At 37.8% G+C, this 144179-nt stretch overlaps 7 protein-coding genes and 2 long non-coding RNA genes across 18 annotated transcripts; 5 read left to right on the forward strand and 4 right to left on the reverse strand.

Moving 5' to 3' along the window:
- The first annotated feature begins 6494 nt into the window (after positions 1 to 6494).
- Positions 6495 to 7928, forward strand: LOC309504184. The gene is made up of 3 exons (XR_014207990.1): positions 6495 to 7499; positions 7697 to 7765; positions 7875 to 7928. It is a non-coding gene; the product is annotated as an uncharacterized lncRNA (long non-coding RNA).
- A 91-nt stretch (positions 7929 to 8019) lies between these two features.
- LOC309504186 lies at positions 8020 to 9344 on the forward strand. Its single transcript, XR_014207992.1, has 2 exons — positions 8020 to 8115; positions 8307 to 9344. It is a non-coding gene; the product is annotated as an uncharacterized lncRNA (long non-coding RNA).
- A 3190-nt stretch (positions 9345 to 12534) lies between these two features.
- On the reverse strand, positions 12535 to 27035 carry cxxc5b (CXXC finger protein 5b). 4 transcript variants are annotated; one of them, XM_082177142.1, is made up of 3 exons: positions 26716 to 27035; positions 22262 to 23284; positions 12535 to 14412 (listed from the first exon to the last, which is right to left on the reverse strand). In XM_082177142.1, exons 2-3 carry the CDS (start codon positions 23092 to 23094, stop codon positions 14409 to 14411), a joined length of 837 nt encoding a protein of 278 aa, XP_082033268.1. In that variant the 5' UTR covers positions 23095 to 23284; positions 26716 to 27035; the 3' UTR covers positions 12535 to 14408. The 4 variants fall into 4 exon arrangements, with proteins under 4 accessions (XP_082033268.1, XP_082033269.1, XP_082033267.1 ...); XM_082177143.1 differs by having other exon boundaries at positions 12535 to 14415; XM_082177141.1 differs by having other exon boundaries at positions 22270 to 23284; positions 26716 to 27032.
- A 5684-nt stretch (positions 27036 to 32719) lies between these two features.
- Positions 32720 to 39692, reverse strand: LOC309504161 (CDGSH iron-sulfur domain-containing protein 1). 2 transcript variants are annotated; one of them, XM_082177214.1, is made up of 3 exons: positions 39524 to 39692; positions 37762 to 37934; positions 32720 to 33248 (listed from the first exon to the last, which is right to left on the reverse strand). In XM_082177214.1, the coding sequence occupies exons 1-3, from the start codon at positions 39594 to 39596 to the stop codon at positions 33159 to 33161; spliced, it is 336 nt and encodes a 111-aa protein (XP_082033340.1). In that variant the 5' UTR covers positions 39597 to 39692; the 3' UTR covers positions 32720 to 33158. The 2 variants fall into 2 exon arrangements, with proteins under 2 accessions (XP_082033340.1, XP_082033339.1); XM_082177213.1 differs by having other exon boundaries at positions 37762 to 37964; positions 39524 to 39691.
- Positions 39693 to 40695: 1003 nt separating this feature from the next.
- On the reverse strand, positions 40696 to 47889 carry ube2d2 (ubiquitin-conjugating enzyme E2D 2). Its single transcript, XM_082177202.1, has 7 exons — positions 47628 to 47889; positions 46327 to 46390; positions 44456 to 44487; positions 44038 to 44115; positions 43571 to 43676; positions 42650 to 42743; positions 40696 to 41833 (listed from the first exon to the last, which is right to left on the reverse strand). Exons 1-7 carry the CDS (start codon positions 47649 to 47651, stop codon positions 41788 to 41790), a joined length of 444 nt encoding a protein of 147 aa, XP_082033328.1. The 5' UTR covers positions 47652 to 47889; the 3' UTR covers positions 40696 to 41787.
- Positions 47890 to 48098: 209 nt separating this feature from the next.
- Positions 48099 to 96732, forward strand: ppp3cb (protein phosphatase 3, catalytic subunit, beta isozyme). Of its 3 annotated transcripts, none has more exons than XM_082177027.1 (15): positions 48099 to 48194; positions 49403 to 49957; positions 74504 to 74728; positions 78314 to 78438; positions 78557 to 78668; positions 80646 to 80791; positions 82240 to 82379; positions 84867 to 84944; positions 85689 to 85783; positions 87330 to 87455; positions 88502 to 88576; positions 88865 to 88949; positions 90071 to 90168; positions 90520 to 90567; positions 94907 to 96732. In XM_082177027.1, exons 2-15 carry the CDS (start codon positions 49900 to 49902, stop codon positions 95083 to 95085), a joined length of 1590 nt encoding a protein of 529 aa, XP_082033153.1. In that variant the 5' UTR covers positions 48099 to 48194; positions 49403 to 49899; the 3' UTR covers positions 95086 to 96732. The 3 variants fall into 3 exon arrangements, with proteins under 3 accessions (XP_082033153.1, XP_082033154.1, XP_082033155.1); XM_082177028.1 differs by having other exon boundaries at positions 74528 to 74728; XM_082177029.1 differs by lacking the exon at positions 90520 to 90567.
- Positions 96733 to 100788: 4056 nt separating this feature from the next.
- Positions 100789 to 114203, forward strand: sting1 (stimulator of interferon response cGAMP interactor 1). Its single transcript, XM_082177091.1, has 7 exons — positions 100789 to 100897; positions 104215 to 104441; positions 104522 to 104699; positions 109275 to 109383; positions 110046 to 110269; positions 113312 to 113498; positions 113879 to 114203. Exons 2-7 carry the CDS (start codon positions 104215 to 104217, stop codon positions 114136 to 114138), a joined length of 1185 nt encoding a protein of 394 aa, XP_082033217.1. The 5' UTR covers positions 100789 to 100897; the 3' UTR covers positions 114139 to 114203.
- A 4753-nt stretch (positions 114204 to 118956) lies between these two features.
- Positions 118957 to 121338, forward strand: LOC309504144 (DNA damage-inducible transcript 4-like protein). Its single transcript, XM_082177184.1, has 2 exons — positions 118957 to 119223; positions 120177 to 121338. The coding sequence occupies exons 1-2, from the start codon at positions 119070 to 119072 to the stop codon at positions 120626 to 120628; spliced, it is 606 nt and encodes a 201-aa protein (XP_082033310.1). The 5' UTR covers positions 118957 to 119069; the 3' UTR covers positions 120629 to 121338.
- A 1-nt stretch (position 121339) lies between these two features.
- Positions 121340 to 141236, reverse strand: brd8b (bromodomain containing 8b). Of its 4 annotated transcripts, none has more exons than XM_082176954.1 (19): positions 141158 to 141236; positions 140652 to 140748; positions 139612 to 139681; positions 139481 to 139530; positions 139030 to 139152; positions 138872 to 138952; positions 138110 to 138174; positions 137714 to 137856; positions 137438 to 137629; positions 136202 to 136301; positions 135827 to 135952; positions 134946 to 135130; positions 131336 to 131821; positions 129913 to 130115; positions 129680 to 129772; positions 129499 to 129567; positions 128374 to 128656; positions 123084 to 123128; positions 121340 to 122188 (listed from the first exon to the last, which is right to left on the reverse strand). In XM_082176954.1, exons 1-19 carry the CDS (start codon positions 141174 to 141176, stop codon positions 122129 to 122131), a joined length of 2490 nt encoding a protein of 829 aa, XP_082033080.1. In that variant the 5' UTR covers positions 141177 to 141236; the 3' UTR covers positions 121340 to 122128. The 4 variants fall into 4 exon arrangements, with proteins under 4 accessions (XP_082033080.1, XP_082033079.1, XP_082033082.1 ...); XM_082176953.1 differs by lacking the exon at positions 123084 to 123128 and adding an exon at positions 125390 to 125482; XM_082176956.1 differs by lacking the exons at positions 123084 to 123128; positions 135827 to 135952 and adding an exon at positions 125390 to 125482.
- Between the last annotated feature and the right edge of the window lie 2943 nt (positions 141237 to 144179).

Below are 144179 nucleotides of genomic sequence, written 5' to 3' on the forward strand. Positions count from 1 at the left end.
ACGTTTCGCAACCATAGACAGTAAAAGAAATGGACACAGCGACCCCATTGGATTCAACGGAGAAAAGTGAAGTCAATTAGAAGCACTCACTTCCTGATGGCTGAGCGTACTGCGCAGACTCAAACTGAGCTTGACGACGTAGATGTGACGTGAGCAACCTGTCTGTCTTCTAGTAGCTGTGCCAAGAGAAATCTGAATCATTCCCTTCCGAAACTTGCAGAGACGGAGAGCGTGAGTAGGAGGTGTCCATGAGCTAGGAGCAGGAGCAACTTTTGCTAAGTATTCTGATTAATTATTTTGTCCATTTGCCTCCACGTCCCCCCGATTGCCCGCGAGCTTCTCCTCCTGTCCATACGGTAATCTCTCTACTGTGCGACAGAGAGTCACGTGGTTATGACGCAATTGTTAGCTTATTTTGACAAAACTGCTTCTACGGGGCCATAACGTAAGGTAATGGAGCCTTTTATACATTTTCGTGTTTCTTTAGAAATAAATAATGGAAAAATGGAGTCTTTAAATGCCTCAGATGTAAAGTTATTCGCTGTCAAAGTGACGCCAAAATGAATGGGAGTCAATGGAATGCTAACAGCAGGTGATGGTCTGCTAATCAATGGCGGCGCCCGGGGCAGCTTCAGTTTCCGGCTGAAAGATTACCCCCTTGTTCGCAACCGTCTTGATAACTTTGTGTATAGCCTATATGTAAAATCTTTGAAGTGAGTCCCATGAGCGCAGAATTGTGACGAATCGCTCCAGAGTGAAATTTTTTTTTGCCATGAATTCCGAAATGACTGTTCAGACTGAGGTCATACTGCAAACTGACCTGTTTCGGATTTATTAGGACCACATATGGAAGTGGCCCAAATCATAAAAGATCAGATTCCAAGTGGTTTGTGCCGTTCACACTGTCGTGAAAAAAACATCTGAGTCACATATGAGCAAATAATCGGATTTGTGTTAAATTTACCTTCAGTCTGACTCTGAACAAATTCCAAGTCGGAGGACGTGAACACTTCCAAACAGAACGTAACGCGTTCGTAACGCGAACGTAATAGCTGTTGCCTACTTTCAAATGTAATATGCCTAATAGAGGCACTCGCAATGTAGGCTACTAACTTGTAAACATGTTTCAGGTAGGCTATTATAATACTGCACAGTATTTACTCAAGAACACTTGTTCTTAAAACACAATATGAAAATAGTATTAAGCAACAGTTAATCTTTAAAACAGCACTATGCTACATTGTTGTGTTTGTCACATGACCTAAGGTGCGTCACGCCATTTCGTAACCTCCATAACGATTCTGAACTGTAAAAAGTCTTGTAGAACTTAGCATACTGAGCTTTATTTACGGTAATTACGACATGGGGTGTACGCAGCATTCCTCTGCTGATAGCCTCCACTTATCTTAGAAATATATTAGCTTCGGCAGTCAGATCAAATAATGATTACAAAAAACTTAAAAAGTTAAGGAACATTTTCAGCTGATGTTACTTCCTATTTGACGTATTGCATTGTGGGAAATCATTTTCCATGCAGTTTGTCCGTTTGTATACTGAACATGTTAGTAGGCTATATGAAAAATTGCATACTATGCACTGTGTGCATAGTGTATAGTGCAGAACCAGTTAGAGTAGTATGGCAGTATGTTATTTTGAACACAGCCATTGTGTGCAGTATGCATCAGACGGTCAGTGAACGGACTGTGGGCGGTTTGTGGGCATGTTGCCTGATGCTTTTCAAAAGATAATAATTATTTCAAAATCAGAAAAAAATATGACTAGTTTTATGTAAAAACAAAACAAAAAATGTACTGAAAAAATGAAACCAATTGAGAGGCAGTGGGATCACAACAGGAAAGTAAAATATGTCCCAGTGACACTGAAAAAGGGGGTGAAAGAAAGATTGAACAGGATACTGGGAAGTGTCGTGTAGCCTGCAGTGGTCAATTCCCCACGGTACTGCTTCCTTTGTCAAATACCCTCGCTACCGTCTTCCAAACACACACACACACACACACACACACACACACACACACACACGCACACGCACACACACGCACACACACAGACAGTGCCTGAGGGTTTATGTCCACCATCTTATCACCATGCAGTGGCAGCTCTCTCTCTCTGGACTCTGGGTGAATTCCCTGTGCTGTCAGGGCCCTGTCACATCAGCAGAGCTAACAGAATATAAGAGAGAGAGAAGGAAATATCCAGAGTGAGATAGACGAGGGAAAGGTGAACAGAAAGAGAGAGAGAGAGAGGGAAAAATACTGTTTGTGTGCTGTATAGATTCACAGCCATAGGCTACGACTCAGCTAACCTTCCTCCACCCCTCACAACCTGAGTTCTACATCAGCTTCTGCTTCAGAGTTGCATAGCTGCATAAAACATCCTCCGATAGATTTTGACCCTCCAGCAAGTCATAGACTTCACCTGCAGCAATTCATACAAGCTTAAACTCGTTGATTTATCAATTTCAAGCCGAGGAAAAGATTCTTAAATGGATAGTTCACCCAAAAATGAAAATGATGTCATTCATTACTCACCCTCATGTCGTTCCAAACTCGTAAGACATTCATTCCTCTTCAGAAACACAAATGAAGATGAAAATAAAGTGGTAAATTGTTTTTTTTTGCACAAAGAAAGTACTTGGGCCGCTTCATAAAATTTAGGTTAAACCACAGGAATCACATGGATTACTTTAATGATGTCTTTACTACCTTTCTGGGGCTTGAAAGTGGTATTTGCGAAGACTGTCAATGGAGGGACGGAAAGCTCTCAGATTTCATCAAAAAGATCATCATTTGTGTTCCAAAGATGACAGAAAGTCTTACGGGTTTGGAATGACATGAGGGTGAGTAAATAATGACAGAATTTAAATTTTTGGGTGAGTTATCCCTTCAATATGACTTGCTATTGCATAGACATGTAGCTTTGTCCGCTAAGAACGTATAATACCTGAATGATGGGTATTATACTGTGTTGTGTTGTGTTGTATTACTTCGTGAAGATATATTTTAATAAATTTAAAATAACAAAGACTTGGGGGTGGGCCTTTTCACATGTGCCAATGAGGAACCACCTAGTAACCACCAATAGCACCCTAGCAATCACATAGCAATACATTACAATTGCTCATAAAATCTAAACAACTGCATAATAACATGCTGACAACCACTCAAAACACCTCAGCAATCGCATGGCAACAACCTGGCAACCAGACAGAATTTGGGGGGTACCATTGAGACTTGATGGTTTGCTTTTTTCACTTGGGCTAGTATTGAACCACCTTGCACCCACATAGCAACATACCAAAAAATCATTCAGAACACATTAGCAACCACATAGCAACGCGTTGGCAACCAGCTAGAATTTGGGGGATATCTTTGAGACTTTGAGATTAGCTTTTTTCACTGGAGACTAGTGAAAACCTTAGCAACTGCATAGCAGTGCCCTGTCAGCCAGAATACTAGAACAGGTGGAACATCTTTGAGACACGGTGGAAATCATGTAGCAACGCCTTAGCAACCACACAGCAACGTGGTAAAAATCTTTTACAACACTTTAGCAACTGTATATCAGAACCCTGACAACCATCCAGAACACCAGAATAGTGGGGATATCATAAAACCACTTAGCAACACCCTAGCAACCACATAGCAACATGCTTAAACCCATCCTAGCATTGTGGCAGCATTTTGCAGGGAAAGCACCATTCTAAAATCTAGTTTTTAGAGGAAATCTGTTTCTTGCTGCCACCGACAGCAGAGAGGCATGTAGAGATCACGTTGATGGGTTGTAGCAAATAAATGTTAAAGACAGATAGACAGAGAGAGGCATGATGACCCGGGAGTGGAAAAGCAAGACACTGAAAGCGAGAAACTGGCAGAGAGGAAAGATAGAGAGAGAGAGAGTGAGAGAGAGAGGACAGGCGGCTGTAATTGGCAGTCATTCTTTGTTGGAGAAGGCCGCTGGCTTTAATAGGCTCTGTTGGTGACTCGAGCAGTGAGGTGAAAACTGTGTACACACACACACACACACACACACACACACACACACACACACACACACACACACACACACACACACACACAAAACCACCCATCCCCCAGACCTGGGAAGTGCCTGACCGCCCCTCTCACCTCCCATTGCCCTGCACCATACCATCAGAGCGAGAGAGAAAGAACGCTCATGTCGTATTACAACACCAGCAAATATAACCTCTCAAACCCACAGCAAAAAGTGTTCTTGAGTTCATGTTAATGTGAATATGAAATGTTTTCACGCCAGTTTTGACATGCAGTGGTTAAGCAGAGCAAGACTTTTGCAGATTTGTGTGTGTGTACACGTCCCACTGCGTTAGAGAGCAATTGTCAAATGGGCCATAATTCCCGTCAGTAAACGTGGTGTATTGATTGGTTTAGGGGAGATTGTCGGATAACGGCCATGTCCAATTAGGAGCGAGATGGACCTCTCGCAGTTCGCGAGGCTTAGAAACATGACATCATCATGAAAGACGGATCACAAGATGTGTGATTTCAACACTGAGCACAAGTGAGTTTAAATTAATAACTGGTGTGTTTTCTTAAAGGGATAGTTCTCATAAAAATAGTCAATTGGTCCTCACTGACTTTAAAAATCGGCATGACTTGAGAGTGAATAATGTTGACATTTTGGGTCAATTATCCCTTTAATACCTCATTATGAAACCAAAGCCATTTGTTTAGGAAAAATCAATCAACCAATGAAAGCCGTTTACACGCAGAGACCAAAGGCCATGAGGCAATAAAACTAGCACCTATTATATTCAACAAAGCAGTCTATACTACAAGTGCACAATGACATTAATCAGTCTAACATGATTATAATGGGACTGATCTAGTTTTATTCCAATCTACTTCAGTCACGTCACATAACAACACACACTCTCAGTATGTGTTCCAAATTTTGTTTGCAGTGTGGATTCAGTGGATATACCAAAAAAAAAAAAATGCATCTCTGGACAAATGGCCACCAGGCCAAAGAGGAATATAATAGTTTATGTTGACATTCTGTGTGCGATTATTTTACTATTTTGTGTGTGCAAGCATTGAAGATGTTGTCTTGTGTATTGCACATGTTTGACAAAGGAGTGAAATATAGAGAAAAGGTTGCAGGAGATTCAGCTCGACGTCAGTTGTGCGGCTTGCGTGTTTGCGGTGTGGAAGAGGAGGAGGGGGGATGAATTAGATGGCTTCCTCTCTGAGAGAGACCTGACCGTGGCCAGCAGCGTTTCCCTGCCACCATACGCAATTAAAGCCAGACACTGCCTGGACAAAGGGGAGGGGAGTGGGGGGGGGGCAATCTCCACGAGAGGAAAAAGAAATCTTTCTTTCCATCTGTGGTGATAGCCCTCTCCCGAGTCTCCGTTCTGGTAGATTGGCCTGCGGAAGCACTGTCACCATGTGAGGTTTCACTTCAAAAAAGATCGGTATTTTTTGCAGATGGAGCCAAAATTACACGTATGTTTGAAAAGGCTTAAAATTAACTCAAAATGACTGCGTTAGCTTTTTTCTTCTTTTCTGAATTAGTGGTTGATACTTCAAATTCATAAAATGGCTCCAAATTCTTATTGGATAAGCCTGTAAACGGTCCAATTATGCTGCGTTCACGTCATTTTGGAATTACCGTAATTACGGGAAAATGAGTACTTGGGCTGTTTATGTCCTCAGACTCTAAATTATTTGTTTCTATGGCAACTAACGCCAACATGGATCCATGTGCAACGTTATTGTTGTTGTTTACAGGAAGGGATGAGAATGCGTTGGAATACAATAATGTGGCATATTAAATAGAAATTTGTACCCAATGACCTTTAACTCTTGAGCAGTGGCGGAATTAGACTTTTAAACATGGGGTGGCCAAGGCTACTTTAGGGGGTCCATAAACTGAAAGAATATCATATGTAATACTTATTTGTTTTCATTGTTTTAACCACTGTATTCTATAAATAAGATACCAAAATTGTAGATACCAGTTAAATGTCACAATTCTCAATTCCAATTTATATACCACAGCAAAAAGTACACGCCTAACTAGTATAAACTTAGAACACTATTGAATACAAGTGAACAGTCAGTAATAAAATGAGAACAGTGCTACAAATGAAGTGCTTGAAGTTTTTCAGGTCTAACAGTAAAATTGGTTAATCAAACGTAAACATTGTATAATCTTCACCGTATAAATTACTAGATTAATCCTTGTTAAAGCTACAAAAGTTACGCAGTCAGGATCAGTCAGTGATTTTTCCTTTTCTTTTGTTTCTTTGATTAACTTTAACGACAGACGGCAACATGTAGGCTATATTAGGCTGCTGTCACTTTAAGATCGAATGCAATATATTGAATCCAGTATATTGACACACATCCGACTTCATTCTCAACTTTTTACATTCGATTAAGACATAACCGACTGTGTTTACGATTGTCAGTTCAAACGCAAGAACAGTACACTGTTAGACTTTTCTGTAATTTCTACAGTTATTTACTTTAAATCCCCCAGTATTATACTGCTATTTCTCTTTACAGTAAATAACTGTGATTCCCATTGCATCATGGGAATTTTCTGTGACGTCTAACACCACATACAGAGACTTACTGTATTTTTTAAATTTGCTGTATACTACTGTATTTGACGTAACTGCCTCTCTGGCTGGCACCATTCCATCGTGCTTTTTATTTCCTAATTTTTGCCTTACACCGCGTGTCTACAACGCTATAATAGCCAGAGGCTGTCTATATTGGACACATTGAAGCGACCGGACCTTTAAATGCATGCCTGTTTATCCCTTGTCAGAAATAGCGCGAGCGCTTGGACTCGTATCGGACTACGTCAGAAATATAACGGCCGCGGCGCATCACTACACCTATTTTTTACAGTCTATGCACTACACTGACTGTCTGGGATTTGTCGTGTCGCGTCAGAGCATCCAGTGTAGGTAATGGGGTCTGTCTTTTGTTGGATCGCGACGTTCGTGTCTGGCCCGGGGAAGAGACGGAATTCACTTCACCGAGAGAGAGATCAGCAAGCAAGGTAAAAAAACAAAACATTCTGTGTGTGTTGTCAGGATTGTGCCCAGTTTAACGTATGTTATAACGTTAACGTTAGCCTAACGTTACTCGTCGTCAGCATGGCGGTAACGAACTTTACCATGGTAAACTGAGCTAACGTTTCATTTTACACACTTTGTTAGATTATTGAATTGTCGAGTTAAAATATGCCAACGAGCAACGCGTTTACATTAACAATAAATGTGAATAAACTAATGTGAAATTCTGTTTATAGCCTAATGTTGGCCTACTGATGAGAACCTTTATAGTTTTAGCATTAGTTTGCAAACTATACCATATTATACTTTTTTTTTTAATGGAATTTAATATTTACTTCCATTTTTGTGTTTAAAGGCAACTGCAACAAAGCGCCAATTCGCGCCAGTGACTTCCAGCAAGATTCCAGAGGTAGGCCAGCCCATTTGTGATATATTTTGAGATAAATTTGCTGAAATGATTAGCAATACGCTATGTGAAAATTGCTTTTGAGCCACTGGTGCAGACTAAGTAGCTTACAATATCTTACAATATCTTATAAAATCTCTATAAAATTGGCTAACTTTATATCAAATAAGTGACCTTTGCCTTATGTCTAACTTTATTAGACAGCAAATGAACCAATCAGAAGATGGACCATTGTCTTTGTTCAGTCTCACCAGATTAAATGTATCCAGGTAAGCACTGCAGTAAAACTCTCACTAATTCATTCATACAAAATCTAGCATTCTAAGCATTCTAAACAACTTAAGTTTATATTTTTGCATTATTTTGATATTTTATTAGCCAGAAGACTCTACCATTGCAGTCCCACCTGACTAGGAAGGTCCTAACATCAGCGCACAGGTGGGTTAACTACTGTAGGAAGGAGAACGATCATCACACAGTGATTTCTTGCATGTATCTTACTGTGTATTTGTCTCAAACAGGAACTCCTTCACTGCAGACAAGCTGAAATGGGCTAAAATCATCGATTTCAGTCGTTCTTTCTATGGATCTCAGCATTTTTGGACAGAATTTAGGATTTGTAAGTATTAAAATTTAATCTGGCATAATTTTATTTAGTTCTTTTGTATGCTATTTATTGACAAAAGCTGTTTACAAATATATATTCTTAAGTTTTTGTGAAAATAATAATAAAAATTAACAAAAAAAGGAGGTTAAAAATAATGTGACACTAATACTCTCTCTCTCTTTCTCTCTCTCTCTCTCATATAGTGTTGGAACCGGGATCTCCTCTGAAGGACTGAGTACATTTGTGTTTGTGGGCACGCATGCAGACCAGGGAACACTCTGATGTTGTCAATCAAGTTCTGAACAGGAACCAATCTTTGGAGAAGTTCATTTATTCACAAAGGTGGACAAAAACATTGTGTTGGCTTTTTAAAGATTATTTTGATGATGACTTTTACTCCTATGCTGTAGAAAAGATGGAGTAGACAGTCAGACATTGATAATAATAAGAAATGTTTCTTGAGCATCAAAGAGACTTCTTTCAAAAACATTAAGACACTTAAATACTTATTTTGGCCTCCAGTGTACATGAATCCAACAAATTTTTGGAAATAAGTGAAATTATTTTGAAGGTGGGGTTATGTGTCATGTATTGTGAAAAGAACTGTGTTTTGTCCTGTGTTGGACATTTCCTTTTTGAATGCTTAAAAATTTATTTATATTCTGCAGTTTTATGAATGTAATGGTTGATATTTCATTATAATACTTGTATAAGCTAAACAACCAATGACTACATTCATTTAGTCCAGGGTTCACCAATCTCGGTCCTGGAGGGCCGCTGTCCTGCAGAGTTTAGCTCCAACTCCAATTAAACACACCTGAACCAGCTAATCAAGGTCTCATTAGGCATACTAGAAACTTTCAAACAGGTGTGTTGGAGCTGGTTGGAGCTAAACTCTGCAGGACAGCGGCCCTCCAGGACCGAGATTGGTGAACCCTGATTTAGTCAAATGCTAATGTTTTGTTTATGGTTTTATGTATGTTTTCAAAAATGTTTGCAGTGAAGGACAGCACATAATGTGTTAATTTAACACGTTTACACATCTTTGTGTTAACCTCTCTGACATATTTACTTTGTTAAAATCATTAACACAATGAATGAGTTAAAATTAACACAAAAAACATTATCCCTAAACTCACCCATTAATGTGTAAAAATTTCACACATCATTTCCAGCATTGGCATGTTTATTTTGTGATATATATGAAATGTTTTAAATAAAAAAATGGTATTTTGTGATAACTTTGTCTAATTGGTTTGTATGAAAGTAGTACTTATGTAGGATAAAAATAAAATTAATCATATATCAAAATTATCAAATCTAATTTATATTTAGTACAAATAAAAATAATTACAGTAGTGTACTGATTAGCTTCGTTTTTACAGTAATGCACTGTACTGATTAGCCTCGTTTTTACAGTAATGCACTGTATTACACAAAACTGAAATATGGTTTGGTACTGTAACTCTTAATTACAGTAACTTACTGGCAACAGTGTTGCCAGTAAGTTACTGTAAAAAACCCTTGAAAAGTCTAACAGTGTACTTGAGCGCTCACTGTGCGTACTATGGATGAAGTGCCATATGCCGAACACCAGACGGGTCGCATTCTCAAGTTCAAGGCGCCAGTGCAAAACAGTGAATCTAATCACCATACAGGCAAAAAGTTCACTTCAAGAATGAAAAAAGTGGTGTCGATGTGTTTTACTGTAAAAACTGTGCAAACGGAAACAGAAATTACAATATATATTATATCTCTCCATATGCACATACTTTATTAAATACAGAGAAAGAAAAATATTGAAAAATGTCTACACACTCTTCCAGGCTATAAAGTCATTATGTAGATACATTAACAACGACAAATTATGCATTTAATGGAAAACTGTGGCATCCTGGGCACCCCTCTGGCTCTGCCACTGCTCTTGAGGCTCACAAAAAATTATTTATGCATATACTTAAATAGTTATTTATCTCAGGCCTTTATCTTTTTGGGGAAAAAGATAAGGCTAACTTGTGTTAGAGCTACAATTAAACTGTACTTTTTTTTTTTCTAAATTGTCCTGCATCTGGATATAAATGGAATTCAACTGGAAAGAAAAAATAACATATGTGGACTGTGGACATAAAAAAACACATTTACTATGCACTCTCTTTCTCCACAGATGAATGAAAGATGCGTTTTTCTGAAAATGCAGTCACATTATTGTTGCCTAAAACGAGGGGTGGCTCATTTTACCCCACCGTTTCAGTAATAATTAAATGTAATGCTAATAAAGCCAATAATGAATCTACAAAGTGATAGGTAAAGTCAAAGTGAGATCAAATTTGATTATGTTTAGGCCTATTTGACTGATCTTATTGTAGCCTATACGTTTAAGTTTAAATTGCTATTTAAGTTATATAAAAGTTTCAGATTGAAAGAATAGGCATACTTCAAAGAAAAACGACATTGATTTGAATTATCAAAATGATAAAAAAAATTAAAAATGAAAAAAAGGTCCGGCACTGCATTTTTAACGACCGTCCAATATGCACGGTTAAGGGGGTTTTAGGCAAAAATGTGGAATATAGCCTAATAAAATTCATTTAATCAAACACAACCACGCAACGATTAATTTGTGACTAAAATAAAAGAGGATATAAGAATGAGGTGGTGGAGGATAGAGGAGATGAGAACCGGACACGTTGTGCTTTTCCGCCATCTCCCAGCGGGAGTGTAATATCGTGGCTCCTGCGCGCTGACACGCGCACCTGGAAGTGCCGCTATGCTGCTCGCAGCACTGCACCAATTATAGCGCAACATCTCGCTCTGCCGTTACCATAGTAGCGCCGTGCTCCTGTTCCCCTGGAACGAATGAACCGTGGGGGAGCGAATATCTTATCAACCATCGCCCTGGTTACCGCGCTCTCTCTCTCTCTCCGCGCGCCCCGTCGCTTGAGTGAGAGGCCAGAGCCCTAGCTGCGAATGTGTGTGTGTGTGTGTGTGTGTGTGTGTTTTGGACAGAGCTGCAGACGTGAGTGCAGAAGGGTCTGGGTGATGTTGATAAGACTGAAGGAGGCTTTGCTGCGTCCCTCAGCCGCTCTGTGATCGTGGCCCATCGTTTCATACGTGCACACGCACGCTAAATTGCATGCTAATTAATCAGATTTGCTCGGATAGAGATTCGCGTTCACGTCGCATGAGGGGCAGGGTGGCGTTCAAATCGTTTCTGATGGCCGTGCACCTGGAGGAGAACAAAACACGCTCGGCCTCCTCTCCACGCAACCCCCACACACTGCGCTTGCTCTCTCCCATATGCGGCCCTCTGGCTCGCTCGCTCTCATCGGATTGATGGCCACGAGGAGTGAGACAGACAGACGCGGCCTGCAGAGAGAAAAAAAGCTTTCACACTCTCATTCACTCCTACACTACGGACAAAAATATCACGCTCAGTTCACTGGTTTAACCCACCCACAACACTAACACACACTCGCGCACGGTTCAGTCAGAGGAAAATGATGAGTGCTCATTGATTTCACCGCACATGACTTCTTCCATCCATGACTTTAGTTGTGGACACCAACCAAAAATGAAAATGAATGATCAAATAAACACATTTTGAAGAGCTTACAGGGTTAGTTCACCCAAAATGTTTAATTCTGTCATTAATTACTCACCCTCGTTCCAAACCCGTAAGACTTTTGTTCATCTTCGGAACACAAATGAAGATCTTTTTGATGAAATCTGAGAGCTTTGTGTCCCTCCATTGACAGCTACACAACTACCACTTTGACGCTTCAAAAAGTTCATAAAGAGTTCGTAAAACTAATCCAAATGAATTGAGAGGTTTAGTCCAAATTTTCTGAAGAGACTCGGTCGCTTTATATGATGAACAGATTTAATTTAGGCTTTTATTCACATATAAACATTCATCAACTCGCACATCAGTTGTGGTAAATGGAAGCTCATTGTTCGCTTGACGTGCGAGAACCAATGAGGTTCATTTTCATGTTACGCAGCACGTTTGAGCTTAAGCAAGAACCAATGAGGTTCATTCTTGCACATCAAACCTAAATTCAATCTGTTCATTATATAAAGTGTACGAGTCTCTTCAGAAAATTTGGACTAAACCGCTCAATTCATATGGATTAGTTTTATGATCTCTTTATAAACTTTTTGAAGCGTCAAAGTGGTAGTTGTGAAGCTGTCAATGGAGGGACAGAAAGCTCTCAGATTTCATCAAAAATATCTTCATTTGTGTTCGGAAGATGAACGAACATCTTACAGGTTTGGAACAACATGAGGGTGAGTAATTACTGACAGAACTAAGGATGAACTATCCCTTTGATAATATCTCAAGCTCAAGACAAGTAATAATCATTCATTTAAAAAGGTCATCATCATGCAAATGCTATAGAATATGACATATTTCAACATGGACTATAGAAATGTTTGATTTGCACCTCGGTTTATTAAATTGAGGACTGCCAAGACCTCAGAATGTTTGGCTTTGGACACAAATACATGCATTCATTTACGCATACCAATAAATTTGGCCCCATACGGCACGGGAATGGCGTGCTGTTGGATTTAGTCTTGAATTTGTTTTGGTACTGTGCATTTAACTCAGTCTAGATCAGTATTTGAGCTGGAGTGGACCTGTTCAGATTGAAGAAGAAAAAAAAACACACCAAAATGACAATTACAGCTAAAAATAAGTCACTTATCCAACATGGTGTCCATGTTATGTGGTTAGCCCAAGGCCCCTTTCACATGACTCGTGTCAGGGCTTCAGTGCACGTCTCAACACAAGCGTCATGCACTTTGACACTCACATGAAAAGCGTTACAGATAACATTACAGAAGGCCGATTCACGAGGTTGCTGGGTAGAAAGAAATCAGAGAACCGTACACAATGAAAATGAAAGAGCTACAATTTATATGAGCTTAAAAAAATCCAAGAAAAAATGTGGGACAAGAGTTCTCAAAACGTTTCTCTTAATGCTCAAGACCAGGGGAGATCTACCAACCTTCAGAGTTCTGATCCAACACACCTGTCTGTAATTATCACATGCTCCTGAAGATCTTAATTAGCTTGTTCTGTTGTGCTTGATCAGGGTTGGAGCTGAACTTTGCAGGAAGGAAGATCTCCAGGAACAAGATTGGTTGCCCTAGACGTTGTGTTATACAGCTCAATGTGTCGCAATGATACAAAAGGCGAATTGTCTGGTAATCCTTTACATTATGAAAACTCAATGACAAATGGGGTCAAAGTTGAAATAGTCTAAATTTTGAGCGTCTCAGAACAACGATTTCACGCAATGCTTGCTGAGGATTCAATGACATGAATCGTGTGAAAGGGACTTAAAGGAGCTCTGGAACTTAGGGTAATTCAGCAATAAAACATCCTAATCAGAAATATTATCATAAAACATCAATAATTTCCTGAATTTTGGCAGTCCAGATGCTTAGGACTGTGGTTTCCATCTGACCAATCCCGTAAGGCTTGAAAATGCGTGAAAAAGGAGGCGGGTCCTACGCATAGCTGGTATGCAAACACACCATCAGCTGGTCTAAATGTTGTAGTTCCACCAGCTTCACCTTCCCTCCAATCTCAGCCGGCCTTCAGCATTTAAAAACAAACAACCAGAACGACAAACCCAGAAGGAACTTTCAAACATGTTTGAAGTAAGGGGATGCTACATTAAAGTGTTTTTCACGGTCATCTTCGTATCAAATATTGAGCAACTTGAAAACTGTTTGACATATCAAAAAACAAAACAAAACGAAAAAGGCAATCGTAACATTGAGGCAGTCAGTAAGAACCACTGTGCTAAATTACAATAGTGCTCCTTAATTATCACAAGCTTTAAAACAGAGCCTTGGGATTACATTCTCTAAACGAAATTACGGCATTTCTCCACACATGGACAAACAAAACCACTAAACACACAAATAAAAATGATTGTCCGTTTTCCATTTGGCGGCAAATAGTTCCAGAGCATCCAATAAAGGGCAAGATTCTGAAGTAGAACTCAGATGGTTCCTCAAATGGAACAGAGGAAAAAAGAAAAACGGAATGACAATCCGCCATTCACTGTTTATTTTTGGTTCAGGACATGTTCGTTTTCAAATAGTGCTTTCATTCCGCTCTTCATTTGTTTTATTTGTTTGTGTGCACCCAGTGTTTACAAGCGCCACGGCGTTCCGAGTGGGAGTAGCGTCACTTTCCATCGAGAGTCCTTCATTATGGGATGGAAGTCATGGGGGGAGGGTCCAGCTGCCCTACGGAAACCATCGGAAAGGAGCTCCGGTTGGCAGCATCACCTTCTTGGAAAGACAGGAAAGACAGAGGAAGGAAACAAGGAAGAAAAACAGCATGAGTCATTGATAATTCAACATAAACAAACAATGGAACAGTAAGAAAATAGGAAATGTCTCATTAAACTGGACTCTCAACCCTCATCTCTAGACCGTTTCCCGTTTCTGTTGCAAATCCCTCTCTTTCTGCGGAGCCAGACTTGCTAAGACCGTAAAGGGCTGAAATACCGCAGTGGTGCAAATGGCAGATTTTTTCCCAGCCTGCTTTGGGACTGGGCAGGGGTAGTCTATGGCTTTGGGACTTTGGGAGAGTGGAGACAACGGCAGCGTTTCCTGGGAAGACGTCCAGAACGAAAGAACGAAGGACCGAGGGAGAAAAAGAGGGAGGGGAACGTTCCCTTCATCATGAAGTAACATGCACAGGCAATGACTTCACCTTACATGACCTAGTCCCTCTCTCTGTTTCCCAAACACACTCTCCCACTCTCTCATTACTCTCTGACAGGGCTTTGGCGTTTGTATGCGCACACACACGCATCCAGACCCCCTTTTCCCTCATCGACCTCACAGACAAGCCAACACAGATGGGCTGTCGGCCCATGCACATGGCCAATCAGACAGAGCGTGAGTGCATGGACAGACACACGCTCTCTCTTACACACACACACACACACACACACACACACACACACACACACACACACACACAAACACTCACCAGATGAATTCCAAAGGTTATTTTTTAACCCATCATCTCCTCTGTGTCTCAAACACAAACACATAAAATATATCAAACATCAAACACATAAACATACACAGGAATGAAAGTAAGAATAGAGGATCAAGGGCACAATAAACACTAGAGATAGACAATATTGTGTTTTTTTTATGGCTGATATCAATGCATTTGATTTTAACCTATATAGCAGAACTGAACTTCTATTTTATTTTCATAACAAAATTATCATTATACTATGAGAATAAAATAAAATTAGGCATTATGAATATTTTATAATTAATAATAATATTGTTATTATTATTATTAATTATATAATTTATTATTATTATTAATCATAATCATAATTGTTATTATTAATTATTGCTGTATTTGTTGCCGTTTCTGCAATTACATTTATTGTTTAATTCTGAATTTTGACGTTAATAATTAAATGATTAATAAACTATAAAAAATATAACATGAATTTGAATTATCATTATTATTAATGAAATTAAATGTAATGTTTATTTTTTGACATAACTAAATTATCATTGTACAACAAAAATAAAATTATTTTATGATATTTGTAATTATTACTGTTTATTTCTGATACAAAAAACAATTAATATTAAAATATTTAAATTAATATTTTTATTATTATATTATTATTGTGAATATCATTGTTTTGTTCTTTTTTTTGGAAACTCGCCAATTTGTGGAAATGTATCGCTAGATTTAATTAAAAAAAATTGTCAAACCATTTATCACCCTATCTCTAATAAACATACAGTAGACATTTTGTTAAATGTTTTTGACGAAAATGGTGAGTGGCGTCTGTGCAGAAGTCATTGCCACAATGCTAAGGTGTTGCTATGCAGTTGCTATGGAGTTTGTAGTATGTTTTTAAGTATCTGTCTGTAGTTATGTGGTTGCTAGGGTGTTCAGGCAGGTTGCAAGCTCCTCTCTACAAGTCTCTTGATTTTAGGTATCAGTAATGTCTGTAGCACAAACAGTATGAACAATAATAATAGTGATACTTGCCTTATCATACACCACTAAAGAAATGTCCAATGAGAAAATGTATGTAATATATCAGGTACAGATATATGTTGATATAATGTGTGTCTGCCTGTCTTTGCCTCTCACACACATACACAGACACTGACACACACTTGTTCCTAAAATACTTTAGTCGCCTGGCTGTGAGACTGAGATTCCTCTAGAGGAAGGGGGAGGGGCCTGTCAGGCAATGTCTGAGGCCCCGCCCACTCAATCTCCTCCTACTTCCAGCTATCAGGGACTTTCCGAGATACCGGTCACCACACAGATGGAGTGAGATGTGTCATCATGCAGTAAACACACATCAACAAAAGATGCAAGCAATGACATGCAAGGTAAGATCAATGGCCAGAAATCGAATGAGATTTGCACAAAACGCACAGGCCTAAGCTGGCTCAAAACACATAAAAGGTCCTACATATAAAAACACATCTATCCATCCCAAACACACACACACATACGCGCATCAAGAAGTCAATAGACCCCCACACCACTGACTGTGACCTGTCAATAGAGGCTCTTTAAACTCCATAAGTCCTCTATGCCGTATTCAACCAGACCAACCTCACTGTCAATAAAAGCACACAAACACACACACTAATATACGCAAACCCACCATCAATATATGCCTAAAACATTTTAAAAACACACTGAGAAACACGCACATAAAAAGCACAAACCACTATCAAGACAATAAAAACCCCAGTTATGCTTCCAGCGATAGAACAACCTAACATCATGTGCTGCATATAATGCTTTCTACAGACCTATAAGATCATTGCAAATCACACTGTACAACATGGATTTAATAAACTGGGCTACGACACGACACGTATGTTGACTGTACGATGATGACGACATCTATTGAATCGTAGTCTACAACGCGAATTAGTATAGAAGAATAAAACATCATCAGCATGTGCTAGTGGTAAACAAATAGAGCAAGATGAATCGTACTTTGGCAATTGTGATTTTTATGTGCAAAAAAAGATGAGATTGTGGACGCGATCATGGCTTGATAGGCATGTCAATTTTGCAAATGGAGCTTGAGGTTGAGGATCGCAGGCTATTTTTGGTCGCAAGACCATGACAGCGGCCATCTTTGAACATCTCTCACTGTATGACGTTTAGGAGCCACGACCACAGAGATCACAACGATGGGTCATCTTTTGTCTGGGACAGCCCAAAATCAAACAATGTGTACCGGCATTAAGACATTTCTTGTTGATCTTTTAAATGAAGCATGTTGCACTGGTCCAACTTATAATTAGCATTTCTTTCCTCCGAAATCGAAATTTTTCGAACTAAAAAACTGATTCAGTGTCATCATGTGATGTAATAATCTCAGCACTATAGTATAATGTTCATATGCGTTATTAGGGCAACTAGATCAGCAACACGCAGCAGTGTGAACGAGGCTTTAGCCAAGAAATGTACTCTACGCACGTATGCAGATTCTTGCTTTTCCATTGTTTTTGTAGTAAACATGCGCTAGACCAACATGTTTGAGCGTTGCACTCTTTTGTAGCATCTTACCCATGACACAAATGCTTCGCTCAATTTTTCCACGGCCCTGCTTTTTCTGTTATAAAATGCAAAAAAAAAAAACACGATCTGTGTGAATTCCTCTCAAGTGTTACGTATCTATAAACTAAAAATATAGTTTTTATATACGTTTTTTTATTTTTTTATATATATATATAAATATAGTAAAAATATAAGTATCTATAAACAAAAATTGCTTAGCAAGATTATTTTGAAATGGTTACCCGCGATGACAGTAGTTGACCGCGTGTTTGCATTCCACTGCACTGGTTTTCCATTGATTTTCAATGTAAACATGCACTAGACGGATGTGTTTGACCGTTGCACTCGCAGTGTTGCCCTGCCCTGTTCCTCAAAAACACATTCTGTTTGAATCACATATTAAGAGTTACCAATCTCCAAAAGCTGCTCAAGTAAAACAAATGTAAAAAAATGTAATTGCTTAGCAAGATTATATTTAAACTGTTGCCGGTCATGACAGTAGTTGACCTGAAAGACAAAAACTCACTACAAAAGACAGTTTATGCAAATTCTCACCATAGCACTCCTTGTGGTAACATATTTGTGTTGCATTATAGATTAGAAATATGACAAAGTGTGAAAACGTAGCTAGAAGCGTTTGCATTCACATGCTTGCATCGAGTGTATTTTGGGCCTTAGACTTCATAGAGACACATAAACACACACAAACTAAGCCCTCTAAACTTTTGCACACACCAACACCTCAATCTCTACCTCCTCAAGGCTGTAATTCTCAAAGAAGCCGGGCTGGTCATTGGTCAGTACACACACACACACACACACATATACACACAACCCCTCTTACACACACAAAGTCCATAATGACTTTCACAGGGGCTGTGTTTGCCTCTTCCTGCAAGGTTGTACACACAAACAGACACACACACACACACACACATGCGGTTCAGGGCCTCTGGAGGACGAGAAAGAGAGGGGTTCTGGGACACATTGACACCTGGCGCTCCAGATGACAGACGCAAAGGCCAGATGGACCATATGAGGCTTTCACACACATACAGAGACACACATATGCACATGCATGTACGCAAACATGCATGAAAACAAATTCATATGCACAAATAAAAACTGTCATGCAACAACAACAACAACAACAAAAAAACACACAGTCACACAACATGTACGAAAAGCCCCATATGCGCTCAATCAAATAATTGTAATTAATCATTTAGAAAAAGTTTGTAGCATAAAGTAAAAATGCAGTTACATTTACCATTGTTTTCACAGCGAAATCCAGTCATTTAAATGGAAATCCATGCGATCTGGAATTTTGTGTGAAAAATGAGACATTACCCCACGAAGATTTTGCAGGCCACTTTGACCAACAGAAAGCTGCTCGGTTTGAGAGTCACTTCTGTGTGAGCTGTTTCATATATCATCACAACACTATTGACAGACCTTTTTTGCCTGCAAAATTTGTTAATGTGACCGCATTAACATTATCTGTTATGCTGGTTGAAGGTCTCTTCTGATAGCAATCACTAAGTTAAGTGGTCTAAAAGTATTTATATGTATGTATATCGTCTGCGGAAGGCGTAGGACCATAAAATGTTCGTCCAATCATTGCATTCAGTCCGATGTTCTACCTTGCCTGTCAACGTATGTATTTCCATACCTCCGCGCACGCTGCTCGCGCAGACATCACGCGTCATCAGTGCGTTTCATGCTATGCAGAGTTATTAGACAGACGTCTTTTACAGATCCTCCTGAACCAAAACAACGAGCTTATCCTGCGTTTACGCCATGACTGTAATTTGGAAGAGATGGAAACCCGTGACGTTATACTCATGGTTTATGACTCGAATATATGCGTTTCAATGGCAACACTGAATCTGCAGCAGTCAGGTGGTACAGGTCAGAGCTCTTTAAGTTGTTTATGTACATTATTATTTTAATGTTATGTGCTTTGAGACATGAGGCAGTTTAACTGTGTCTCTCGTGACGCTTTTGAAGGGGCGTGGCTTTGGAGACGCTCTGAAGGGAGGGTGTGATCTCATGCTTTCAAAGCTAGCTCGCTATTGCTAGCCTCTCTGAAAATTGCCTACCCTACCTTTAATGCAACAAAATCAGACCCTATTTAATGTTTAACATACCGCTGTATGGAGCAGGATTTTGGGCCATTGTGATTTCTCTGTGGACAGAGCTAGTCAGCTATTCATTTGGATACTACCACACTCTTGCTACAGTATGTGGACACTCTCTAAAACACCTGGATGACATGTGCCAGATCTATTACATTGTGTCCCACAGTGCATTGCACTTTCATTTCAACTGTGATGCATGATTTTTATTTACATTTTTAACAAATAATTTAACAAAAATAAAAGGAATCCCGCATATTGCTATAGCTTGCAAATCTTATTTTGATGTTTTAGTCATGCGACCTTCATGTGACCATCATGAAGGTCGCATGACTGAAACATATTAAAATAAGTTTTGCAAGCTATAGAAGTATACAGATTTCTCGATTATTTACTTATTATTATACGCACCTGATTATAGGATTTACAAAGAGTTGCAGAGGCATTTCATTGATCTTTTTTTACACTAATTTTAATAAAAAAGGCAAAATTACCATTTTATTTGTTATTTAATTTAATTTCCAGTCATATGCAAAGGTCATGTGACAACAGTTTAGCATATTAGTCTACTGTTTGAACAGTTTACTGTAAAATAATGTCAACTGTTTCACTTACTATTTTTAAAGAATAGTACACACTTTACACTTTACAGTGTACACAGTATTCAGTTGGTAGTATAGTTTTCCATTTCCAAACATAGCCAAATCTGAATTTAGAATAGCAAACTAATCTTACAATTTCTGGAAAATATACATGAAGATATGTAATACATTTTAAGAGTGGCATGCTAGTATGTTTTTCCAAATTCAGCTTTATAAATGGCGTGGCAGTAATAGTATTATTTCAAGTATTATTTCATTCAAGACTTCCAGGGAAGTTGGTATTTTCGAGTTGGGAAGTCGTTATTACGATGTAATTAAAAAAATGTAATTAAATAAAATTTTTACATATTATATTGTAATTGTACAATACCACGTTTTTTTTATTCATGCCAGTTTGTTTAATTGTAAATTAAAAAAATACAATAATTTTATTAATTTGAGCAAATTTACAATTAATGCAAATCCACTGCCAACTTGGAAATTCGGGCCTTAATGACAATCCCACCAGTTTCCCACTTGTAATTACAACTTGGTGGCATTCATTTGCGCTCAACTCATAAATACGATCTTTCCGGCATGACTTGAATGCACCATATGCTGTTGTCGCCCACATATATAGGTCCAAAGTACCACGGACCGAATACTAGAAACTTGTGTGGCTCAACATTTTATATTCATTGCATTCATTCAAATTCATTAAATTTGATAGCAGAAACTCTGAATCATCTCATCATCGCGGGCAGTGAAGGGGAACCTTACCTGTGGAACATTATGATGCTGCCTTAACATTTTCCTTGCAAGGAGAGAAAAAAAAAAAGCAACCAACTAGACCGATCTTACCATGACACCAATCTCGCAGAGTTAGACCCTAACTAGCTTACATCAGCACAGACTCAAGAGATAATTTTCCCACACCTGAACCTGCCTGTAAACAAGGCAGAAACATCTCAAGTTACGCTGCCTGAGAGATGGGAAACTGCATTCAGCTTGCCATTTGTCAGGATGAGTAATGTTCATATGTGACCATTTATAAACACAAGCAGCATTAATTTCTATGTAGACTGTTTGTAAAAACTAGGGCTGTCAATCGATTAAACTTTTTAATCTAATGAATTACATGACGTGCAGATTAATTAACTGAAGTAGATCACAATATATCAATACTTCCTGAGAAATTAAAAGCCATTATTTTATTGTGGCAAACAAAACCGTTTACACAATCTATTTTTTAAAATATTTTTTTAGTGAGATGCTCAAAAGTTTGGGGTTGGTAAATATTTTTTTCATGTTTTTGAAAGAAGTCTCTTAGTCCCACCAAGTCTGCATTTATTTGATGAAAAATACAGCAACACAGTAAATAGTGTGAAATATTATGATTTAAAATAACTATTTCTATTGTAATATGTTTTAAAATGTAATTTATTCCTGTGAATTTATTTCAGTGATGACAAAGCAGAATTTTCAGCATCATTACTCCAGTCTTCAGTGTCACATGATCCTTCAGAATGAATCACTATGAAATCTGTTCTGCTAGTATTTCATGACTTTTCATTTTTAGACTTTTAGTGCTACTTTTATTCATAGGAATAGTACAGAGAACAGGAAACGATAAGGAGATTAAGGGAGGGAATCAAGAAATGACACAAACCACACTCAAACTTGCAACACCTGCATGAGCATCACAGCTCAACGTGTCAGAAGTGCTGCCAAGTGATTTAGCACATGCGCCCCAATGCATTATGCTGTGGTGCCCGTGCAGGTGATGCTAGTTTACAGCCATAATTTTTATGAATTTACTGTACATTGCTCACCATCTTACCTCCAGCCCGCCAGCAGGTTTCTTTTTGAGCTCTTCGCACTTGCGGAACTTGCAGATCTGATGGCCGGTTTTCCGGTTGCGGCAGCTGCTGCACTGTTCGCAGTTAATCCTGCGCCGGCAGGGTGGACACAGGCCGCAACGCTTCCGCTTTTTCTTCCCGTTGGCGCTGATGGCCGATGAAATCTCGCTCTGCGTCTGCTGGTGTTCCGACGCGCCGGTCACGTGAGAAAGCGCCCCGTCTGCGAGGAACACTCCCGCTGGCGTCATTATGAAGAGCCCCGGGTGATACGGAAAGCTGCCGCCCACTCCACCACTGCCGAACAACGGGAAGTCCATCACACTGCCCAGCGAATCAGAAGCCGAGACCGCCTCCATGTCCCCTCCCACACTGACACTGGAAGGGTCGCTGACCGGAAGGAGCATTCCCGCCCGTCGCAGGAGCTCGGCGGCCTGGGCGAGATGCAGGCCGCTCGGAGAGTCCAGAAGACCGGACATTAACGCGCCCCGGTCCAGTTTGGCGTACCCGACTTGTGACCTGTGCTGGCTGGCCGTAGGGTGAGCTTTGACACCCGTCGCCACCATGGAGCTCTGAGCGAGTCTGTTAGCGTTTGCGACACTGGCGACGGCAGCGGCCGAGCAGGTCGCGATGTACTGCGAGAGAGCCCGTGAACGCTTCAGGCTTTTGCTGAGAGGAGCGCTGATGATGCCACTGCGGTTTCTTCGTTCCACCACCGGGGACGTGTCTTCATCCCCGCAGCAGCTGTCCTGCGCCTCCTCATCCTCTACGGCTCGACTTCCCTCCATGGACCCTCCGCTGGCAGACATGGGCCACAGCGTGAGGGGGAGGGAGAGGGAGATGAGGGAGCTTAGGATGAAGGGGAGGATAGAGTTGCAACGTTCCTCTGAAGACCGAAGCCAAAACCAGATTGACGCGCGCACAGCTGGAGAATCAGCAGTCCACACTAGTCGAGCCTCATGAACATCTTACACATCCATTCGCTAAGGCCTGAGAATCCTAGAAAGGAAAGATAGAAGATACGCAAAGAGGTTAAAGCAAGCATGGTTTATATGCATGCTTCATGAAGAGAGGCAGAGTGTTTCACTACTGGATAAAAGTTTGAAAATAATTCAGATTTTTTTTATTTATTTTTCTGAAGAAGACACTTATGCTCAGAAAGGTTCCATTTATTTGATCAAAAATACAGTAAAAACAGTAATATTGCGAAATATTATTTCAGTCTAAAATAACTGTTTTATATTTTAATACATTTAAAATTGTTATTTATTCCTGTGATGCAAAGATTAATTTTTAGCATCACTACCCTAGTCTTCGGTGTCAGATGATCCTTCAGAAATCATTCTGCTTTGGTGCTCAATTATTAATAATGGTTCTTATTATCACTGTTGGAAATGGTTTCATATTTTTGTGGAAACCATGATAGAAGAACAGCATTTATTTGAAATAGAAATCTTTTGTTACGTCACGTCACAACTGTCACTTTTGATCAATTTAAATGTGTCCTTGAATAAAAGTATTCTTTTTTGAATGGTAGTGTATCACAATTTCCACAAAAATATTAAGCAGCACAACCGTTTTCAACATTGATAATAATAAGAAATGTTTCTTGGGCAGAAAATCATCATATTAGAATGATTTCTGAAGGATCATGTGACACTGAAGACTGGAGTAATGATTCAGCTTTGCATCACAAGAATAAAAAAAAAAATTATAATTTTTTTTTTAATTATAATATTAGTTCACAATATTACAGTTTTTACTGTATTTCTGCAACCTTGGTGAGCATAGGAGACTTTTAAAAAAAATCATAAGTATTCCAAACTTTTGAACGGTGTCCAAACCTAAAGAGTGTGGAGAACACGTCACGTCGGTTTCACCCCTCTGGTTCCTCACAGCACATCATCACACACCATTTTACTATATCTAATACTTTCGAAATAATCATGCGCATAATCATATCCCATTTTTATTAGCTTATTGTTTTGGCTTGCTGAAATAGGCACAAGTTCACTGTGACAAACAATCTGCTGCTCGCTTTGGCCTCATCTGACCCGTTTTGATTCCTCAGCCAACATTTATACATAATATCTGTCCTAGATATCCGTTTTAGTGACAATTACGCTTTGTTCACTGTGCTTCCAGGGAACTAAAACTCACTGTGAAGTAAAAAAAAAAGGAAGAGATTTTGTGTGGATATTGAATTGGACGGTTTGAGTCTGTTAAATTGTTAAATTTCATAACCTTTACGTGCAAAAGCCCGTTCCTGGTGACAGCAATTCTCCTTCAGTGAGAGACGTCTATCAGGGTCCACAGGCGGTCTGTTCTATCACGAAACCGGAATCGTGAGCTCAAGCACAAAGCCCCTGGGGTGAGCCGACAGTGAAATCAGGATGTCTAGGTGCAAGCTCAGCCGCACTGACGCACGTATACGCACGCTCGTCAACGACTTAACATTTCAATTAACTGCCATGCTCAGTAAAGCATGCTATCGTGATAATTAGAGAAAAAAAATTACTTAAGGTTGTGAGTGACTGTCTTTGAAGATGATGTAATTGGCCATTCATTCAAACAAGCATGCATGAATGAAAGAATGAATAAAAATAATAATAATAAATATGCACATCAGAGAGACCAGGGCTAGTTAGTTGTCAAACAGGGAAGTTGTCTTTACTATAAGATTTTGAATTTTGGTTTAAAATATATTTTAAGAGTAAGAGTATTTTTTAACAAACAAACAAAAAATCAGGTTGGGGCAAGTTGTCACATTTTTTTAAATGACTTGGATGTTTCAAGAATTGTTTTTGTGTTTCAGAGCTGTTTGAATTTTGCTATTTAACTCAGATTCCATTGTGACAATGCTGTCACAAAAGGTCAACATGTGTTAAATGAACTGTATTTCTTGGTGAAATAACAGTGGAAACATCATTAGCCGTTTTATGTAATCAACGCTATAAAGTTTGTGTCTAAATAGGAATTCACTTTCCAAAATAAACATTTGTGACAACTAGCCCTGGGTATTTCTACATATTTACCGTACATACTGAGCAGTAAAAAGTGCACACATGCAGTAAGCTATTTCTAACTGATCTAAAAATTGCACTAATTAGTGAAACCTAATGTATTCAGGTTGTCATACTGAACAGTATGATTAAACCATGTGAAACACACTTTTACTGTACCTGCCAAAACATTTTTACAATACGGTGTTTTCCGTATCAAAACAGATGACAATATCAATTACATGTCATCACAGAGTCATGATGGGAATTAAAACTTACTGGAGACAGGTACCCCTCAACTGCAGGTAAACCAGGACAAAAGCTGCATCTAGTGAGGGTTTCCGTAAATGATTGACCTGGCTTACAGATAAATAAGTTCCTAGCAACAGTTTGAATGCTCACTCAGCAATGTAATACTGAATTACCTCATGTCAAACATATATGAGGCTTGGAAATTGCTGTGTCCAGTATTGCGGCGAGCCAGAGGGACAATAGCTCGACGTAGAGAGATCTGGACATCACCAGGGAACAATAGCCAAACCTGCACAAATAGCCCAACTGTGCCTAAACAAGATGACCTGCTTTTCAAGATCTACATGTTCTGTCAAACAATCACCTCAATTACACCCTTACTGGATCAATCCCAGCAAAAGACCATAGATTAATCGCAGATATTCACAAAAGATCATTGAAATAATCAAAATGCAAAAACTGCACGCGCCACGCACAAAAAGTTTGCATACAACTCATAATGGATTAATAATCAACAGCACATATAACGTGCATTCATACTTACCGTCGTCTCTCCAAGAGAAATTCTGAATAATTCAGAAATTCCCACTCGGTATATCCCACATATTTTTATCCAGACAACCAATAAAAACAGAAAATGTCACAATAGTAGCTATGTTTACGGTGACAACATTGCAAGCAAACAACAAACAAATAGCTGTAAATTCAACTATTCCCTGCGCCTTTTTGGTTACGCGTGGCAAAGTTGCACCAATGCATCTAATGCATATGGGCAAATTATCAAGCAGATGTAACGCCGATCATTTAGAAAGTAAAACAAAATCCCTTTTGTCTCATCTCGACCGATGTGTCTATGGTGACAGCGCGCGGTATGCGCCAACACGTCGCGTTGGTTAAGCACATTCCCTTGTTATTTCAGTGCCAACTTATTCGTCTTGGCTGAATGTCATTGTAACTTTGAACAGTCCTCAACAAAGTCTCATTCCACTCCCTTTGATACATATAGGGTATCTGCATATTTGCAAACACAGGCGTCTTTTCATTCGCACCGCTCGTGAGCCGAGGGGAGCGTTCCGACTGTCCGAGCGGTCCGGTGCTCTCACGCGCTGCGGTGATTTATATAAAAGAGAGAGAGAGAATAAAAGCTAAAAGAGCCAAACGAAAGCAAATGCTCACCCAGACTGAATTATTCTCGTTGTTTCCTTCAATAGCCCCCAAACACCGGCAGATACACGCAGAACGCACTTTGTCCGAGAGCGAGCGCGTGCGCTCCTCCAGCCTCTCGCGTCTCTCTATCCCACCTCCACATCCTCGCGCCCGGAGAAGAACATGCAAACACATTTCATAGATTTTTGGAGCTTCACACAAAAACCGAAGTGGACTTTCCGTCGGGGACAAAATAAATAACCTTTAAGAGGTGTGGATGAGCGCGAGGGGCTGTCTGCGGTGGTGCATATGAGAGTGGAATAATGAATGAAGTATAGTTTTGAGAGGGCTGGACACTCAGCCCATTGTTGACTCCATTCTTAATGGCTGTTGGCTGCGCTCGTGACTGATGTATTATATCAGAACTTTTGCACATTCAGGCTTTCCAGGAACTTGGTGCTGATTGATATTTTAATATGCAAAACACGACTCCAAAATATGAGCCCATGGGGTGCTCTGGTAATGAGAATGAAATGCAAATTGTAAATAATAATTGTACGTGTATGAAAACTGAAAAATAATAACAATAAATAATACCATAATAATAATAATAATATTAAAACAATAATTATTTGTATATTGCTATTGCTTATAATATATAATAAATGAAATCAAAATATAATTAATTAAATATTACTTTGTAATATTATTAATAATTCATGCATTCATTATCAAATCAACATATCATTAGGCATAGCCTACATTAAACATATTGTTAATCGTATACTTTTATTAATTAGATTAATGTATTTTGTTTGCTGTATATTGTTAATATTGTTTCATTTTGTTTTGATTAGTTATTTTATAATTAATGAATATTAATGCAATCTGTTAATGTATTTAACAGGAATACCCAAAAAGTAGGCTACTCTTATAAAATGTATTAATTTATATTTATTAATGAGATTGACAATATATTTTACTTGCAGTATATTATTGTTTAATTCTATTTTTAGATGAATTCTTTCAAGAAATATCAATGCAATTGATTAATGTATAGCCTATTTAATAGGAGTACCCGCAAAATAATCCAATAAAGCACATTCATTTCAGTTTATCTATCAGTCAGCATATAAAGAGTCCGAATTGGAAGGTACTAAAGGGTCGTTACCATAATCGTCGTGTTTCTCTGTGTTTGCTGACTTTCTGTGGTCGAAGAGCCATTTTGCTGTGGGTCCATTTGTCCGTCCGTCCGCTCCTCTTCGTCGCTTTGAGTCCACTCCAGCTCTTGTGAGCGTCCCGTGTGTCTGGCAGGCGGCCAGCTGAAGTGTGGGGAAGTGACACCGCCAGGGCGGCAGAAATTTTCCTCCGTTTCGGGCTCCTTCCCAATCGCAGACGGGCGCGCGTGCATTGGCTGGAAAGTGGAACAGCTCGTCAGGGACGATCAATGCGGATCGATCAGTGCGGCGCTGCTGGCTGCGGGTTTGAGGGGGGGGTTGCGTGTTACAGTCCTCCACAATTGCATTAACGGGAAAGTTTAGGCTTGAGTAAAGTGACACTACTTTACTGCTGCACTTCCCATCATTGTTTTTCCAATTTAGGCCAACACTATCTTTATTCACAAAATGCCAAATCCTATTATAGTCGTCAGACTAAGTTTTCCCTTACGAAAAGTTTTGCATAGTATAATTACCATATTCATTTACATGTCACTTAAATACCATAGTCTTAAATACCATTAATCTATACTATTAACATCATGGTTCAGTCCAAAAACATGGCAATATTTGCACTTACTCCATTTTCATATCCTAGTTACATAACTTATACAATTGTACTAAAAAGGAGCATGGTTCTAATATGGATTTTTTTGGGGTTGTGGTCAAATCCATTGTGTTAAACGTATGCCATATTATTTACATGGGTACTTTATGGAATACCATGGTCATTTCCCACAACATTTGTATCTTAATATTATATGGTGCTATGTGATTACTACACTAAAATGCCATGCTATTTAGTTACGGGACCTACAAAACATTACCATGGTATTACCATGGTTTTTTTTTTGGACATACACCATTGTAATGCCACTGTCTCTTTTGGAAGTAATGTGGTATATTAATGTACCATAATATTACCAACTCATACCACAACTGTACCATGGTGCAGCCACTGCACTTTTTTTGTAAAAGATGGCACTCCATAGTGTTTCAATGAATACCATGGTATTACATCACAGTTTTCTAAAAACATGGTAGAACTTCTGTAATTTGATATATAGCATGGTACTATGTGATTACCATATTCATATACCACAGTAAGCCACTTCAAAGATTTATAATCATATAATATATATGAATATGGCTATATTATATATATATATATATATATATATATATATATATATACACACACACACACACTGTACCATGTGGTATATATAAACAAAAAATAAATAATATAATTTTAATAATATACATTTAAAATATATATATAAAAAAAATTTCTGTACAGCCCTACAGCATTCCATACCAATCAGTGTGGAAGTGGACTATACAGATAACTATTCCATGATGCTTGACTTGAGCCAGGTTTGTTTGCGAGGTCATTGATCAGACCTTTGGATTCAGAGTTGCATCATCCACTGAGTTCACCGTGGAGGACGTTCCTGTAGTATTCAGCTAGTGTTTCCCTGCTGTGTGAAAGAACACAGATCATCTCCAAATGAGGCCACAGGATAGATCATGAAAATGGGTGAATAAATAAACAAATACACACTTGCCTTTCCTTGTGGCCACATAATTCCCAGATAACTTTGAGAGCTGAGCCCTCCTCCTCTCTGAGCTGGGGGGGATTGTGTGATGGTGGGAGTGTGGGGGGGGGATTAACGTCACATGGTTCTCTCTGGCAGCCAGACACATGACCCGCTCCACAGGAGGGGATAAAACCCACTTGAAAGACGACGGCATAGAGACCGAGGGAGAGGAGGAGAAAAAAAGAGAAAGAGATAGAGCAAACGTCCGGTTTTCTCAGACGCTGAGGAATGCCGTCAGCCAGCTTCTCCAACACAGAAATGCAGTAGACTCGTTCCCCCTTGAGACCCTCTGCGTATTTCTTCTGCTCTCTCTATTTCTCACTCCTGAGAGTTACCTGTGGTTTTGGGCACCATGTTGTCAGAGCTTCCTGTTTTTCAATGACTGAGATCTCCACGGCCCCGCATCCCACCATCCACATACTACTTCAGAAAGATGTATTAGACAACGAATAACATGCAGACTATTCATGGTCTTGGTATTGGTCTCTATTTTACCTGCAGTGTCTTTTTTAGAGACTTGATTTGAACAAATCCTATGATTTAAACTTAACCTGTCAATCCCAATTGTACTTCGGACATCAATGATACCTAAAATTGTTCGGCCAGTTGAGGAGAGGTTTGTATTAGCACACATAAAATTGGATCTCAAAGGCTTACATTGTAATCGACATCTGGACCCAGCAAAATCTTATCTAACCTATCTTTAGTCTCACTGACTAACATCCTTATTGATGGTAACTAAAGGTTACTAAACAGACAAGATGGGATTAGTTAAATTATTTTTGTATTACGGCCCCAGAGCCATGTCCAGTGACCAAAATGTAAGACTTTAAGGTTGTTTGACAAGTGACCACCTAGCAACTGCCTACAACACGCTATTAACCACTGTATATAAAGCTTTGCAGCACTGCAGTTTAACTGTGTTTACACCGAATGCTGACCGCTGCTACAGCTTTGCTGCTTTTTCATCGTTTTTCTGTGTGAACGGCCCGTTACAAACTAAAGGCGCGGTCACCAAACAATCTAAATAGGTCCACTGTGCATTGCCAATAGTGTATTGGTGCATGAAGCACTGTTTAGAGATCACTACCAATCTAATCAGCTTTAATAAATATATTTCGGTCAATGTTAAAGGACAAGTTCGGTATTTTACACTTAAAGCCCTGTTTACAGATCGTATCTGATGAAATAGAACGGTTAAGATTAAAATTTGGACACATGCTGCTGTCCCGAGAATTTTAGGTTTATTTCGCTTCCCCCCCCCCCACCCCCACAATGGTTGTCTATATGCACTGGAAGATTCCGTCCTAAAAACACATTAAACTTTCGTTTACAAAGACGTGAAACTCACCGAGTGGTCAGGGGTGTTCACTGATATCTTCACTCAAAAATCGCTGAAAAAGATGCATTCCAACAGGTTTTATCGTAGTTTTTGTCCAACTTCATTGACTTAATAGGACGTGCTGTGAGACCGCAGCACCTTTACGGTATTACTCCGCCGCTTCTTCTTCTGCTTCTTCTGTGTATTCAATGAAATGCCCGTGGTTTGCTTGCAATTGGCAAAGGTGCATTATCGCCACCAACTGGGCTGGAGTGTCTATTATTCAAGCTCTCAACGGAAGAATCACGGGTGTGACGCGTTTGGCAAAATAGGTCCACAAAAGCGAAATAAACCTAAAATTCTCGGGACAGGAGCATGTGTCCAAATTTTAATCTTAACTGTTCTATTTCATCAGATACGATCTGTAAACAGGGCTTTAAGTGTAAAATACCGAACTTGTCCTTTAATGTGTTTGGTCTTGGCGGAACAGATCTGCTACACTGCTATGGGACTCGCTACTGCCAACACACACACGACACACTGCTGTGAGCAAGTAAGACATGCTGCTGCTGTACAATATAGCATACATGAATTACCCGTAGCAGATCTATACAGGTGGAGGGTTTCTGCTACACTGCTGCAGAAAATACTGACCAAGTATTTGAAGGGATGAGCAGCAAGCTCATTGGCTACTGATACAGCAGGAACCAATCAGCTGTTCCCTATAGAGAATGATGTGATTGCAAGCAGATTGAGTTAATGACCTATTAGACTGCGCCATCTAGAGTTTCATGACAGAACTTTGGATATTGATAAACGCAGCCAATATGCATGTTAAAAGTTAAACAAACATGAATCCAACGTGAAATCGGAAGCAGGACATTTTTTGTCTCTCGTGTGCCTGATCGCTTGAATTCCTATTGAGATGACTGCAATTAAGGTGATGTCACATTTACCATTGGTCTGCCAAATAGCCAAATCTGTTTAATGGAATTTGCCTGATTGGGAGTTTCGTGTGAGAGTGAAAAATTCCAGCGCAGATGTCACAACTGATTCAAGTTGGTCACTCGGATTTGCCATGTTGACCAACAGAAAGCTGCTTGCTTTGAAAGTGACTTTTCACATTATTGACAATGATTTTTTTTTTTGGCAGCAAAATGTTAGTGAAAAAAAAAAAGAAAGGCTAATGTGACCTTAAAGCTACATAAACAAACATAAAACCACTAAATAATTGATATGCATACTTTCATAACGGAAATGTATTGATTATATGATCATCCGCTCCAGAACTTTCAAATACCACTGAAGAACATGAGATGCATCCCAGTTTGTGTACTTATGCACTATTCTATGACGTTTTGTGGTATAAATAGTGCGAGTAGTGTGTTCACACTGAAAATTCCAAATATAAAAAGTGCACTTTAAATACCCGGATGATGCACTTAACCGGAAAAAAAAAGTGTGGAATGTTGGACACTTCATGCACTCAACTGTCTATACTTATGTAGAAGAGGGGAGGGGCTATCAGATCCTGATGTTGGATGACAAAATAGCCTTATACAATTCATACACTACATGGTTGAGTACATAGTGCGTCATTCTTAAAAAAAAAAAAAAAAGCCTTTCGTTTTATCTTAAAATCTCACACATCCTTCAGAGCCACAGGGGTGATCACAATATCTTCTAAATAAAACCAGGAGCAGTGGATTGATAAAGTGGCTCCACCTGCTGGATGTAAGCAGAACTGCAGCAGGGGATCTTCTATTTCCTGTGTTTTGCAGCAGTACAGGAAGTAGAGCACATTCTCTCCCACATCCTGTTTTAAAACTGTGGGTAGAGATAACCCTGCTCGGTGAATATACGCAGAATAGAGCGTGAAACAACGACACAAGGACGACCATTGCAAATCACGTTTATTCAAAATGACATTTTTCATTGTACAGCAAAATATACTTATATATGCAGTCTTGAAAATGGAACCGGTTTAACTTTACACCTAATATGGTAGAAACTACATGTTCAAGTCATAATCACTAAAATGTTGATTAAACTGTGCGTAGGAGTTTTGGCCCGCCACTCATCCACATTCATCTGCGCTGTAGTGCAAAGTTGTTTTAGAGTATAATATGGGTCGTGTTAAGAGTTGGAGAGGAAGATCAAGACCAAGCGTAAAACCACACCGTGTTTGCTGATGCATGTCTGCAGTGCTACAGGAAGTCCTTGTGTGAACGAGATGCATTAACACTGAGAATTTCAATTCAATCCAGTTACTCTCACCTCCAGTGGATGGAAAACACTGATGGAAACACACACACACACACACACACAGAATATCTAGGGGTTTTTCTTCTTAATGATCAGGGGTCCGACATTATCACCGGTTTCCTCGTTGTGTTTGGTGTGTGCGCCGTCGCAGTAGGGAAACTGTCCAGGGAACAAACAAATACATACAAATCACAACCACGCATGATGATCTTTCCGAGAGCATGATAACGTATCTGCACGCAGCCTGTGGTTTTGATGTTTATTCCAGCACTTTGCATTAATACATCCACAGGAAGCTCTTGTGGATTACTATGGCGCTTCAGGATGCGGCAAACAGTGACATGAGTGTGTGCATAAATGACAGAATTCACCATTTCGGGTGAATTATACCTTTAACCCTTGAAAGCCTGACATTTCAAATAATAGTCAGAAATAACTTTGATGAAACAGTTTACTGAACCTTTATCTAAAATGTGTACAGTACATCAAAAAAAAAAAAAAAAGTGTTTTATGTAGGCCTACATTTACATTTAATTTACATTAGATGCTTTTGTCCAAAACGACTTACAAATGAAGAATTATATTAATATGAGAATTATGTTTTGGATCATACTTGATACAGCAGGATTTTATGGCTCATATAGTATAATTTATGAGGAGGAAGAAAACACCTCAGTAGCCCAAACTGAGCAAAAATGTGTTAGTATGTATATGTTATACATAAGATTGTATAATGTAAATCAGTACATTATAGTTCTTTATAACAGTTAAACAGACTACTTGCATAAAATGCATTTAAATATCAGTTGTCTCTCAATATCTCAAATATCTCTCAATGTTTACACAACACCATTTTCGACAAAAATGGAAAACTTATGCGTTTTGGCTGTTCATTCACACGATAATGACGTTTGGCGCCTGAAAACCGATTTCAACGTTTTTGAAAGTTATTTTACTATTTTTTGTGAAAACGGTGACTTCATGCACATGCACATTACATGTTCAGTCTATAGACCTTATGTAGCCCCGCCCCTTTTCAGCGTTGCGCTCGTTGTCTTTTGACTTCCGGTCTGTATTTTCACAGCGATTTTGCATGTTTATTAATGAACGGCTCGTTTTAAAATCTTCCCGGTCGACTGACATTTGTTAAGTCATCTGCTTTAAACATTACAATCCTCATGATAACTTTCGTTAACTTTACATTACAATCCACTTCAAAAGCTAATTACTCCTGGACAGCAATGCCATAGAAATATACAGAGCGACCGCAAAACGGAAGTTAAAAGACAATATTCTAAAGATGGCGGCGCCCTCGTTTCTCTAGCGCATAAGGTCTATAGGCACGTAGTGTCACTTTGTAAAGAAACATCGCCAACTACTGGCATGGCAGCGTAATACAGCATTTTTAGTCGTTTTCGCTGATCCATGTGAACGGAATAGTTTTGGCAATGTCGGCATCTATATGCAAAAAACTCAAAGCAAAAACGTTTCTGTTTTTAGTACATCATTGTCATGTAAATGTGCCCTTAGCAAGGTGTAATTTAAATGCTACGTTTTATAATCAAAGTTCTATAGTTTTTAGTCAGGTGGATAAACAGTACAATGATGATTAAGGGGCCGTTTATACGACACTGTTTTCGACTAAAAATGGAAAACTTTTTATGCGTTTTGGCCGTTCATTTACAAGACAACAGTGTTTTGGGGGCCTGAAGACGCAAACTTTTGAAAACAGGTTTCAAAGTGCAAGTTTTTTAAAACACTATCGTTATCTTCTCCATGTAAACTACAAAAACACGAATTTGTGAAAACGGTGACGTCATGCGCATGCGTATCACGTGTTCAGTCTATAGGTGTGTTGTGTTCTTTACAAAGTGACATCGCCATCTACTGGCCTGGCAGCAGAATACAACATCAGTCATTTTTGCGGATCTGTAAGTGAAAAACGTGAAGGAAAAAAAAGGTTCTGTTTTAAGTACATCGTTGTCGTGTAAATGTAAAAAAAGAGATTAAAAAACGTTCCTCAAAAGCCTGTTGTCTCAAGTGTTACTTATATTTTAACATGCTTTTTCTATAAAATGATGTATGGATAATAGGGCTGGGACAATATATCGATGCATCACGATCATAGACTGTAAAAAAATATGGACGTTGTGTCTGTGATGTCACCCGTAGGTTTCTGAAGACCGTTTTTGAAGCCTAAAGTGGGCGTGGCCGACCGTCGCCATCTTGGTAGCGCGTCACTCCCGAATTTATTTATTTTTACAGTCAGACAATGAGCTGAGGTAACATGATGGCTAACAAACAGCAGACAAATGGCTAATGATGACTAATGACCACTGCAGCGGGAATCCACCTGTCACTCAAAAGTGGACACCCTTAATTGTGCAGAAATTTAAGGCTTAATATAATTTAAATGGATGAGTTATAAAAAAATTCACCCCCTTCACAGTTGTCATGAAGGGCAAAATTAGCTGTATCCAAAAGCCACTTTTTGCTCCAGGCTGTAAATATGTTTTTTTCTGCTGTAAAATTGCCCATTTTAACATGGAGGAGATGCAGATTTGACTCACTTTTGCAGCCAGCCTCAAGCGGCCAGTTGATGAATTGCCGTTTAATTCACTTCCGTGTTGGTTTCAAGAGAGAGACAGGGAGGTTGCCGCTTGATCACGATTCGTGGATCGATTCCAATTTTTCCCGAATGCATCACAGGCTACGAATGACGCTCAAATGCTCACGAAGAAGAGCGCTCATGCTTTCAGCCAGAGAATGTCTAATAAGGGGAGAAGTTCCACTCTCAGTAAACTTCCGGCTTCTGAACTGGTTGCAGTTCCACTCTGGTTCCATATGAGGGCGCTCACAGGACGAGTGCAGAATGAATGGAGGTCTATGGAGCTATACCACTCAAAATCCACTTTTCCCACTAATTTGAATTTTGTATTCGAAAGGAGATGCAAAGAAATTACACATTGCTGGGTGTTAGATTTTTTAGAGTCACTTTATTTGCTTTAAAAAGTATTTTAAAATGTCAATGACATCATACACATCGTACGACCAGAGATACTGCTTTACGGCAATCCTTCAGTCGCTTTGGTGCTTTCGCGCTCGGCACTGTCTTTTCTCTCGAGGCATCGACAACACAGCTGACACGGGTAAATACACGTGCTAGAAGAGTTTTTGTTTTGTTTGTTTCTGGTCCCGCTTCGGATGCCACGATGCCATCAAGCGGTATCTCTGGTCGTAATCAGTCCTTCACTGACCAATCAGCGTTCATTAGCTGAATGCTAGCGTGTTATGGGCAACAACAACTCAACCTGTAAGAAATCGAAAGGACATAAGTACTCGTTCAATTCAACTTTCGACTTATAACCCATGTTGAACTTGCAAAACCAACAATCAAATCTGAGATTTCTCAACGGCAATCGGGTTAAAGAGACAAATTTAGCCGTCTAGCTCCATAGACTCCCATTCATTTTGCACTCATGGGCGATCGCCCCCAGTGGAACTCTGGTGAAACTACAACCAAAATTCGGTACAATAGGACGGGAGTGGCCAGGCTCTCCGTAGACGGGCTCTGGTTCAGCTGATTCTGAGAATGTACTTGCACCTCAGAATGCTTTTATGACGCGAGTTTAATGTAAACAGCCCACTGCAAACACCCTTGTAATTCGCTTCCACTTTTTCGAACTATATGAATGATTATTTTATAGAAGGTTCAAGTGGTGTGTGTAAGGCATTGGAAGGCAGCAGTTTACGGCACGCACTGCCATCTGCTGTTAAAAACTAAGCTCAATTGGAATCGATCCAGAATCATTTCTCGATTCACGATGCATCGATTTATTGTCCCAGCCCTAATGGATAATTAAAGGTATAGTGGAGGATTTTCTTTTTCCGGGTGGATCATCAAGACTATTGGTCCTCCTAATTGTCAATCATTCTGGTGATATGTTTACGCAAGGCCGTCGTACGTGCTCGTCCCTAGGCAGTTTTCGCTTTCTGCGCATGCGCACTTTCAGGTGTATATGTGTGGTGGGCTACGGTTTCAGCCATTCATTGAAGCTCGCCGTTCTCACCGGGTTTTTTCAAAATGTCTGAGGGTCGCAAGAGAAAAAGTGTCTACAAATTGTATGACAAGAAGAGAAAGGCCTCTGAAGAAAGAAACAAGACCAGAGTGTTTTTGGGAGAATATTTCACACGCTGGCGTGCGCTAAAAGCACAGGTTGGGCTTCCCACTGATGCCTCAGTCGCGAAGTTTCTACTCGACAGGTAAAGTTTGGCATGCTAGTAAAAGTTAATGTAAGCTATGATTAGCGATGCTAGCCCTGGCACAAGTCACGCTCTCTCGTGCACACGTTTAATAGGCGTTCCCTCTCGGGAGCCGGTAGAGTGTTGCGCATGTGCATTTTTTCAAAAAGTGGAGAGGGCGGTTCTTTTCTAAAATTCGGGAAAATCCTCCACTATACCTTTAAGTAAGTAGTAGATTGTGTACAAGAGGTTTTCAACAAAGTTTTAATCATGTTAATAATTTAGAGGCCTTAGAATTTCATGTATATGATACAATAGGCTTTAAAGGGTTAAACATAGTTCATACAGATAATCTCCAAACAGACCAGCGGGTTCATTCAGCAGGAATTTAAATCCTATTAGCATGATTCATCGCGGTGGTTTCACTCACCTTCTTGGACCTCCAGCAGCGGCAGTAGACGGCCTTGTTGCCGATGTCCTCCATGTCGAAGCTGTGCACTACTTTCGGGCTGTCTTTGTTGATTGACTGGTTGACCCTGCTCTGGGGACTGCTCTGTGAACTGAAGTAGCGCGTCAGCAGGTATGTGCTCAGAGCCGCAGCCACTGCAATGGGAACGATGGTGGTCAGCTGATCTGCAAATGTACACACGAGGAGGCGCTCGTTTTTGAGAGGGCCGGGAGGTTGCCTGCTCTACACACTCAGCATCACTTTCATTATTAAAAGCATATCACATATTTCTATTGTCTAGGTAAGCTTTTGTTTTAACTTTGGGTCTGACGAGGGAGAAAAAAGATTTTTTTTTCTAGATTTTTTTTCTGGATTCTGGATTAAATATCAGTAATGAAAAAGCATGTCTAAAAGCATGTCCAACTATGAATAGTTTGTGGCAATATTTCAAAGCTTTCTGGTTTTAATTCATTTTTAAACATATATGATTTTCTATCTTTAATTTCACTTATTTATATGTTTAGAAATAACTTCATAAACAATTTCACAATTTCATTTTGCCTAATTCAATAGCTCCATATTTTCTGCAATGCATGAATTAAGAAAATCGATATGAATTTAAATTTCACCATTACTCAGCAGGAAGGCTAGTTATTAATTAACAATTATACAAATAAAACAAAATGGCCCTTTGGAACAAACAGTTTTATAGCAAATAACTTTACAATTTTATATCAGTAAACCAAAAATCTGAGTGCCCAAACAACAAATACACAGCCTAAGGACTTTAAATCATGGTTTGCAGATAAATATGATATCTGCATCACACAACAAAACACATGCTGTACAGAATACAGGTATTTTCTGGGATTATATAGACATATCTTTATGTGTCATGTGACCTAAAGTCGTCATGACACCTGGATGGCCTAAACCCATGAAACTCAATCAGCACTAAAATGTAGTCACGTGTTATGACATACAGTATGTCGACACTGATACAGACTGTGTAAATCCAGGTTGGACGTTAGTAGTGTTTAGCTGCGTCCGAAATCGCGTATTATGTGATTAGGTATTACATGTGTCTTTCATCTTGGTCAGGTGAGAAGGATTCACCTCTGACTGTTCAACTGACTTCCGCGAATCGATTCTTACGAACAATTCGTTTCGCAATTCTTTGAGACCATCACGTGATCACTGACATCTCGAGATGATGTATTACATACTCTAAAAACTGTCATAAAACAAATAAATAAAAAGAGTTGTAAACATATTGCTGCAAGTACGTGAAAGCTAAAACGTGTAAGAATCGTGCAGACCGATCTGTTTCAAATGATTCATTTAAAAGATCCTATAAATAACTCAAAATAACTATTCGTTCATCGCGAGATATGAAAACAATCGAGTTTGTCAAACTCATGTTTTGCCGCATAACATATGCTGCACAGTGACATGTCATCAAGATGCAGTTTTATTGCCTAATAAATCATTGCATTGATTTAAATATCCAAAATGCATTGTATAATGTCTGCACTTATGACATAACAATAACGCGTGCATGCAGTGTAAGCGTCTTTGCATGTTAGAATCCCAATTTAATAACTTAATCTAAAATCATTTAAATCTTAATTCACAGCATTAATTTGAACATGCCGACAAATATGTGTTGATTGCTTAGCATTTGCTAGACTGCAATCGATCAAGGTTGCCATCGGCTTTATATTAAAACAAAAATCGCTCTTACCTTTAGAAACCTTGAAACCCGGTATTAACCCCGGTTTAATCAGAGCTGAAAGCCCCGGCACTTGAGATGCCATGACGGTAGACTTGTTATAACTTCAAGTTTAAGGGCACCACAAGGTCTGAGAGACGCTGAACCCAACCAGAGGGACGCCGTGACTGCGGAAACTCTGCGTGATTGCGTCACTGAACATCTCAACCAATGGCTGGAGAGCGTGATCTCGCACTTGCTGTAAACATGGTGCCCAAATCCTTAGTGCTCCACTAGCAGTTTGGTAGTGTTTAAAGTCTTGATATTTAAATATTTCGTAAGATAAAATTTTGCATAAACAACAAAACCTCAATTGAGCGTTCACTTAACTGCAAAAAAGGAATTGAGGCATCTTTAAACTGTCAGTCGACAAGATTTCATATTGAAAAATAATGAAGAACCAAAATATAAAAATCAGTAAATAATTCAAATGAATTTAATTATTTTGTAATAGCCCATAACACAATTGTTAAACATTTCATGACACCTGCTTGCAAAGTTGTAGTTAGTAAATGATAGATTTTTATGAAATATTAGAGTAAATTGTAGTGCATGTAATAAATTCACCCCCGTTTCACAGACAAGGCTTAAGCTAGTCCAAACTAAAATGCATGTTAAGCTGTTTTAACTGAAAGCAACTTGCACTGACTTATCTTAAAATACATCACTGCCATTTTGTCTCAAGATGCACAACAGTAATGTTTTTTTTTTCTAAGTCACGTTTATAAAAGCTACTTAAACATCCTAATTGAAGGCCTGCCCTGTTTGTAAAACCAAGCTTCAGTCATATTATTTTCAAGTGCTTTGTTCCTCCACACAAAACTGGAAAAAGCTCCTATAAAAAGTTTATGAATAATTATATTTAAATATGTATATATGTATATATATATATATATATATATATAATGTAATCAATTGCTTAAAGTTGCAAGTTTATTTATCTATATAAATAAACTTGCAACTTTAAGCAATTGATTACATTTATTTTCTGGGCAAGCAGATGAGATAAGTGAATTTAATTTTTTCAGAGATTTTACTTTACTATTAAAACCCAAACAAAGGACAAAGTTTAGTGTTTTTGCAACAAGACCTGTACACCACCTGTTTAATAAATGTCAGAAAAAAAAACATGCAGACACAAAGCATTTCAGACTTTAGTAATCATTTTATTACACAGTTTTAATCAACACACAAAGCTCAACGAGCCTGTCAGGAAATTAAATATACAGAAGTTTGTCTGTGAGGAGTTTGTGTCCTCCCACCCAGGGACCCAATCGAGTCTGGCTGAACCATGTTAGCATCTAATTCAACAAGAGCAGGAAAAGAAAAAAAAGCAAACTAAGAGTTACAAGGGTGGGTTGGGGGAAAGAGAAAAAAAACTAAAGAAAAACAATAAGACGCATGTTATAGAGACTGCCTTAAATAACTGGTCCAAAACCCTTCGTGATGGTGAATGTTTGTGAAGTTGGTCGTGGCTAAGGAAAGGGGTAGAGAGTCTTTGCAATGGCAAATGGAAACAAAATATATATATTCATAGTATTCAAGTCCATTAGAATACTCCAAAGGAGAAGACAGGAGGTCCATTTTCCTTTAACTGCTATGATTTTAAAAGAATTCCTTTGATAGATTTTATACAAAAAGACAGCCAGCATACCCCTCCCTTCTCTGCAGTAAAGAAATCAAAAAAAAAGAAAAAAAAAAAGAAATTCCTGATCCAATGTACAGTTGGAAGCCCAGGAAATGGAAATGAAAAAGTAAACTGTAAAAAACATATCCCTCTATGTCCAGACTATCACAAATTGCAGGGAGAAATCAAAAAATGATAATAATATAGCCCTCCCTTCCCAGTGCTTAAAAACAACAAGGAATGCTTTTAGAGCCATAAACATCTTCTACAGCAAAATTGATACGGACTGATCCTAAGCAGCGGGTACGTCGCTATAGCAACGGAGAAGGTAAAGCAGGAGCTGTGGAGTGGAGGTTTGAATTTTGGGGAGGAAAAGGGGCTACAGCTGAAGTTTCAGTATGTACACCATGGCTGCCAGAGGGCTAAGAGTGGGGGAGGTGCTCTGGTGAGGGGAGGCGTGGCTTAAAGAAAGCACTCCAATGGAAACCAACAAGATCTGTTTTTTTCTTAAGCTTTTTTTCTTTTTTTTAATCTTTTGAACGTTCAAAATCTCCCCTAATCTTAAGATGGAGAGGTGTCATTTTCTCCCATCATGATTCTAACTCCAAAACTACATTGCATACTTTTGTGTCCATTCCCGAGCTATTCTGTTGTACCTGTGAGGGGGAGACAAAAAAAAAAAAAAAAAAAAAAAATCAGCATAACATTCCAGCAAAATATTTGCATGACACATAACAGGTAATACAGACTTTGAAAGGAACCTGTTGTTGAAAGATGGGGCAGTCAACAACTATATGGGACTTAAACATCAGTGCAGGAATGTATGTGTGTTTGTGAAGTACGATCAACTTCTCTAAAGACAGATGAAAATGTGATTTGATCCCTTTGACATGTTGAAAAATGTTGGGCATCACCAATGACTGGCATGCAATTATATAGAAACTCTTCAGTAATCCCTTGAACTCTCATAAGGTCCTGACGCAGCCTCAATTGCTTTTTCCACCTACATTTGCCAGTAACGGTAGTTCAAAAAAAAAAAAATATCTAATGGGCGCCTGCTGGCATTTAACAACCTTTTCTGTTGAATTTGATAAACAAATTGTCCTGTTCAAAATATTACACCCAGTCCAGTATTGTTTGGATAAAAGAAAACGCTGTTGCTTTTTTGAGCTATTGAAGACAGCTTTCTTTTCTTTTTTTAATTATAGCAAACTTAAAATATTTCCACTTCTTCTGTGGCTTTACAGTCAACTACAAGGCTCAGCAAAAAAAGAGAGCAAATTATTCACAAAACAAGACTTCAGAGTATCAGTGTAACCTTCATAGGGAAGAAAGGTGACAATGTAAATAGGAAACTGCGTAGGCAATAGCATGGCTAATAATGCAAATGACTGCAAGACAGCACCTATGGGGAAGAGCGTTAGGGCAAACACAGTGTGTGGTATTGATCTAGTTCACAGGAGGACACTCACTTTTCCCTGTCAGTCTTGTAAATGCGGGCGATCTCAGGTACTAAGGGGTCGTCCGGATTGGGGTCACACAGCAGGGAGCAGATGGACAGGAGAACTGAAGTGCAAGAGAAAAAAAAAAGAAAAAAAAGTTTACGTAAAAAATAACACAAAGGCACTTTAAAAAGAGTTGTCCTTGTTTAGACAGCTGTCATCTAATATCAGGACACTCATTCCTTATGGAATAAATTAAGCACCAAAAATCTGTTACGTACAGCTCAAATGTACATAAATGAAAATGTATATCTAACTATATAGTTAGAAATTGTACTCGTAAAAAAAAAACCCCTGAGAAGCATCAAATTTGCCTTAAGCTGCATGCATTTACAATTAGACGCTAAAGGAAGAAACACTGAAAATATTCTCCAATGTTGCTTTCTCTAGTTTTTATTTCTCTCATATTAAAGATGCAGATTTTAAACTGAAGAATCAGATTATTCATAGAAATAATTGTCATACCAGCTTCAAAGGCTTTTTCATGGCAGATACAGATAACAATCATTTGATAAATTTCAGTTTAAAAAAGGTCAGAAAATTCTGTACACAACACACAAAATTCTTTAATTGTGCTTGTAACAAATTTCAACACCCAATAGGATTTGGACTGCTACATTATTTAAAGCAGTTCTCACAGCACTTCAAGCTATGAGAGAGCTTGAGCATCCAAACAACACAATTTAGCTTTGAATATTTTGTCTATATTAATTTAGGATATGTCAGAATTCTCCAGAACACCACATGGGTCCATATGGAAGCAACCCAATAAAATCCATACAGGCTTGACCATGGGAACATAGAGGTTGAGGCCAAGAAAACAACATTTCTGGAATGAATTGTCAAAAAGACAGTTTGAAAACTAATAGCTGAACCCTGGTGGTGTTTTACCTTTGGAGATGGTGAGTGCCGGTGACCACTGTGACCTCAGAATATCCAGACAGATGCTGCCATTGCTGTTGATATTTGGGTGATAGATTCTTGTGGTAAACGCAACCTGAGTAAGGAAGGAGACAAAACATAAGCACACAAAACACACCCGTTTCAGGCTAAACAGTAATTACTACCGCCAACACAAGAACAGTTCTTAATGTAGATTAAAATCCAAACACAAGCACTGGATTCCTTGAAATTAACAAGATTCTCTGCATTCATTAAGTGTTCTCCATATGATTTACAGTCTTGATAAGCTGAATTATTTGACTATATGGTGGGAGGAAAAACATTTCCTCATATCATGGCAAAAAAAGTGCAGGTTGGTAAAATGAGATGATTCAAAGAGACAAATAATTAAGCAGCACCTGAGAATAACCAAAACACCTGAGAAGCTGTGCCAAACTGGTGTGGACGTTACTGACCTTTGGCGGTTTGAAGGGATAATCTGTGGGAAAGTGTATGGTCAAGAAGAACACTCCACCCTGGTAAGGACTGTCATTCTGTAGGGAAAACATTTTAATTAGAATTAAATGTGTTTGTTTATAGTTTAACGCCATACCAGTAACCCTAGCTATATTCATGGAGAGAAAAAAGTGAAATATATTTCTAAACAAAAGTTTAAAATGTTGAAATATATAGACCAACAAAATTTTAAAAGAATTATATATTTATTTATTTTTACATTTATCTTTGATCATTCTAAAACTAAACCTGGTCTAACTTCATTAATCTTCAAAATTTAGAGACAACATCATTTCAAGATAACATTATTATGCTTCAAGTTCAAATGATTTCTGTAATGTCGTGTGCCACTATAGGGGATACAAGAAAAATACTTACTGGTCCCATTATTGTGGCCTGCCAATGAAACACTGAAACAAGACAAACAGAAACGTCAGAGAAAGCCTGTATAACATCATGTTTATCTTACATTCTTAAAATCTTTCTAATACTCAGAGATACAATTTTGATTGGCAAGCTCAGGATCAGTCTTGTCAGAAAAAAAAAAAAAAAAAAAAAAGAGCCCACTGAGGAATACAGTATAAAATATGATGAAGCAAATTTGGGTACAATTATGTTGTCATATTTCAGTCAAGTCTCTGAGGCACTAAGTGGGTCATGGTTGTATGATTCATGGTTTAATGAAGTGTCGACTCTTTTGAGGGAAGCTATACATGTTATTTGTCAGTTCAAACAATCCCTTGTCTTGTGGTTGAGCCTCACACTAGATATTGATGAGCAAATCTATCAAGGCACACAGAAAACATGATCAAGACAGGAAAAAGAACTGACATTATGTGATTGAAGCCATTCAGTTCCTATAAGTCACCATATTGTCGCTGTAGGACAGAAACCTTCATATCTTCAATCTTCATATTTCGTCTTTTTTTCATAAATCACAACGATTGGTCAGCCTTTATGTCTGTCTGTTGTTCTTGCAACCATTTAAGTAATTAAAAGTATTAAAAGAGCATGAGACTAAACCTCATTGGCTCCTCAAACTGTGGCTAAAACCTCATAACTCCACTCCCCTCTATCGTGAATGAAGAACGGCGCACAGTTTGAACCGTCTCTGCTGGTTTGCAATGCGAAAGTAAATAAAAAACTGGTTATTTAATAAGTACAGCGGTTTCTTTACTCAAACACTATACATAAAGGTTATTTTTTTATGCATTTGAGGAGCAGAGAAGAGTGTCTTAGTCTAGCATTTGCCATCGAGTCATAGCCAGTATGTCTTAAATAGCCTGCGCTCAATAACATGAGATTTTGGCTAAATGACAGAAAAAAACTGAGCGCCAACATAGCTACAATAAGCTTTATAATCTGTATGTTGCTGAAAATGTAACTAACTGCCTCAGATGCAGCCAATAAAAACGCGTATGTCCGGAATTTTCCTAAATCCGCGTATGTCCGGAATTTTCCTAAATCCGCTGGTCAAAAACCTTTTAACTTCATTTGATCTTGATTTCTGTAAAATGTTACAAATATAACGACCCATGCAAGTGTCTGAACATATATAACTCCACAATATCAACTTTGAAAACATGGAGTTTAGGCTAATTATTAAAAAAAAAAGTTTTTTCCATTTCCTGAAAAATTGCATTTCTGGATACAGGGTTTTCACCCGACAGCAAAGATATAGAGCTGATTCTGAACATTTAACACTCCGAAATAACAAACAATAAAAAGCATATCTATGCCTTTAAGACTCCACTGTTTAAAATGTCAGCAGACAGTAGATGACTAGTTGTTACACCATAATGTATCAGTAGTATTTCTCAAACTTAACTTAACATGCATACTTACAATACAGGCTTTTATGATGTCTAACTATCTAAAAAATGCTCAAGTTTTGATGTACCTTAGACTAAAAATATGGCTTTAGAACTTTATCCCTTTGAATGAATTGGCTCATGATAAGTGGTCTCTATATGAAGGATGTTGATGAGGAAGAACCGAAAGAGAGGTTATTCTGGCAAACAACTCATTACATCAATAATTACGAAAACAAAATGTTTTGTTTTTAGAATAACGTGCACCATGAATCGTCCAAAACAAAACCAGGAATATGGATTAAAAGTGAATGTTGAATTTGCAACACAAAGCAGAAATTACCAGTGATCATATTCAGAATACCTGTAAATTGAATTGGGAAGAATAAACATACATTAGTTTGTCAAATACATCGGTGGGTAAAGCGAGTTACTTACTGTCATCCCCTACTGGGCCCGCTGAACACTGAGCAGGTGGGTCACGGCCCAAATCATGCAGCTCCTGAAACACACCAGAAACAAAAATGGAGGTTAAAAAGTGCTCACCTACCATGACTTGAAACCCAGCAGGTAAAGCTGTGAATCACCTGTCCAGATCACCTTCCTGAAACACCTGCAGTACACGCTGCTAACAATGAAGCACCAAAATGAAACTGAGAAACTGACACCGAAACTAAATACTCCAAATATCTGTGCATTTGACAAAATGACAGTAAAATACACCAAACCGACGTACTGGTTGGGTGACTAAGAAGAGAATAAAGAGGTCAATAATCAAATCAGACACATAACAGTTTGTGTAATGGGAGTTATTGCTGCTGTAATGACATGAGAGGTGACCACAGCTTATGTAACGTATTTGTTTTCAGGTTAGTATGTTCTACTGAAACCCGAGAGAACTAAAAAGCTTCAAAATTGTCAGAAAAACTCAACAAGGGGTCATAAATGTGAATATGAATGCTTTGGACCACGTTCATAACGTCAATTTGCTTGCGCCACGAGCTAACCTCAAATATCCAGATATATAATGTGAGAGTTTGGCTTTAAAATCGAACAGTTGGACTCAAACACCAAATATTAAGATGTTATTAAGGACAAAAAGATATTTAACTATATAAACCACCAATATAATCCGAAAATTACTTAAAAACACATAAATGCAAAAGCCAACTGATGGGCCAGATGCCTCTCCCTGAGCGGTTAGCCAGTTAACAACACAAAACAGCACGATATAAACAAATGCAACATAATAACACTGTACATTAATATATTGATGATAAAAACACAGTCACTTGAAGATGTTGCGGAGGATATAAACGATCTTTGTTTAAGGTTTTCAAACGGGCCTTTAGCATTTTTGGCTACGAAGGGTTAGCATGCTAACACGTTATCATGAGATAACATTAATCCTCAAGTGAGCCATTGCAAACCGACTTCCATTTCAAATGCCTGTTTATTTCTGTTTGAGATTAAAAGCGATGGGAAACAAACAAAAGTGAAACGGTAGAATCATTTGATATCAGTCTCACACAGTTCGACGGAGGGTCGCCAGCTAACATGCTAACCGTTAGCCCGGGCCGAACCGTCGAACCGGGGTGCTTTACTACACTTGTCAACCCACCAGCGGCACACTTAACACTTTTAACTTCTCAGTAACATCCCTTAATTCGCCTTTCCAGGGTAAAATAGGAAGGATGATGCGGAATAGGGCAATGGCGCCCGTGACTTCCTTCTCTTACCTTGTGGATTCTTTTCAGAGCCATTGTGTTGTGCTGTTACTGCTGTCAAAAACACAAAAACCAGACTTATACTCGATTAAAACGACGCTTCTTTAATTTCAACGCGGCCAACCCCTCGGGTGTCGTAATAAAGGACGCCTTGGGGTGATAATTCAGTCGGTGTTCTGTGTGTGTGACGGAGCCGGTTGGTGTAATTTGAAGGCGAAACTGAAAGGTGGTGCTGGTAGCGGTTCGGTCCTTCCTCCTGCAGCAGCGGCAGCGAGTAGCTACCGCATCACGCAGACTGCGCTGCTCTAATCAGATCCTTCCGCCAATGGACGCAGTCGCCGGGGACAGATTGCGCGCCGACGCCAGTTGCTAGATAATGCTGTAGTGAATCACGAAACTGATGCAATAGCGGAGCCAAAATGGCGGCCAGTGCTCAGCGACTTTAATGCTATAGAGCCCAAATGAACGCCTGTGGTTGAAAGCTTCCATTTCGAGCCGACAAACGAGCTTGATGATCACCTCAGAAATAGAATGGAAAGAACTATGAGAATATAAATATGATCTGACGAGATGTTTATTGTAAGTCATATTTACATTCAAATGAGGAGAGCAGTTTATTCTATTTCAACATAAATGACAATAACATACATACCCTCGACTAGAGGAAGTTTCACCATTGCGGAGGGATATTTGAGAAATTAATGTTTTATCGTGGCAAAATACGAGATTATCGTCTGTAGATAATGGAATGTGTGTGAAACTAGGGACCACTGCTGTGCAAGTTTTATTATTTAGCAATTATTCATTATTTTTTATCAAACATGCCACATTAAGTTATGTTAGTAAGTATGCATTTTACCTGTATATTTTTAGGTTTAATTTATATATATGATATATATATATTCTGATTGGAATTGATTTGATGCATTAGAAACCTTTATGTATTGTCTTACCTGCCTTTGTTCTCATTTCTAATATTTGATTGTCTAAACAATTAATAGCACATATTTTTAGGTGCTTTTGTCTGATCCTCATAATCCTGATTACACAAATCCAAAAAGATCAAACTATCGGCCTATATTCCTAAAATACTTTGTTTCATCGTGATATCTTTATCCTGCAGCACAGATTTATGCCCTCTACCCCATTCAGACAAACACATTCATTGAGAGAAAAAAAAGGACTAAGGTGGAATCATTCAGTTACAATAGAATAGAACAGAATAGTATTGTTGATGTGCAACATACAATGCAATACAAAATAATACTGATTAATACAACACAACAAAATACTGCAAAATGTGTGCTGTGTGGCAGTACCATAAAGTGATGGTATTAGATGATGCAATGATAATCTCGGTACTGAATGACTATCAGACATTATTTGCATGCTATTATATGGCAGCTTACTTATAATAACACCATGGTGTCCAAAATCCATGGTATTAACATGCTGCAATACCAAAAAACAATTGTAATACCATAATGTATAATGTAGTACATTATAGTATATTTGCATTGTAAAAACACTCAAGTAGGCTACATTTTTAATACATCTAATAGTAGGCTACGTCTTTTTCAAGTGGGTAGTAACGAAACAGCATTCTAATGGTATTTATACAACATTCTTGATGGATGGATAGATTCTAGATAATTTAAACAGCCTAGGCCTAATAATAATAATAACATTGAAGCTGTTTGTTCTTTCAACATTCACAATACACCTTTGGACGCTGGTTCTTCTTTTAACATCCATACTACAGATTTTCTTGTATTTTGTACATTCAGATAGACTTTCTACGCATTAAAAAGACTGACGTCAATAAAGCAGCAACAATGCCTTGGCGCGCGCGCTCTCTCTCTCATCTCGTGCGCAGGGAAACCCCAAATCAACCTCCGCGTGATGGCGGTATGAGGCAGTCCCTGCAAGCCAGAGCGTGGGAGTTCCTGTCTTCGCCATGTCGGGGTGGTGCTGCAACTCGCTGAGGATACCCTGAACCGAGCAGAAGTCTCCCAGCCCCCCTCCTGCTGCTGCTGCTCCATCCATCCATCCATCTATCTGTCTACCCATCCGCCCCCACACGGCACCAGGCAGAGTCCAGCATCCCCAGCATCACTGTTTCCCCCGGATCAGCTGCGACACATCTTTCCCTCTGACCGACGGTGGACTGAGGAGAGACGCACCAAGTGATGCGGCTTCTGCAGCCCGCGCATCCCGCAGCACCGAAGACCGCACGCTCACCCGTTAGGAGTAGGCGCACTTTCCCCGTTATCTACAACAACCCATGAGAATGTCCAGCACAGACATCATGGGTTTAAACCCTACCGACCGCGTAATCAAATGTAAGTGCATTGTTGTTGTGTTCTTTATTAATCATACTCAGCACATTTAAGCATGCAGCATTATGCGATTGTGAATGGTTTGCGATGATTCTGTTTCTATGATGATGCACTGTAAGGTTTTAAAAACGTGATAATTCATGCATAAATGATTGATCAGTGATCAAAGGATGATCATATAGTGTGTTTGCCTTAAAAAAACAACAACCTTTCTTTCCTTTATGAGATTGGCAAACCCATTAAGGCTCCCTATATGCTCAGTGATGCTGATGCAGGCGAGATATGGCAATCCAGCTTAACATTTATTCCTTAAAACTAACATCTATTATTATGTTATTAATTGCAAGTAATTCATGGACTAGTATCTTTTCAGTTCTGCGTCATTAACTTCATTATATACTGATTCTTATTCAGTGACTAGCATTAATGCTCATTCATCAGAAACTATTCCTTATTTTTTGCAATCAGTCACTATCTAAAAAAACAACAACAAAAAAAACAAAAAAAACACTGTTGTTAACTACTAGAATAAGAATTATTACTTACAACCTGTAGATAGTGACTCAAATTATGTAGTAGGGTACAACGGGGCTAAAGGCACACCGGGGTAAAAGGCGCATTTGATTATATTCTCCTCTAAACCACTAGATGGCACAGAGCTTTCCTAAACATCCTCTTTTCAAGATGCACGTGGAAATTTGGCTGCAATCGCTAGCAGCTATATTTTTTTCCCCAGATTGGTAGGGGAAGACTCATGAATATTCATTAGGGAAGTCATCCCTGATTGGTCTTAACCCCAGTGACGGGTAGGTTTAGGGGTGGGGTTAAGGAGGTCATAAGACCCCCAGTGACGGGTAGGTTTAGGGGTGGGGTTAGGGGTAGGTCATCAGACCAATCAGGGATGACTTCCCTAATGAATATTCATGAGTCTTCCCCTACCATCCTGGGAAAAAAAAATATCGCTCGCGGGCAGCAGCACAAAGTTGACTCTGTGCTAAATTGATCTAATATTTATTGTTTAATGAAAATCGATACAATTATTGTCTATATTTTGACAAAGGTCTTGTTAATGATTTTCAGTTTTGTTCAAGGTAAATAAAGCAACAGTTTTTCAATAATGGAAGAATATGTAAAAATATGGTATTTGGAGTAAAAAAAGCTCCTGCTGTTTCGGGTGAAAGGCACAATAACTAACATGATAATAAATAGCTGGCTGACTTTTCCATTTGTTGACATGACATGGTTAAATAGATGATAAATAATATATATTAAATTGGCTGTCCACCTTAGAGATAATCACCATATTTATAATGAAGCCATCATGTTTAAAAAAATATGATATTAATCATATCATATAATAAAACATCATATTTATTGTTACTTTACACTACTTTATTGCTACTTTATTGTTGTTATATAACATTTTAATGGGATCTCTTTCAATGCTTTCAGAACTTTTTGTTTTTTAAAATAATTTCGTTTCTGTATTTTTAAAATGAACGTATTGTAATGAATTTTAATATATTTATTGAGCAAAATTTAATTATTTTATTTATCAAAATAAATAGAAAATAAACAAACTTTGCTAAAGTGATTTTTTTGAACAAGTATTAACTTAGACATTTATTATTAAAAACATATTATTTTTAGCTAAAGTATCTTTTAACCTGGACAAAATGTGGGCTTTAAAAATGATACATTTATAAGATTTTTAAACGAACAAACCACTTTTATGATATAATTCTGTTTCTTCAATCGTACATTATGGGCGTAGTGAAAAGCAAAATTTTCTTAAGGTGTGCCACTTTATCCTCATTGTACCCTATCTAATAAGTGCAGTAATGTGAAGTAGGCTAGACACTAGTAACTAATGAAATGTACTTGTATCTATATTACCTTTACACTGAATTTTTACACATAGCAATTAAAAATAAATACTAGAAACATAAATCAAGACAAACGTTTTAAAGAATAAATGTGAAACCGGCTTGCCACATATGTGGAGCGTATCGACGGCTGCGCGCGCCTGCTGGCGGATAGATGAACTGTTATACAGTGCCAGGTTACCCCAGAGAGAGAGATAGAGGGGGGAGGAGAGCAAGAGAGAGATTAGCATCTCGATCCAATGAAATATTTTTGGCAGTTTGAGGATGACAGCGAAAGGACGACTTAAAGGTAGCGTGGCTTTTGCATTGCATTCCTGCATTATTGTATGCATCTCCTTGTGCTCGCCTTTACGCATCTTTTACTCCAATGTCAGTGCGCGCGCTTGTCGGATAGCAGCACTCGGATAACGAGATGATTGTTAACGTATCGATTGTGCGTGTAATTATGTAAAATTTGCATTGCCTCGAGCCCTTGCACGAGTGCACTCTTGTCATGCGGGGAAAATGCGCTGAGATGCTCGCAATGTCAGCTCGTGCACTGACATGGACATCCTTGCATAGATGGCCTATGAGGGTATGTTAGGCTACGTTCACACTGCAGGGCTTAATGCTCAATTCCGATTTTTTGAAAAAATTCGATTTTTTTGCAAGGCCGTTCACATTTCCAATTAAATGCGACCTTTTGTGATCTCCTGTGTGAACGTGAAATGACCCAGAAGTGACTCGCATGCGCAGAAGAGTACTCAACGGTCAACGACGTCACTTTTTGTTTGCGGAAGTAGCTAAACTTTAACTGTGATTCTCTCTCACACTCACACACACACACACACACACACACACACGAGCGCGCGCAGCGACCGTTACACAAGAGCCAGACAGCAGCCGCTGACCTATCTAATATCAGATTCAGCACAAATAAGTTAACATAACGTATATAATGGCCGTGGGCTTTTTTTTTTTTTTTTTTTTTAATTAACGGGCTCGTCGAGGTCGACCCGTTCGGCAGATTTACCTCAGCTCGACGAATATGCAGTCCGTTTTCAAACCGACGACTACTTCAACGCAGGATTATGACGTTTTTCGCGTATCAATGACGTGCGGGTCGGATAAATGCGACCTGGCCGTTCAGACTGAAGTCGCATTTGAAAAGATCGGATATGTATCGGATTTGGGACCACATACCCAAGTGCCCTGGGTCGCATTTGAAAAGATCGGATCTGTGTCGTTCAGACTGTCATGAAAAGATCAGATACAGGTCGCATAGGGGCAAAAAAATCGGAATTGGGTCGTTTCAGCCTGCAGTGTGAACGTAGCCTTAGTCTATCATTCCAAAGCAGTTTATCGATTCGTTGGTACAGCGTTACACACTGTAAACAAGGCTGCACACAGAGGATGCACTGCATCTAGTGCCTGCAGAAATCCCAAAGGCATAAAAGCTAAACGTTATTGCAGGAAGCAAGTTGCATTTCAGTGCATTGCAGTACTATATATTTCATGTGATGATGAGCAAATACGTTAATGTAAACCCATCATAATGCCAATACCAATCAGTGTTTACAGCCATTTTCATAGTTCTAGTTTTTGCAAGAAAAAAAAAAGATAAAATAAAACCCACTAAAAAGGCCATATAGAGAGGATGTGGGCATTACAGCATCACTGGATGCTGGGATATGTGGATGTGGATGTATAGTGTGGGCGGTTAGTAGAGAGAGGGGTTAATTAGACGTCAGCGATGGCTGTGCATACTCAAAAGCTGCCCGAAGGCATCTGTTTCCTGTGTGTATGTGATCAACACTGGAATTTGTTTGGATTATGGAAGACAATAAGAGCGGACAGGGGACTCAGGGAGGCATGCTTTGGACCACCGTACTGTGTAGAGCGAGGGAGGTTTGGGCAGCGAGAGAGAGAGAGAGAGAGAGAGATGTGGTGTGTATTGTAAAGGGCTTTTCCTTAACCCTGGAGTGTGGCCGCCTGTAATTATTTAGCAACATATGCCATTCTGCATTAAATAATCATAGTGTGGCATATGTGTCACACTTATGTAATATTAACCGTTAGGTATGTTGGGTTATAAGCTTTTGGGAAGGTCTGTGTGAGAGCGTGTCCAGAGATAGCTGGTGTACGAGGATGGCAAAGCAGCTGGTGTGAAGGTGAGAAAGGTATTAGGATGCAGCTGAAGTGTGAAAATGCTTGATTGTTCAGGAAAGCTTAAGGGAAAAAGTATCTTGTGGTGTATCCAAGATACAGGGTATAAGATGGTAATACCATGGTACTTTCATATACTGTATATGTGCATATATTGCATGGTATTTACATATTCTCCAATGTAGGCCAAACAGTACTATTGGATAATCATGGAAATCAAGAAACATGCTACCATGTTTAAAAAAGCATGACGTTACAATGGTGCGGTTTTGTTACACTTAAAACTTACCACAAAGTACCATGGTACTTCCATGATAATTTGGACATGCACAATTGTATTACCACGGTGTTCTTTGAAGTACCATGTAGATACCATAGTACATGAATTTCAGTGCTATGGCATATTTCAAAGTACTGTAATATTATTATTGTTATCTGAAACCATCACTGCTCCATAGTACTTGCTTGTATGGTTTGGAAGATTTATTGAGAACTATTTACACAGGACTGTAAGAATTCCTTTGTATTACCATGGTACATATACAAAAAATGATTGTACTATGGTGCATGCCCAAAAACATGGTAATACCATTGCATTTCACTTAAAAAGCATGATAATGCCATAGTATTTTTTTAGTGAAGATGTTGCATTTGGGATAATTATTTACATGCTACTCCAATAAACTTCATGGTATTACCATGACATTTTGTATGTGTCTTAGTCTAGAAACCATGGTAATACTATAGTAACAGTGTCCAATATGGATGGGGGTGGGATGGGATGATTGATATAACTATTTAGATGTTGCTTCAATATAATCATAGTAATACCATGGTGGTACCATGTCCGAAAAAACAAAATATTAATATAGTGCAGTGTCCAGAAGGTTACTCCAAGAAACCTCAAAGAAATCCATGTCAAGCTAAGTAAATACATTATAGTCTACAAACTATGGTAATACTGTGGTACCAATGTCCAATATTTTGTAGTATGGAATGCTGGGCATAAGTATTTAGATGTTGATCCAAGATATCATGGTATTACCATAGTCCAGTAACACCACAGTACATTTTGCAAACATTTCTAGGGAGTAACAGAGTAAAAGTGGTGCATGGAAGATGGCATGCTAGAGACACAGAGTAAGCGAGTAGAGTGCTTGAGATGAATTTGCTCATTTCCACAAGTTATTATGTGCTGCATTCTCTGCGAGACAAAATGCGCCTCACTGCCATCTGTCTCCTGAAGGAATGTAGTAATGCGACAATAATGACTATTCTAATTGCATCATAGTGTATTTTTTATGATTGGTACTAATAGGTGTCCTTGGCCCCTGGGAGGTTTTAAAACAGAAATATATTATTTGCACGCAGTCAGAAATACACGTTCAAGGCATTATGGAAACGACTTCAAAGATCAACATTTTCTCCAGATTGTGTGTCTGTGTTAATTCATGCATGCCTCCTGCTGAGCACCGACACGCAACACGAGGGAGATGTTAAAGCCCGACACAGAAACTAAGAGAGAGTGTTGACATGAGCCTGGTGATAAATGAAACGGGAGCAGGTGAAAGAAAAGAGAGGGGGAATGTGTGAAAAGTGCGGAGGATGAGAAGTGGGAGAGACGGGGAATTAGGCACTTGACAGCAGATAGATGGATGGATGTGCATGCGCTTGTGTCCCAGCAATCTCTTTCTCTCACACACACACACACAGGCAAATGTTTGGAATAGAATTCTAGAGCACTGCTACTGCACAGCATACACAGAAAATTGTCAACTATTTAAAGTCAGCATGAAAGTCTTTTTTTTTTTATGGAATTTTATAGTATTTATTATAAATGATTTATCCATGCACATCATTATTTTTAATCAAAATAATTTTCCCTCCCTCTCTTCTCTTCTCTGACGATGTGTTGAGGCGCGAGGGCGGGGCAACCTGTCACTCACATGACATCATTGCAATAACAAACCATAACCATCCAAACAATTCCACACCTTACATTTTTTCTTGCTTGAGAAGCCGTTTCACTTGGATATACGTCACAATAGGGAAGAAAAGACAATCACAACTTCCGTTTCATACCGACTTTCCAAGTCAGTTCACTTGGCGGCCATATTTGCAACGCCTCCGGGCAGCTGTTTCAGGCTAGCAAGACCAACTCCTATTTATTTGAATTCCTATTTATCGAATTCCTTTCTATGGAAAGCCAGAGCTTCCAACGCCGATTTGCTCTTTTATTTAGAAGGAAGGACTAGAGCTGTCATTTTGTGCATTGCAGTTCCTTGTCACATGACCTCATTACATGCATGTTTAATCCTCATAGGATGTTCCTGTAGTCTGGAAGATAACGATGTGATTGCGTTAATGTGTTCATTTTAGTGATTGTGGTCGGGGTAAAAATAGATATATTGGCCAATTTCAAAATTCTTTTGATTTCACTATTGACAAATATGTTTTAAAGTAAAAAATGCACATAGGTTTGTAATGGATGCTTTATCAGTGTATTCTCATTCTGCCACAGAGAATGATGGGAAATGTTTTGACGCACAAGTCTGTTGCTTCAAGCGTCTAAATTAGCATGTTTTATCGCTTTTCTTTATTTAGAACGCACAAAATGTGCACAAATAAAAAGTGTACGTAAACATTCACAATTACTTATCATAACCAATACTTATTAGTTTAATCATTCGTTTCCACCATGATTTTTTAAATGTACACGCCCCAGCTTAGAAAGTAAGAGCTTAAAGAATTACGAATTTAAAGTGGTGTTTACGAATACAATCATTCTTACACGACTTGAAGGCAGCATATTACAGTGAGTTATTTTGCATTTTTAATCAAATTTTCTGTAAATTCTTGGCAGTCTATTCAAGTAATGAGGCCAGAAAAGGATGTAAAAACATTGCAGCTGATATTACTTGGTTCATTTGTCACAAAAAGTATTTGAGCACAGTGCATTGTGGGATATAGTGCCCAGTGCATTGCGGTACTGCTGTTTACTGCACATTTTGGCAAATGTAGTAGTTGAAAATGCGCATGCTTTATGCAGCATATATCCTGCATACTGCAGAAATAGTAAGAGTAGTATTGTAGTATGCTATTTCCGAAAGTAGCCAGTGTCACACACTTGGGTTCTGCTTTCATGCATGTGAGAATGCTTTTTATACATGACTAAAGTGCTGCCCATCTAACCAGATACTGAGCTAATCAACTTCATCGCCCACCTGAATGATGCAATGGAGAGAGAGCAGGAAAGAGAGAGAGAGAGAGAGGCAATCTCGCATCAAATGCGGTGATACAGGACTGCAGGAGAATGATGAAAACTGTTTCCTCCCACACAGATGCACAAACACACACAGACACACACATATGTTATGGGTCACTAGAGATGTTAACTTGAGCGAGCACACACACCGATACATACAGATGTATGTGTAATAAAGAACGCTCACACGCTTGACAACCTTCACACACCGCTATCTGTGTCTCTCTCTCACACACACACACACACATGCACGCTGTAGGATGGAAAACAAAACGTGGTCATCTATGCCCTGGATAGGACCTCCGGCTCACTATTCCCTTACAAAAAATAAGTTTTTTCAAGTGTGCTACTAGTATACTTCTTTTAAACTAAAAATACTTTCAGTTTACGTTTATGTACCACTCAGAAATATACTTTATGTACTTGTTTTCCTGAGTTGTCTGATTAGTCATTTATTTCACCTGTAGTCTCATTAGTTATCTTGTTATGTACCTGTGCTATTACCTGTGTTATCCTGCATTCCTGGTCCGTTCTCGTTTGTGTTATGTTGTGTGTAGTTTTGATATCTCCCTTTTCTCTTGAGCTTTGTCATTAAAAGACTGTTATCTTTTTGCTCATTCGTCTTTGTGCTGTTTACACAAGCAAACCGTGACACTCAGAAATATACTTAAAATTACACTTAAGTATACTTGAGTTATACTGACAGAAAAGTCTAAGTATTGCCTATTTGGCCTATACTTGAACTCAATCTTTTGATCGAGATATACTTAAAAGTATAATTAAGTATTCTAAGTATACTTTTCATATAGTTGTTGTACATACTGTCTTATAAACTTACTCTGTTTGAAAATATTGATTTGTAAAGAAAACAGATGTTTCTACTTATTTTGTGTAGGCTAGTCCACTGGTAGTGTACATCAAATCTACTTGACTCTTTCCCCGCCATTGACAAAATTTTCAGGCTATCCATGTTTTCACGGCAATACGGTAGGGGGCGCTATGACCATAGACAGTATAAGAAGTGGACAGAGCCATCTCATTGGAACTCAATTGAGACAAGTGAAGCCCATTTTTAGCGATTTTTTAGGACTTCCGTTCCTGACGCGCAGACTCAAACCGAGCTTGACGACGTAGATGTGACGTGAGCAACCCGTCTGTCTTCTAGTAGCTGTGCCGAGAGAAATCTGAAACATTCCCTTCCGAATCTCGCAGAGACGGAGAATGTGAGTAGGAGGTGTCCATGAGCTACGAGCAGGAGAAACTTTTGCTAGGTATTCTGATTAATTATTTTGTCATTGTGCCTCCACGTGTCCCCGATTGCCCACGAGCTTCTCCTCCTGTCCATACGGTAATCTCTCTACTGTGCGACAGAGAGTCACGTGGTTATGAGGCAATCGTTAGCCTACTTTTACAAAAACTGCTTCTACGGGGCCATAACATAAGCTACAAGGTAATAGAGCATTTTATACATTGTCGTGTTTCTTTAGAAATAAATAATGGACAAATGGAGTCTTCAAACACCTCAGATGTAAAGTTATTCGCTGTCAAAGTGACGCCAAAATGAATGGGAGTCAATGGGATGCTAACAGCAGGTGAAGTTCTGCTACAAGATGGTGGCACGCGGCCGGCTTCAACTTCCGGTCGACTTCCTTCCCGCTTGGCTATGACACATCTTCTGAAAGAGTACAGAATCTCCAGATCAAAACACAGACGAAGAAGAAGCAGAAACAAGTGATAAAAGATTGTTTACGCAAAAGTAAAATAATGCGATCATGAGCATATAAGTAAAACTGCCTAGCGTTAGCGAATGAAATATCGAGGAAACGACTGAAGCTTTGGGGATGTTGATGGACTCGATCTACTCAATTTATGTTTTGATTATCGTTCCGGGCGTAGTCCTTTACAAAAATCTGATTTTTTCCAGATTTTTTTTGTTTAAAATGTTGCTCTTTTAATGAAACTTACCCACATTCAAGTGTTGATAAAAAAGGATGCATGAAGCTTGAATCAAATGTTTTTAAAATGGAAAGAGTTACAGTTAACGGTATATTTCAAGTATAAAACATTAATACCTAAATAGGAACATAATAGTATACTTAAAGTATTTTACTAGTAAACTATCATAAGTTTACCTTTAAGTTCACTAGTAGTAGTTGCAGTACAAACGAAAAACTTATTTGTAAACTAGTCAAAGTTTACTACTGTACACTTAAAGTATACTCAAAAGTATACTTTTATACACTAAAAAGTGGGCCAATTTTGTCCCAAGTAGTATTGAATCAGTACACTTACAAGTATACTTCTAGTACATTGACATTAGTATACTTTCTACATAAAGTACACTTAAAAATATTCTTGAACTTTACTTAAGTATACTTAATAAAGTGAACTTTTTGTAAAGGCCTGTCATTCATCATTACTTTTCATACGTCATAACTTCCTAACAGCAAAATTCTGGCATTGTTTAAGTATTTACAAACCTGTATGCTAGCCTAGGGATGCACAAGAATCGAAACAAAAAAACAAATTCGCAATATAGCAGTGCGATTATCAAATTGCAATGGCTGCGATTTAATTGAATAAATATACACGCGCTGTGCTTTTCAGAGTGAAGCGTGCCACTGTGTTCTTTGACACGCGAACAGCTCATGATGGTGTTTTCAGTGTCTCAGAACAGCTTGGTTTACAGTAAATTCTGCTTCACACGAACTCCCCACACATGAAGTTTGGGGCACTTATAGCACTGCATTTGAAAATGCAATACAAGCCAACAATTTTCCCAAACTTGTAATGAGAAGTGCTAATAAACCGGCTGTTGTCAACAAAAGAGAAGCTTTAAGGGCTCCCTGTGGTTTTCCCAAATTATTGTTTGATGGTTTAGCATTTATAAATGAAAGAATTTAAGATTTAATTTTACAATTGTAATATGATTTTTTTTATTTTTTTATAAATACCTTTTTATTTTGCAGTGAAATATTATAATATTAATAACTTTTATTTAGTTTATTATTATAGTCATATTGATATATAATCACAACATTTTGGGGCCAAATTGTGCAGCCCAACAAACAAGAACAGCCAACCTGGTTCTTTACTATTATTATTATTATTATTATTAGAAAAAAATCACATTCTTTCCTTCCTCATTCTGTTATTTTTGGCCATAAAGCAGCTTGAACATTTTTTTTTCAGCTAACAAAACATAACAACATACAGGTTTGTCATAATATTAATGTGAGTAAATAATGATTGTCTGGCTGTTGTCAACAAAAGAGAAATTTTAAGGTCTCCCTGCCATTTTCCACCAAAATATTAAATTAGTTTATATTCATATGAATAATCACTGAATCTTTGGCCAAATTGTACAGCCCTATAACAAGCACAGCAAACCTGGAGCTTTTTTTTTTCAATGCATTTTAAATTGAAATACTTTTTACCCTAACGTATGCTGTTATTTTTTCCATTTATATGTCTCGTTTTGGGTTCGAGAGACAACATACAGGTTTATCACAACACGAGTGTGAGTAAATAACGACAGATTGTTCATTTGTGGGAGAACTGTTACTTTAAACTGACACTAGACCTGGAAGAGGATTCAGCAGGGTTACTGGCAGGAAACTGTAGGATATTCGAAATTATTAGTGCACAACACAGGAAGTGGACTGGGTTAAAAATAACATGCCGCCACATACAGATACCCATCCGTAGATCTGGTTCAAAACAGACTAAAGGTGAAACTGGGAGGAAGAGTGAAAAAGGAAGAGAGAAAGAATATGAGTGACTAAATTTAGCCTCTTTAACATAAATACTTTGGGTGTAAGTTTGGAGCGCAGAGGACACACTGGATAGTGCAGAGACCTAATGAGGCCATGCGAAAGCAGGAACGCTTCTGTGATCCAGAAATCCAGAAGAATGGATCTCGTATACTGTTCATCCTGTATTTATTGCTGTATGACCTCATCACATCTGGCCTGTCAATCAACCCAGCTCACTCTGCTGATTGGTTCATTGGCCTGTTTGTCATCTCGAAGTCCCGCTTCCCGCTTTTGTGCACGTGCAGATTGCGCCTTCGAGTGTGAAGCATGCATTAATTGTGCAACATCAAATGGCGCTTGTAAAAATCCCTCCGTCGAAGGCATGTGATGCTATGTTACCTTCTCCCAATCTGGGTCAATCGCTAACCGGCGAGTCTCCCTCCCTTTTCTCTTATCCATCTCTTTAGTCAGTTTTCTCTGTTCCCATTCCTTTTCTCTCTCTTTGTCTCATCTTTTTGCAGAATTATGGGATTGTCGTAGGACGTGGCTGCTGTATTTTTAAGACTCGCCATGTAGTAACACAAAACACTTCTGTCTGACACGCAGCAAAATGTGTCTTCCATCGTTTTAAGGTCTCGGGGGCTGAAACAGAGCAGTCCCACGGTTGTGTGATCACAGGATGATGTATTTCAGATTGTCAGCAGTTTAATTACAGGATGTTGCAGTTAGTGCAGTGGAAGTGCTTCTAGAACGGCACCGTGGGTGTCTGATGGTCTTTGGTTGCTATATGCCGCTTCAGATCTCACTAGTTTGTTGTTCGACACCACAAATCTCTTAAGTTCTCTGCCCTACTTCAGCCACCCCACCCCGATCACCCCCAAAGCCAGAAGTGAGCCTCCCACCGACAATGCAGCAGCAATGTTGTATTGTACAGTGGGATCTCTCCATGACCTCATTAGGATGGGAAACTCTGCTTCTGCAGAACTTATTGTCACTAGTACAAAGTTCAAGATGTGAAGGCTGAATTTTTCCTCTTGTTTTAAAAAGATCGTTCACCTAAAAACAATAGGCGTCATCATTTACTTACTCTGTCATTGAAAACATCATGTTTGCATTTCTTTAGAACACAAAAGTTTGAAAGTCATCAAATTATGACATAATTTCATTTATTTTTGCTCTCTCTTTAAGTTGTCATTAGAAAAGTGAACGTAACCAGGTTTTTCCCTCAGATCAGTCGAACTTATTTGAGGAGCAAGAATGCACACAATAACTACGCTAATGCTAGAAATGGAAAAAGGGGTTCAGAGTTTGGGATTTTTATACAGTTTTCATTCATTCAATACATTATTGTATTATAGTGCATAATGAATATAACAAATTACACCGCACCGTTACTTGATATGGAAAGCTACACGTTAATGGCTTTTGTGTTTCCTTTTCTCACCGACTCTTTCTCTCTTCCATAATGGAGGTGATCTTTGAAATTGAAAGTTATATTTTTTTTGCAGTGGACAAGTGTTTATCCTCACTATATAATTTGCAAGTGACAACTATAACCTGACGTTTACAATGACAGATTTGTTGATTAAAATGCTTTGCTGGGACTGTTGGATCATGTCACGCCATTTACTTGCAGTGGACCCATGGTGTCACACACTATGTAAGCATTATGTAATGGAAAATGGAGAGGTTTCCATTTGTAAATAAATACACTAGTTAAGGGCTGGTACAATTTTTTTAAAATATTTTTAAAAGAAGTCTCTTATGCTCCCAAGGCTGAATTAAAAAAATACAAGTATAATGTCAAATATTATGACATTTTAAAAGTACTCTTTTCTATTTAAATATTTAAATATTTAATATGAATTCCCCGAAGCCATTACTCAAGACTTCAGTGTCATGATCCTTCAGAAAAATTTTGATATGTTGATTTGCTCCTCAATAAGCATTTCTTATTATTATCAATGTAATGTATTATTATCAATCAACTGGTCAGAGGTCACTCTTCCAATGGAACTAGACTCGTGTACGGCTATTACCAGAAGCCAGTGATTATAGTTTATAAAGTTATAAATATGGATATTTTCCAATAGGTATGCGGGGGAACATACCTATTGACACGTGAAATCAAGCAAGTGAAACTTTCATGCCCTTCGACCTAAAACCCTTTAAAAAAGAATAATGTTCAGCTAATGTGAGTCTTTATAAAAAAAGCTAGTCTTTGAAGTCAGTTTTGTTTTGAGATTGAGCGCTCATGGTGCTACTCCGCGTGTGGAAGTGAAACCCTGAGCTAGTGTGCCGATGGTTTCTCCTACACAGCAGGGCTTCACACTCGGAGGCAAACCTTTGTGAGTGTCTTCCCGTTTGTGGGGGTCAGGACGGGGCGAGGGCAGGAGTGAATGGTCAGGAAGGAAAGAGTGAGAGAGAGAGAGAGAGAGAGAGAGAGAGAGAGAGAAAGAGAGAGAGAAAGAGTGAGAGACTCTAGCACAGCTGTGACCTGAATGAGTCCCTCCCCTCGTACCTCTGGGGTCCGGGAACAAGCGCGAGCCTGTCAGCGGCCTACTTTCCCAAAGTATGATTCTAGGCCATTATCTGTGTTACCACTGGTGGGGCTCCAGCGGGCTCAACGGATCCGCAGAACAATCCTCTTCATTGCCTGTGAACGTGTGAGGGTGGCCCAGCGTTTGAAAGTGTTACTCTGACAGGAGCGTATCTTACAGTAAGGAGTCAAGGTGAGGTTGACTACTGGAAGCAGGATAGAGAAAGAAAAAGGGAGAGATATTATCAACCAAACACCTGCACATTATTGTTCTTACCATGTTCATCACATTAATATTTCATTATTAGTTCTTTATTAGCATCAGTGGCTCCATGCATGGAATCCTTCTTTATATAAAGTTGTTTATAGTGGAAAAAGGTTCTTTAGATTTTTTAAATGCATTTCACACTAAGAAAAAAAAAAGGTTATTTTAAGGACTGTTCACTGAAAGGGTCTCTGGGAAACCCCAACAAAAATTCTTCTATTGCTTTGCTGTGAAAACCTCCTTTTGGAAATTTTATTTTTAATTGTGTAAGAAAATTTGTGTTTTGAACAGAAAAGGAGTGAAATCATTTTAAAAGAATTTAAAAGCTCACACACATAATCATAGAAAATTATTTTAGACAAAACATTTTCAATTTACACCGTCACCAGATTTACATCGGTTCATCATTATTAAGGCCTATTCACACTAAGAAGGATAACCATAATGATAACTACACTCTTAAGAAAAATGGTTCTAAACTGTACCAAATTAGGGTTCTTCGGCTTGTAACAATAGCAGAACCCCTTTTGGTGCTGAGTAGAACCATTTTTATAAGGTTCCATAAAGAACCATGCTTTGAAAGTGCTATAGGACCTTAATGGTGGTATAAATAACCTTTTCAACATTTTCATTAATATTAGTATCTTCTAGATCTTCTTAGTATATATGACAGCATCTGAAATACACAATTGAGTTTAGAGTTACATTGTGTCTCTTCCATTTGATTATGTAAAAACAATTATGTTCATGAAGGCCAAAATTAGCAAAAATGTTTAATGTTTTGTTGTAGTTGGTATGTTTAGGCATAAGGTCATAATAAAAAATAAAAATAAAAATATGGATCATAAATTCCATATCTCTGTTACTTACTTTGTGGAGAAGAGAAGATCCTTTAACTGAACAGAGCTGCTCACATGTTCAGTTAAACTAAAAAGAGAAAAGGACATGATTGTTAGGAAATGATTGTTACAATTTTTAAAGTTATAATTAATAAACATTTTAAGAAAAAAAAAAAATCATTTACCTGTTGAGAGTATGTTGACAGTCTGTGTAGTAACAGTAGTTGTATTGCTGAGCTCCAGAAAATCAGTAATGAGGAGGCTTTGACAGTTAAAGATTTGAAAAACAAAAAGGCGGGAATTAAGAACCCTAAACTCTAACACTAAGAACCATATAAGGGTTCTTAAGGACGATACGGTTCTAAATAGAACTGTTACTACGTGTAAAGAACTTTTATAGAACCTTTTTTTTTTATTAGAGTGTATATTTGCGTCCACATCAACAGACAATAACATTGTTTATTATAAGCATATGTGCTGCAGTTTTGTCATCTATCACTTTAAATGCTCAAGCTCTTTAGCGCAGAGTGGATTCTGATTGGCTGTCGATGTTTTTATCATTAATCAGCTGGAAAAAACCTTGTGAAAAAGATTCCAATTATATCATTGTGTCCTTATCGTTATAGTTGTGGCCTTTCCTGATACTTTATTGTATGAGAAAAAAAGACATACAATATATTTTCTTGTGTTTCACGTGTGTGGGAGTAAATGAATGATGACAGAATTTACATTTTTGAGTATTAACTGTGCTTTGAAGATTAGGTATTTCAACAAACCTGTTTTTGAGTTTTCAGACCATCCCTAAGCTCTCTGACCACTCAGATCATTCCTTCATAGGCTCTGTGAGAGCTACTCTCATCTCTGTTGATCCAATATACTGTCACATTCTTCAGAGTCATCCACTGACTTGTTATTTCAGCACAATTTTAGCTGAAATAACAAGTTTAACTGCCTACAGTGGCCCCAAAATGTATTTTGGACACTGAAGTCAAACGTAAAATATTGCATTATTTCATATGCATTATGGGTTGGTAAGATTATTCAAATGATTTTGAAAGAAGTCTCTTCTGCTCATCAAGGCTGCATTTGTTTGATCAAAACACAGAAAAAAAATACATTTTGGTTTCCAGCTTAAAATGTTGATGATGCTTACATGATTAAAAAATGGTAGGCAGCAAACACAATCAAATAGTATGTTTCCATAAAACTGACAGAACCCGTGGCACTGTTCATAAAACGCAGACTGTTGCACAGATTCATACGCATGACAATTTCATGAAAAAACTATATTTTTGTTCTTTGTCTCCATTTCTTCTTACACAATTGCAAGCTAATTCAATTATTTTTTACACTGCATGGGTACTTCATCGTGGGCAAATGGGCTTTTAATAAAACTTGGCTGCCTATACAGTAGAAAGGCCGTTGTCTTCCCTTCTGCCAAATTGGTAGGAAAACTTCAACACCCATAATGCACTGGGCATGTTGTCGTCCAAGGCCACTCCCACCAGTCTGCTATGGATATGCTTACCAGAGTCAAATACCACCTTACTTTAGTAGGAAATACTTCTTAGTAAACTCTTAGTCATAATGGTGTCGGCTTGTATTGTTCCCAGGTGCAAGAATTCAAAGAGTAAACGTTTAGCGGGATTGAGTTACTTTAGTTTTTAAATGAAGGATCCAGCTAAATCCAGTTGAAGGCTAAATGCTGCAAAGTATCATAAATATGAAGAGAACGCCACAGAAGTATAATCTGTAGTCTTCACAAAAGCACTGGAGTTGTCAAAAGTCTTTTGGTGACAAATAAACGTGAATATATCGGTCCAGGTAACACGAGAACGAGTAAACATTGTTCATTTACATACAGTATACTACCGACATTGTAACAATACAAAGCAGGTTGAAAATCGGTGAAGTTACACTTTAAACATTAGACAGTAATAGCTCAAATGAAACCACATGGTATATATCATTTTATATTTGATGGTCACTGTATGCTTTCGTTATATGGAAAATAGCAGTGTAAACACTGTCTCCTTTTCTGTTTAGTGTAAGAAAGTAAGTCATACAGGTTTGACGACATGAGAGTGAGTAAATGACAGAATATGGGGAAGCCATGATAACCAAACTCAGCAGAAGTCAGAGAAATATCTGCCAGAAATGAGATGTGAGCAGTCAGAGATGTTTTTTGTTTGTTTGCAAATGCTTTTGCGAGTGCATTTGTGTGTGTGCATTTGAGTGAGAGCCAGAGATCAGAGTGTGTGTGTGTGTGTTTGGTCTGGTGTTTTTTCTTGAGTCTCTAGTAGATTCAAAAGGAGTCTCAGCATCTGTCTCAGCAGCTGGAGGGTGTCACACACACACACACACACACACACACACACACACACACACACACACACACACACACACACACACACACACACACACACACACACGTGGGTCAGTTATCCTGACCTCACACTGCCATTGCTTGTCCTTCCCTGACCTGCTCCATCACACACACACATATGCGGAGAGCTTACAGGCTGTGAAAGGGCAAGAAGTAAATTTGACAGAGAAAATAAAATAAAGTCGCATTTGAGTCTTTAGTCTTGAAATGCTGAATACTTGAAATATCAGTATTCATGAAATGCTGATATTAACTTTCCATACCAGAGGTCAAAGGTCAACACCACTGTTGACACAGAGCAGATGGTGACTCTGTATTGACATTGCTGATCACAATATGTGAAAATGTGTATGTGGGTACTGGGTCTTGCGTATCATATTTTAAGCTGCATTTTGTGTATTTGTTTTAATTTATTTTTATAGATTTTTTTTTAAATAATTTTTTTGCATGGTGCTTTAAAAAAAAAAGAAGCTTTTCATTAATTGAGGATTAATTGTCTACATGGAATATTTGTACTTTAAAAAAAAAATCGTGTCAATGCAGGACCATTTAAAATGAATTACTGAAGAAAAGTGATCAAAATAAATGTACTCTAAATTAAAAAAACAAAATCTATAAAAAAAAGTTTGAGATAAAAAAGTTCTCTCAAAATGTGCATTTTTCGATTTGTACATTATAATACTGTGATGCCTAAATTGAGCATTTAAAATGGTTGATTTTGAATTGTCTTTTAGTTTTAATATGAGCTATTTATCATTTATTGACCATAATGAAAATAATTATCAGCTTTAAAAAAAAATAATTTAGGGACTACATGGAATATTTGTACTTAAACCGAACTAAAATTAACTATACTTAAAATGAACTACTGAAGTAAAAACAGTGATTAATGTGTGAATAGTGAATATTTTTATCAAAATGAATATGCATTTTTCATTCTGTAATAATGTTGTCATGCTGAAATTCACAAAATTCAGTTTATTTAAAATAAACTATAGAAGTTTAGAATTTAAATAATTTATCATTAAACCATTTACCATTTATATATATATATATATATATATCACACACACACACACACACACACACACACGAGTGAGAGAGAGATAAAGCTCCATGACACATTATACGTCAACTATACTTGTGTTCATTGTTTAGGCCTGAGCTGCGTCTCTGCAACAGTCGTGTTTATATTTAGCTCACATTGTTTCGCGCAGGTTCATCCCATTCTCTGATCAATGATTCATGGAGTTTCATTTCAATCTTGTGGTTCATAATCCAACATGTTTATTTACATTAAAACGCTTGTGAAAAGATGCACCACATGTGTGTTTGTTGACACGAGAGGGCGTGTAAATCCCGTCACTGTATGACTGTGTCCATGACAACAGTAATTATTCTCATGTTCAGAAAGAGGACGGTGTACAGTATGTGCTTATTCAGAAGGAATGTATGCAAATATCTGGACTGTGTGTGTTTGTGTTGCTGTAAGTGTTTTAGGTATTTTACCCCAGAGGAAAATGTTATTGCTCAGAGTTTGCATGTTCTCAGTTATAACCGTTTTAAGTATCAGCTTTACCTCAGATGCTTCTCCCATAATTCCTTAGGAGAAATCAAAATAGACACAAATGAGACGGTTGTTGACATGGAGTAAGATTACAGAGCTCAAATTAATGTGGGTAGATCATTTGATCCTGGAAGAATTTGATGAGAAATATATGAGAGTTGATATTGTATTGCAGACTTTGGTATCTTGGCATATCTGAGCATAGTTTGAGACGTTGTTAAGATCTCTAGAGGAGACACTTGTGAGAATACTGGGGTCTCTCTGGCTCTGTTTACATCTGGTATTAAGATGCCTTTTGGTTGATCGGATCACAAGTGGACGAGGGAGACAGATACCCGTTTACACCTGGTCTCTTTTGTCCACTTTCAACCACTTCTGTCCTGATTTCTTTGAGTGGAGGGTCTATGGGCGGGGAAATGTATGGGCCCTTTTCAGATCTTTCATGTAATGGACAAAATAAGCTTGCTCAATTTACATATAAATGCGTCCGGAGACGACAGAAAAACGTACGGAGAGCATTAGCTTTCGTTTCTGCTCTGAAAGCCGCGAGTCCGTGCCGAACGCTGTGAGTGTGTGTAAGACATCAGGAATGGTACGAGAACATTGTGCTTGGTACGTTTTTCATCTTCAAACCAAACCGGGTCTTCAGTCGACAAAGTTTAAATCCCGTCTGGCTAGAGCTCTTCCCATAATGTTCACGTGTTAGGTCAGTAGACGGAGAGTAGGCGTCTTTTGTGGCTGTTCGAACGCATTCGACCACATGAGTGTTTACACTACGAAAGCAACCCGGTCGAATGCGTTTTCGACTACATCTGGAAGCGAACGAAAATAGACAAGCTCAAAACGTTTTCACCAGTATTTAGAGTCGTCCACTTGTGATCCGTTCGACCAAAACGCATCTTAATACCAGGTGTAAACAGAGCCTCTTTCTCAGAAGAATGATCTGAGCAGCCTTAAATCTTTAGGTTACACTTTATTTGAAGGTGTCATTGTTACAGTGTAATTATACATTTAAGTACTCATTGAGTACTATTAAGCAACTACATGTACTTACTATAGGGTTAGGGTAGGATTAGGATTTGGTTGAGGCTTAGTTTCATGTAATTATGCATAATTTACTATGGTAAGTACATGTAACATGTAACAAGGACACTGTAAAATAAAGTGTTACCAATCTTTATTTGCTCTGCAGTTTATCTGATTCCCTCTTGTAGAAGCAGTTGAGAGGTTAAAGAGGCTATATAGAAATACTTTTCTACGAGTATTTTCGAAAAATATGTGGAAAATGCATGCACAAAATAATTGCATTCACATGTCTGGTTTATTTATGAACATTTTGTACGAGTCGTGCATATATTTCTTTTCTCTTCTCATGAGCGCGCGTGTGCATTTATCACGTGCAAGTGAATGCTTGTGGAGTCGGCAGTGTGTGTGTGTGTGTGTGTGTGTGAGAGAGCAGTGCACTTGCCTGAGGAGACAGTGTTATGTAAGATATCTCTGCTGCATACTGCACTTCAATAATACACCCATACTGCTAAATAAAGACACGCACACACTCATACTGTACACACATACAATTACAAATCATATACAGAGGAGATCAGATTTTCAGGACGCTCATTCTGAAGCTTGTCCAAACACACCGTGCATGCCATCATGTTCTGATCAGCAGGAAAGGAAAATCACAGATGACATCTCTTTGATAGATCAAATGTTTTTCCTAGACTGGATTGGGATTAAATGAAGAATAAATGGAGAATCTCCTACTTCTCAGATGTTTCTCCTTAGAAAAAGACCCTAGTTATCCTAGTTTCACTTCAGACTTGTGTTTTAGAAGAGATCTCAATAGCGTCTCAAAAGATGCCAACTCTTATTAAGATGCTAATCTTATTGCTCATATACTCTTAGAAAAAAAGGTTCAGTGGGGTTCAAATATAGAACCCTAGGGTTCTTGAATCAATTTTAAAGAACACTTTATGCTAAAACGTTCTATATAAGGGGAAAATACAAATAGTAATTATCCAATACTTTACTCACCCTCAAGCCATAGGTGTAAATTACTTTCTTCTTTCAGCAGAACACAATCAGAGTTATATTAAAAAATATCCTTCCTAGCTTTGAATAGTGTTTGATGCTCCAAAAAGCGCATCCATCCATCATAAAAGTAATCCTTATCAATCCAGTGGGTTAATAAATACCATCTGAAGTGAAACCATTTTTTTAAAGAAAAATATCTACATTTAAAACTTTATAAACTATAATCACTGGCTTTCGGCAATGGCCGTACGCACATTCACAAGAGAGTTACGTGGTTTTCGCGAGAGGCGTCAATTCTCACCTAAGATTACGCTACGCCTACGCCAGTCATACGCCGGGTCAGAGGTCACCCGACCGGAAGCCAGTGATTCTATAAAGTTTTAAATATGAATATTTTTCTTTCAAAAACCCATCGCTTCGCTTCAGAAGGCATTTATTTACACCCTGGAGCCGAATGGATTTATTTTATGATGGATGGGAATGCGTTTTTTGGAGCTTCAAAAACTCAGGCACTATTCAATGCCATTACAAATCTTCATCCCAGATTCATTTAGACATTGTTGATGTCTCTTCTGAAACTCTAGAGGAGACACGTGTGGGAAAAACAACTGAGAGGCAGCAGACATAAGCAAAAGACTTTTGCTCTCGATTTATCTCATCGAGAAACAACTAAGATATTAAAGAGCTCTCATTTGTGATGTTCTCCAATCAAAAGCCAGAGATTTTATTCTGAACTTAAAGGACAATTCCGGTATTTAACACTTTGAGTCTATTTTGTAGTTTGTTTTGGATGAACAAGAGTGGTGGACAAAGAAATTTTGACAATGGTTCCTGTCTCGACTTTTTGACTATTTTAGAATTGCCCATGACCGCTTTAGAATGGGAGTCTATGGCCATGCACAAACATGCCCTTAAAACAACCCTTAACGTTCGTTTTCAAAACTGTTCAACTTACCGAGTGGTTAGTGGTGTTCGTTGATGATTAAAAACAAATATATCGGCGTAATGTATGATTTCAATCCGAAAATTATTTTTCTATAGTGGAACTATTTTTTCAGATACCTCACAACCGCGTATAAACTTCCGCTCTTCGGCAACTTCCGTTGCTCTGCTCACGCTAGCCTTCTGAGAGTCAGAGAACCGAGCGAAAAGACCGAAAAGACTACAACCAAATGTAAACAGCCCCCTTTCCGTTTCCGGTAGCGCAGTAATATCAACGAGCAATGAGTCCTCCAACGGAAATCAATGGGATTTTACAAAATGCCAAATAAAACACGACAGAAACTGTATTACGCTACGCTAGTTGTTTTGGAATATCAACGAACACCACTAACCACTCGGTGAGTTGAACAGTTTTGAAAACGAACGTTAAGGGTTGTTTTAAGGGCATGTTTGTGCATGGCCATAGACTCCCATTCTAAAGCGGTCATGGGCAAATCTAAAATAGTCAAAAAGTCGAGACAGGAACCATTGTCAAAATTTCTTTGTCCACCACTCTTGTTCATTCAAAACAAACTTCAAAATAGACTCAAAGTGTTAAATACCGGAATTGTCCTTTAAATATTCCTCATCCAAATCCATGTTGCGTTCATATTTCAGTCACGGCAGAGTTTGAAAATGTGGATCTCGGTCTGCTTGTTTGGTGCACACCAGGGTTCGGATGACAGCGTTCACACACTTAATCAAATAAACCGCACTAACAGAGCAATCGCACCAGGGTTCGTTTTAATTGAACCAAACTTGCCAAGTGTGAACACACCCTGAAGATCAAATGATCTGAACTTTACAATCCACATTCATTATATAGCTCTATACTTTCTCTGTCAACATTTGTCTCTAATCTAATCTCTAATCTCTAAATTTTTATTTGTTCCAAGAAATATTAGAAAAAACTTCTGAGAAAGTTAATACTTCAATTTAACAAGAGCCACCTCTGAGCAATGAAACTTTGCTCTTTATATGATCTGATGCTCTGTATCATGGAAGTGACTCCTCTGTTTCTGAAATATGTAAATGTTACCTGACTGAATTCATCTTCTTCACAGTTATTGTTTTGGATGCTGCGGCGCGTCTGCGCGGCTCAAACTCTTGAATACAGGCTGCAAAATACGTTTTTTGAAAACACATTTTTTGGATGTAGAAATGGGTTAGCATGTGGGCTGCTATGACTCAGTGTGTGTGTGATGCGCTTCACTGGTGGCATGCCAACCTCTGGCTGCTGTTGCCCGGTAACACTTTGCCACAGTTTTGCTCTCATTTCACCTTTTTACAGACTTTTTGTCTTTTTTGTCAGCCTTAGATAGTTCACCCAGAAAGGAAGATTCTGTCTCGCCCTCATGTCGTTCTAAACCCATAAGACTTTTGTTCATCTTCGAAAAAACGAATTAAGAATGAGAATGAACCACAATGGTTCTTGCAGAAGCTCAAACGTGCTGCGTCACACGAGAATGAACCTCATTGGTTCTTTCACGTCAAGCGAACATTGAGCTTAACTGATTTGTGAGTTGATGAACGTTACAGCATATGTGAATAAAAGCCTAAATTACATCTGTTCATCATATAACCCGATCGAGTCTCTTCAGAAAATGTGGACTAAACCTCTCAATTCATATGGATTAGTTTTACGATCTCTATGAACTTTTTGAAGCATAAAAGTGGTAGTTGTGTAGCTGTCAATGGAGGGACAGAAAATATCTTCATTTGTGTTCTGAAGATGAACAAATGTCTTACGGGTTTGGAACGACATGATGGTGATTAATTAATGACAGAATTTTCATTTTTGGGTGAACTATCCCTTTAAATCTTCCTTTGCTCTCGATTTCATATGATTTCTGTCTATGAGAAACAATTGAGATATTTAAAGAGATTTACTTTACTATGAGTATTTTCAAATCTATTTGAAAAATATTTGGAAATGCATGCACAAAATGATTGCATTCACATGTCTGGGTATGTTGATGAGTGTTTTTCTTTACATAACCTCACAAATAAAAGTGAAATTAGTATTTGTAATGTTAAAGTCGGCATGAAACAGAAGTTGCGATAGTCTTTTGTTTCCTATTATGACATATATCCGAGTGGGACTCAATTTTGTCTACAGTGTATTGATTGGATGGTTGTGGTTTGCTATTGGTGGATCTCGTGTGAGTGACAGGTTGCCCCGCCCTCACGCCAGCAAACACGTAATGAGACAAGAGAAGAGATGCTGCAAGAGGGAGGGGAAGTTATTTTGATTAAAGATTACAAAGCGACATTAATAAAAATATAAATAAATAAATAAATAAATACTGCAATTTTCAAAAAAAAATCCATTTTGACCGATCATAGCGACTGTAAAATCCTAGTTAAATTGGTTGAAACAACTGTAAGTTAGCTGTTTAGAAATTCTAGTCAATGTGTTTTAGTGTTTTAATGTGTTATTAGTACATTAACATTTACTGGTATGCATGTTCAGGAATGTTGGCCCATCCTCAAGTTGATCCTTCCTTCAGTCTATGGGATTTTTCACTTATTTTGTCGTCCACAATTAGAAAATTGTATGTCTGGTCACTTAGATCAACAGTATAGTATTATTTAGCATTATAGTAGATTATTTTGGATATTCCTGAGTTTCCATCATCTAAATTGTGAAGTCAGTCCAGGTTCTCATCCTCATCTTCCTCACAAAGTCGTCTGGAAGCCCTCTAAAAGTGTGTTATTGAGTGGAAGCCCTCTAAAAGTGTGTTATTGAGTGTGTCCTGTGCGTCCTGGCCTGAATGCTAGCTGAATTCAGGAATAAAGTTTGTTCAGCATTCTGGATGTGTCTCTATACAATGGATGTTTTTTGTAATCTTGTTCCCTCTTGGTTTTCTACACCATTTACTAGGTTCTTCTCTTTCTCTCTCGGCAGCGGTGCCGTTTCCGCTGAGCCACAGGTTGAACATGCGAGAGGTGTTCGACAGTGAGGGGAAACCGCGTGTGGACCTGCTGAAGGCTCACCTCACTAAAGAGGGTCGCGTGGAGGAGCCCGTCGCCCTGCGTATCATCAACGAGGGGGGAGCCATCCTGCGCCAGGAGAAGACCATGCTGGATATAGAGGCGCCCGTCACAGGTTACTCATCTCTAACTAGAAAAGAGGGCATGATCTGTTGATAAAAACATATATTGTTATTCTATTATCAACATATATGATCATTGAAGGTTATTTTTTATCTCTAAATAAACTAATATCAAATACAAAAACTACAGGTCAAAAGTTTGGAATAATTCAGATTTTGTCTCTAATGCTTATCACGGCTCCATTTATTTGATCAAAAATACAGTAAAAAATGTTTTGTTTTTTAAAATGTAATTTATTCCTAGCCACTTTTGATCAGTTTAATCAAAAGTTGGTCAATAAAAGTACTCATTTCTTTCTTTTTTTTTATTTCTTACTCACCCCAAACTTTTTAATGTTAGTGGATCACGGTTTCCACAAAATTATTAAGCAGCACAACTGTTTTAAACACTGATAATAGTAATAAATGTTTCTTGAGCATCAAATCATCATATTAGAATGATTCCTGAAGGATCATGTGACACTGAAGACTGGAGTAATGATGCTGAAAATTCAGGAATAAATTGCATATTAAAATATATTACAATAGAAAAATATTTTTTAATATTACTGTATTTTTGATCAAATAAATAAAGCCTTGGAGAGCATAAGAGACTTCATAAGAGACCCCAAACTTTTAAACGGTAGTGTGACAACAAATTCAACATTGCTTAATATTACCTTTATGTTCTATTGCAGTGGACAGATGTGTAACTCTGAATTTTTTTTTATTATATTCATGTTTTAGAGTAAAAATAGAAGATTTTGTCCTTTGAGATTGAATAATTCACGTGTCAGAGAATTAAAAGATACATTCACAACTTAGTATAAGCATACTGTAATATGAATATGTACAAAATACATCTCTAGAGACTAACAACAGGGAGTTTGATATGCACATGCACATATTTATGTAATTCTCTGTGGTGAGACAGAATTTCACTACATATGAATTTTATAACAGAAAAAAAAAAGATACTTCTCTCACCTTAGCAGAAAAACTTTGAAAATACAGGCTGAGATGACATTAGAGAATAAATGATATTGTTAGGAGAGGTGAGATAATGAACCGCACCTATAGTGACTTTAATTTCCCATGAGTCAAAGCGAGGTTTAGTAGGTCTGACACAGGACAAAGACATTGCTCCTCAGCCATGAAAGGAACCGTCATTTAGCAGGCAGAGAGGCCAAACACGGGACCTTTCCCCGCTCGCGTTGGCCTCACACCTGAGACCGAACCTCTCCCACTCTCCCAGCATGCATTTCTGAACCCTCATCAGCTGGTGGCCTAGTGAATTTCACACACAGGGGTCATTAAAAATTAATGGCTCGGTGGATAACTGATTTAATTCCCTGGAACCCATTACAGAGAGAAAGAGATGGTTAGCTTTGTGTGCTTTCAGGCATTCCAGACCTCGTGGCCTTTAACCCTTTGACCTCCCATTGGGAACACACACACTCACATGAGAATAGCTCCAATTAGACGTCTTCATTAGATGTAAAACAACACTCACCATATCTTCTGCTATCTTATTTCTATCTTTTTCTCAGATACACACACACACACGTTTCAGTCAGGATGGTGATCTTTCTATGAGCATTGAAGTAAACAGCTTTTTCCTTCCCGTCTTAATATACGAGATGTTTGTTGGATGGTTTCAAACTGATTTCCAGCTGCAACTATTTAATTTTGTAACCATAGTCAGACACAAAACAACCATATTTTGATTTGCACATCACACATGTATTAAATGCAGGAACCATTTAGATTTGCTAATGTCGCTAATAGGACCAGGGCTTGACATTATTTCAGCAGTGGCGTGTAACACAGTCACTCCTACTAGACACTTTGACGGTTTGAAATTTAAATACAGTATAATATATACATTTTTCAGTTGTAGTCTTTTAAAAAGGCATCTAAAATAATAAACTAAGTGTAATGTAGTTTTGTCAAAAATTAAATTTTTCAATACATATCGATACTGAAATATCTGAACACTTTCAATACTCATTTTCCACAGAATAAGAGACACGATTCCAGCTGCTCTTTCTCTCTCTCTCACCTTTCCGACAGCGAGTTACACACAAACCCTCCGGGTGAATATTGTTGGTGTTACAGGGCTTGAATTTTGGCGTGGGATTGCACGTACTGCGCATAATTGTACTCATTCCCGCAGATTTTGTGCTCACACCCAAAACGCGCGCACATAAAGCCGCCTCTCAGTACTAAATTGAGTTCTGTTTCACTCCTTATTTCACTTAAACAGTCAACCACAAACTAAATAATGTCAAAATGCTGATCTTGACGAGTATTCACATAAACACAGTCAGTTATGTTTTAAGTGAATGCAAAAGGTTGAGAATTAAAACGCATGTGTAACAGTATAATGGATCCGTGCGTCAGGTCTTAAAGTGACAGCAGCCTAATATACCTGCTATCAAATTATGAGGTAATATTAAAAATATCTATATGACAGTTTTTCCCCATGGTATCAATGTCAAAATTGTGGCCAGTGAAAATGCTGAGTGGCTAGTAAGTTTAGAAACCCACTAGCCACAGTCGCTGGTGAGCAAAAAAGTGAATGTCAAGTCCTGGATAGGACCTATTAAAATGGGGTTATACAAAAAAATGTATAATAATATTTCTCCATAGAGTTTACATGATTGTGGCCAAATATGACTACAAATGCTTACTATTATTGTGTGACTTTGAACACATAGCAGGTGACATACAAAAAGAGGACTTTTGATTTGCAAGCATGATTCTCTTTCCTGTGTTGACTTGTATTTCCCATTGAAAGCAAGGTTCAGGCTGATAGAAAGGCTTAACTATCTGACTGCAAAGAACCCCTTTATCGTTGTCATATCTGTCTATTTAATTATTCATTAATAGTGATATGCACTTAAACTGACTCCATTTAAACTTTTTGTACATTTAAAATGGTTAGCCTTAAGTTTATGCAGTTTTGTTTTTTATTAACTTTATAAGTAGAAACTTAAGATGCAAGTTTTAATATCTGCCTTTGATTTACACTGATAACTGTACACTAATGATATTTAAATGTTTGAAATTAATTAACATTTTAATAAATTATAACTAGTGTTCTATTAATGTAAAATACTTTTATTATTGTTTAGAATTGTAAGTTTTTTTTAATAATCTTTGTTCAGTAGAAAGTTGTAATATCTGCATTTGATTTACACTGATAATATCTGTATACCAATGACATTATTATTATTTTAAATAAGACTTTTTTTTTTTTTTTTATTAACTCTAATCCTAAAATCCTTTTTTTGCATTATTTTGTAGATATTTGAGTACTTTTAATAAACTTTGTTCAGTAGATTCTTAAGGTTAATAGTTTTATATCTGCCTTTCAGTTACACTACAAATTACATTATTATTATTATTTATTTTAAATATGGTGAAAATTATTAAACATTTGAAGAATTTTTTTTTTTTTTTCAATCCCTATCTTTCTATATTTACAACTTTTCAAATGATCATTCTCCTAAAACCTTTTCACTATTATAATTATTTTATTGTTTTGAAAGTACTAGTGTTTCCTTCAGCTAATGCCGATCTTTTTTGTGTTGCAGTGTGTGGTGATATCCACGGACAGTTCTTCGACCTGATGAAGTTATTTGAGGTTGGCGGGTCTCCTGCAACAACGAGGTACCTGTTTCTAGGGGACTATGTGGACCGAGGGTACTTCAGTATTGAGGTAAGTCTCCCTTCACCCTGTTTAGGGACCCTAGTTTGTAGTACACACCATCTTTGTCCAGATATCCTGATGTGGTCTGTGAAAGCATCTTTATTTCTATCTATATTCTCTCCTTCAGTGTGTCCTTTACCTCTGGTCGCTGAAAATCCTCTACCCAAAGACGCTGTTTCTTCTGCGGGGAAACCATGAATGTAGACATTTGACTGAATATTTCACTTTCAAACAAGAATGTGAGTACTGACATGAGGAAAACTCTTCGTCTTTTCAGTTACGGTGTCTCTACACATTTAAAGTTTAAAACTATGCATTTCCTATAAACACACCAGTTCACCTCTCATCTCCTCTGAAGGAGGTCTTTTTCTGGAGCAGTCTCTTGTCAGACAGAAAGAGAGATGCAGAGAGAGAAAGAGGGAGTATGATTAGCAGAAAATTAATTTGCCTGTTAATGTTGGGCCCAGGGAGCCTGTGAGTGTGATTTCCCTGATGAGAGGAGTGAGGAGGAGTGAGTGCCCTCCTTTACCATCTGCTGACTGACAGAACATACACACACACACACACACGTTGGGTTTCCATGTTTTATGGGGACTTTTCATAATCATAATGATTGTTATACTGTACAAACTGTATTTTCTTTCCCCTTACACTAAACTTTCTGCATTTTTACATTTTAAAAAACATCATTTTAAAAAAGCAAGATGGCGGCAGGAGCATCAGGTTGAGTTTTTACTATTCTGTCAAGGGTCTACAGATGAAAAATAGCCTTTTTGGTTAATTCTGGAACATTTACATCTATGTGTATTAATGTGCCTGTAAACAAAAAACAAAAAAAATCTGTATGATTTATAAGCTGTTTTCCCCATGGGGACCAAAATATGACCAGCTTTGTGGTGAAATTTTGTCCCCATATCTTAGGGTTTACCAGGACACACACACACACACACACACTTATACACAAATGTTTATTGTGCTATCTAAATGGGGACACACCATACACCTAAAATTTGTTTCATTTTATTATTAAATGAATCACAAATATTATTACTATTATTATTATTATTATTATTATTAAATGAATAAATTATTTAAAATAAATATCTCATTTGAAAAATACAAATTCTGTGATTATTATGTTTGTAACTGAAAGTTAGGTCATTATTAAATAATTATATTTCTCTCTACAGCAAGTCTGAAATCTGATATATTAAAAAATAAAGGAAATTATATATGTGAATATTTTTATATAAATATCTTGTTTTTTATTATTATTTTAATAATTATTTTAATTTATAAAATAATAAATAAAATAAATGTATACATATATATATTTAAAATAATTTTATGAGAATACATATAAATAAATAAAATATAAATGATTAATAATTATTATTTATAATATAAAAATTAATAATCAATTTTAATATAATAAATTCATATTTATTATAGTAATTATTATAATATATAATAAATGTTTTGCTATTATTATGATTCATATATATAAAATAAATATAATAAAATAATTAAACATTTTCATACAGAGCATTAATAACTCTTGTAATTATTAAATATATTATAAAAATGTTTACATAACATTGTTTAAAAAAATTATTGTAAGAAATAAAAAAAAAGGTTTCGTGGGGTAATTTTTCTAAAAGAATAGACCTAAATTAAACATGCACTTATTGTGACGCACTTTTGAAAAGGTAATAATCACATTCAGTATTGATTCTCGACACAGAGCACATTTGTATTCTTATACTACTACACTACAGCATAGCAGAAACTTTATATATTGATTGATCCAATGTCATTAGTGAGAGTATTTGTGAAGAAAGATGGAGGGAGAGATGGAGAGATAATGCAGAGTGATGCAGAGATGTGGCTGAACAGATTGGTAGATTTGGAGCAGTGAGATTGACACAGCACAGACTGTCTCTCTCTCTCTCACACACACACACACATACACACACACACACACTCCTTTTAGTGTCCTCTGAAAGTGTAAATGAATGCAGGAGCTTAATGTACAAATTAGATTCATACAGAGAAAATAAACACTCACTTCATTTCTGAGCTCTGGAATGACATTACTTCAAACTCTTCCATCTGTATTTCTCCTGCGCTATCTTTGTTTATCTCTCTCTCTGTCTGTCTCTCGGGTGAAATCAGATGCTCTGCAGGTGTGTGATCTCTGTCTCTCTTTCTTTCAGGTAAAATCAAATACTCGGAGCAGGTGTACGATGCGTGCATGGATGCGTTCGACTGTCTGCCTCTGGCTGCACTGATGAATCAGCAGTTTTTGTGTGTTCATGGCGGCCTGTCTCCAGAAATCCACACGTTAGACGACATCAAGAGGGTGAGCAGGACTAGTATATCAATTCAGCATTAAATCGATAAAAAGTCACTTTTAGATTGATGCTATTCCAAATAAATTCTGTTCTTTTGAACATTTATCAAAGAATCATGAAAAAAAAACATATATATCAGGGTTTCCACAAAATTATTAAGCAGCACAACTGCACTGATAATAGTAAGAAATGTTTCTTGAGCAGCAAATCATCATATGTGACACTGGACCACAAAACCAGTCACATGGGTCAATTTTTTGAAATTATACCACACGAAAGCTTAATAAATAAGCTTTTCATTGATGTATGGTTTGTTAGGATTGGATAATATTTTGCCGAGATACAACTAATTGAAAATCTGGAATCTGAGGGTGCAAAAAAATCGAAACATTGAGAAAATCGTCTTTAAAGTTGTTCATTCATGTTCGCGGTTGTGCTGCATTCACTCACAAAAATAAATGTTTTATATATTCACGGTAGGAAATTTAATAAAATATCTTCATGGAACATGATCTTTACTTAATATCCTAATGATTTTTGGCATAAAAGAAAAATCGATAATTTTGACCCATACACTGGATATTGTTGGCTATTGCCACAAATATACCCGTGCGACTTGTGACTGGATTTGTGACATATTAGAATGATTTCTGAAGGATCATGTGACACTGAAGACTGGAGTAATGATGCTGAAAATTCAGCATTACTGGATGATTTGAAATGTTTTAAACTTAAAGTTCCCATGAAATCAAAATTGATGTTTTTTGTTTTTTAGTATGAATGGTAGCCTTACAGTTATCTATAAGCTAGTGTGCTGCAAAACAATGAAAAAAATTTGCATTTAGAAGATATAAGCATTCAAAACGTACAGTCTCGTGCACTTACGCCAATATGGGTCAATGATCATATTTCCTGCCCAATCAAATGATCTCTAGAATCTGAAGCTCCGCCCCCTACATTATAAATAGACGCTGAAGCTGCGGCTGAAATCGGTCATTTCCGAAATTACGTCACCACATTGAATAATGCTGTGCGTTTCAAGGCACTTCAGTCGGCCTTTAAGACTGAGCTCTGACAACAGATGTTTGACTGATCTTCTTTAAATCTCCCCTTATGCTTCTGGTGTATTTTCTTTAGCAGTGCACAGGCTGTGCACAAATGCAGCGCATGGTTTTTAAAACTATTATTCTCTATCTTTTTCAATTTAGTGTGCTTTATTTGTATGACAAAGAATGGCGTATTTTTATCACCAACATAGAGCAAAAATAAAAGCAAAATAACTACGCAATAAAAAAAGTAGTATTAAAAGTGTGATGTAAAATAAGATAAAATATTGTTAAATTGTTCATTAATTAACATTATTAGCATATTTACAAATATAAAATTGTAGTGATGTTGACACTAGGTAGACCTCTCTCTCTCTCTCTCTCTCTCTCTCTCTCTCTCTCTCTCTCAGTTGGACAGGTTCAAGGAGCCCCCAGCATTCGGCCCCATGTGTGATCTGCTGTGGGCCGACCCGCTGGAGGACTTCGGCAATGAAAAAAGCCAAGATTACTTCAGCCACAACTCTGTCCGTGGATGCTCCTACTTTTACAGGTAAACCATTCAGCCTTCTTCATGGAGATCGCTTTGAGAAGTGATAGAAGAGGTGCAGAAATGATAAAAAGGACAGCAGGAAGAGGAGAAAGCATACAATCAATATCTCTTTAGTATCTCAATGAGTTCTCCTAGACAGCAAATGGAGTCTCTCCTGCTTCTCATAACCAGTAACCTCACATGTGGCTTCCCTAGACAGCTCAACAATCTCTCAGACTGTGCTCAGATTTAACAAGATACCTAAAGTACACAATCAAAAATCAGAGATATCAATATGAATTCTTCCGAGACCAAATGATCTGAGCTGCTACATTCAGCCAAAGCAGAACTGAATTTTTTTAAGGTTTAAAGGGGGCGTGACCAAAAGAATTTGAGAACCACTGCTGTATGTCAACAATTGTGTCATTTGTGTCTCTTTATATTTCCCCTAAAAAATTTCAGGAGAAACATCTGAGACAGAGTTGACACTTTAAGTCTCCTGAGTCATGAAAGAGTAACCACTTAGCAAACCAATGTTCCTCAAGGACCGGTTAAGTACAGTGAAATAAAGGTGTAGATAAAAGTCCAGCGCCTGGAGTGCTGAGCGAGTTTAATTGGAATTGTAAAGAAGTCCAAACAGTGACCAGCTTCAGCACAACACAGAATCCCCACAATCCCACGGGAATCTGCGCTCTGCCGTTACCATGACAACTGGCTACTACTGCCAGATCCGCTGAGATATGAAGATTCAGAGATGTAGTGAGAACCTGAGAGAAAGACAGAAATGATGGAACAGGAAAAGGAGAGAGGATAGAAAACAGGGCTGAATGATTAATCGAAATAAAATCACAATATGACTTTCGATGTTTGATTATCAAATTGCAAAGACTGCGATTTAATTAAATAAATATATACGCTGCACATTTGTAAAGTGAAGCGTTTTTTTAAACCTGTAGCCAACAAAGGAGAATCTTTAGACAAAGGGGAAAGCATTTCAGCTTTACACCAAAATAACCTTGATGGTTTAATGTTTGAAAAGGAAGAGATTAAGACATAAATATTAGTGTTGTAATTTTACTGTTGCACTGAAAAATTATTATTACTTTTTTTATCTTACAGTGAATGAAAGTATTACAATAGTAATATATTTCTTATTTTCTTTATTTTTAATGATGATGATAACAATATAATTATTATATATTATATAGTCAGAGATATACAATCACATTACCAAGATGATATTTTAGCCAAATTGTGTAGCCCAACAAAGCAGCACAGCAAACCTGGAACGAACAAACAAAAAAACAAAAAAATCACATCACAACCGGCATCACAATTTTTGTCTTGAAAAAATCCCCAATTAGATTCAGCCCTAAGAGAAAATCTATGTGGAGAGAGAGGAAAAATGGATATCTAATGCTAAGCTAATGCAGCTAACATTGCGCAGCCTGTGAATGAGAGCCTTGGGTGTGAATGTTATTACCCACAATCCTCACTGTTTTCACTTCTTATGAAACCCTTTGAAATCAATGAAACACAATGGATGGCTGTTGTGTCAGTGTGCTGCGCTTTAGGCCAGTATAGACTTGACAAAAATAGACAAGACTGTCAAGTTAAAGTAATAAATAACATACAAGATTAGTCTTCAACATGGCATCATACCACACAACATCTGAGCCTTCATTTCTTTGCTAGAACCACATTTAGACCCTTCAAATATTTTGAGCAGGAAATGATGGTGGTTTTCACTGTATGCTGCACATTTATATCACTGCTACCCCCTGGTGGCTCGTAGTGGTAATACAATAATACACATGCTAGCAAACGGTTAAAGCACACACTCTCCATGGTTTTTTAGACCTCTCTTGAGCATCTCAGAAATATCAGGATGGTTGTATAATCAAATGAAACCATAGTGAACTGAGGAAGAGGTTTCAAAAGTGATGTTAAATCTAAATCACAAGTGCTAGCTGGACTATATTAATATAAATCCTTTTGGAAATAAAAAACAGTCTGGGGCTGATCTTAGCTGGTTTTAGCTGGTCTCCCAGCCTGGCTAAGCAGGTATTTAGCTAACAAAATAATTTCTAAGAATGTTTAGAATGTCCAATTTTTTAAATGGTTAAAAAAATTATTGGTCATGACAAAAAAAACATTTCAGAAAAAATGTTCCATGAACAAACAATATATAGAAAATGTTTTTGTGCTACCTTTAAACGTTTTACGTACTATATCATTTTGAATGAACATTATATTAATATTACTGGAAGAACATTAAATGTTGATTTGATTTGTCATTTGATTTCATCAAATTTTGTTCGTAACTGAGATAACCTAGCCAGAACGTTCCCTGTTAGCGGGGGTTTAGTTAGTTAGCTTATGGAAACCCCTCTAAAAAACTAGCAAAAACAGACCAGTTATTTAGCCAAATTAGTTGTTTTATCAGTATTTATCAATGACTTTAAATATTGTTTACCATGCCTCATTTTGTTTTATCATTTTGTACAGCTATCCTGCAGTGTGTGAGTTTTTACAGACCAACAACTTACTGTCGGTCATCAGGGCACATGAGGCGCAGGACGCAGGGTAAGAAAACAACACGCACCGTCACCTTTGACTTCCTGTCTTTTTATAGATGACCGCTTTTTTCTCTTCAGCTCTCTTCCTCGCCTCCTACAGATATAAAACCCCTAAAACACACACAGCGAATGTGTATATTGACAGTCTGGATTGAGTTTGTGTTGATGGACGATCAGTGTGCAGATACAGCTGACCGACAGACGCAGAGAGACATTGATTCTCCATAATCCACATACATTACAGTACAGTAGTGTTCATTGATCTGAAATGCCACCAATGCACACACATTCACCTAAGCCCAGGCCCTTTTATCAGTCATTGTCTCAGGCATCCCTGCAGTCAACTAAACAGCAGTCAGTAATGCACTACAATGCTCCACAGCAATCTACAATACTCAGTACAACAGTTGACAACAGCACACAGCATGCTCACTGAGTAAATTAGTTCATTTTACACAGTCTAATCAAAATAATAATAATTTTGTGTTGTACTGCACGCTTTAGCACAGTAAAGGCTAAGTTCTTTAACAGAAATAATGAATAAAGGCTTCAAAATCTTTTGATCTGAGACTATGCTTTGAAATAAGTTTTTAACCAGGCTTCAAATACTTGCTGTAGAATAGGGTTTTATCACAAATATGTACTTAATATGTACATGTTTATGAAAACACCCTAGTGTAATTCTAATCAAGATTCTGATGGTCATACTATAATTTTCTTCTACCTCTTCTCTGTTTTCTTGCTCTTTTAGTTACCGTATGTACAGGAAGAGTCAGACCACAGGTTTCCCCTCTCTCATCACCATCTTTTCTGCTCCAAACTACCTGGACGTTTACAACAACAAAGGTCTGAATTCAGTTAGTTATATTAAACGCAACACTTTTGTTTTTGCCCCCATTTTTCATGAGCTGAACTCAAAGATCTGAGACTTTTTCTATGTACACAAAAGGCCCATTTCTCTCAAATATTGTTCACAAATCTGTCTAAATCTGTGTTAGTGAGCACTTCTCCTTTGCCGAGATAATCCATCCACCTCCACAGGTGTGGCATATCAAGATGCTGATTAGACAGCATGATTATTGCACAGGTGTGCCTTAGGCTGGCCACAATAAAAGGCCACTCTAAAATGTGCAGTTTTATCACACAGCACAATGCCACAGATGTTGCAAGTTTTGAGGGAGCGTGCAATTGGCATGCTGACTGCAGGAATGTCCACCAGAGCTGTTGCCCATGAATTGAATGTTCATTTCTCCACCATAAGCCGTCTCCAAAGGCGTTTCAGAGAATTTGGCAGTACATCCAACCGACCTCACAACCGCAGACCACGTGTAACCACACCAGCCCAGGACCTACACATCCAGCATCTTCACCTCCAAGATCGTCTGAGACCAGCCACCCGGACAGCTGCTGCAACAATCGGTTTGCATAACCAAAGAATTTCTGCACAAACGGTCAGAAACATCTCAGGGAAGCTCATTTGCATGCTCGTCGTCCTCATCGGGGTCTCGACCTGACTGCAGTTCGTCGTCGTAACCGACTTGAGTGGGCAAATGCTTACATTCGATGGCATCTGGCACTTTGGAGAGGTGTTCTCTTCATGGATGAATCCCGGTTTTCACTGTACAGGGCAGATGGCAGACAGCGTGTATGGCTTCGTGTGGGTGAGCAGTTTGCTGATGTCAATGTTGTGGATCGAGTGGCCCATGGTGGTGGTGGGGTTATGGTACGGGCAGGCGTATGTTATGGACAAGTTCAGGTAGCACATTGTGTGGCCTTTTATTGTGGCCAGCTTAAGGCACACCTGTGCAATAATCATGCTGTCTAATCAGCATCTTGATATGCCACACCTGTGAGGTGGATGGATTATCTCGGCAAAGGAGAAGTGCTCACTAACACAGATTTAGACAGATTTGTAAACAATATTTGAGAGAAATAGGCCTTTTGTGTACATAGAAAAAGTCTTAGATCTTTAAATTCAGCTCATGAAAAATGGGGGCAAAAACAAAAGTGTTGCGTTTATAATTTTGTTCAGTGTAAATGCAAACTACAAGCAATCACATCATTATCGCATGGCTCAATGAGATTGCTTGCTCAACATTTAAATAGTCTGGTTCATTGTTTGCAAACATTATCAATTATAAATGTAGATACATTTTTATATAAATTAGAATAAAGTATATAATACATTTATATTGAATATATAATATACTCATTTATTATTATTTTGATTGATTGATAGATAGTTGCAAATCTTTTTTGTGTGTGTGTGTTTATCTAATGACAGTCATGTGCAAAGAGAAAGAAATGTACAGATGTTCATTAGAGAAGTCGAGATTCTTATGTTCATTAAAACGTAATGTGTGAATATAACTGCCTTAATGCCTCTCCGCAGCGGCCGTGCTTAAATACGAGAACAACGTAATGAACATACGGCAGTTCAACTGCTCGCCACATCCGTACTGGCTGCCCAACTTCATGGACGTCTTCACCTGGTCGCTTCCGTTTGTTGGAGAGAAAGGTGGGAAAGAGGAAACACAGTGTTGGTAAACAGCATGAGACATCATGATTCTGCCAGGAGACAGACAGTCTTTGTGGTTACACAAATTCCTTACTTTTAATTCATTCTGGGTGTGTGAGGGAAAGTGGATCCTCTGTTGTGTTGTCTTGACTTGTTAAAGCAAAGAAGATGGAATAGGTCTGATACGAACTGTATTTCATCTTTTCTCAACAAGTAAAACTATCAGGTCAAACTTTTTTTGATTTTACCTCATAATAAAGTCATTTGATAGAGATTAAAAGATCGAGTTAAGCTGGTGTATAAATGTTACAGTGACACTTTGGGCCCTATTTTAACGATCTGAAACGCAAGTATCAAGCGCAAAACGCAAGTAACTTTGTGGGCGGGTCTTGGGCGCTGTTGCTATTATACCGGCGGGATAAATGACTCTTGAAATCTAAAATGGGTTGGTAGTAGCTTCATTATTCATAGGTGTGGTTTGGGCGTAACGTGAAATAAACCAATCAGAGCGACATCTCACATTCTCTTTAAGAGCAGGCGCACTTTTTCCATGGCAGATTGCTATTGTAACGGCGGATTTGCCAGGCGCACGCCAGGAGAGGTTCACAGCCGAGGAGAGCAACGCTCTCGTCACGGCCGTAAAAGAGAGAGAAGTTACATTGGGGATGGAGAAAATAACATATGAATAACATGCGTAATGCGCCACTGACTGTAGACTAGGTTTTTGTTGGTCAGTGGCAGAATTGTTTTCTAAACCTGCAAAATAGCACCATGGAACGTTTGCGCCGGAACACGCCTCCTCTTTGCGCTGAACCGCCCCGGGGAGCGCAAGTGTATTTCCTAGTTTACCGACGTGCGTCTGTGGAGGGAAAAGTCCGCTGTGCGCGGGTGCAAAATAGGAATGATACATGCGTCGGTGTACAAAGTCAATTGCGCTGGGTGCAAGATAGGGCCCTTTATGTTTTTGTTGTTGTTAATGTTATTGTTCATAGTTTATGCTAAAATGTCACGAGATCTTGCCTTTTTGACCTTTAACGCCTCCACAGTGACAGAGATGTTGGTGAATGTCCTCAGCATCTGCTCTGATGACGAGCTTATGGATGGAGATGAGATCTTTGATGGTGAGGGCCGCATATTCCTCAACTTTTTCCTCTAAGGTTTTCAGAAACGCACGTCTAGACTTTTAAAATTATTTCACCTAATTTGAAGTGTCATGATAATGGCAACTAAAATGAACCTATTGACCAATTTTTGCCATTCTCTGTCAATTGTGGATACTTCAGTATATTGTTGTAGCTTTAACATTTTTTTAGACATCTGAAGATTGTTTCATTTTAAATTCTTGTACAGAATATTCAGCATCAGTGTGTTGTTTATGAATTAAAAGCCTGTTTCCTGGTTTCTCTCAGCTAATGCTGCAGCTGCCCGTAAAGAGGTCATCAGAAACAAGATCCGTGCCATCGGCAAAATGGCCAAAATGTTCTCAGTTCTGCGGTGAGTCTAGAAGGGGTTGGGAACACATGTTTGTGGTTTGGATCTTTACAACATAATTAATTTTTAATAATACATCAATATGTGTGTGTTTGCATGGCCTGAGACACACTGTTGTTATGGTTAACTAAAATAAAGTGCAACATTTGGATTCCGGAAGTAAAACATTTCTGCATACGGAAATTGATTTTTAACGATAATTTATAAAACTTTGAAGACAGCCCTACTATGAACTATGGGATTATTTGCTGCTGTTGAAGCCATCAGCCCACATTATTTCAACTTATCTTTTAAAACAATCGTATTTAACAGTGGAATTCGTGGTGAAAAACTACATTAGCCAAGTCTGTCTTCCTATGCTCTCAAAATACATATTTTATGTACATTATGGATATTTTTCAATAAACTTAAATATATTTATGTGTAGGCTATATATTTAATCAACATACTATAAGGGCATTTGTTAATATTTTAAATTAACCTTTATTAGTATATATTTCTGGTTTCATTTTAACTTTACTTTTTAGTCATTTTGTTGTGCTTTTGTCATTTTTATGTCGTTTTTTTTATATATTTCCATTAAGCTTGAATTTCTATTTATTTTAGTTTAGTAATATTTTAGTATTTATGTACTATAAAACTATTTGTTAATATTTTTAATTAGCTTTTATTTTTTAGATATTCTGTTTTCATTTTAACTAGTTTAAGTTTTAGTAATTTTGTCTTGCGCTTTAGTCATTTTTATTCGTTTTTTTATATTTCTATTTAGCTTGAATTTCTATTTAGTTTAGTTTGAGTAATATTTTAGTATTGTTTATATGCTATAATAGTATTTCTTAATTTTTTCTGTTTTCATTTTTACTAGTTCTAAGTTTTAGTAATTTTGTAATGTGCTTTAGTCATTTTTATTAGTTTTTGTTTTTTATATTTCTATTCAGCTTGATTGTACAGTATATAGTTTTAGTAATATGTTAGCATTATTTATATACTATAATATATGTTAATATTTTTAATTAATTATTTATTTAAAATTTTATTTTTTACATTTTAATATTTCTATTTAGCTTGAATTTGTATGTATTTCACTTGTACATCAACTTGTACGCTGGTTTGTATTTCGACAGAGAGGAGAGTGAGAATGTGTTGACCCTGAAAGGTCTGACCCCTACTGGCATGCTGCCGAGCGGCGTACTGTCTGGAGGAAAACAGACCTTGCAAAGCGGTGAGTTACAAAACCAAACCGCGCTCTTATACCGTCCAATCACAACCTCTTTTCTCTTTCAAGGTCACTAAGACAATGTCATACAAACTCACGCACATGTTTGCTAACCCCTCTCTTTTAGTGAAACACTTTCGTTCATTCTCTTCACTAATTATACCATCTGAAATGTGCACACACGAACATACTGGGAAACTAACCGGCTAATGCTAACTGCTAACTGCCCGTGGCAGCTACTTGGCAGCTAATGCTGGGGGATTGTGCTGCGTGCATGACTATCACAATAAACTCCCCCATCCATCCTCCCTCTCTCCCTCTCTCCTTCTCTCCGTCTGTCTTTCTGTGCCTCCTCAGCTACCATCGAGGCCATTGAAGCAGTCGAGACGGTTGAGGATGGAGAAGGTAAACTGGCCGGCCTCTATCTCTCTCTGTGCTGCTCAGAGGTTTCATAGTGACCGCTGTAACACGCTAGCTAGCTAGACAGTGCAGCCTAGCTAACTGAGCGTGTGGGTGCTATGACTGGTCAGGGATTGTGTATTTCACACAGACACACACAGTTATCTAAATATCTAAATGGGGACATACACTATGTTCAAAAGTCTGTAGTCAGTTTTGAGAGCAATTAAGACTTGTTAAGGAAGGATGAATTAAATTGATCATTTATAATGTTACAAAAGTTGACATTTCTATTAATCAAAGAATCCTGAGAAAATAAATGTATTAGAGTTTCAACAACAATATTAAGCAGCACAACTGTTTTCAACACTGATAATAATAATTGATTCTTGAGCAAAAAAAAAAAAAAATCAGATTTTTTTTTTTTTTGTTATCATATGGTAGTGTACTATAGGCTTGCTAATTATAAAGACTACAGATTTACCTTACCTTACTCTACCCTGAAAAGGTCTAATGTAATCAGTCAAGATAAGAATGTGTAGCATCAGGTTTGATCATCACTTTAATCGATTCCTTCTCATAATTATATATACTGTATAATGTGATAAGCATATCCTTGTTGAAAGAAACAGTTTAAATCAGCCCAAGCTGGTTTTCTGGTCTTGAATGGTCTCTCATCCTAGTCAAGCCAGTCTGGTTTGCTAGTTTTATAGGGGGTTTGGGCACTTGTTGTGAGGCTGGGAGAACAGCTAGACCAGTTTAAACCAGCCAATACCAGCACACCAGCCATAACACTTACATCCAGCCAATATATGAATATATATATATAATGACATCCTCTGTTGATAATTGATAATCCAGTCTGAATAGTGTTTTATAGAAATATACTGACACACAAATACACATGTACACATACACTCACACACGTCTTCCTGCTTATGCAAATGCTAGACTCTGCTCTGCTGTTCTCCACCCTTTCCCCCCTAATGGCACACATTCTTATTCAGCAAGGTTACAGAATGACTCAGCAGACGGCAAGAATCTGGGCCATGGGCGGGTTGGGGCATGCGCCCCTTGCCTCTCACAAATGACCCAGTATTCTTACAGCACCACACCCCAAACACTGATCACCCCAGCGCCGCTCCTCGCGCACTCACTCTGGGTTTGGTCTGTCGTGACCATGTGATCTGCAGGGATCATGTGACCTCTCAATGACAGGGTTTGTTTTTAAACTCATTCAGAGTCTAAACCATTTTCACGGATATCTGGTAGACAATGACTTAAAGGTCAATGAGGGTTCTGGAAGTTTAAATGCTGTTTAAAATCTCCAGCAAAATAGGTTTTTAATCAATAACATATTAACCTTGTGAGACTGACCTAGCATTGATACGCACTGGCTTGACTTGATAATCCACAAAAGATGCAGAAGAATGATGAAATAACATTTCCTAACAGTTGGAACCAAACAGAGATTCATACCAGCACGAAACATTATCACAAGACAAAGAATAGAAGAAAACTGAGGGTATAAATGCACAGGATGACAAGGAACAGGTGAGACAAAAATCAATGTTGCTGCGTCCCAATTCGCCTTATACTATGCCCTAAAAGTATGTACTGTTTTTGTGAAGCGAGTGTGCAGCAGAGGTTAAAATTCTCCACATTCAATTTAATTTAATTTCCCATCGTTTCAGAGAGACATGTAGTAGCATGTTGATCTGCCAGTCATGGGTCTTTCATGCAGCAAACTCTCCTCATGTGTTTGCAATTTGCATAATGATGCATGTAAAGGTTAATGACTAAACGTATCTTTACAAAAGTTCACAATGCTGTTGCAGATGAAATATAATGTGGATAACATTGAATAAATATTGAATAATATAATATAATATTTTAGTCAGGTTGGATACTGATAATTAATCCCTCAAACCCCGTTATCTAAACCTCGCTTCTTAACCGTTGGTCCTGCACATCCGCCATATTTGTAGTTTTTTTAACACTTTTTATTTGTGTTTGTAGTTCTAATCAAATCCTCGTCCAACGCGCATTGGGTTGTGGCCAATATTAGCCGTTAGAGTGTGCACGGATCTGCACTTTGGATTCTAACCGGAAAAAGTAGACCATCCCGGTATCTTTGGAATACACATTTCAACATTCAACGATTTGGGACACACTTATTCTAATTTAGAATACTATTGAATGAATAACTATGGCAACCAAGGAAACAGGAACTAAACACACAGGAACTGAACACAGGCAATACAAAACAACAGAATATCAATTGAACACGAACCTGAAAATGCGAACTTTTGAAAACAGGATTCAAAGTGCAAGTTTTTGAAAACGATATTGTTATCGTCTCCAAGTAAACTACAAAAACGTAAATTTGAGAAAACGGTATTGCGTGTTCAGTCTATACGCTGATTTCACGCAGCCGCCATTTTGAAATCGAAAGTGAGGCTCCGGTGGGAAGAACCCCGGAAGTAAAGATAAACAACAATGCCTTGGATTACCAACCTGAAGCTGCTGCCGCGATTTACACTATTGGATGTTAATATTCAATATAGGATATGTATATAGTTCATTCCTGCTTCTTTTTTTACATTCTGAATTATATATTAAAAAAATATATTTTATTTATAAATGAATTTCACTGTATATAGTCTAAAGTATGAAAGAAATGCATGTACATTTTTAGAATTGACACAACATCATTAAACACAACAATACGCCATCGCATTCACGACTCTCCTGTGATTAAAGGCGACACTTCCGGTTTTCTTCCCACCGGAGCCTCGCTTTCGAGTTCAAAATAACGGCTGCGTGAAATCAGCGTATAGGCGCGTAGTGTTTCTTTACAAAGTGACATTGCCAACTACTGGCATGGCAGTAGAATGCAGTGTTTTTAGTCGTTTTTTAAAGATCCATGTGAACGAGGATCGTTTTGACAACGTTGTCGTCTTTATGCGAAAAAAACACAAAGGAAAAGCTTTTCCGCTTTTAGTACATTGTAAACGTGCACTTAGTTTTAATTAATAATGAAAACACTGGTACACAATCTGTTTTCCAGATATTTAAAATAGCTCAAATTATAAATTCAAATGTTGTAGTTTTGTGATTCATCTCAGAGTTGGGTGATTTGCTTCAAGGTTTATATAGCTCCTTATCAAAAACTATTTTGGAATGCCTATGGAGAAAATCAGTGGCAAAAATACTTCCAGAGCTCTTTTCCCAGCACGCAGTGTGAGATGGGAAGAGTTTCTATACATTTGAAAGCCAAAATTTTCTGTGTGGTCTGAGAGCAAACCCAAGAGAGGATTTCACATTATCTCTGACTGTGGTATGATGAAGCACTATGTTTCCATCAGAACTGATCAAAGTATATTCAAACAATTTACATTACAAAAATATTTGATGCTTGTGAAGTGGGTTTGTTTTCTAATGGAAACATTGACTGTGCTATTGGTCTTTGTGGGGTTTTCCAGCTGAACTTGGGAGGGAAAGTGATAAGATGTAACTTTCATTGTCATCGCCACAGCTGTTCCCTTGTACACCATATATTGTGCGTGTATGTGTTTGGTTGTGAAATACGTGCAGTTGTGAATTTGTGCCAATACTGTGAAAAATACATAGCAGGATCAGTGGAGTGTTTAAAGAGATGTCTGTATATGAGTGAAATTTAAAGTCATTCCAGGTCACATTTCACTCCAAAAAGAAAAAATATTTGGCATAAAGTAAATGTAAAATATTGTAAAAAATCAAGAACATGATGATATTAATTTTATGTAATTTATTCTTCCTGAAAATGTCAGTACCATTATTCATCTGGACGTGTGTGTGTGTGTGTGTGTGTGTGTGTGTGTACTTGTACAATTATCTGTGTGAGGACCAGTTTGAGTTTTAGGCCATTGGAGTGAGAACAAAGAGAGTTAAGTGAGGACATTTCAACCGGTCCTAGAGAGGATATAGAGATTGCATTGTCAGTGAATGTCCTCACAAAGATATATGTACAAGAATGTGTATCCGTGTTTAAAATAAATATTGTATTTATTGTTTTGGTTTTCACATTACAGTAATAATAATAATTTTGGAATGAAAAAAAAAATATATTTTCAGAAAGCTTCAAATAATTTTGAAGGGAAATATGACCCGGACATGTGTGTATCTCTTGATATAATATAGCCTATAGAGTAGACTATATCACTATGTCAAGAGTACACTTTGTGATTGTATCAAATTTAGAATATTACACCCATCTAGCAGTATGTGATCATTTGTGGTATGGTCCGTTTTCGATTTCGCCTATGCGCAATTGGTGACTGCTCTTCTCTTCTCTCCCTCATAGCCATCCGTGGCTTTTCTCCTCAGCACAAGATCAACAGTTTCGAGGAGGCGAAGGGTCTGGACCGCATAAACGAGCGCATGCCCCCTCGCCGAGACGTGGTCAACAGCGTGGGACTGTCGATGGGCAAGATGAACATGGCCGAATCCAACGGCACGGACGACAACAGCAATATCCAGTGATTCATCTACTCCTCCGGTCCCTCGCTCGCCCCTGCTCCTTCTCCCATAATGCAATTCTCCCCTCTCCCCTCGTTTTCACTGCTACAGTCTATGTAGCAGATGGACTATGTGATATATTTAAACAGAACTCCCTGCTTGACGTTCAACGGCCTCAACAACAATCACGAGACGAACGGAACGGCCGCGCGAAGGAGATCATGCATGAGAGTTGCATGATGGGATATGTAGTTTTATGGATATGGGGCTATGTAATGGAAATGTGAACACAGAGAAGAGGGCATTTCCTGTTCTTTTGTCCGAAGAGATGTTTATTTATGCGTGTTTGCACTTCTGCGTGCGTGTCTGTGTGTGTGGGAGACATGTGATATATAATTATATGATGATAAGTAGGTTTTCACAAACGCTTAACCGTTTTTTTTTTTCCTGGCCTGCCTTGGAACGTTAAACACCAAGCCAACGCTCTATTTATTCGAAAGCGGAGGAGTGTACGTTTGCGTTCGAACGTGCGCGAGGAGCTTATAACCATTTCCTTTTTACACTTCTCTCGCAGTTCTATGTTTTGCTACTCTAGTAATCTCTATATCTACAGAATAACTAATATTACACAAAATAACTTCACACAGGTTATCACGATTAATCCGCAAATAAGAGAGGTTTGGAGTCGCCCCTAATGCTGTTCAGCTGTGTGCTCGTTGCTGCGTTGTGTAAATCCGCCGTTGTCACGTCGTGCTGTGGTTGCTATGGCAGTTATCCCCGTGTCCCTCGGACTGAGTCTGGCGCTTCCCGCCTCTTCTCGTGCTCTGAGCAGAGCGGCGGGAAGCAAGCATTCTGTCAGCTGCATCACAGACTATAGGCTGGCTGTGTGTATATGTGTGTGTGAGAAACAGGGAGGTGATTTGACCTGAGGGATTGTGTCGGGCCATTCTGGGTGGTTTCAAACAGGTCCTTGTCCTGTATAGGTGCACTAGGCTGAACGGATTTCCAGCTACGCATAATTCATGGGAGTTTATTTTGTATATAAATGGCGTATATTTTTAAGGAACGTTTTGTTATTGCTTATTTTCATGTTATTTTATTTTGTATTCAAGCTATTTATTTATTTATTGTTTGTTTGTTCGTTTTTTTTTTTTTTCGTTTACATTGCTGTACAGTTAATTAAGCTCCACTGAGGTGTTAAATCTTTTGCGTTACTTTATGGATGTACAGAAGTTATCCAGTAGTGTGAAGGAACATATAATTCTGTGAAAAGACATCCAGGCTGCCAAAGCATGACTGCATGGTTATTTCAAATGTAAATCGAATATAGACACACCTTAACGTGTCTCACATTTTTAAGGAGAAGTATATTCTGATCATTATTCTAATCTTAACAATATTCTGGTTATTTATGATTATTAATTATTATTATTATTAAGAGTTCTGCTGGTTTATTCCACTTTGCCTCATCCTTGATTTGGTTGCTCATTGTGCTTTATGTTATGAATAATGAAAATGTTCATGAGTTATTTGTGATTCTATATCTTGTATTTTTCTCTGGAGCTTCATTCTGAGCATCATGATTTCCTGACCTACAGTACGGACAGTGTGAGCATGCCCTATGGGACAAATCTCTTTTTTTACTCTTGAATAAAATATGCATGAACCTTTTGGATTTTTCTGATTTATTCAACTCGCATTGCCAGTGTGTCACGGGCCTTACTTTAGGGCTACAAGCTTCGACTTGACTTTTTGTTATCCCCGTGGGGAAATTTTTGTTGCTTGAGTTTCAACATGTACGCATGTTGAAACTCAAGCAACAAACATTTCCAAAGAACCAACAATGTACATTAATATAAAAACACGAATACACACATTATTAAAAAATCATCACTGAGACCCGCTCAGTAAACTCTAAAAAAAAAACACACACACTAGGCCATACCTTTCATTTAAGAATTGTACCTGTGGCAGGAGGGAGACTGCAGGCATCCTAAATCTCTGACCCGATGGTAATCTCTCAAATTTATTATACAGAGGATGCCTATTGTCTGATATGATTTCCGTAGCTTAACTAAGGCATCTGGTTTGATCAATTTGTTTTAGACCTATTAGAGGGATTCCAAGTTAACTTGCAATACTCAAAACTTTTCTTAGCCAACTCTGTGACATTTCCAAACCAACAGGTGATGCAAAAGGTCAAAACACTTTCAATAAAATAATTATAAAACACTCTTAGGATTAAGACGCTTACACTGAATGACACCATCTTCCTAAGGAAGTATAGTCTTTGATGTCCTTTTTTGTTCACTTCAGTCCATTTATCCCACCTCAGTTTGTGATCAAAGACAACCCTGATGTATTTATACTCATTAACACACGGAATTGGCTCCTCTTTAATAGTGGTCACACTCACTAAAGACTCCTTCCTAAAACCAATACGCATCTACAATGTTTTTGAAATATTTAACTTAAGGTTTGACATGTCATCAAGAAATGAATTCATTTAAAACCGACTGTCCTGTCCTCGTCCCCCTGAAGGAGACCAACTAATGCATTGTCATCTGCAAATTTGATTAAATATCTCCCTGAATGGGCACTTATACAGATGTTTGTGTTCAATCTAAACAATAGAGGACACTGCCTTGTGGGGATCCAACATTAGTCATTTGTTTCTCTGACAGTGAACCACCCACACACTCATTGTACTGTTTCTTAAAAAGTCCTGCAGCCACTGAATTAGTCCTCCTTCTTGGTTAAACTCAGTGGCTAGTCTTTCAACCAACACAGAGGGCAAGATGTTATTAAAAGCTGAGGAAAAGTCAGCAAATAGGATTTTCACGTGATTTTTTGGAACCTTCAAGATTCTAGTAAACAATATGCAACAATGTTAAGATTGCACAATCCACTCCCTTGTTTGACAGATAAGCAAATTGAAAAGGATCCAATAAATGTTGACTTTTTGACACTATACATACTTTTTAATAAGCCTTTCAAAGCTTTTAAAGACATAAAGCAGTAAACTATAAATCAGCATGGACATCAGCATCTCTTCCATGTTCTGCCATAAAAAATAAATGTTTTGCAGCATCATGGGTTTACTTTCAAGTTTATTTGTCATGTATGCAAATGTCAGTGACTGTTTGTACTTTGAAATGCTTAGAGTGAGGCTACAGCAGTGCAATGTAATACAATACAATTTAAAGAGACAGCTTCGTATATTAAATAATGAGTGGTATGTGTACAGTATGCCTTAAAGTGCAGATGTTATTTGTAAACAGTACAAAACGAGAAAATTAAGCAGATATTACCAGTCAAAAATTTGGAAATATGACTATTTTTAATGTTTTTGAAAGAAGTCTCTTATGCTCATCAAGGCTACATTTATTTGATCAAAAATACAGAAAAAAAAAAGCAGTAATGTTGTGAAATATTATTACAATTGTAAATACCGGTTTTCTATTTTAATACTTTAAAACATTATTTATTTCTGTGATGCAAAGCTGAATTTTCATCAGCCATTACTCTCAATGCATAAGATACTTCTTTCAAAAACATTAAAAAAAGTAATGTTTCCAAACTTTTGACCGGTACTGTATATATATATATGTATTATTACAAAACAAATATATAGGCCTATGTGTATGTTTGCTTTGTATATTAAATAATAATAGTATGTGTATGTTTTAAAGTGCAAACGTTCTTTGTAAATAGTGGAAATGATCATAAAGTATATGTATTTGATACCTAATGTTTGTGTGCAAAGTATGCAGTGCAAAAACCTGGAGTAAACCGTAGAAAAATTGCTGTCATAGTACATGAACAGACAGTTCAAGGAAGAAGATTACAGTGTGTTAAGAGTTCTGATGGCCTGCAGGTTCTTCAATCTGCTGGTTCTAGATTGAAAGTTCCCGTACCGCCTGCCAGATGGCAGTTTGTTAAACAGGATGTGTGACGGGGGTCAGCTATGATTTTGTAATCATTTTGCAAATTTGCAAATTGATTTTGCAATCCTCAGACCACGTGTGGAAGATGTCCTGTAAAGTTAGGAGTTTGTTGCATATTGAGTTCAGCCATACCAGACAATCAAGCACCCGGTACTTTCTGATAAGAAATGTGTCTCAGTACAGTAGTCAAACGTCTATATTGATCAATGAGGAGCTTGTGATGCATTACAGCAGGTAATCTAAACTTCTCCATTTTATCTTCCCTCTCTCCAATGGAAGATACTGCTGAAAGCAGGAGGGATAGACTATAACATTCACATTCAGGTCCATAAACACAGATGGTTCATATTTCTCTATAACTGTTGCAGCATCACATGATACGAGATCAACAGATGGTAATTTAGAATGATATTTGATGGACAAAGTGTTTCTTGTACAAACACAAACAAATGCTAATTAGTACAAATAAAGCCAACAAAGAATGCAAAACTATGGTCAAATTAAAAGTCCCCTGGCCCTTCACGGACTCTCGACCTGACCTGCGCTGTCTCAGATGAGTCAGCTCTGTCGAAACAGCCTTGAGTTTCATAAACTATACAAACATAACACATAATAATTATTTTTATGAATATGAAAAGCCTCTGTGACGTGTAATAACTTTTCACATGCCGCAGCCACAGTGTCATAATGATGAGTCTCAAGATCCAAGTGCAAGTGCGAATAACAGTTTATTAGAGACAGCAAAAGACAGAGATAGAAGCACTCAGGAAAGTCAGAAAAGATCCATAAGGCTGATGAAAACTCTTGACAGAGATGATCCAACACAGCGTGGAAACTCAGACGAAGATGCAGGAATCAAACCTAGCGCGGAACTCAGACAAGGATGCTGGTTGACGAAACTCTAGACTGGTATTCCTTGTAGACTGGACAACAGTCAGAAAAACAAGGCGCGCTGGCAAAGAGAACAAGACGCGAATAACGAACCGACAACACACAATTCACACGCCAGCTAGATAAAGGCAGCTGACTAACGTTAGCTAAAGCTGTGAATTCTGATTAGACTGATCAGCTGTGGTTACTAGGCAACGAACACGCACCCACAAACCCACAAACACACCAGCCATACACGGAAAATGAACACATGACACACAGCAGAACCGTTGCAACATGCAAAACACAGTAGTTATCACTTGACTTATTCTTTGTTTCGTTTCCCAACGAATCAATAGAATGAAGGATTCAGTGATTCGTTCATTATGTCAGTCACTCATTTTGTTCCTGAATGAACCAGCTGAATGAATGATTCAGTGTCTCTTTTTTTGTTGTTGCTGAAATGTAGCAGTGTTTTTGAACGAATCAGATCAATGATGATTCAGTGACTCATTCCTAAGAATGACCCAACGTTACATCTATAGGATAATGTTTTTTTCATCATACATTAAATCCTAAAACATTTGAAGGTTTGTAGATTTGTCCCAGATTTTCAATGTGGACCCCACTATACGTATACATGTATGTACTTATAGAGCACATATACTAGAAGGTATGTTCTATATTGTATAGCCTATTATACTCCTTAATTTTTATTCAGAGAGCAACATAGATTTGTAGAGATTTGTGCCATAAGCACATATGGAACCTATAGAAAACTCCAAGGTTGATTGGAGAAGGGCATTATTCATACTAAATGTGAAACTGAATGTTGTCAGAAAAAGAAATTAGGTGTGGCAGTGACAGTAAAAGACAGTACCAACCAATAAAGAGAGAGAGAGAGAGAGAGAGAGAGAGAGAGAGAGAGAGAGAGAGAGAGAGAGAGAGAGAGAGAGAGAGAGAGAGAGCAGAAGAAAGAGAACACAAATAAAACCGGTCACCATCAAAGCTAATTCAAGGTAAGCTTGAGCAAGTATTATAATGTCTTATAATCAACCTTCTTGTATTTTGAATGTACGACTTGTAGAGAAGGGGAAAATATCAAAGCAAGCATGCATAATAGGTAAAAGATGGCATAAGCATACTTAACGTAACATATCTGATCTGATCCAATAACATTCATACATTATATGGCTTAAGAGTCTAAATATGTTTGGGGACCATTGTATATGTTTAAATTCCCCAGTATAGTTTTACTTTTAATATTGTATTCAAATGTCTCCATTTATATGCTAACAGACCTCTCTGGTGGTATGACAACAAAACATTTTAAAAAGGGGAATAGAGAACTGCACTGCTTAGTTGTATAAGTATGCTGCTATACTGCTTTGGTTTCACTTGCATTTCTTCCTTTTCTTGGAAAGATTTCTGGATGCATGCAAGCACGCAATAACCTTAGCATAATTGGTACTATAAACTGTGATGAAGCTGTTGTGTTGCTGTAATGTTTCATATGTATGATTCTTTGTATGCGTCACAGTAATTTCTGTGGTTACATTTGGAAATAGGAAAAAAATAAAAAAATAAGCAGGTGCTGTGAATCTCAACCGCTTGTGGTTGTCTTCCGTGTGTGGCTTAATCTTTCTGTTGGTCACTCTAGGCTAAATAAAGAGCTCCACAAACCAGTACCTGTATCCAAATGAAGCTTTAGAGACGTTAGTGGTGGAATAAGGAGTGGCACTCATTATTGTAAAACCTGCGATTCCAGTAAATCCACATGTTTTATCGTGCACAGCTGTACAAAACGCATGAAAAAAATAGTCCAAACCAGGAACCAATGCAGAACTGAAAATAAGTGATTTCATATTGATATTCATATTATTTCATATTGATTTTCATGTAACAGCACAATAGATATAGACGACTGGAGTTTTCAACTGGAGTCTAATAGCATATATAATGTCAAACAGTACATACACATATCCATGGCTGTATCCAAGGCTCCGGTGCAGGTTGTTGCTGTCGGCCCCCTTAAAAAAAATCCTGTTCCTTTGGCTCGGATGAAATTGCATTCCTGTTCCACCTCGGCCTATATCGCGGGGCCACCCTAAGGCCTGTTAGGGACTGCCTAGAACATTTCACAGGGGAATTCTGTTGTTATGCATGTATCATTTTTATTAAAATAATGAACATTTCCACCATGGTGGAAATTATGTATTCATTTTAAAAAGCATTCTGTGGTGAATGTACGTCCGATTTTGCAGAGTTAGACTTGTTCCTGGGTCAACATATTTGGTTGACCCTGGAACAACATTCCTGTCTGAAAATGTAATCCTAACCCTATCCCTACCCCTAAACCTAACCCTACCCATAAATGATCCCTAAAATCAGAGGGAAATGATTTGTGAATAAGACTGATGTAGAAGCACCTAACCCCGGTTGTAAGCCTGAACTTGACATGGGGCCCCTATCATACACCTGACGCAATGCAGCGCCAGGCGTGACGCAAGTGTTTTTTGCTAGGTTCAGTCCGACGTAGTTATCATTTTCACGTCCTGCGCCATGTTGTTTAAATAGCAAATGCGCCCATTTGTGCGCCCATGGGTGAGCTGGTCTGAAACCGAGGTGTGTTCAGGCGCATTGTTGGCGCGTTGCTATTTCGAGGCAACTGAAATAGACTGCACCATTGACCAACAAAAACCTGGTCTAGTCAATGGCGCAAAATTATTATATTTTTTTGTTATTTAAAGAGTGTGTTAGTAATGTGTGCCTATAGGCGGGTCCACAACAAGCAGATCCTTTTCCTCAATAGAGAAGCGTCCAGTTTTTCCGGCTTGCAAATTTCATGTAAATTGCGAATCCGCCATGGTGCGAGCACAACTGGCTTTTAAAGAGAATGGGAGATGAGACTCTGATTGGTTTATTGCACGTTACACCCAAAACACACACATTACTCATTAAGAGAATAGGGACAACCCTTTTAGACCATGCACTGTGTGCGTCGACCATTTTCCCATTGTTAAACTAGCAAAAGTGGATTCGGACTAAGTGCACTTGCGCCGTGCGCTTTAGACCATGTGCAGATCGTTAAAATAGGGCCCATAAACAGTAAACTTGTCCCTCAAATCAGATTGGTTGATTGGAATGTTTGGTTCTGCAAGGTGAATTCACACTGATGAAATTACATTTTAAATGAAGTTTGTAAAAAAATGGCCGACTCCTTTGTCCTGCTAAGGCTAATTTCATTTTAGATATGTTTTATTAAAGTTCAGGAGGAGCACATTCAGATAACTAACCTAATTAACACTGGAGGATCACATTCAGTTAATCAACTCAATTAACGAGATAAGAGACCCCGTGACAGTTTTCCAGCATTCCTCCACCACCCCATCTCCTCACTTCTAACTATTCATATTCCAACTTGGGATGCGGGGAATACTCTGGGTTTGGGCCAAATTCCGAGCTCATAGCCCTCCCCAGGACAGCACTGCAAATACGCATAACCTTTACTCTATTTAATTACTGTGTGTTCTGTTAATTTGTGATTCAGTTGTATTTCAGTATCTGAGTGATTAGTCTTTTTGTTATGTCTTGCTCACCATTGCTCGGAGTTAACGGCTGTAAAGCTGATTTTGGGAAAGCGAACAGGTTAGTATATCGCGATATACACTGTGCCCGTAGTAATGAAATGTTAGACACCCTACGTAAGGAGTGTGCGCCACTCTTTGTAGTTTTATTAGGTAGGTTTAGTTAGGCGCCGGATGCGCCGAAGATTTCGGTTTCATTTCAACATTTTGCTTTGGTTAGTTTAGGAGTAGAAATAAGGAGTGTTTGGTTATATTTGTTTTTTTTTCTTTGGCGCCACTTAAGTTCCTTTCCCTATTTTTTTTGATTGTATGTTTATTTTTCTTTGACTGCACTGTACATAGCGCATTTTTGTACAGTGCTTGTGGTAATAAATATCCAGTTGATTTTTCTCTTTAAGTTGGTCTGACATGTGTTTTTCTGCTCCATTCCATACACCAGGCAGTCGTAATATAATATCATAAATGTTACGGTACATCTCCTAGTCCTAGGCATTTAAAGTTCGTAACAATAAGTGAAGTTCTAAATATTAAAACAAAACAAAATTGCAGCTTGTTGAAAATGACAAACTATAAAAATATATAAATTCATAATTGTCTCATATTTATCTCAAGCTCTGCGCTGACACTGTTATCTCCTTGGCAAACAAGTGCACTAACTTCAGGGGCAAAATGACTGGGTGTTATGGAAATTATATCACAACAGTGGGAAAGCCATATATATGTCTAAACTGTGAATGTGATGTGTTCAGATGTTTGGTGTGATTGGAGAGGACGGTCTGGTCCCCAGAGCGCGCAGCAGGCTGCCGGTGGTGTGTGATGCTGGACTGGGGCTTCTTACACTGGTGTTTGTGTGGCTGCTGGATGCTGACAGGTTCATGGAGAGAGCAGGAATGATCGTTTTTTGCCTCACAGTGGCAGCGTTTATTCACAGTATGTGTTTGTTTGCAGAGGAGTGGTTCTTCCATTCAAGGCAAAGGTTTGAAACCAATGGAATAAGATTCAGTCTGGTATGAAAGTGTTTTTTGTATTGTTTCAGGAAAATGTGCTCTTTTCCAGGTATCACGGCAGAATAAATGAGATCTTCCAGGCCTGCTTTAAAGGACGTGTCATTCTGGGAATGTGTGCAATATTCCTGATGCTAATGTTAGGTGGCGTTTCCTTGTCTCATGAACAGTGGAGCACCATGGCCATCGTGTGTGCCGGTTACCTGCTGCTCAACAGCCTGGGGCTGCTGGTAAGATTTATCCCATGCCAGGAGAACAATATCAATGTCCAAATAAAAAATTTTTCTGAGAATTGTGGTAGATTTTTCCCCTACGCACCTAGTTGACCTCGTCTCCTATAAACATCTTCTGATCGATGTTCAATAATATTTATTGGTAATATTTACTGTGCAGCAGTAACCAGACAGACTCCATACAATGCCTTTGAATATGCTATAATCATCTCAGACCAATTTCAGAGAGAATCCGACCAACAAAAAGAATACTGTAAAAAAATGTACTGCTATTTACTTAAAAAAATGATGGTAACAATATTACACATAATATTTTTGAGTAGTTAAAGCTTGATTTCATTCATGGAATCTACCTGAATAAATCATGTAAAATGCCCTAATTTATTTAGTCTATGACATAATGAATTAAACATTTTAAGTGAAATGTGCTTTTTTATTTGAAGTATTTTTTATTCTCAAAATTGTGTGAAGTCAAGTGAATGGATATGACCTGTTTATATTTAACTTTAAGATATATTGTTTTATTAAAAGACTGTATGCTGCTAACACATTCACAGAATCAAACTTGTTACTGCACTATCATTAACAAGTACATGTATAAAACAATATACTTCAAAATATGAAAAAATGCAGTTATTCACAACCTAACCATAAGTCCTACTCTTCTGCAAAGTCCTAAACTTTAACATAACAGAAACTCTTTCAAATGTCAAACATACCTGAACATTAAACATTAACAGATGTTTCCCTTTACTCAAAAACACATGAAATAACACTTAATTTCAAGATTTACTCTCCATTTCCAGCCATGTGCAAAGCATGCTGGGAACAAACAATGGTGTCTCTAAATAAAACCGCATAAATGAGCTAATTCTCTTAAAATAAATAGGTAGCCCCTTTTCCTTAATTTTATGAGGTTTATCAGTTCCTCAATTCAAGCCTTAAAATTGTGTTTCCTTAAAAAAAATAGGAAAATGCATCTCTTGGTGTTATTAGTGAAATGTTCTCAATATTTTCAATAAAACGCTGAACCACAATTTTCTTAATAAAATATACATAATATTTTTAATGATCACCTCAATTTTTACAAGACTCATGATTCATTTTTTACAGTGTTTTTATAGGAGCATGGTAAAGGTTACATGAGTCATTACATCATTTTTCTCCAATATGATTGGTTCTTCATGATGTATAATTCCGCAAACCCATCTGTTACTAGGTCAAATCAAATCCTGATTTCTTCACTTTGTTGCTCAAAGTCATGCGTTTATATATTTAGACATCTTGAACTTCATTTCCCCATGATTCAGACACACACTGACTTCTGCCAAAGATTTTGGGAACATTTAGGTTTCAAAAGCATATACATTTTATTCCTGAAAGAAAAATAAATGTTAGTTATGATTCATTAAAAATTTCATGCACAGTATCCATTTTATAATTTTTTTTTAATTTATACATCATTCATGGAATGTTTTTCTGAAACATAGTTGGACATTCATCTAATGTTCTTTAGATGTAACTTAGCTTATGTTTTCATAAAACATTCAAGAAAACATTCACTTAAAGTCCCACTGTGGTGAAAAATCAAGCTTTTAATATTATTTAAGACAAACCATGTGCAAAGTCATTAGTCAGCACCATTGCGGAGTATTTTTTTCTTAAAACTACAGTGGTTTGAAATCGCTGGTGTTTCTGACGTCACAAACTACCTTGTAACCAATCAGGTCAACGTGATTGTCAACGATTGGATCTCTGAGCTGGTGTGAGTGAGTGGAGGCGGGGCTAATTTGTATATTCATAGAACCGCGTATACTAAATGAGGCAAGGGTGTAGAGTTACATTCAAGATATTTTAAGGCATGAAGATGTTTTAAATATGTAATTTGGGTGATCAAAGATGAGATTAAGGGGATACAATTATTGACAAAAGGGCAGGGGGACTTTAAAGAAGACCTATTATGCCCTTGGGTCTACTAGAATAGGTTTTCATGCCTGAATAAAAAAAAAAAAAAATAAAAAAAAAATATTTTTCAGGCATTTCACATTGTTGCAGCACCTCTCGTCCCAGTCTGTCAGTAAAGCTCTGTTTAGTTTCACATTGTTGCAGCTCCTCTCTTCCCAGTCTGTCAGTAAAGCTCTATTTAGTTTCACATTGTTGCAGCACCTCTCTTCCCAGTCTGTCAGTAAAGCTCTGTTTAGTTCCTGTCTCTATGGAGCCCCTCCTTCTGAAAAGAGCAATGAGCTCTGATTGGTTGGCTGGACCAGTGTGCTGTGATTGGTCAACCACTTCCAGCGTGTTTCGGAAATATCACGCCCCTTAACTGCGAGTTTCAACCACAGACTGTAAAAAATATGGACGTAGTGTCCATGACGTCAACCGTAGCTTTCTGAAGAGCGTTTTTGAAGCCTAAAGTGGGCGGAGCCGGCCGTCGCCATCTTGGCAGCATGTCACCATGCGTCACTCCCGGATAACTGAAAATGGGCAAAGAGGCGGGACGTGGGTGGAGCTGAGGTGCTGGTTGCTGAAACCACAGCCATCTAGCTCGACATGATGGAGTTAGCTCAGGCTAAGGAGCTAATGCTATATACTTGCCTTGCGCTAAAGTGACAGCTGACTTGAAGAATTAAAGCCATTAGTTAAAGTTCATGTTTTTGCCCTTCGAAATACTATAATAGTTAAAAGACATAACTAAAAGTGAGACTATGTGTATCGTGATGCTGTATTATTCTGCTAGTAAAAAAATATTATGCAGTAGGCTGACTTACAATATTGCTCTGAGCCTGGGACAGTGATTCATGCGCATACATGTCATCGCGGCATCACACGTCAAGTTCGTACTTCGTAGAGAGCTTTTATTCAGTCCATTTTAAATTCTGATTTTGTCCACCTCTCAAATGAGTCAAACCATAGATATTACCTAAGAAGTTCAAGTAAATGCACTAGAAGTCCGCGCTCATTCACGGATGTGCATTTATTGCATGGACGGGGAAAGCACTGACACCTGCAGGATTTTTTATCTGACGAGGGCATTTTTTATTTAACACTAAAAAGTTAAATAAGTATAGTCTATCTGTTCCGTGTTGCCTAGTAACGAACGTGCTTGCAGCGGGAACACGTAATTTTCCCGGAAACAACTCATTCTAATTTCTGATTGGCTGGTAGGTGGCATTTAACTCCGTATCGAGACAGCAGCTATGAACTCTGCAGAGAATGCGTGAGACTTGAGAGCCCTGGGAAGAGAATGAAGGGGCGTCGTCCATCCTTTTTTTACAGTCTATGGTTTCAACACTCTAGGCTACTAATGCAACTCAACCAGGCCTCGCCCCCTTTTTTTGCGAATTCCTTTGGTGGGAATTATTTAATGAGGAATATTGTGACGTGTTCCTGGAAGAAAACTCAAGACTACAATGTGATTGAGGGGCTGAATCCAAAATCGACCCCAATACCTTCAAATAGGGCATTGTTTGAAGGGACAGCCATTTGTAATGGTGTCCGAAACCATAGTGGACGTTATTGAGCCGTAGCTACGTCGTAGGCTGTGTTTTACTCCCTTTGGAGTGACTTTGTGCTTTGTAACTTTGCAGACCTTTTTCATGCTCAAACAGCAACATTACACACTAAAGAAGTTGAATATATATTTTAAAAAGCATAGTCGGACCCTTTAATGTTTTCTCTAACATTCACACACGCAAAAAAAAAAAGACGTTTTAAACGTTTTTATAACTTAATGGGAATGTTAGCAAAACGCTCTTAGAACTTATTTTTGTTAGCTATGATATTCAATATATTTGTTCAACTGATTCAGTTACTTTGATGCCAACGGAATAGTATGAAATGTGGCAAAGCCGATTCTTATTTACGGTTTTCAAGTGGTCAAGTAGATAAGTGGCCAAGTGGCCATCTTTTTTCTTTGTCCTTCAACACCAGAAGTTGACATTTTGGTTTATTTAATTTTTTTATGGTTTGGTCATGAGTTATTAATTGTTGTGTTCTGTTTTTGTATATTCTTCTGTACAGCACTTTGGTCTACTTCGGTCGTTTTAAAGTGCTTTATAAATAAAGTTTGATTGATTGATTGATAATTATATAAAAAAATATCAGATAATCACATTCAGATATCAGAGACAAATAGCATACTAGCATTCTACACGCACTGCCATTTCGGTCATATAAAGACATTGGCCATCACCAGATTTCACAAGTATGCAGGCCTGACTCAATACCCAGACTTTGGACTTGACACTTACATGACATATTTTTCTGTATTTGGCCAAAGAGTTCAAGTTGGCGTGAAGAGAGACATAAAGTGTTTGTATAACCTTTAGTTAGCCAACGGGATGCACACTTACATCAAAGTGTTGTATTTAATTAAGTCATTCTTAAGGTTCTGTCTCTATGCACAAGCATCTCACTCAATTTCAATGATCATTTATTGCCATTACAACAACTATGTGTTAGTACTGCAGCTTTACTATGGACGATTAAAAGTAGTGCAAGTCAAATAAAATAATAATAACAAACAGATCTCTCTGTTTGATTTTCAGTTCTCTTATATTTCTGTGTTTGCAGGGCCCTACTCCAGTGGAGATCTCAGAAATCTGTGAAGTGAAGAAGATGAATGTGGCTCATGGTTTGGCCTGGTCTTTCTATATCGGCTACCTCAAATTGATCCTTCCAGGTACAGTCCACATATGAGCCACTGCTTGTTGACGCCTCTAGAGGGCAGTAATGACGCACCGTGATATGTGCATGAAAATATATTCTATTTGGAAAAAATGTTTGTTCACAACTTTGAGAGAACCTTGCCAGAACGTTATTCAAAGTTCCAGTTAGCTGGGAATCTCAAAAAAGGACAAAAAATACAATACAATTTCTCCATATGACTCTTGCACAATATTCCAAGTCTACTGAAGCCACACGATGAGTTTTGACTAACTAACAGACCTCATTTTACTTTGAAAATCTTTCAATTTGCCATAGATCTCAAATATTACTCACATGTCCACATATTCAAACATGAGGTGTTGCGTTTGGTCATAACAAGGCTAGTTTAGTATGTGCATACATCATGATATTAGTGAATATGAGTGAATTGTGGTGTTTTTGGTTGTGGAGCATGGCAGCCCCTGATCTCTTAATGCTTTCATTTGGAAATGTGCAGTGTGAATATTCTTCATAATTTTTTTGCTGTGTATTGCATGGCAGAAAGATGGTCAAACAAGCTTTTAATGACTTGAGAATGCATAAATGACGACCCTGAGCTCCAACCTGTAAAACCATTTGGTCATTTGAGAGATTCTGCTCCCTTTTCATTTCACTTTTATGTTCTTTCACTTGCAGATTTACAAAACAAAATCAACCAATATTCCTCCACGGGGGCGAGACTGAGCTCTCCACGTCTACATATCCTTCTGCCACTCAATGCTGTGGTCCCAAGCAAACCTGAAGAGGAGGACACTAATGTGGTCTTCCACAAGAACCTTCCAGAACTGGAGTTGGACATAGCAGGTGTGCGGAAACGTAGCTACAAGAACAGCGTCTACAAGATCACCCAGAACAATAAGGTGGGATAATGCTAATTACTGATCATTTTAGTTCTTTGATACTGGAATTAGTCCTGTATTTTTTCTAGAAAAAGCTGAAATATGATGATATGAAGAGCTAGCATAAGATGGTGTTTTACTTTGATTGAGAGAAGAGCTATGTTGCATGCTAATGCATATGCTTCTTGTCTGTAATTCTCTGTTGTTGAGAAAGTAAATACTTTAAAGTATGTGGTATGGCAGTATGCCAGTATTAAAGGGATAGTTCACTTTGAAATTAAATTTTGGTATGTTTTAGCTTACCTCAAGGGCATCCAAGATGTAGGTGTCTTTTTTTCCGCAGTAGTTTAAATTTTGATATTTTAGGTCAAACCGTTCTTGTCTGTCAGTCATATAATGCAGGTCGATGGTCACTGTCTCAAAGAGCATGCACAGAGTCCAAATTAAAACAATTCCCCATCGTCCAAATTAAACAATTCCCCATCGTAAGTACACATTGATGGCCCAAGACACGAAACGAGCGGTTTGTGTGAGAAAACGAACAGTATTTATATCGTTTTTACCCCTTGAACACAGCCACGTCCAAGTGATCTGAGAGCGCGGGCGGGTATAGATATATACACTAGATGTCGCATTGGCTACGGTTTCGCAGTATTTCCACCTTCGCAGTATTGTGAACGTGCCTATAGAGAGAAATGCACACTTCATACGGATTACATAAGGGAGTTGTCTGTTTCTTTTCGTTTTTAATTGTTTTGTTTAAAAGTAGACATTTCAAGCTTTCTATATTTTTGAGTTTCGGTTTATTTATGAGACGAGCTCCAGTTCACGAGCAATGCAAGTTATAACGGGCCGGTGCCTCCATGTCCTGATTAAATTGTCTGCTATATTCTTATTTATTAAATCCAGGCAATTGGTTGATGAAACATTGATTAAAATTAAGATACAATTTATACAAAACGAAATTCACTTTAAATAAAGACTTTGTACAAAACAAAACTTAATGTGGTCAAAATTATGTCTCCCGATATATTGCGCTTCTTATGATTACTCATGCTGTTCACTTTTCATATAATCAACATAGATGAAATAAAAAAAATAACATATTATTTACACATAAATATGAAACTAAATACATTTTCTTTAATGGCTACAACATGTAGGCCTACAGTACAGAGAAACTTAATGTCAGAGTGGAATTTGAGCGAACGCAGTTTTACCGGTGATCATGTGGGGCGGGGGTGCGTTTTCTGATCAAATAATTCCCAGCAATTGTCGAGTATTATTTTTGCTTGAAACGCCCTTTCCTACAAAATACGAAATTTCTTAATCAGACAACAGACAAGCATCATAGCATAAGAAAGAAAATATAAATAGGCCTAAATAAAGAAGTAAAAAAAAAAAAAAAAAATGAAATGAAATAAAAATACATTCAAGTAAATAATAAAGAAAGAAATAAAAGAGGCTCAGTAGCTTCTGCAGCACGAACACAAGCATGGAGTCGGCAATTGTTGCTGTGACTTAGCGGTGTCTGACTAGTTGACACTTGGTGTGATGACATCATCGTTTCACAAAATGTACGGATTGGCCGTACACACGAAAATGCGAGGGTGGCGTTTTCAGATTTATCCACCTTGGGACCCGGTTTAAAAAAAATAGCGGTTTCAGTCTCCGAATCCGCCGGATCCATCTGGACGAAATGCCAATACGATAAAAAATGTGTACGGATACAGCTAAACGCGTCTCCGTGTGGACAGGGCCTTAATGTGTAGGACTCGTCAGGAAGCTCCCATTGCTTCCTACGGTACGTTCACACGGGGCGTCAGCGTCAACGCTTCCCATTGACTTTGAATGGGTGACGTCAAGCGTTGCCGAAAAGAATTGTGGATCCGTCGGCGGCGCTTCACTGGCGTTGCTCGCGGCAGATGTTGAGAATTTTTCAACTTCTGCCGCGAGCAACGCCAGTGAAGCGCCGCAGACGGAAGCGTCAGCCAATCAGGATCGCTCTATGCAAATACAGTAGCCAGGCGGCAGCCAATCACGACAATGAAGCTTGTTGTTGAGTTCCTGTCTAATTTCATTGGCTGACGCTGCTATGACCATGGCGTCAGTGCCAAACTTCAGCCACGCCTTCCGTCAAGCGTTGACGCTGACGCCCCGTGTGAACGTACCGTAACTGGCAACCTCGAGTCAGGGGGGAGGGGGAGGGGATACACCGCTCTACAGTAATTTGAAAGTGATTGCAGTACTAGTTTTGGCCACAATCTTACATACGGTTCCTTTAAATGAATTGGTTTCTAATTTTCTGTTTAAGAAAACTTTTTAATCTAAAGTTTTGGTTAAATGCTTGAAATCACGTTTGAAGACAAATATTAATTGTTCCTATTAAAAACAAAAAAGAATTGGCCTACCATCACTTAACTTTTCGTAATTGAACTGTGAAATCTTATGTTTAATCTTGCATTCCTCACCGATGGAAAATATCTAAAGCAAGAGTGATTAGCAATGTTAGCTAGATTACACTTAGAAAAAAGGTTTAATGGGGTTCTATTTTATGCAAAAAAGGTTCAACAGTATATAAGGAGAAATGTCTTAAATTATTGCATAATACTTTCTTGTTTTACAGGTTATTTCAAATTTGTCTAGAGATAAAGTATGTTTACAAGCTGCTTAATTCATAACATTTAATTAAAATAAAAAACAAAATAAAACTTAATTAATTAAAACTAAATCCATAAAATGATAATGGGAACCTCTAAAACGCCTGGCAGAACCCTTTATGGTTCTATATAGAACCTTCTCTTCTAATAGTGTAGTATGCATGCACACATTAAGATACTAAGATACCATAAATAGTATAGGCTACCATTCAGGTATTACTGTCACACGTTTTCAATGAACTGCACTTAAATAGCCTAGATAGTATGATAGATAATTTGCAAATTGGGATGCACGGCAACACAACATTTAGCTGTCAAAACAGCATCTCCTTGTGGTTAAAAGCTGTACTGGCACTGGACATAAATGCAAGGTCCTACCTTCTCTCTGTGTTTCTATTCCTAGACTTTTAGCTGTGTTCTGGAATATGCCACACCGCTCCGGACGCTGTATCTGATGTCCCAGGAGAGCAGCGCAGGGTTTGGAGAGAGAGAACGAAAACAGCAGGTCTTGCTGTTCTACAGAACCCTCAGCCAAATTCTGGAAAATTCTCTAGAGTGCCGGAACCGTTACCGGCTCCTCCTGCTCGACGGTGAGCAATTCCATTCAGATCAATAAAACGAGCAAGGCCTTTAATGCCCGGTTTCACAGACAAAACTTAAGCCTAGTCTCGGACTAAAATTGATGTTTGAGATGTTTTAACTGAAAGCGACATATTTTAAAGTAGGTCACTGCCATTTGTTTTGTCTCAAGATCCACACCAGTAATGATTTTTCCAAGGCACGTTTAAATGGCCTAATTGAACTAAAGCCTAATCTAAGCCCTGTCTGTGAAACCAGGCCTAAAAGTCTTGTCCTGGAAATGTTCAAAATACAATTTTTTTGAGTTTTAAAAGCATATTTGGATGTTATTCTTGTAACATTCTCCTATAGTTCAGCTCAGTGTCCGTAATACGATACATCTGTTTTTCAGATGATCACACAGGTGACCCTCATTACCTCTCCAGAGAGATCATCCAGCACCTGAAACAGCAGGACGGAGAGATTCACATGGACCCCATTCAGGAGTCACCAAATGAAGCCTATCCCGTTCCAGAAGAGGGTCAGATTAGGAATTTTAGGGGTGCGCTGTCTGCCACTTTCCCTGAAGACCATATGAGCAGCGAACCCAGCCTCATGTTCAGCCTACCTCAATCATTAAGATCGGAACCACAGGAAACCACTGATTATTAGCAGTAGTTATTAACAGGCTTTAATTAACAGACTTTAATGTAATAATAATAAAGTTTTTTTTTAAATCAGCTGTTATTTATAAGTTTCTCTCTTTCCTTTCTTGCAATTCTCATGGACACTTTCAGTGAGAAATATCTGCCAACAGAACACACCCAATAGTTTTAGTTTTAGTAAGTTAAGTGAGTTTTAGGGTTTAAAAAAACAAACAAAATATTTTTATATTTTATTTAAATTAATGTTTAATTCATTTCGGTAATGGAAATGTTTTATTTTTATTTTAGTTAACCCTCTGGTGCTGCTCGATAATTATTGGCCGAAAATTTTTATGTTGTTTTTTTTAGAATTGGAATGTTACAAAACTTGGTAAAGTAAAACATTTTCACACACAATTCATTGGAAATCGATAGCAGTCTGAGTGTAAAAAAAATGAATATGTTTGTCAATCCACCAGTGAAATTACATCAGCTCAGCTGTTGAAACCTGAGTTGCTCAGCTTCATTCACTTTAGTGGAAGGGCTTTATAGAGTGTCATTCCAAAATGTTAAAATTAGCTCTAAAAAGATTTGACAAGAAATGTAAATAAATTATTGCCTATACAGAAATGGTAAGATTTCCAATGAAAGGTGTTTCCTTATTACTGAAGAAAATTACTACTCTCAATAAGTGTTGTTGGAAAATTCCTCGCCTCTTCCAGTGAACAGCTCTCTTCTGATTGGCTGCATTATTTTCCATGTCCTGTGGCAGAACAATTACACTGAATGAGAGAAACACGTTTAAACAAGTCGTGGTGACGGAGGTGATTCGTAACACTGGGAAGATTCAAACTAAATCACTACACTGCTCGTCTATGACTAATATATTTTAATCTAACTTTTATCCACAGATCAGCTGATTGCTAATTTTAACATTTTGGAATGACACTCTATAAAGTCCTCCCACTAAAGTGAATAAAGCTGAGCAAACTAGTCCATCAGGGTTCAACAGCTGAGCTGATGTAATTTCTCTGGTGGATTGACAAACTGATTCATTTTTATTACACTCGGACTGCTATCGATTTCCAATGAATTGTGTGTGAAAATGTATTTAAAATGTTATATTAAATAAATAAATATCATTATTATTATTAAAATAAGTTAAACTAAGAGGTGTATTCACACACACACACACACACACACACACACACACACACACACACACACACACACACACACACACACACACACACACACACACACACACACACACACACACACACATATATATTTGTATTATATCTATTACATTATATATGTTTTAATGTATTTATTTATTGAAGCACAAATTCAAACATAACACTAACAGATTTCCTCCTATATTAATTTTATGCAAAATCACACAAAATAATTCTTCATTTTAATATTTACTCCCTTTGCTTGAGACTTTCCTCACTTTGCTCGCAATTTTTAATCATGTCTAACTTATTCAATTTCTTACGTTTTTTTGTTATGGGAATACATAATTGAAGTTCTTGAAACTGATCAATATCCATTCTCAAATATTTTGATTGATCTGTATCAAAAATATAGTATCCTTATACCTTAAAAGCATTTATTTATTTAACCAGGAAGGTCCCATTGAGATACAATATATCTTCTAACATGGTCAAATACTTTCTTTTCATGAAAACAACTTAAATAACAGATGAACCTGTGGACTTTTAGGCAATTATTGTGATATCTCCACCTCAAACAATCACTTAAATGATATTCAGAGATTTTATTAAGGTGTAATTATTTACTATTACTACAAAATATATTCTCAGTATATAGACTGAGGGTTTCCCATGAATTGATAGCCTACTCTCCATCTAAGCAGCTGATTGAGACGACACGTCCATCAGGTTTTGCTTTGACACTGATGGATGAACTATCACGAGTTTAAATCAAAATCAACAAAGACTGATCTGACGCTCCTCTCATTGCTTTGCTGAGGAGCCGAGAAATGGAAAGAAGGAATAAGCTAAATATAACCTATATTATTGACTTAATTTGAGGTCACATGAATGTATTTTACTAACAGCTGATTCAGTGAAGACACAATCACATTTTGCGCATGCAATCACTTTATGAAAACCCTCCATGGTCAAAGGTTTCATTAGTTTAATCTTCCTTCCTTGTTGGCCCACTCAGAATACATACACCAGATCTGTGGTTCACTTATTCTTTCCTCATTTGCATGTAACTTCTCGAAGGTGGTTCTAAAGAAGTCTCACCTACTTCCTCATTATAATATCGTAAGATGGTTCATTTCTTCAGTGGTGCAGTGTAACGACCGGTTGGTTAATGACAGAGAACAAAGGTGAGGTCACGAGGAAAAGTCCCTCATCGTGACTCAGAGACAGACGGACGGCAAACAGACAGAAGCTGATGATTTCAGACGTGCCAGTAAGACCGTAAAAGCTCTTCCTAGATCAGCAAATCAGACAGACTTTAGTCACACATCTATTTTCAATTGGAATGAATGAAATCAAGCTCAGAATCAAACTGATTGCCATGAAAAATAAACTTTTTTTTACTTTTTTACATTTAGCAAATGCAGTTTTAAAAAGCATGTAAATTGATTGTAGTTTGCATTTATTAAATCAAATTTTAAGTCTTAGAAATATTTCGATTTTTAAAGAGGGATTGCAAGAGTGTAGAAATGTTTTATGAGGAGCATTTCGCTCTTAAAGGGATAGTTCACTCAAAAATGAAAATTCTGTTGTTCCAAACCTGTATGAATTTCTTTCTTCTTCTGAACACAAAAAATATATATTTTGAAAAATGTCGGTAAACAAAGAGTTAATGGGCCCTATTGACTTCAATAGTATGAAATACATACTATAGAAGTCAATGGGGCCCATCAATTGTTTGGTTACCGACATTTTTCGAAATATCTTCTTTTGTGTTCAGCAGATGAAATAAATTCACAACTTGTAAATGATGACGGAATTGAATTTTTTTTAGTGAACTATCCCTTTAAGAGTGCTTCTTTGACAGGCTGCAGAACTGGATTTTACTGGCTGCACTGTTTGTCTCTCTGGTCATGTGAATGTGTGCATAATCTCATATCTCACACTGTCTGAATCACTTTCTTTTTTACAGTAACCTACATCCTTCTTCTGTTCACCAGCATTTTACATGTGTTATGTCAGAACAATTTGAGTCATCTGACACAATAATTCAAAGATATAAAGTCATTTCTGTGTATTTACAAGTCGCTAAGCTTTACTCTAAATGTCTTCGTTTCATCATTAGCATAATCATTTTTGTTTTGTTTCAGTGTGTGACTACAAACGCCAAAGTGTCTTAAACATGGCTATAATATTCCCACAATTATTATGCTACAATGAAAGTAGTTTAGACATGTTTATGACCTTATGTCAATTGAGAAACTACATGTAAAAAATGTATAAAAAATTATATATATAATTTTATAATAAGAAAGTGATCAGTCACAGCATCTAAAAATATAAACATTACATAATATAAATAGGCCTACATAACATTTAATCCAAAATTATTTTTTATGTATAATATAATACAATATAATATAGTGATATATAATATAATATAATATAATATAATATAATATAATACACTCTTTAAAATAAAGGTTCTTTGTTGCAATCTATTGTTTCACGGAGAACCTTAAAGTGTTCTTAAGATTATTAAAATGTTCTTCACACTAAGAAAAAAATGGTTCTTTTAAAGGAACACTCCGACTTTTTGGGACTTTAGCTTATTCACAGTATCCCCCAGAGTTAGATAAGTCCATACACACCTTTTTCATTTCTGTGCGTTCTGTAAGTGTTATTTGACGCACCCACCGCTAGCCTAGCTTAGCACAAAGACTGGATGTAAATGGATAAGGTAGCATTATACTAATCCCAATAAGTGACAAAATAATGCAAACATTTTCCTATTTATGTGTTGTGATCTGTATAGTCACAGCGTGTACAAATAACAAGGCTATATGAGACAGAGACCATTTTTAATCGTATAAATACTGGGAACTATATTCTCACTAGGCGTAAGAGCACAGCTACTTGGGCGGAGTGGCTAACGTATTTGGGCGGAGTGATTAGCGCAGCAAACGAGACGCCCTGTTGATGGTTCCGTAAACAAAACAAACGAACTCTCTGCTCCTCACCACAGGGCGTCTCGTGTGCTGCGCTAATCACTCCGCCCAAGTAGCTGTGCTCCTACGCCTAGTGAGAATATAGTTCCCAGTATTTATACGATTAAAAATGGTCTCTGTCTCATATAGCCTTGTTATTTGTACACGCTGTGACTATACAGATCACAACACATAAATAGGAAAATGTTTGCATTATTTTGTCACTTATTGGGATTAGTATGCTACCTTATCCATTTACATCCAGTCTTTGTGCTAAGCTAGGCTAGCGGTGGGTGCGTCAAATAACACTTACAGAACGCACAGAAATGAAAAAGGTATTTATGGACTTATCTAACTCTGGGGGATACTGTGAATAAGCTAAAGTCCCAAAAAGTCGGAGTGTTCCTTTAAGAACTGATCACTGAAATGTTCTTTAGGGAACCAAAATATTTTCCATCATTGCAAAAAAAATTAAAAATAACCCTTTATATATATATATATATATATAGCCTAAATATAATTGAATATACTATAAAACCTAATCTAAACGTATAAACGCAAGAAGCCGGTTAGGTTGCATATGTACTAAACTAAAGCAACCTCTCACGGGTTTCGTCATATCGCCCATCCCACAAACCTCAGCTGATGCAACAACAACAGCGCTCAGTATAAATACAGACTGCGGGACAGAGCCACACATTTCAACCTCTCGCATTCATGGAAGGAACAAAGAAACACTCATTTGACGAGTCAGGCGAGCTCTCGGGGAAACACTCGGAGGAAATCACGTTAAAATGGTCTATACCCAAGCTCTCGTGCTCGGCAACGGGATGACCGTCAGAAACGAGCAGGAAAGCCCAGAGGACCTGAGCTTCCTACAGTGCTTCAGATCCGACAGACACAAGCTCAAACACGGCGGCAGACTCATGAAAGCACACAGCTTATCAAGTAAGAATCTCATCCTTCTATCGCGCTCTTCATTTGGATAAAAGCGTCTGCTAAATGATTAAATGTAAAACGATCTATTGTGGGGGAGAGCGGGGGCATGTTGTCACAAACGCTCCGTCTCCGTTTTGGTTTCCTAGTTGGCTTTAGATAGTCATAGTCTAGTTTAAAAAGGTTAAATTAGTATCTTTTTTGAATGAAAAACGGTTGAGGCAAGTTGAATCGTGTTTTATTTAATTTATTTATTTTTAAAACTATTACAATATATTGGCCACAAATTAGTGTAATATTTTACTACATTCTATATTGATTTATTATATTAAAACGTAAATATAATAAATTATATTTTATTGTATAAATCTACAGAAAAGTAGTGTAATGTAGGCTATATTGTGATTTTCTTTGTGTACGAAAAAGTTTTATTTTTAGTTTGAATGGCATAATTCACATCAACCACATAATAGACATTTGACAACTTGCCCCAACCTGACTTTCATTATTAGTTGACATTTTTGTTACCCTGTCCATTTTTTTTGTGTGTGTGTTATTTTACTATACAATGAACAGAATATATACAACTTATAGCCTATAGCCTGTAGTGCACCAACAAAATGTATAAAAATGTATCTTAATTTTCAAAAGCTTTCCTGTATCAAGACTTTAAGAATTGTCTTCCCTAAGATTTCTCATTAAGGTCAATTTGAAAGAACATGTGATTATTTTATTGATGACACCATGAGCAGGGATGCACATTGTTCCAGTTTTCCAAACTTGCAACATATTAATTCAGCTGAAGTCCAACAGCTTAGATCATCAGATGACACCATACAGACTGACGGTGTTAGTTTCCTGATCCTAATCTAATGAGTCATTGGTCACTCTCAAACGCGCTGAGGCGTAAAGTTTCAGTCTGATCTGCTGAGCCTGACACGTTCTTCCCATTTACTCATTCACAGGTCTGGGATCTGAGTGCAGTTTGGAAGAGGAGGAAAGAGAAGACTTGTGTCTTCACCTCGACCTGTCCAAACGCATCGAGAAGTGCCTCTATGACGCTAAAGGAGCGAGCCTGCGCTGTCAGGAGCTGCGTCTGCCCAGGCACATGACCACACGCGTGGCCGGAGACATCCTGCGCTCATCCACGGATGAGCCGTGTGGGATACGGGGCGCACTGATCCACATGTTCATGGAAAGCAAGGGCACACTACTGAAGCTGGGCACCGTCATTCCCGATCAGAGTCTCACGCCGACCTTCGAGGTGTCAGTGGTCCTGCAGCCTGACCTGGGCGGATGGCCTCCGCTGAAGATCCTGTTCGGGACCGGGAAGATCTTGAGCCTCCGACGGGAATACCGGCTGATCAAACGGAAGCTCTACTCGTCCGCCACTCCTACTGTACTTCAGTTTTATTAAACTTGTGGTATTGAGAGTAAAATGAGAAGGCAATGCCTGAGGTCTATAGAGGACGAGGGCAACTTTAGGAACTGTTCGTTTTGCACATTATTTCTCACTGTTACATCAGTATATTTCAGAGTTTACAGAATGATGTTTAAAATGTAAAGAAGTTGATATTAAGCTGACCTTTATAGGAGCTATGCTGTCATAATATTGCATTATATGATGCTTAAAAGATCATTAATATACATACAAATAAATAAAAACATGGAACCCGATGCATATACACTAACGTTCAAAAGTTTGTGGTCGGAAAGATTTTTTTAAATGTTTTGAAAAAAGTCTTGAATGTATAAAAATCGTACTGACCCCAAACTTTTGAACAATCATGTATAATCTGGGATTATATAATGTTGTAAAAGCTCATCAAAGAATAACAAACACTACTTTGTAACTACTTGTCCGGTGACACCGCATGTGTGATATGATCACAGTGGCATGTTTGTATGACTGTGACTGCAGATTCTTCACTACTGTTACGGATGTTCAGGGAAATAGGAAATAGGCTTAGATTGTCCGCTGATATATGTTGACGCCATTAATAGTTATTGTATTTTTGTGTGTGACTTTGAAACGAACGGGACAAGCTGGTATTGTCTCCCAGTGAAGCGTTTGTAACAGTATTTTTGTTTGAAAGCACAAGTGGAATAAATTATTCTTTAAAATAACCCCATGAACATCTTGTTTATTTGCAGACTCTCATGTTTTATTAAAACATTTCACAACACTTTACAAAAACACTGTACACGAAGGCTCTGTACAAAACTATATGTTCTTTCTAAACATACAGATGTCAAATTAAGTCTCACTTATTTAAGAACAAAACTAGTACAGTAGGCCTTTAAACTGTAAACCAAAGCATCAATGATCTTGACTAGGGGAAAAATCAAGTTTAAAGAAACCGAGGATCCTTATTCATCCCTATAGAAGAAAAAAAACTTATTTTTATTGCTCTTTCCTCAGCGTTTTACATCATCCCAAAGTGATAAGGCGATAGCAATCTTTGTCTTGAACAATGGCTTGTAAAGTTTCATAGTTGTCTCTAGAAAGCGACATTCTGCTTTCTAACCATCTAGTGGTCATGATGGTGGTACATTCAACTTTTTTAAGAGACCAGTAATGATGGCTCACTTTTTGTGACAATCGAGCCAAAAACTTTCATCTAACTCCCCTAACTTCAAATAAACATGGTCAGTTTGCCCTGTCCCGTGAGTCTACCATCAGAGCACACTGGACCAGTTCTTCAGGTCTAGGACTGAAGGTGAAAGGGGGTCGAGTCGAGCCCTTAAAAAGTATCTTCTTTTCATGTCCTTTATGTCCAGCTGTAATTAGACTGTGTTGAACTGCTGAATCAAACCACCCAGGCATTGAGTAACTAAACGTAGCCAGAACTTCTTAAAGAAACAGGGAAATAAAGCCTATTGAACTTCCATGACAGCTGCAGTGAAACATCTCAGTTCACTTTTTCATCTTCATGTCGGCCTCAATGGCACTGCGGCGTCCTCTAGTGCCTCCGTCCTGGAAGAGTAGAGAAGCAGGAAAGATGTGAGCCGATGCCTGTCATCCACTGCCCTAACACACCAGACCATCAGAGCCAAGCTAACTAGCTATTACCTGAGAACAGGAAGTGTGTGTGTGTGTGTGTGTGTTACTAGAACATGAGAGATTCATCTTAAAGAGAGAGTGACTTCGGAGGTGCTGCAACACATAGTTAGAAAATTGCAGACTACAAGCTGAAACAACAGAACAACTAAACAACAGTAAAACGGCATTAAAAAATGTTCATAGTAAAGAAAGAGTGAATGTTTTAATAGTAAAAGTGAGTTTCTCACTGAAGAGTTGAAGTTTCTTGAAGAGAAATAAAAAAAAGGAGAAAGCAATCCAAAACATTTGAAGGAAAAGTTCACCCAAGTATAAAAAAATTGCATTATTTATTCATCCTCATGTCATTCCAAATCGGCACACACACGCACGCGTGCACACACACACACGTTCTGTCTACCGTATTTTTTAATGCTTACCAAGGCTGCAATTATTTGATCAAAGATACAGTGAAAACAGAAATGTTTCACAATATTAATAGCTGTTTTCAATTGTAATATATTTATAAATGTAATTTATTCCTGTGATGTCAAAGCTGAATTGGAACCAACATTAGGGTGAATAAATAATGACAATACTCATTTTTAATGGATTATTTGGCTGAATATATCATGGAGCTCACAACCCTTTTCATCATACAAACCTGGACGAGTTCATAACAGGGAGCAAATGCTGCTCAATCATGAAGCGAGCGATCAGATCTAACCAATCAGAGAACAGAGTATAAAATGTATGTGTGTGTGTGTGTGTGTGTTTGTTTTTGGTTAGAGGGGATGGGGAATATCTTGTGATCTTCGGCCTGGATACTTACAAAGAGAGAGAGAAGGAAAGCAGGAGAGGCCATGGAGAGGCTGTCCTGTAGAAGGACAAACAGCACAGTGAGAAAAAGAGAGTTCACTATTTAAAACCTACCGTAGAAACAGACAGAGAGACAGACAGACATGTACAACAGAGCAAAAGCAGGTGTTATGGGAGCAAACAGCAGGTATACTAATCTAAATCCCTGATCATGAGATGGAAAAGGGACCAGAATGACCAGACGTATCTTCAGTATGGAGAACCGCAAGGCTCAGTACTAGGACCGTTGCTTTTCATCCTACATATGCTACCCTTGGGAGATATCATTAAGAAGCATTGCATTATTTTTTCACTGATACGCTGATGATATTCTTCATACTTCTTCATGCCCTGACAAAACATACCAATTCCCAAAATAAACAGTGTGATGCAGCCTGAATCATAATCACACTGTGTTTGTTCGTTTGAAACTAATCTGTATTATATAAAGCACTTTATAAATAAAGGTGACTTGACTTTTATCTTAGTTTGATTGTGATAAATAAACATGCGTATGCTGATACTACAGTGATTCAATCTAGCCTTAAATGACAAGTGTATGGGAAATATGTTGCTTTCCTTTCACAATATGAAGAGATAAGTTGAACACATCTGTCATGCATGAGCAAAATGATTGACATTAGTTTTAAGTAGAAATAGATGCTCTTATGTTATTGTTCTAACGTTTTTGATCTAATCGCTTATAACAACAAACCTTCTCAAGATATTAATTATTCATTTTTATATATGCAGTTTTCTGCTTTATAGTTGATTCGACTTTGGTTCACAATTAATTAATTTTGCAACATCGATGCCTCTCACTGAACTGAATTGAATCAACATTGAACTGAATTGAGCTAAATAATGATTGCTTTACAGCAGAATCTGAATGAGTCTCATTTTTGATGAAGTTTGAATCATTGATCATCGAGATTTTGTTTTCAGATGGTTGTGAATTCAAACAAAAACGCAGACTTTCACACTAGAGTCTGAACTAGAGTCTCTCGCATACAAAACACGTTGAGAAATGGGAGCAGTTTTCTATCATGGTCATCTGGTCACCCTGGAAAGCTTCTTTACATACAAGGAACACACAGATGAGAAAGAAAAGGAGGATTAAATGAAATAAAGATGGAAAAAGGAGAATCCAAAACTGGAGATACTAAAGGGAGGATCTGTGGGGGTTGATGAGTAACAGAGTTGTGTCTATGTGTGTGTTAGCCGGATGAAGACATGAGGTGTTCATGTAAGTGAGAGTGTGTTGTAACTGTTTCCATGACGACCGCAGCACTCCAACATAAACTCAAAAAAGATGATGATGAAATGAGCGTCCAGTCATTTGAATGATCTTGATCACACAGCTCAGTGTGAAAGCATCACTGAACAAACCATGCAAAAAGAAAAAGAAAAACAACTTTCACTTAACTTTGGTCTGGTGTGTTAAAAAAAAAAAAATGGCACACAGATTCAACAACAGATGACACCAAAAGGCTGTTTAACCCAACCCTTACACCACATATACAAGTAAATTGTTTACAATAATCAAAAATTGTATTTACAATACAAGTTCTCACAATAATCAAAGATGATATACACTATCGTTCCAAAGTTTGGGGATTTTTCTAAATAAATTAACACGTATTCAGCAAAAGTAAAGACATTTATAACAATGTTACAAAAGATTTCTATCTCAAATAAATTAACTTTATATTCATCGAAGAATACAAAAATATTAAACGGCACAACAGTTTTCCACATTGATAATAATAAGAAACGTTTCTTGAGCAGCAAATCATCATATTAGAATGATTTTGTGAAGGATCATGTGACACTTATGAAGACTGGAATTGCATCGCAGGAATAAATTACATTTTTAAATATATTACAGTAGAAAACAGTTCTTTTAAATAGTAATGATATTACAGTTTTACTGTATTTCTGATGAAAAAAAAAATGCAACCTCGTTCTTTCAAAAACATTAAAAAATTTGATTATTCCAAACTTTTGACCGGTAGTGTATATACAGACAGACAGACAGACAGACAGACAGACAGACAGACAGACAGACAGACAGACGGACAGACGGATAGATAGAACCATAGATTCAGTCTTTTACAGAACAACAAGAGCCACAAATCCAGTGCCGTGTGGAAACCTGGAAGAGAACCTCGGATGCATGTGGAGTATTTGTGCAGAAGTCTCATTATGGGTTAGTAGTGCAGTAATCATTGCCCTTGATTCTCACCTGTGAGTTTGTGTTTGTGTGTGTACATCACTGACCTTCTCATTAGTGTCTTGTTTGGAGTTGTTCCTTTTCCTTCTGGCAGGTGGTTCTGGCTCTAAATGAGGGTCTTTGTGTGCAGGACTCAGGGTCTACATACGAGACTGTGTGTTAGTGCAAGTAACGCTAACCTTACTGTCAGGGACTTCAGCAGTTCACTTGTGTGTGTGTGTGTGTGTGTGTGTGTGTGAGTGAGGGTAAGGGACAACAAAAATCTGTTGTTTGGGTCCTATAAGAAAGTGTTTCATCTATGTGGAGTGTGTGGAAACCAAATTGCTTCTGAATCAATCTCACGAAAACATATCCGGCCAAATTTTAGCACGAAATCAACGGTACGGTGCATTCAGAAAGTATTCAGACTCCTGTATTTTTTTCCACTTTTCATTTTTTTCTCATCACAGATCTAGTTCTTATATTGTCATAATATGTGGTAATGTAAAGCATGTAACAAAATAAATCGAAGGTGTCTAAATTTCGGAATGCATTGTATATTATATTTAACAAAGGGACTAAACTAAAAGTGTGACTTTTCATGACAATTAAAGGCAGGGTAGGTAGGATTTTTCTGTATATAAACTGTCTTTATATACCAATACATAATTAAAATGTAAGTGCTCTGAAAAAGAGAGTATAAAAATCGAGTGTCTGTAGACCTCTCACGACTGTTGTAAACACAGCTAATTATTTCCATTCACTCCACCCCCTCCCTTCTGAGCTCCTTCCAAAGCCACGCCCCCAAAACACATGAAAGCGCGACGCCAAACGCTCAGGCTGGAACAAGACGCATTTATTTACCTGAGACGAGTGGAGAGGAAGGAGTGCAGTGCATGCAGTGACATCATGTCAGAATCACATGTAATAAAATACCTAACTTTATCACTATAAATATAAACAAATAAGATGGCTTTTAGTACTCACTATCAAGCTAGCATATCGATACTGGTAAAGTTTAAAATATATTTTGTTTGATTCGGTAACGAGCTATATTTATAAGGCAAAGCTAAAAACAGGTTGCATTGATACACGTTTTTCCATTACCATCAGTTACACTGTGATGAAGGTGAATTTCGTGTAAGATTCATAACATATACGGTGTTTTGCATGTAAGAGTTTCCATGATGAAAACAGTACCGGAGACAAGTTGCTGCTACCGCATCGTCGGTTCGAGGACAGGTCCGGGGTCGAGGGCGAAGCAGAGGAGGTCGTTCAAGATTCTTTTTTTGCCTTGTTTGCCTTCGCTGACTGCATATGCAGGTGCTTTGAATTTTGAATGCTCTTTCTCTGCCATAATTTTACTCTTCGTAGGTTCCGCGCCTCTCTTGCACTCCTCAAATCAAACGGGTGCGCGCGCATATGGGCAGATCTTGTAGCAACAGGGGTGGTAGCCATGGTTGCGAGAGAGAGTGACAGTCGCCCAAACCAATCAATTGTTTCGTCCCGGATGGAAATAATGAGCTGTGTTTATTGCAGATTAAAAGGTCTACAGTCACTCGATTTTTATACTCTCTTTTTCAGAGCACTTACATTTTAATTATGTATTGGTATATAAAGACAGTTTAAACAAATTTGAAAAAAAGGTTTTTAGAAAAATCCTACCTACCCTACCTTTAAAAATCTGGTTCTAATTTCATTCTCGTTTTGGGGTCAAATATAACTTGAACAAGTTTTTGACAGGTTTTGTGAGATTCACCATTCAAGGTTTCAAGTTTATACAGAAAGTATTTGGACAGTGACACTTTTTCCTGCATTTCAGCATTTTTGGATTTTAAATAAAACTTAGCTCAGGGACAAAGTGCTGAAACGACAATTTGAGAGCGGCCATCCCATTAAGAGCCAGAAAATCAATTTGTGCAGATTACCTGTGAGTATTACAACAACGTCACATGCAGTTCTTGGCCGCAAATCCATTCTGAGTGTACCGACGGCCATTAAGTCTGCAGCCTAAAGACATCATGAGTTATATTTCCTGATGATGCTTCAGTTTGTGCTTTCTCATTCTTTCTCAGCTGGACTGAAATCAGGTCAAGTTGCAGGAACCGTCTGTTTGGTGGCATTGTCAACCGATAGTTGGAGGCAAAAGGTTTTAACCAAGTAAAAATGATGTTTTCAGGACACACTTGAATTCATGCTGCTTCACCAGATACAGAAATAAGAGCCAACCCAACAGCATCATCCTCCCAGATAAAGCTCCATGCTGTGGCGCACAGGAAGCTGATTTTCACTTTCCTTTCTTTGATTCTCGCTCTTCCTAAACCGTTTCACTGTCCACAACACTTCACTTCAGATGTCCACAGACTCTTTGATGTACTTTGATGTCCTGTCCTTGAGGCGTTTGAAGCTTCTAGCCTTGCTCTCTACAAAAAAATCCCAGTCTTGGATCTTGATTTGTTCTAGAGATGCAATTTTTCTTCATAACTGCACAGGCTTTTCACTCAACAGTCTAGTGTTATTGTTGACTAAAACTAAAATTATTAAAAAATAACTTTCAAGAATTGAAAAATTAGATATTTATTAAATAAAAACGGAAAATTTCAAAATAAAAGCACATTTAAAATATTAATAACTATATAAATAATATTAAAATAACTGTCTTAAAGACCTTCTTATGGTCTTCCTGCTTCTTTGAGCTCTCTTTTGACTCACCGAATGATCTGCTCTAATTTTTTATATCATGAAATGACCAGCTATACTGACACGTACCTGTTCCTTTTATGTTCTATTGCACCAACAACAAACTAAATAGGAAATACATCAATATAAATTTGTTAAGCCATTTAAAAACTATTAAATGTCACTGGCCAAATAATTAGCGCTGAAAGCATAGTGTGATTGATGGGTCTCCTTATAGTGCTCACTGTGTGTTTGTGTTGTTATTCCTCCAACCTTCTCCACAGCTTCTTGTTTCCACTCATGTTTGTGTGTGTGTGTGTGTGTGTGTGTGTGTGTGTGTGTGTGTGTGTGACTATCCATGTGTGTCTCTAACCTTCTCATTGGGGTCTTGTTTGCGGTTGGCTTCCCTTCCACGCAGGCTCTTGGTGCTGATGCCTGATTCTGATGTTTGCATGATCAGCTGAGTAGCCAGGAACTGCTGTATTTGTTCCAGAACATCCCGCTGCATCTCCAGGGCCATGTGATAGACGTCATGATCCGAGCTGTTATACATCACTGCGTTCTGGAACATCAGCATGATGTCACGCTGGAACTCCGCTGTTGTACGGATCTGCCCAGACTCAATGTTCTTCTTGATGGCTGACAGGTCCATTGGTCTGAGGAGGCGGAGAAATCAGGAAAGACAGAAACCTTATTAGCCAATTGAAAAACTCCTTACTTAGGGCCCTATGAAATGCATTTAATTTTTTTCCAAAATTTCAAAAAAATTATCAAGTTTTCTATTTTCTTTTTTCTAGATTCAACTTTTTTCCATTACATTTTTTGCTAGATTCTATTATGAATCCATTTTTATAAAAATTTCCATGTTTTCCATTAAATTTTTTCTGAATTTTGTTTTAATGGTTTACGGTAATTCAATTTAAATAATCAAAAAGCATGTCTAATCAATTGAATTAATACAATTTTAACAATTTAATAATTGATTATTATTTATTTTAAATAATTCTGGATTCTATAAAACATTTTTTGGAATTTTTGGGGGATTCCATGATGAAATCCCCCCTAAATTCAGTTAATTTTTTCCCAGTTTCCATGTTTTGCATTTAAATTTTTCTGGATTTTGTTTTAACGGTTTAATTAAATTTAAATAATCAAAAGCATGTCTTATCAATTGAATAATTGATTAACATTTACAATGATAGGGCTCTATGAAATGTTTACATTTTTTTCAGAAATTCTGTGTTACTTGAGTTTAAGGATTTATGATTTAATACAAACATATTATTAATATTCACAGACACTCATACATATCACAATTTAATTAATTGTACAGAAATACTTTTCCTTAATTCATCATTATTTTTCCACATTCTTTGACATTCGGTGTTATGCTCTAAATTCCATTTTTATGACTGGATTTCAGAATTCCTTTCAAGTTTTCATAGGCCCTACATATTCAAAAGAGATTCTTATATTTAAAGCAGTCTAAGCTTGGTACCTGTGTACAATGCTGTGATAACCAGGGGCGATGTCATCAGACACAGGCTGCAGAAACACACTTGCATACCTGAAACACAAAACCATAAATGAGACACACAAACTACACAAACACATTTGCATCTAAAGGTCGTTAGTTCTCATAAAACAGCAACTGTGTTAAGTAAGAATTCCAAGCTCACCTGTGATTGGCTGCTGCTCGCCACACCAGCATGATGGCTTTCTTCCAGATCTTCTGAGCCTGCAAGGCCTCTTGATCCTCACTACACATTGAGCTGAGAGAGAGAGAGAGAGAGAGAGAGAGAGAGAGAGAGAGAGAGAGAGAGAGAGAGAGAGAGAAAATTGTTAAAGGCAGGTGAAAGATAAAAAAGAAAGCAGTGTATGCTAACACACAAACATGCACTCAGACACTCACAACTGTGATGAGGCAGGGCTGCTGGCAGTGGAGTCTGCAGTAGTGTAGCGCTGGGAGTGACTGCCGTATCCATCCTCACTCTCACTGGCAGGAGGATCAACCTCCGAGAGATACGCACCCTCTCCGTCCACATCGCCACACTCTTTCATCTCCATCCCTTCATCCACATCCACCTCACTACCTCCATCCTCTTCTTTAACCTCCTACATCATGTGAAAGAGAAAAATAAACCGTAGACGGAATAAATTATTAACACAGCGTTTCATTGTTTTCTTTCAAAGCAGTTTCAAGAGTTGATGAAGTGTAAAAAAACAAACATTTTAAAATAAGTAAACATTTACATTTACATTTATTCATTTAGCTGACGCTTTTATACAAAGCGACTTACAATTGCTATATATGTCAGAGGTCGCACGCCTCTGGAGCAACTAGGGGTTAAGTGTCTTGCTCAGGGACACATTGGTGTCTTACAGTGGATTCGAACCCGGGTCTCTCACACCAAAGGCATGTGTCTTATCCATTGCGCCACTACCACCCCGTGTAAGTAAATAATTACAAAAAAAAATCTAAATAAAACAATTACTAGAAAATAAACATTAAATAGATTATTTGTTTATCTGCATGTTATGTTACCATTAACTGACATGAGAGAACTATGAACATGCGAAGGTGTTGTTAAATTACAACAAAAAGGATATGAGTGACAAAGAAGTTTGGGATTTGCTGTTTTTAAGGAGTAGTTTCACTCAAAAATAAAAATATGTCATTATTTCCTCACCCTAATTCTTTAACTCGCTTTCTTTCACGGATAACAGGAGATTTTTTTTGCAAAATGGCCTATTTATCTCATTACTGAATCAACCAGGTTTGACTATATTTGAACGGGGCACAAATTCAATTGCGTAAAATATTTGAGAGTTGCAACCAAAGGTACAATTATCAGTGAATAATAACTTACATTTTGGTCTTTTACTCACATAAAACTATCAAATGACTTCATAAGACTTGAAATATGATGCATGTTTTGTAAGGACCACTTTTGGGGGGTGTTTTGTAATTTTTGAGGTCAACCGTGTCACATTAATCCATATTGCAATTCTTGTTTTTCTGTCCCCAAATTTAAGACCTCTTGAAATGATAATTAAGACTTTTAATGGCCTTTAATTTGATAAAAAACTGAATTTAAGACTTGATGAGTATGAACTATTTTCTCATTTTGTGTTCAACAAAAAAATAAACAATGAATTTATAAGCATCCCTCCTGAATAAAAGTATTTATTTAAAAGTATATATATATATATATATATATATATATATATATATATATATATATATATATATAATAATCGTATTGATCCCAAAGTTTTGAAACGGAACAGTATAAGAAAACAACATTTTCATTTTGCTGCTGCTTTGCTGATACCTTCGTGTCCTTCGCCGAGGCTGAGCTGTCCTCTGAGTCCAGACAGGGCGTCACTGTCTCTGGCTGAACCCAGTCCTCCACCTCACACTTCACAGCTGGACTTGGGGATCTGATCTCCTGCTGCATTTCCTCCATCCCTCCTTCTCCCTCTCCTTCCCTCTCGATCTTAATCTCACAGTCCTGGCTCTGCCCTGCGTCAGGGGCGAGGGGCGTCACAGCTTCCCCTGTCGCTCCGTCGACCGCTTCGGTTTCTGTAGCCTCCTCTTCCAGAACCTCCATTTCTCCCTGCACATCGGCAGGGTCAGGGTCGCTCTGTGTGACCGCTGGGGCGGCGCTCTGCTGGACGATGGGCTCTGGTTCATCTGCCTTAAAAGACTGTGACTCCCAGGGGCTGGTGAGGGGGTGTCCCCCGACCGCTGGATCCTCACAGAGGGAGAGAGCCGCCTCCACTGCGGCTGCATCCAGAGCCTCCACAGGGTCGTCCACCTGAGACAGAGCCATTTGATTACTTTGTTTCAGATATGGCAATAGAAAGAAAGAGCTTTTCAACTCTGTTCAGCTCTGTTCGAAGAGTTTTAAAAAAATGTTTTGAAGGAAACCATGAAAGCATTTGGTGGGGTTGGAAAGCTCTTGTAATTTGTTACATTTATAAGTTTAAAGGATTAGTTCACCCCAAAATGAAAATTTCCTAATAATTTACTCACCCCAATGCCATCCAAGATATCCATGTCTTTCTTTCCTCAGTGGGAGAGAAATTATGTTTTTTGAGGAAAACATTTCTGGATTTTTCTTCTAACAATGGACTTCATTGGTTACCATCGTTTTTAAGTCCAAATCAATGCAGTTTCAAAAGTCTTTGAAGTGTTTAAACGGGCTGTATTAAATAATTTATAGACTTTTTACCTTCAATAGTTCGGATTGAGCTGAGCAACAAACGGACAGGGAACTACGTCATCATGTTGAAAGGTCACGCCGGCGCCGGCGGAAGTACCGCCCCACTGTTTACAATGCGACCATACGTAGGAGTAGTGTTGCTTTCGTCAACGAAAATTATGACGAAATATTGTCGTCAATGAACCGTTATCACCTGACGAAAACGAGACGAGACGAGACGTAAATGCTGGTCATGTGACGATGACTAAAATACATGTATAATGCAATATCGTTGACGAATAAAAACGAGACAAAATGTGATTTACAAAATAAAAAACTATGCTAAAATGTCTCTTCATTTTCGTTGACCAAAACTAGACGAGACGAAATGTTATAACATCACAACGAATGAGAGAGTTGTGCGTGAACCTATATTGTCGGCTTTAAATTCTGGTTTGCGATCTGGTCACCCGATTATCAGCGAATTTAAGAATATTACTCCATTAGTTATTCTATTAAAATGTCTCTTTGATATTTGACACATTCATAATCATTACTTTTGCCGGTTCTTTGTGACAGCTGTAGGCTATGTTATTGGCAGCGTCACCCGCGGTTACATGAACGCGTCACCGCATCAGCACCAGAACATGGAGATTTTATTTTAGAGAATAATCGCACAACCTATTCGATATTCTATAATTAAATAAACTAATCGAATATCCAAAAATCGTGACTCATCCCTGCATGGAATCTCTTGTTTCTTTTCCCAAATCTTCACTCACGTCTCACCCATTTTCTAAAAGGATTATAAACGTTTCTTCATTGGTTCGCTTTTAATTAGGCCTATTATATTCGTATTCTTTACTGTGGTAAAGTAGAAAAACGCTGTAGGACAGATAGCCTACATTTGTACTTGCATGTCAAATTCTTTTTAACACAGTTTGTGCTTGTGTTATTAGACATGGCAAGGCGCGTCAAGTTTAGTTGTAAAGCGCGCTTCACACGCGCGGGTGATTTAGTTTCACTTTCTCTGGCAGCGCAATCTCAAACATAGCCTAAATATCTCGCCCTTGTGGAGGATAAAATTCGCTCTTCAGACCAATTTACATCAAGTAGAAAACACGAAGATATCATAAAGAGATCGATGGTCTCTTTCCTGCTCGTGTCCCACATCCCTCTCAGAGCGCAGAGTATAGGCTATATCACGCGTCTTTGTGTGGAAATATAAAATTCGTTTTTTTTTTTTTTTTTTTTTTAAATAACCCCCCAACCACCGCCGGTAGTTGGTCCATTACCGTGGTAAAAAAACAAAACAAAAAAAACCTGCCACCGTCACAGCCAAAGCTAAATATACTAAATATAATAAGATAACCTTGTTTGAAATTCTATATTGACTGGGTTAAATAGAATTGCATTACTAAAAAGAGACTAAAATACAATTTTCATTGACTAAAACTAGACTAAAATGTCATCAGTTTTCGTCGACTAAAACTTGACTAGACTAAAAAGAGTATGAACGTGACTAAAACTAATAAAAACTAAAATGACAGCTTGACACAAAGACTAGACTAAAACTAAAATTAAAACAGGCCGCCAAAAACAACACTACGTAGGAGGATAGTTCAAATAGTATTGTTTGCTATTATATATGTATAGTAATAGTATTCAGTGAATATGAATATGAATAGTATATGAATAACATTCTGATGAATATGAATAGTAGTTCAAATAGTATTGCCGGCGCGACCTTTCAACGTGATGACGTAGTTCCCTGTCCGTTTGTTGATCAGCTCAATCCGAACTATTGAAGGTAAAAAGTCTATAAATTATAAAAAAAATGTGAAAATGAACTATCGTTTCGCTAGATAACAACCTTTTCTTCAGCTGTGATCGCGAACAGCCCGTTTAAACACTTCAAAGACTTTTGAAACTGCACAGAAAAAAAGACATGGATATCTTGGATGGCATTGGGGTGAGTAAATGATTAGGATATTTTCATTTTGGGGTGATTTAATCCTTTAAATACTAAACGTAACATTCATATGTCACTTTTGCATTGTTTCTGTTGTGTTACTCATTACACTTATACACTCATTTACTGTTTTTAACTAAACATTATAAGAATTAGTAGTCACATTTTGTTTCTACACGTTCTGCATTCGCAGTTAACCATAAAGGAGATGGTTTGTTTTCTCTGGGAAAACCAGAGAAACCTTGACCTTGTTGGAGATTAAATCTTTTGTAAATAAAGGGGGTAATTATGTTTTTTTGCTGACACAAAGAACTTGCGTCGCTTCATGAGATTATGAGATTAAACCACTGGAGTCACATGGATTACTTTAAGATGTCTTTACTCGCTTTCTGGGGCTTGAAAGTGGTTGTGGCGTAGACTGTCAATGGAGAGACAGAAAGCTCTCAGATTTCATTAAAAAGATCTTTATTTGTGTTGTGAAGATGAATGAATATCTTACAGGCTTTGGAATGACATGTGAGTGAGTAATTAATGACATAACTTTCCTTTTAGGGTGAACTAACCATTTAATAATTAAAATAAATAAATACTGGAATGGTCTCAATTATATTACTATTAACTTTTTTTTTTGTCAGCTTGTTTATTACAACCATTTCTAGCAGTTATTAAGGACAGGGGATTTGCATTAAAACCACATGAAGTAGCAACCAATCACACCATCACAACCGTACACAGGTGGTTGTATATGTTTTTGTGTGTGCATACCTTCTCCTCTATGATTGCAATGATGTCTCCAACAGTCTCCAAGTCCAGTTCGTGGGCCATGTATGACACTGACACCACTGTGTCCTCCTCCACCAGCTCTGTCTCTTTCCCCTCCACCTCCGGTGGCGTGGACGAACCTGCCATTACCGCCTCTGCTCCAGAACCTTCAGCGACAGCTGCGGCTCCTGCGCGTGCCAACAAACACACTCACTCTTACTATGCTTCATCTCTTTTATGGAGTGCTCTGAAGAAGAAGTGATTATTCTTTTAAAGAAGGAAAACCACATCAATGTTTTTAAATGCTGAATTTGGCCTTTGGGACGGTAAAAATGTTTTTACTTTTATTCGGCAAAGACATATCAAATGGATCAAGTGTGACAGTAAAGCCATTTATGATATTACAAAACATTTCTATTTCAAATAAATGCTGTTCTCTTGAACTTTTTATTCATTCAAAGGATCATGTCTCACTAAAGACTGGAGTAATGATGAAAAAATCTAATAAAATCAGCTTTGCATCACAAGATTAAATTATATTTTATAATGTATTAAATAAATAAAAAAGTTGTTTTAATTGTAATAATATTTCACTTTTTAGTGTACACCTGGAATTCAAAAATAAATGTATAAAAGTCTTCTGTATAAAAATACTTCTGACGTTATATATTAGACCTGCAGTTCTAGAACAAATCTGCAGCATTTCCTGTTATTCTAGAATATAATCAGAAAAGTCCAGCACTGTCTGAGCGAATTGTGATTGGATGAGGATGACAGGATGAACTACACATCACATGACACAAACAGGAAACAGATTGCCTGAGCAAAAACAGACTGACTGTCCTACAGAGAGAGTGCTGAAGAGAGGAAATCAGATCAGAGACCTGTTTTAGGCACAGAGAGGTGGCCCGGGGCTGGCGGGACCACTGTGGGGGACTTAGGGGGATCAGCACTGACAGGTTTCTGCGCTGGGGTGGAGCTCTCCAACAGACGAGATAATGTAGGAGCATCTGACACAGAGACACACACACACACACATATAGCGCTACAAACACGCACACTAAAGCCAAAGCTACTTTCACAATACTCAAACTACACAGTAATAATGCAATACAACGGGCGTGAAATCTAAAAGTTGCATACAGGACGCAGTCAAAATAACTTAAAATTCAGTTTGTTCACTGACACAGAAAATGTTAAACGTTGAAGAGGGACATTTAAAGCAAGCAGATACAGTATAAGTGTGTTTTCGTGTTTACCTGCTGTGATGTCTTGATTAATAGGCAGAGCGGTTGCAGAGGTGTGAAGCTCGACATGAGATCCATTACTCAAACCTGTGGCCACATCTCCTTCAACCACCTGCCCGACAAACCCACACACAGAACAATATGACAAACCATTCACAAAATCTACAGGCACATTCTCCACTTTTAATGTGAGTCAAGGTTTCATAGATTAGCTGTACGCAGAGTTAATATGAAAATATTAAAAACGTTAACAAACTATTAAACACATTTTTGTTATTTGAAATAAAGCTGAAATAAAATAAAATACAAATATTTAGATGAAAAACTAGAAATGCTGTCTCGGCAAATAACTGAAATAAGCTTATGTCGAAGCACAAAAATAACTAACTGGAAATTAATAAATAAATGAATTTAAAAAATAGTCATTATTTTTACAGAAGCATAATATAAATTATGAAAGCACATAACAGAATTACTCAAAATTAAACTACAACTAAAATGAAAACTGAATTAGCTAATTAAAAATAATAAAAAACTACAATAGTATATAAATAATACTGGTAGCAAGTGACACCATTGGCAAGATGGCCTTTTAATAAAACTTGGCTGTCTATGCAGAAGACAAATGCAACGTCTCAAGATGTTTTTAAAAGTTGTAGCGACTTCTTTTAACTACACAGCATTATAAAAAACATGGCGCTCATGTGCGAGATGCAGCAAAAGATGCAAGATGCAATGGTCAAAGAAGTCAGTCTAGTGCATGTTATAGATATGTTATATATTTTAAATATATGTGTAGTTAACTTTACATAGAAAAACAATAGAAAAGCAGCACAGCAGAATGCAAATGCAAGCTCTGTGTGAAGAACGGCCCCAAAGATTTTGATTTAACATTTACTGGCTAACATTATTGCATGTGAAATGAGTACTAAAACAATGCCCATGTCAATATGCCAAATACTCAATGTAAAGCTGTTAAATGTTAATGTTTGCAGTTTAGTTAGTAATAAATGGGCTGGTAGGACTGAAGAGGAAACTTTCCTTTGTGAACGTTAGAGTATGTTGATTACCATGGAATCTTTCTTGACTTTATTTATAAGACAATATGATTCAGACATAAAAGTAGGGTTGAGAAACAGAAGATGCGCCTGGGACATGAAAGAAGCAAGCCTATTTGCTGTGACATGCCTCTTAAATCTTAAATCCAAAGGCTTAAACTTTGAGTGCTTTACAGTACCCCTCTCTCACCAGTCTAGAGCTGGCAGCGATGAGGCTGCCCTTCTTCAGCAGTTCAGACAGCAGCGGGGAGGGAGGTGGTGTGGCTTTCGGAGCGAGGTGTTTCTTCTGTGGGGAGTCATCCACCAGAGCACCCAAACCTGGCTCTTTAGGCCCTGAACCCGTGACCTCTGACACAGGCATGAAGACGGTCACTCCTTGAGTCTAGACAAAAAATTAAATCATGATTTTGACCAATTAAAGTCAGATTAAAGTTAAAAGGTTAATAAAAAAGAAGCAGGAACTCACCATGGGAACGGCACAGGATTCCTCCGTCATTGGCTGCGTTGTGTCTGGCTGAGAGACTTCCATGCTGGGAGAGCTAGCATCAGGTGAAGAACGTACCGTCACGCTGGGGACTCTCTTTGGAGTGTTTTTAGCTGCCTGACGAACTGGAGAGAAAGAGAAATAAAAATAATTCTGCAAAATAAACAATATTTCACTGGCAGCAATAAGCCAAAGTAATAAAAACTTAACTTTCTTAGTATTAAAAATGTAATATATCTGCAATAAGCTCCATGTTGAACTAATATTATTTGAAAATACATTAGCAATATGTTGAACTGCTAAACTAATATAATTCAAAATAACTTTTTTGTGTGAAGGCATTAACTTTTAAAAGTGCTGAGTGAATGTAAATCTCACCCTGATAGGCCGCCTCAGTTGCCCTCTTCTTCTGCTCCGCCTCCTCCTCTTCCTGCTTCTTTTTTCTGACAAGCATGAAAACACACACAATCCCATGATCCCACACACAATGCACATATGTATTAAATTTTGATGTTTGAATTAGATTATGGGTAACAAAATGCTTTCTCTATGTGCTGTCAAATCGATTATATCTAACGATCTAAAGTATATGTGTGAGTAAACGTGTGTGTGTGTGTGTATAAATATATACAAAAACGTTTATATTAGATCTGATTAATCGCGATTAAAGCATTAAACCAACATAACTTCAAATCAACATTTCAAACAAAACAAAATCTAAACTTTGACAAAAAGTAGTCATTGACAATGTCCAAATAAATAAATATGCATGTATAATATATAATATAATAATGTACAAATATATAATATATAAAACCACATTTTTTATCTTAATATATAGACATAAATTGTGCATAATTTAGAGGTAAATATTGTTTAATTCCATGAAAAACTCTCAAAATAGTATTGAAAAATATTGTTGAAATGAAATAGTGCATTCATTTCATAAAAATAATCTTTATACAATCATGGGGCTCTGATAATTTCTGAACATCTCTGATATCGCTAACATAATATGACAATGCTTATTAAATTACATTTCAACAAGAGTGGTTGAAACTAGATCATACTGGAAGAAATTTCAGTTCTTAGCATAAAGAGGATGAAATGACAGCCCAAATATGTGGAAACTTGTCTTACAGCTCTATCTCTGCCCACAGCTCCTCCAGTTTAGTGTCCATATGACCTGCCTGGATTAAATCCACCTCTTTCTTCAGTTTCCTGAAGGTACAGAATACATTTATCACATGTGAGTGGCAGATATAGACAGTGAGAGGGAGAAGGAGGAGGAGACGTACCTGTACTTCTCCTGTGTGTCTTTGATCAGCCTCTTGAGTTCCTCGATTCTTTCTGCTGTCAATCTCCGGACGATCACGTCCTCAATGGTCTCAACCACCTCTCCTTTCTCACCCCGCTTACGTCTGCAGGGAGAGCACATGCCAAACTTGCCAATGAACTTGTGAATGATGGGAATTAGATGGTTTTGGTTGCCAATGATACTGGCTAAAATAATAGTGTGAAGTCTAATTACACAAAGTCTGTGAAAAGCCATAAAATCATTCTCCACGTATTTACCGCTTTCCATGCACAAATATAAAGTACATCTTCTTTGCTGATTATTCTTTTTCATTGTATACACAGACCAGATGGTTTGAGGACTTTAACTCTTGGGTTTTGCAAGAACAATGGCAAGATTTAGTAAAGATGTTCAGCGCAGATGTTTTGAGAAAGAGAGAGAGAATCACTTACTTTGGGGCCTCTGTGGTTTCCAGCAGCTCAGAATATTGGGAGGCACAATGCTGCAGAGGTCATATTGACATGTTAAAACATGATTCATTCAGCAGATCACTAATACGGATATAATCAATAATATGAATTACCTTCTGGGAGAACCAGTCAGGGGGTCGCCCAGACTCTGAGAAGGGCTTGATGGCTCTGCTTACAGACACCCTGACAAAAATATAACAGTGTATCGGACACATTCAACAGTAAAACATTATCCTCATCCTTCCCTCGGGTCATTTTGTGCTGAAACTCTTTTTTTGAGTGTTCATCAGAGGGGTCCAAAAGACCCTAGGACTTTTGTCGCACTTGAACCACGAATACACAAATTTGAATGGGAGGAGGAGTTTAAAAAAAAGTAACAAATCCTTTCAATTTGATGTAAACTGAATGCTTCAGTACACATAGAAAAACCTAAAAATGCTAACTAAAAATGCTAAAACTTTACCAAAAAAAAAAAAAATATATATATATTTTATAATGTTTACATGTGTATCTGAATGCACACGGAAGAGAAATGACTTTAGCACCCAGCGGAACAGCTCATTTGCTCCATATATCCATACATATAGAGCTATAAGGCCATCTAGTGGCTAAAGTCATTAAATATCATGACATCACATATCAAGCATCACTTTTTTTCCCCACAAGAGGTCCTCAATAACCTACATTGCTTATGTTAAACTAATATATAAATATATATTGTTAAAACATTATCAATTAAGTTATACATGATCATATACAATTTATAATTTGGAATTAGGAAAATTTTACTAATTTATTTTGAAGTGATTCTATTTCAATATGTAATTTAATACAAATAACACAGTAAATGAGATTATTTGGGGTGCCTCTCCAGATACCCCCCCCTCGTCACTCCATGTCCCTCACAGGGGGATTAGCTCAGATGGTAGAGCGCTCGCTTAGCATGCGAGAGGTAGCGGGATCGATGCCCGCATCCTCCAATTTCTATTTATTGCCTTGATCATAACAGTTAACATAACTGTCACAATCATTTCTAAACGTAACAGCCCCACGTTTGATTAAGGGTGATACAGGATAAAGCTCTGAAGCTATTATTTAACACGCTTTAATTTTACAGTTCAAATGATCATGTGTGTTAATTATTTATTCTTACCAGTTCTGATCTCCGCTTCTCATCACTGAGGAGGCGAGACAGAGTTTCTCCCGAATAGACCAGGGTTCAGTCGGACCCAGCGACAGCATCTTGTGTTCTGCAGGGACAGTTAGGGGTTCAAATGATGAGTTTTATTTCGCTGTAGTTCAATTTATAACAAAAGTGTAGGGGGGAATTTGTTTACAATAAGAAAGGAGAATCACTCATGTAGTGTGACCTTAGTGACTTATTTAAAACGACACGAACCATTTATTATGACATATAGAGAACGTAAAATAGTACATTTTGTTTAAAAATAGAGAGAAATGTGTGTTGAAAATGTAAACATAGATCGTCTTTGTTATCATGAAGCCAATTAGCGCAACCACTATATTGCTCACCTCGGCGTTATTAAGAGCTTTAGATGCTCTTCTCACATATTATCAAATACTTCAGAATTCAATTTACAAAGTGCTTTTGGTTTCAGACTGTAATGTTAATCTATTTATGAAATAAATTACACTTACTTCCCACCCCGCTCGACATTTTCGCCAATACGAAACAGGCCGCGCGCTCGTTCTACTCACTTCCGCCGGTACTATTGTAGTGTAACACCCACATGAACGCTATCAGGTGTCCCACAGATATCATTCCGCCAATTGGGTCCTTACAGGGGGATTAGCTCAGATGGTAGAGCGCTCGCTTAGCATGCGAGAGGTAGCGGGATCGATGCCCGCATCCTCCAATTATTTATTTCATTTTTTAAAAAGTGTAATTAAAACAAATATCATTATTTGACGAAGATGCTATTTGTGATTATTGTAACTAGCAAGTAGCATAACAGTTGCTGTTCCTTATAGTTCAAATTCATTAGATATTAATGGAGACAGGAATCGCGAGGTATTTAGAGATACTAGTTATGAAGGACCATATTCTTTTCCCCAAGGCATATACTCTCAGTCTACAATATATAATAGTTGGGATATAAAATCTGCCCTGCGAGTTAAAAAGTTGTCTAACTAAAACAAGATTGTTTTTGAACCAGTTGTAAAATAAACGTGATTTATTTATGTAGAGATTTCTTATTGTTCCATATGTAATATCTGTGTGGAGAAAAGTTGTGTTTGTATATTAGAGATCAGGCCAATAGCTTTTGGTTATGAAAATTAGAAAGTTTAATAGGGATCTTTGCAACATTTAATGACACACTAGGAAAAAAATCCAGCCCACCAACTTTTACAAACAATTCATTTTAAAAGTGTTGTTTAAAGGTAGGCTAGTAAAATCCAAATAATTACGATGTTGATTCAATAACTTAGCGGTTTGAATCGTTAGATGAACCGAACGTTTTTTTTTCCCGATTTTTTTAAAGAACCGATTCTGAATTCTGAATAAGAACCGATGCATACATGTATTCATAATTTTATAAACATAACAAATAAATTCACGTATTATATATAAATGGTGTTTGTTACCTCTGAATCGAAAAAAAAAAAGACGCTCAAAATAATACTGTAGTTTCCTTTTCAGCCGCCAGGTGACAACAGCACACTACAATACGCAGATCAGATCATTTATAATTCACATTTATCTAGGGCCCTGAAGATGCCTGCCTCAAATATCCCCATTAATGAGATACTCAAATGCACCTTATTGTATTTATTAAATTATACGTATATAAGTATTTTCACAGTCACCACTTGTTGTTATACTGAAATAAAGCACGTCTCCCACCTGTTATGGAACCTTTTTTATATTTAGGATCCCAAAGGAGAAATCATTATTACTAGCAATATGGGGAGGCTGTCAGTGCTGTTCTGAAGTGATGAGAACATTAGCAATATTTACATTTAAATCTGCAACGCTATCAAAAAGCGATCATTCTGAAATGATCAAGCCACAGGATGATCCACTAATAGTTTAAGCAGGCATACTTGTCCGTGAAAATGTGCTTATTTGTCAGGATGAGCTACAGTTAACATTACAATGTCAGCAGAATATACTTATCAGGATGTACCGTAGTTAATGTGCCCTTTTCAGGCAGAAATTACTTGTAACCTTAAGACTAGGCCTAAGCTGGCAAGTACTGCAGAGCAATGATTGCAGTGGAAATTATATTTTAATGTGGCAACAACTGTTTATTAAATTAGAATCATATTTTCAATGAACAACATTGTTTTACTAACGATTTCTGCATATTTTTGTGGTCTCGATCTCATGAGAAAATGTTAAAGGGTTAGTTCATCCAAAAATGAAAATTCTGTCAGTAATCACTCACCCTCATGTTGTTCCAACTTTCGTTCATCTTCGAAACACAAATTAAGATATTTTTGATGAAATCTGAGAGCTGGATCACTCCTCCATATGGCTTCTATGGGATCGAAACTTGCCAGTCCAGAAAAGTTTTTAAAGACATCGTTAAAATAATCCAAGTGACTTCAGTGGCTCAACCACAAGTTTATCAAGCGACGAGAATACTTTTTGCGCGCAAAAAAAACAACAAAAATAACGACTTTATCCAACTATCCATTTTCGTCTGTGTGGGCCTGAATGAATTCACGTAACTTTAGTGTAACAGCGCCGCGCGTCTGGGTTGTTCCAATAGACAGTAAAATAAATGGACACAGCGACCCCATTGGATTCAAAGGAAAAAAGTGAAGTCAATTAGAAGCACCAGAGAATGTCTAATAGGAAGAGAATTGGCACTCTCTGGTTACTTCCGGTTTCTGGACTGGCTGCAGTAACACGTCTCTGTCCATGCGGGGGCGCTCGCAGGCGAGTGCAGAATGAATGGAGGTCTATGGCGCTATACCCATCAATTTCCACTTTTCTCAGGATATAATTTTTTGTCTAGTAATTTGAATGTTGTATTCAAATAGGAGATGCAAAGAAATTACACATTGCTGGGTGTTAGATTTTTTAGAGTCACTTAAAAAGTCTTTTAAAATGTCAATGACGTCATACACATCGTACGACCAGAGATACTGCTTTACGGCAATCCCTCAGTCACTTTGGTGCTTTCGCGCTCTGCACTTTCTTTTCTCTCGAGGCATCGACAACACAGCTGACACGGGTAAATACACGTGCTAGAAGAGTTTTTGTTTTGTTTGTTTCTGGTCCCGCTTCGGATGCCACGATGCCATCAAGCAGCATCTCTGGTCGTAATCAGTCCTTCACTGACCAATCAGCGTTCATTAGCAGAATGCTAGTGTGTTATGGGCAACAACAACTCAACCTGTAAGAAATCGAAAGGACATAAGTACTCGTTCATTCAGTTTTCGACCTATAACCCATGTTGAACTTGCAAAACCTACAATAAAATCTTTACAGTAAATCTCTACAATAAGATTTCTCAACGGCAATCGGGTGAAAGAGACAAATTTAGCCCCATAGACTCCCATTCAGTCTGCACTCGCCCGCGATCACCTCCAGTGGAATTCTAATGGAACTGCAACCAAGATCGATACAATGGGGCTAATAGGAAGTGCCAAGGCTCTCCGTAGACGGGCTCTGGAAGCACTCACTTCCTGATGGCTGAGCGTACTGCGC

This window comes from Leuciscus leuciscus (genome assembly GCF_965113295.1).
Source record: "Leuciscus leuciscus genome assembly, chromosome: 8".
Lineage (NCBI taxonomy): Eukaryota > Metazoa > Chordata > Actinopteri > Cypriniformes > Leuciscidae > Leuciscus > Leuciscus leuciscus.

Excerpts from the sequence above, each read along its gene's own strand:
- LOC309504161 (XM_082177213.1), bottom strand. The coding sequence starts at position 39,596 with ATGGCATCTCAAGTGCCGGGGCTTTCAGCTCTGATTAAACCGGGGTTA. Across the intron at positions 37,965-39,523 it reads GGGTTTCAAGGTTTCTAAAG|ATCAGCTGACCACCATCGTT; the intron begins GTAAGAGCGATT and ends GTACATTTGCAG. Across the intron at positions 33,249-37,761 it reads GCTGCTGGAGGTCCAAGAAG|TTTCCCTACTGCGACGGCGC; the intron begins GTGAGTGAAACC and ends TTCCCTGGACAG.
- LOC309504144 (XM_082177184.1), top strand. The coding sequence starts at position 119,070 with ATGGTCTATACCCAAGCTCTCGTGCTCGGCAACGGGATGACCGTCAGA. Across the intron at positions 119,224-120,176 it reads GAAAGCACACAGCTTATCAA|GTCTGGGATCTGAGTGCAGT; the intron begins GTAAGAATCTCA and ends ACTCATTCACAG.
- brd8b (XM_082176953.1), bottom strand. Across the intron at positions 129,773-129,912 it reads AGCCCTGCCTCATCACAGTT|CTCAATGTGTAGTGAGGATC; the intron begins GTGAGTGTCTGA and ends TCTCTCTCTCAG. Across the intron at positions 125,483-128,373 it reads AACAAGACCCCAATGAGAAG|ACCCTGAGTCCTGCACACAA; the intron begins GTTAGAGACACA and ends TCTCGTATGTAG.
- sting1 (XM_082177091.1), top strand. The coding sequence starts at position 104,215 with ATGTTTGGTGTGATTGGAGAGGACGGTCTGGTCCCCAGAGCGCGCAGC. Across the intron at positions 104,700-109,274 it reads TCAACAGCCTGGGGCTGCTG|GGCCCTACTCCAGTGGAGAT; the intron begins GTAAGATTTATC and ends CTGTGTTTGCAG. Across the intron at positions 110,270-113,311 it reads AGATCACCCAGAACAATAAG|ACTTTTAGCTGTGTTCTGGA; the intron begins GTGGGATAATGC and ends TTCTATTCCTAG.
- cxxc5b (XM_082177140.1), bottom strand. The coding sequence starts at position 23,094 with ATGTCTGCCAGCGGAGGGTCCATGGAGGGAAGTCGAGCCGTAGAGGAT. Across the intron at positions 14,416-22,269 it reads AACCTGCTGGCGGGCTGGAG|AAGGTGATGCTGCCAACCGG; the intron begins GTAAGATGGTGA and ends TGTCTTTCCAAG.
- ube2d2 (XM_082177202.1), bottom strand. The coding sequence starts at position 47,651 with ATGGCTCTGAAAAGAATCCACAAG. Across the intron at positions 43,677-44,037 it reads ATCCCTTCAAACCGCCAAAG|GTTGCGTTTACCACAAGAAT; the intron begins GTCAGTAACGTC and ends TTCCTTACTCAG. Across the intron at positions 42,744-43,570 it reads GGCACTCACCATCTCCAAAG|TTCTCCTGTCCATCTGCTCC; the intron begins GTAAAACACCAC and ends CTTGCACTTCAG.
- ppp3cb (XM_082177027.1), top strand. The coding sequence starts at position 49,900 with ATGAGAATGTCCAGCACAGACATCATGGGTTTAAACCCTACCGACCGC. Across the intron at positions 74,729-78,313 it reads TATAGAGGCGCCCGTCACAG|TGTGTGGTGATATCCACGGA; the intron begins GTTACTCATCTC and ends TTTGTGTTGCAG. Across the intron at positions 78,669-80,645 it reads TTTCACTTTCAAACAAGAAT|GTAAAATCAAATACTCGGAG; the intron begins GTGAGTACTGAC and ends TCTTTCTTTCAG.